Below are 114,345 nucleotides of genomic sequence, written 5' to 3'. Positions count from 1 at the left end.
TTTTATGAGTAAGGGAATACAAGAAAAACAGGTCCTAGGTCTTTGTCTTCCATTGTCAGTAGTAGTAAAAAGTATGTGACCAAAAAAAAAAGTAGTAAAAAGACAGTCTGCTCTGTCTTACGCTAGGGAAACCCGCTGACTTCAGTGAAGTTGTCTGTGGCAAACATAGAGGCAGCATTTTAACTCTTCTAACAGAATCTCCAAATGAAGATAAACAGAAAAGGAAACAGGACAAATTGTGGATTTTTTTTTAAATTAAGTGTATAGGGCTTGACTAAAAGCCTTTTGAAGTCAATGTGAATCTTTCCATGACTTCAGTGGATCAGGTTTATAATGCATATTGTTAATCACCCACTATCGACTTCTAATCTTTCTTGCTGCTGAGTTTTCAGCATGTTTGGATCGTACCTCATTTGCCATGTGACTGTGATACACACACACATACATCTATAGTTTCTCTTTCTGTACGAATGTCATAGTAATAAAATATGACTAGGTAGGATTCCTGTTAAGAATAAATGTATCTGGGCAGTTGTGCCAACAACACTGTAGTAATAATGCCCAAGTGTTTACTTGCACATGATTGTCAAATCCAGTCTTTGTAGGTGGGATATAACCAGGGTGGACTTCATTGTTCTTTTAAATAGTTAAGTGAGATTTAGTGGTTGTGATAAGAGCTCGGGAGAAGCTATTTGTCCACATATCCAGTATAAGCAATGGGAGTTTAAACGTCCTCCTGTTCTGCTAACATACTGTCAGTGTGCCCTAACCTTGACCTGGAGGGATCAAGTTGGGGCCCAGCTGCCATACCCACTCAGTCTTTGTTCTCTGCTAACACTGTCAGTAGTTCTAATTGGTGTCAGTTTATTGTTATTACTATTAGTTGTGTTGCACAGGAGCCCCACTCATGGACCAGGACCCCACTGTGCTAGGCACTGTACAAACCCAGAACAAAAAGTGAGCCCCTGCCCCAAAGAACTTACAATCTAAGTAAGAGTTTACAATCCAATTTTGCTGGTTTTGTCCACTAGGAAATGGACTGAAATCACTAACGAATTTTGCATACAGCAGGGAAAGGCCATCAGCTGTGGTCACTCACTTGGAAGTGACCTAGACGAACCAGTGCTAATGACTGCATGGATAACATTTTCAAAAGCACCTACGTCTGATTGGCTCCTAAACATGGGCTCCTAAGTCACTTAGGTGCTTTTGAAAATGTTACCCTACATTTAATATTTACTTGGGTAACAGTGTATCTTACCCAATATTTTGCAGAGCGAAAACCACTTTCAGACTGATTTATTGCTGCAAAATGACTTCTGTCGTGAAAACCAAAAGTATTAGTCACCATAAACAGAATAATTGAACCCCTGATACCAGCAGTCAGGTTCAAGTTACTTTTGATGCCACTGCAAGAATCATATTATTTAGTATGTTTGTAACACTTCACCAGTTATAAACATTCAGCTTTAAATTCAGGTATGTTTAGAAAGCATCTCTTTGTCTGATAGTGAATGTAAGTTTGGATGGGCCATGGATCAGAATTTAACGGACTCTGAGCTGTAGCTCACGAAAGCTTACGCTCAAATAAATTTGTTAGTCTCTAAGGTGCCACAAGTACTCCTTTTCTTTTTGCGAATACAGACTAACACGGCTGCTACTCTGGTACCCTTTGCTTATACATCTAAGGTAAAAGAAGGCTTGTTCTGTTGTAGAATTGATACAAGTGTCTCGGGTGAATATTTTGATTTGGGGATAAATCTTAATGAGCTCCATTGACTTCAGAAGAATTATTATGGATTTACATCAATGAAACTAAGATCAGAATCTGACCCTTGGTAGAAATTAATGTAATTTGTTTGATTTTTCAACAGCAGAATTATGTGGCTAAACTAGCTATTCCTTTGCCCCAGTCCCATCTTTCCCAGATTAATGTGTATGTGTGCTGGGAAAATTTGAACAGGCTGAATAATTTCAAAAATACGGATCTGAATGTTTCCCCTTGTAGTATTTTTGGATAGTCTTTGTTTTTAAAATCTTTAACCAGGATCTTTTCAGCAGATCAAATGTAATTTTTTTCAAAAGTGCCTCAGTGATTTAGCAGTAGAGCTGGTTGGCGAAACTTCAATAAAACCATATTCCATCAGAATATACAGTGCTGTCAAAATAAAAATGCTTTGCTAAATCAGGTCAATTTTCCTGGAATTTAATTGTGGAAGAAAACTGGAAAGAAGTTTTGATTTTTTTTGTTTTACTTTGAAACCACTCTTTGTTTTGAATTGTTTTTATTTTGTATTATAAAGTATTTTTTTAAAAAGTCAAAACTAAAACATTTTGACCCACCTGACATGGAAATTCTTCAGAATCTTCCTTTGCAGAGAATTTAAAAATATTTGGTTTGCATTCCAATTTGAAGTGAAGTCAAAATTTGAGATCTTGAAATCCTCTATGAAATGGAGCATCCATCCCTTTCATAGCTCTGCTTAATCTAAATCCCCAAAACAGACTTAAGAACCTAAGTCCCATTGAAAGTCAATGGGTCTCAGGCTCCTAAGTCTGTTTTAAAAATGAACCTTACGAGCTTTTGTAAATTTTACCCCAAAGCTTTTCAGAGAGCAGCATAGGATGAATACAGCTTAGGTGCATATACAGATAAGCAATGCAACACTTAAAACAAGAGAAAGAGATTTTACTACATTATGTTCCTAGACTATATATCATGTCTTTTTAAAACTGGAAAGATATTTCATCAAGTCAGATTTTCTTTTCCCATAAATGTTGCATGGCACTGCAATATACAGAAGACCAAAGAGCAATACAAGTTGCTAGTTTTCAAGATGTGTCTGCAAGGGTGGAAAATGTGTTTAGTTTATTGTAATAACACATTTATGAATAAATAATAGTATAATGTTCACCTCCAAGAGTAACTTTTTATCTGCTAGTTTCAACATTGTACCATTTATTAGTTCTATAGTGCCATCTAGTGTGTGATTATATCAATGCAAACAATAAAACGTTTCCCTTTTTTCTAACAACAGGCCCATTGGGCCTTATTCTGTTCTCATTCACATCAATTTTAAACAAGTATAACATGATGTATATTGACTTTAATGTAACATTTTGTGTCTTCGATGTGTGACTTCAGTGGAATTACTCTGAACGTGTATGAGAGTGAGAGACTGTCGCCATGGTCTGTGCTGCTCAGATGACAAATTTCAACCTTATCTGACTTAGCGATTCATAAATCTTTGTTCTTCCTATTTGGGCTGGACTTCCCAAGACAAAATTTTGTCACCAGAACCTGTTGTTTCTGATGGAGGTGGATGTAAAGTAGAAATAGTGGCCATATTGGCATTTTGCCACTTTGAGAACCATGATGTACAGAGGCCTAAGAAAATGAAAAACAAAGTTAGCCAAGCTTTCTCAAGCCTAGAGAGTTGCAGTTTGAATTTTTGGTGCAGGTTCCCAGGGGCAGGGCATGCATGGCTAGATTCTGGTCTAACTCCACTGAAAGTCACTGGAATTGCACTTGTGTAAAGTCAGTTATAGTGAGAGAAGAATCAGGACTAGGAGACTTATCCTGGAATTTGCCTGTATAAATGAGATCAGAATCTGGGACTCAATCTTGAAATCTTTCCATCAGGTGGGGTATGCAATAGGCTGCTTACTAACAATTTTGCCAAGCAAATAATCCCACCCCACGGAGTTTACCATTTTAGAGTCTGAACTGTTATGCCAAAGTGTTAATAAAATGCATGTAATGACTCAAATATATGTGTGACCCAAGCATGCCAACTGGCAGATGGCTTAGGGGTACATATGGGTACAGGGATCCCCTGGTCAAATAATGTCCATGTTGAAAGCCTGTGTCACACTGGTCCTCATAGTCATTATGAGATGTACGTATGGAAAATGTGTGAGGAGTTATGTGTATATGCTGAAAATTACGTTCTCTGGGCCTTGCAGTTAAAGGCAGGTCACATAAAGTTAGCATGCCTTGCAACAAACATCTCCAGACAGAAGGTGTGAGTTGGACCACTGTGAATCTCACAATATAAGTCTTTTAGCACACTGAGACAAATGCTAATGAAGAGCTTGTGGAAGCTTCAGAAGGAGATTAACAGGAAGAGGTGAACAACAGAGGGAGACTGGAACCCTATTTTCAGATGATCATCAAAGGTCTGATTTGGTCTATGTAGGTAAGATGAACCCTCAGGTATCCTTCCGTCTGTGAGGACAAGCTGCTAGTAGGCTTGATTTTATGAAAGGGGGATCCTAGCCAACTGGTCTGAAAATGCTGGGGAAAAGGACTTTTTAAGCTCTCTTGTATGAGACAGGGAACTATCTTATGCAGTGTAATTGTATCTGTGTTGGTCCCAGGATATTAGAGAGGACCTCCCGAGGTCCCTTCCAACCTGATATTCTATGATTCTATGAGGCAAGGTGTGTGAGTTAATATCTTTTATTGGACCAACTTCTGTTGGTGAGAGAGACAAGCTTGTTTGGTGATTTAAGTCTAGGCTCTAGAAAGTGTATTTTGATTTTGTTTGATATGTAACCATTTGTTTCCAATATTCTTACTTCCTATTATTTGAATCTCTGTCCTTTGATAATAAACTTTATTCTTGTTTTCACTATAAACATATCTGTGTGCTGCGTGTTATGTGGAGTGGTGATTCTGAGCTGAATCTTACAAGCGTTGGGAGCAGCACCTCAGCGAGTTCTGAGAGTGTTCAGTGGAACAGGGACTGGACACTCCAAAGGGACACTTGGAGGACTCGGGTTAGAGAGTCCCTATCACTAACCTGTATGGAGAGAGCAAGGTCTGCAGAGGCTTGGCACGTAGCGCTTGTGTCGTCAGAGGTTAAGGGCAAGGTGCCTTGCAACCTGGGGTAGGGAAGTGTCACAATAAGTATGCAATATGAAACACTTCATATGTAGAGGGCCTGGCCCCAGGGACACCATACTGTAACAGCATCCAGATGGTCGCTAAGGGATGTGGATTAAGCCTTCTCGTGCGGATGGGGTTAGTAGAGAAGCTGTCCCCACATAAATCTGTAGCGGTTCTTTTCTGTTGCAGAGCCGCTATGCTAAAGCAGGGTTAATGTCCAGACCCTCCAATATACCCCATACAGGCCACAGCTAGGATTTTCCAAGATAACAAATTCAGGGGCCCAGATAAGAAAAAGGAAGATAGGGCTTGTCTGGACAACAGTTTTAGCAATACACATTTTTATTCTAATCTAGACAAGCCCAGTGGGCTGAAGCAGTCAGTGACCAAGAGATCTAGGCCCTTATCTTGCCCTGTTGAAGTTAGTGGGAGTCTTTACATTGGGTACAGGATCAAGCCCTTAGAGAGCAACTTTTTAAATAGCTGGCCCTGGCTGATTAAAAATAGGGGGATGGCATGTTGAAACCCTACAGGAATTTGTATGATCCTGTACTTGCAGATTTAGTACAGACACTGCAACTTCCTCCAACTGTGAGGCCTTTTGGGAGCTAAACAGTAGCACAGGAAGTGTCATTTCTTGAGCAAACAGCAGTCAGTGTCTTTCGACAACAATGGAGCAAGAGCTGCAGATCGGGTGAGCTTAAGAAATAAGAATGTATTTTTGTGAAGGAGAGGCACAAACATTCTGCCGTTGGAATAATCATGGAATTGTACAGCCACTGCATGCGATTTTAATACAGTAATGCAGAGAGAGGGAGGCTGCAGATTAAGAGAGTTCCTATGAAACGGGGGTTTTTTTTTAATCCAAACAAAAGTAAAAATGTGGAGAGAATTTGTAGAAATGTCTCAGTTGGTTTTTAAATGTTAACTGTAATGTTTATAAAATGAAACAGTTTCCTTTCAGTTTATGCTGTTGCTAAATCAGAGGGAGTTTTTCATTCAACTCTGGAAAGTTCCAGTGAAATCCAGTTAGTATTCTCAGCGCTGCCTTTTTTATGTTGTGTAAAGATATCTTCATCCCATGATACGTATATGAGTCAGTTACAGTTTGTTTCCATCAAAAACTCCTACTTTTTGCTGCTCAGGATAAATAAAATCCTTCCTGAGTGAGGCACGATAGACACTTTCCCAAGACTAGGGGCAATACAGTATATTCAATCAAGGTGAATGGCCATATTTTCAGATGTGGTTGCAGTGGATATATCTTTAAAATCCCACATTTTATCGCTGTAGCAATCTGCCCTGGTTTGAAAATGTAGTCCTATATGACACTCACCAAAACAATGTAATTCACAGTTAAAGATTGCAGTACAGTTACACACCTAAAAACTGCATGTAACAATGTTGCTACTGTGTTTATAGTATTTATTATAGAATAACACAGTATTTTTCCTCCAGAAGGATGCTTAAGCATGATGTGAAGACTCAATTATTTTTTCAAAATGCAGCTTGGAATTAGACAATGTAGTACATTTTAACACTTCTTAAAGTAGGGCTATCCCTGTGCCCCTTCCATCTCTTGAACGATGCTGTGTTTGGGAGATTAACTTAGATGTGCAACTTCCATTACTAATAATATCAGGAGGCATACATTTATCCTTTGAAGCACAATGGGCCAGATCCTCACTTGGTGCAAATAAGTATCTCCACTGAAACCTATGCTGATTTACACCAGTTGATAATCTGGGCTAACTTGCAAGTGTTTCCCTTGACAATAATGTATGCTGGGAGGGGGGCGGAGATGTTGGTCTGTTTTCAGAACAGGTTAAATTGTCTCTCTGAGATCTCTTCCAGCTAACTGGAATAACATTTCAGTTAACTTATTTCCCCCCTTATTTTAAGCTCTGCACCCCTCTGTATTACATGCTTCTTCCTGGGATGTGATGAGAGGCTATTTTTGCAATGTTTCTAGTCCAGCTGGGAGCAGGAAGTACCAGAAATGCTAGGAAAATTCCTGCACGGCATTTTCAGAGATTCAGATAAACACATCATTTGTTTAACAACACACGATTGATTATCTCTAACTCTGTTGACTTCTGGGCAGTGACTCAGAGTTCACACGGGTGTAAATGAGATAAAAATTTGGCCTGCCAGGACTGTTAGTCATAGCAATGGTATTAGCCTTACAACCCATTTTGGACTCTTCCCCCTTTTATTTTTAACCTTATTTGGATTTCCTTTTTAGAATCAGACATCTGGCATGATTCTAAACAGGTACCAAGAGCAAATTATCCAATATCTATTAAAAACCTCAGACACATTGACCTTTTTCAAATCAGCAAATTATCCAATGTCTATAAAAAACCTCAGTCACAGGTTGACCTTTTTCATATCAGTAGTTTTTTAATGCTATTTTTATGGTATGTTATTTCCTTGGGAGTTCTTGTTGAGGTTTTTTATGGAGATTGTTAGAGAAATGCTTAAGAAATGAAATAAAGAAGAATTATCGAGCGTAAGCTACTTATGACAACATTATAGACTTTGGTTTACAAAGCGTCTGTAAGTTCTGCTTCAAGCATCTAGCAAAGTTTCTTTAAAATGTACAACACAGACTCAAGTATATGTTTAATACATCATATTATACCTGCATTGTTAAATACAAATAGTAAAGGGAAAATCTTAGGTGGCTGGTGATAAAGGTTTCTACACCATGGGAATCAAGATTAAAAAATATCAGTTCATCAGTGGTAGAGTGGTCTACAAAAGGAAAAAAGGGGCACCATGCATTAAAACAAAATGTCTAAACAGCTTAGAAGAAAAGGAGTACTTGTGGCATCTTAATACTCCTTTTCTTTTTTGCGAATACAGACTAACACGGCTGCTAAACAGCTTAGTGTATTGTAAAGGTTGCCTTAGTGTACCCTGCCCTTCTCTGTATATTGTGCCTTTTGAACTGTAGCTCAATACAGTTTGAAGGTTTTTGGCTGAAGTAGAGACAAACCAAAACTTTGGATAACTTAAATGCTGGGAAATTCATGATCCACCTCTGGACATTGTGTCTCAGCCACATTTGTAGTTCTTTCAAAAAGTTCCAGGCTGATGACACTAAAGTCATTTATTTATTTTCCGACCAGATACAATTTGATCACTGGCACTGCAAACATCCTCACTGTGCCCCTAAGCCCTGGCCTGGAGGGACCACCTCTAGGTGTATGAGAGTTGTTCATTTTTCATTGCCACTCAGTCCTTGTCTTCTCCGCACATTGATTGTGATGATTTTTTTATGTTATGTGGACACCTTACCTCTTGGAACTGAACCGAGACACCAAAATCATCTTTACCAATTACAGATCATCAGCAGTCAACTGATGTCTGTCACTTGTGGCCTAGACTGCATTTGAATTACTGGTGAAAGGCCCGAAATCTCATTAAAAACCACCTTTGCAATCCAGGTCCCCATCACTCATTTTTCATCCATCAAATGCTGTGAGTTTGTTTTAACGTGGCCTTCACATACAACACTCCTATCCCTCAGTCTCTGTTTTAGAAAACTTCCCCAATTAAACCATGCAAAGCAGACACTTAAATAGTTGCTTGCAGCTGCTATAAAATGATTCAGCCCAGATGAGAAGCAGGACACCAACCAAAATATCAGAGAGAAGCGTTTTAATTTAGGAAGCATATTCTCAGCCCACATAGACCTGCACAACTTCCAGCAAAGCATACAGGAGTGATGGGGTGTAAGGCCCACAAATAGGCTGGGAATCTCTCTCTTTGTATCTGGACAAAGCAGAACAATTATAAAGGGGATAAAAAACAGGTTAAAGACCTGCACAGGAGACCATCTGATTGACAATTGTATTTTTAATTCATACTAGGCTAGACCTTTGGCCACAATACAGTCTCTGTACCACTCTGCCAAGGCAAGGAGACTGTAAAACTGCTTTATCAGGCAACTGGTGATGACCCCGGAATGGGGGAATCTTTGGCTTGTGCGGTCGGTGTATAGACAGTTCTGTGCCATTCTATCCCATTGCCCCACAGCATTGGGGGCATGCCAGGGATAGGAGAAGACTAAGCTGGAGAGTGCTGTGTTCCATCCATCCACTCATTGTACAGTGTGTTGCGCAACCAGTTAAGTTAGTATGGAAAATCCATTTAAGGGCTTGAAAACAGAACTGGCTTCTGATGAATGATTAGTGACAGTTTTGTAGAGAGATTGCTAGCAGGAGAAAAAAAATTAAATATTATGCAAGCACTTGCAATGGTAATCAAAGTTAAGAAACATTTTAAGGAGGTGAAGCTGGTTTCTGTTTACTTTTACATTAAGAAAAAAACCCAGCTCTGTTTCCATGAACATTCCAGCCAACCACTAATCTAATTCACTAAGGTATTTGCAAAAGGGGTGCAAACACATTCACATTGGTTTAAAAATGCAATGGACTATTCACAGGGCTCTTTTTTTTTTTTTTGCCACATTCTCACAACTCAAAGTAATACACCCAACAAGCACAGCACAGCACAGGCAATGGCAGGATGAGTTTCTCCTAAATTCACTGCCAATGTGTCTCAACCTTCATCCTGCGGGGCCTCCTCTAGGGATGAGCGGATAATAAATACCACTAACCCTACATCATAATGATTCATGACCTTGCTGTGCATCCCCTTCTCCTAGCAAAGGGCTTGTTTCATTATATTCTTTGTTTGCATTCTTCCAAACAGAAATGAAAGCCATCTGAATTATGGAAGTGAATGTCTCCTTCCTCCCTCTGTTGCACAAGGTATGGACAATGGTATTTGTAAATTAGCAGCTATTTACCTGAGATAAGATCTAAACTACTGAGCAGGCTGTTTTCAAACAAGATTGGCCAGGAGCTAAACACCCACAATCCTTAGTTTTGTTTGTTGTCTTGTCTAAAAAATGAGGGAAACAAAAGAAAAGACCATTGTCCCACCTTGTTGACTTCAATACCAACAACACTGGGCTTCAAATAACTTACACAATAACTAACAATTAAAATAGACCATGTTTCGATTTTTGTGTGTATCTTTGGAAGTATTCTTAATGACATCATGCTGGTATGTCAGAAAAGAATAACCCAAGCGCATAACAGTTCATAGTATATGAAGATATTAATATATTGCAAATACTTAGGGCTTTGATTCTCCCCTGAATGATAAATGCTGTGTACCTGAAGGAAGGTTTGAGGCTCTCTTCTGAGAGATGCATAAAGTACATGACGGTCAGTGCTTTTCTTTTGCAGTCAGGCATGCTGATCATCACGATTGCAGCTCACATTGTGAAACGCCACATGATTATGCTTGTTCCCCTCGAAAAAGCCCCCTGTCCTTTACCATGCATGAGCTGCACTTTCAAAGAAGGTGGAGTCATATTCAAATATTTACCCATTCTTTGACGACGTGAAAATCAGTTTTACAACAGCAACAACAGATCCAGTTATACTAACAACAGAAACAACAGACCTCGTTATATTATCTAGCACGGTCGGCTTGACTCATTTGGAGTCACAATAGGCCAGGAGTCTTCACTGTACAGCAGAGGGTGCAGATGGAGACAGCTGTCACATATGCAGCACACTAGGTAAGTGAGAAAAGCAAAAATTCATGCGTTCCATTCTCTTATTTTAGTTACTTATTCTGGACCAAATTCTGCACTGAATTACACACTGCAGAACTCCATGGACATCAGGAAGGTTTCATGGGGCTATAATCAGTGCAAACAGGGCCCTTAGTTAACTTAAAGTGTGTGAGTAAATTTAATGCTTTTAGAAAAGGAGTACTTGTGGCACCTTAGAGACTAACAAATTTATTTGAGCATAAGCTTTCGTGAGCTTATGCGCAAATAAATTTGTTAGTCTCTAAGGTGCCACAAGTACTCCTTTTCTTTTTGCGAATACAGACTAACACGGCTGCTACTCTGAAATCTGTCTTTAATGCTTCTGAAAGTGAGTGACTAATAGCACCAGATGGAGGCAGGCCTGTTTTTTTTTGTTTTTTTGAATGAAACAGCAATGTTATTATACTTAAAAATGAAGAGTAAAAGACCCAGAACACTTTGGGCTGGTTTCTCACCCTACCAGTTGAATCTGTGTTTATTGTTATGCTCCATTAGAAAGCAGTTATTCAAGGGCTTAGTCAGAAAAGAATCAAAGTATTATTTGTATTAGGAGAGTGCCCAGGGCTCCTGGTCAGGGATATGCACCCTACTCATTGTACTAGGCACTATCTGCACTAGGGCAGCATGCACAGTGTTGAATCACAGAGGATTTGCATTAGTGTCAGTTCTTGCAGATGCTGCCAGATTGAAGTGGGGGCTGTGGGCTCCCAAAGCACCAACGGCAATTGCCTCAACAGGCAGTGCAGGCCAGCCCAAGATTACAGCTGTGATGCTATCACTTCTTGATGGTAGGCAAGCCAGAAGAGAGCAACAAGGTTTCCAAACAACACCTGAAACTGCATAAGGACGTAATTGACATTCATGAACTGGACTGGGGTCCACACTTTCCAGTTCATTTTGAGTGCTACCCACTAAACACTCTTTATCTTCTCAGCATGTTACAAGGCAGATGCTGTGGAACTTTCTCCCACACAGCTCTGCCAATGCACCTATGTCCTTAGCTTGCAGCATTCCTACTAGTCCAGTCCAGAAGCTATCTTGAGCAGAGGCTGTTAAACTGTGCTAAAATGGTGTGGTGATTTTGCGATGATCTTACACTAATGTGGATGAGGGCAGGTAAATACCATTCTGTCCATTTTTACAAATGAGGAGACTGAGGCACCGTGGAGTTAAGGGGTTTTCCCCAGGGCACATGGAAAAAAAACCTGTTGCAAAGAATAAAATCTGGATGTTCACAGTCATGTTCCTTAAAGACAAAATGGCCTTTCTTTCCCTAGCATTGTGGCTAGTAGTAACAATAAGTGCACATGAAGGAATATCTGAAGGTGGGTTAAAGCTGGCCAATAGTATAGTAAAGGGTAACAAAACCAATAATATGCCAGGCATGTGCTGCAGATACTGTACAAACTGAATGCTTCCTTTAAATGTATGAGTATTGAATATATAGCACACTGCCTGCATATTTATGAGAACAATATTGCCACGTTTCTGACCTGCAGTAACACAAAAGTTCCCATTAGAGGAGGAAGAGCCCTGTGGCATTCGGTGTTGCTCATTGCCACACCTTCCTGAGTCCGAAGACAAACTTGACATCTGCATCTTGTACTCAGAAACATGGCAGAGATGTTTCTGAAACAAATTAATGGTGATTGTTCTTTATTCTCTTTGACTTGCTCTTTGAGTCAATTTATTATGAATTCAGTGAGCAGGTTTGTTTGCTACTGAAATAGGTTAATTTAACTAATGACTTTATAAACTCTCTGGGTTGTTAAACACTTTTGGCTGGGCAGATCTGCCAGAGTGGATTCCTATGAAAAATTATTGCCTTCCTCCCTTGGCTGCTAGAGAGATAGATTAGTTAGATAAACAGCTCCAGCACTGCCTTTTGCCTCATTTTGCTTGATCCCATTCACTGCTTTCAGATTCCCACCCTCAAGTCTTTACCGCCAGAATGTACATTCTTACCTGTGGCCACCACCTAACACTTCATAGACTGACTAGAAGGGAATGCTTGAATAATATGTTTTTATATGGTCCAGAAAGGGGAGATCTTGTAATTCAATGACCAACCCTGTTATTTTTGCAATATGGCTGATCTCCATTAACTTAAAAGTCAGGAATTTTGAGACTGCCCCTTAACCCACTTTTTCTGCATCATCACAATACCATGGGCATCTACTTCTGTGGCATTTTTTAGGCAGTTCACATGGGTATCCCAGTTCATGGGATCTATGGTTAATGCACCAAAGGAGGACTAGTCAAGCCAAAGATTCAATTCTGGAGTGGTAACTAATTCAGATATGGACTAATCATTTTGCAGAAACACATGATTCTTGATGACCCACAAGTACCATAGTGGTAGGACAAACTGATTGGGTACATGCAGTATACTGATCTGCAAACATCACACTATTGTTGGGAAGACATCACTTCCTATCCAGATCTAATCAATAGAGCATATTTCTTGGAAGCTTCTGCTGAAGGTTTCCCATCATTATTTCAAACTGGCATTAATGACTTCATATGTTCTCTTCTCTTGATGTATTGTTAATGACTGTTTCCTTGCAAAGCACTTGCACTTGTATGTACTTTTAGATCCCTACCAGAATTCACTTCTCTTAAACTCATGTGTTGCAGATGCCCCTGCTCCTTATTCCTCGCCCCATGAAGGACCCTCTATGCCCTGCTTGGAGCTGATGGACACAGCCACTGAAGATGAAGATTCAGGAGACTGCGGTTGGTACAATCTTCCACATGTACATTAGGGTTGTTTGTCCAGGGCAATGTCTGTCGCTTTAAAATAACCATCTGTTGCAGATAGTGTTAAAGAAATCAAGGAACAGGTCTTTATTGTGCTAGGCCCTGAAGAGAGAGACAGTAAAAAGACAGCCAAAAATCTAGGTTATGATACAATATTACAGGTGAATGAGACTAATAAAAGACACAGGAGGATGAGGTAACAGTAAAGCCAGCAAGCTATATTATAAGAAGCAGAGTTCTGAACTCACCATCTGCATATTTCTAAACTAGTGGAAAACTGAACTGTGGCAACGCAAGTTACTAGATGCGAGCAACTCTTCTTGCTGTTATTTCACTGTAGGAAACAAAGTTTTACCTCCCCCAGCTGATCAGCTGCCTGAAGGAGAGCACAATGATTCCATTCCACTTCAGTCAGAGTGGAGGTAAGATGCTTTTTAGGTACTGTTTCCAGTGTGGGAGCGCAAACCCTTTTTGAACTCACATTTACATTATTGTCTATGGAAGATGGTGGAATCATATTGTAAAATTCATAGCCTGAATTTCCATGTTTTATTGATGTACTTACCTAGATAAGTTAATGCTGGATACTATCTATCATATTGCTTAGATGCTGATTGCTGTTATCTAAGTTTGGACCTGATTTTAATCCCACTGAAGTCTATGGGAGCTTAGCCCATTAAGTACCTTCAACTAGCAGCTAGTTTGCGGGTCTTTTCCTACAGCTCGTGCACATTGCTTTAAAACAGCAGCATTACGAAGAGAAACATCTTCTAAAACAGAACAATGCATTTTCAGCTTACTTTGGAAAAGAAAATTAGAACATAAGAACAGCCATACTGGGTCAGACCAAAGGTCCATCTAGTCCAGAGAAAGAGCATAGAGAAAAGAGGTGACACTGAACCAGAATCTTAGGTCCAAGCCTTGCATCAGAGTAACAGTTTGAATTAATCTCAATGCTCTGTTGAATTCAAACACTGATTCTGAACATTTGGGAATTTGGCTCTGAGTCTGATCTGAACTGAATTTTTTTACAGCCCCAATGTTCAGGAGTTTTTGGATTCAGGGATTTGATCTGGACCTTTCCTGACCTTTATTTGCCATCAGAAATGTCAACCTACTGTCAAATTAGTCCAGACTTTACAAACAACTGTAATCTAGGGTGATGGCCACAATTTTCATAAGTAACTTGTGAGTTAGAGCATCCCAAATTTTGGGTGCTCAACAAGATATTTTAAAGCAACTTGATTTTTCAGAGGGACTCAGCACCCTCAGAAATCAGACCCTTTTCAAATGTGTCTTTAGTAAGGCACCTAAAAGTGAAACATGCCATATTGCTAGCCACTTAAGAAAATGGTGCCTGATGGTTTTACATTTTTTCCTCACTGTATACCTCAGGAAGTAAAGTGGATTGTCCAGTTTTTACCAAAACATTTCTTTTTCTTTCCTTTTCCAGCATTCTCTCTATTTCTGAGCATGTAGCCAGAGAAGCCTTGATACAGTACACAGCCAATAAGTGCTGCTATCGGATTGCCCCTGCAAAACGTATGGTGGTCCAGAACCTGACTCCACTCAACACATTCAGAGTAAGTACATATAGTATTGAAAAGAGCTGACCAAATTTAGCATTGCATGGCAGGCTTAGTTGATAGGCTTATTCCTATACCAACTGCAATGATCTACGGTTTCAGACAGACACCCGTCACAGCTGTTACGGGAAGGTTGGCAAGATATTTACAATGGAATCTGAAATCTCAAAAATTCAGCTTTTGTCATGTTACCAGTTTGAAAGTGGTCCCATTTCATAATCCCCCCTCTCCACACACATACACACTAAAATTGCATTGGCCATTTTCAGCTAAGATAGGCACATTAAATTTTTCTTTGCTCCAAAACATGGTGCTTTCTAGGGAGACTATCTGTCTCTCTCTCTCTCTCTCTCTCTCTCTCTCTCTCTGTGTGTGTGTGAATCTAAAGTACATCTGGAAAAAAGAATTTTTCCCTAAATGTAAAACTGGTCAGAAAAGTTCTTGATCTCATAGATTTCTCCACTGAGGACTGGAAGACGTGAGTGTTCCCCTCAGTATTGTGGTTAGGCAGCAGCAAAGAAAACAAATACTGAAGTGATTTATGCTAGTGCAATGACCCTCCCAAGATGCGTCTTCACCAAATTTCACCAATGACTTTTAGCATTGTAGCACTGATCACTCCCACCTACCCTTATGCTAGCATGTCTCTGTGATATCAAGACTGCTTATGCCTCAGCCAGACACAGCATCCTCCAGGCTATTACCAGGATTGGCTCTAGGCACCAGCAAAGCAAGCACGTACTTGGGGCGGCACATTTCCAGGGGCGGCATTCCAGCCACCCTTTTTTTTTCAGGGCAGTTGCGCTCTCAGAGCTGCGCCACTTAGATGGGGCGAGGGCGCTGCGCCCCTGGCCGCAGCGGGAAGCAGAAGCCCAAGCCCCAGGATGCTGAGCTGCCAGGGCCCAGCTGCTACCTGGGGAGGAGAGGGCGAGTCCTGCCGGGGAGTGGGGGCTGCACCACTTTATCTGCGCACTGGCTGCTGCACTGCCTTGTGCCACCCCATATATTGGGGCTTCTCTGCGCGGCCGGGCAGGGGAGGGGGGAAAGCCCCTGCAGGCGCTGGGAGAAAGTGGCATCACTCCCTCCGCTTCCAGCGCCGCCTGCGAGCCCCAACCCCACCTGAGCTTGGGGCGGCAAATTTTTTGCTTGGGGAGGCAAAAAACCTAGAGCCGGCCCTGGCTATTTCTCCACAGTGCAATCATTTAGTAATTTAACTATTTTATTGCTCTGTCTGGCTCTTGCTCTTGAAATCAGAACAGCTCTTATTACCCCAACGCAGGAACCAATTCTACTCTCCTTGAAGTCAATAGAGGTTGTGCCATTGGTTTTAATGGGAGCAGGATTAAGCCCAGAATTGCTTCACCTCCTAGCAGAGAATAAGCAGCAGCTTTACATTAAAGTTGACTCTTGTTTGGTCTTACCAGTATCGTCTGCAAACCTTCACTGAAACCAGAGAAACATTCCCGGTCAGCGAGCCTTATAATGGTAAGCAAATCAGCGCTCTTACCTAGCAGAGTGAACAGTGTAGAATGCACTGTGGCAGGGAATGACTATCTCAGTGGACTTACAGACTTAACGAATGACCACATGCGCCTTAACTACAAAGACTAGCAGAATCATAAGGGGTGATATTTTCAGAAATGGCTACTGATTCTGAATGCCTCAATTTTGGAATCCAACATGAGGTCTCCTAGGGCCTGATTTCAGAGGCACGGAGAACCGGATTGAGTACTAAGCCTTTCACCTGTTTAGGTGGTGAGTTTAAAACCAGCCCAAATTGGTGGAGACCAAAAGGTTTAAAAATTATAATTTATTGTTCCAACTTTCTTTGCCAATCACCTTCTGTGACATTTGTTTTCTCTTTGGCTTTTGGACAGTGAAACAAGACGAATCTGCTTAGACTAATGCTCCTGCAGTAACTTAGTGATGATGTGTTTGGCATCCCATTCTGGCATTTTAGTCCAATTCCCACCTCCATCCTGTTCTCCCTGAATTAAAAACGATTGGAAAATATTTCTGTTCATGTAATGTTTTGTAACAGAGAGGGAGAAAGAAGCGAAGAGGTAGACGGTGGGGAAGGAAGATCAGATAAACGTGCCAGGTAAAGAGTGGGAAGAGAGGAAAGGAAAAGTACAGAGAGGAGAAAGAGGGAGAGGAAGTGGGGAAGAAACAGAGGCAGGAGAAGACAAGTGGGAAGACGAGAGTGGAAGAAGAGATGTTAGATGGGGTGGGATCTGAGTTACTACAGAAAATTCTTTCCTGGGTATCTGGCTGGTGAATCTTGCCCATATGCTCAGGGTTTAGCTGATCGCCATATTTGGGGTTGGGAAGGAATTTTCCTCCAGGGCAGATTGGAAGAGGCCTTGGAGGTTTTTCGCCTTCCTCTGTAGCATGGGGCACGGATCACTTGCTGGAGGATTCTCTGCTTCTTGAAGTCTTTAAACCATGATTTGAGGACTTCAATAGCTTAGACATAGGTGAGAGGTTTTTCGCAGGAGTGGGTGGGTGAGATTCTGTGGCCTGCATTGTGCAGGAGGTCGGACTAGATGATCATAATGGTTCCTTCTGACCTTAGTATCTATGAATCTATAAGAGAGATGGAGGAGAGTGGAAGGTGAAGAGGTGAGGAAAAAGTGAGGAACATTGGAAGTGGAAGGTGAATGTTATCATAGGGGCTAGCTAAGTCAAAGCTAATTTCCTGGCAGTCCATTACGTGGCCAGTAATATTTTTTGTTCTTCTAAGTTGGTTCGCTCTGGACCTGATCCAAAGCCCAGTAAATGAATGGGAGTATTTACATTGACTTCAGTGGGCTGTGAATCAGGCCCTGGGGTTATTCACACAAGTTAAATTTAAGCTGGGGTAATAGATTCGTTTAGAACCTTTCCCACCGTGTACTGTAATTGTCTTTTATAATTAAAAAAAAAAAGTCCAGCTCAGGAAACAGCATGTTCCTTTGCTTTAATTTCCACTGACACATGCAGGTTTGTTAACATAACAGAAGTTGCTCACTGGAGTCATAGTTCCTGATATACAATTAACTTCCCCATTAGCTCAAGCACAGTGAGGCCGGTTTACTTTGACCTCAGAGTAAAATGGATTGTAACATCTTCCTGCCTTTGGAGAAAAAAAGGGGGGAGGGGGAAAAGGACTGTCTAGAGACTAGGGGTATGGGTGCAGTGTACAAAGGGAAAGAGAAGAGAATTGAATACACTAAGGTTATACGACCGTATATGGTTACAGATATAAGCTTTCTTGGGGACATTTTCTCATCTAATTAAAACAGATTGGCCGCTGTAAAGGGCTGGCTCAGGAGGGAAAAGTCCAAGGAGCTTCCCTCCATCCCCCTGAGAAAGGGCAAGCGACAATTGCAGGAAAATGATTCCAAATGGGATGAAGCCAGGCACCGCTCCAGCCTTGGAGAACAAGTTACTGGAGGAGAAGGGAAGAGGTGGCAATGTGTTTAAAGAGGGCACAGCTTCCATGTTCCTTCTGAACACCAGAGATGCGAGGGAGGGTTTATACCTCCTAAAGCACAACTCCTCCTGTGGTTCCCTCTGGGGTGCAGTGACGCTGGTGTGTCTTGGACTTGAATGTAGCACAGATTAGCAGAGCCCTAATGTCCTTCCCAGCTGATGGATTCAGTAGTCTTTCTTGAATGAGTTAGTGAGTCTCAGCCCAGTAAACAGAGGCTGGCATCAGAGGAACCAGTCAGTATTAATTGGCACCTCTCACTCCTAGGAAGGATCCCTGTGGAAATGGGCTGGGGCTGTAATGGATAAGATCTGAACTGCCACTGTCTAAAATGTATTTGCTTGTGGATAAGCTGCTTCCATCAGTTTCCTCCACTGCCATCAACTTGTCACCTTCCACTAGTACTGAAATGCACATGTGAAAGGAGGTGCCTGGTGATGTTTTTGTCCATTCCATGCTAACCTCCGGTTCTTCCTAATGCACCACTGTCTTTTCTGACTGATCTTTAGTCCTTTGCTCCAGGTGGATTTGTGGACTCTTCTGATGTTGCACCAGCACCTGCCCCGTGGGAAATAGAAGTGGATGCACCTCCTCTGTTTACGGACTGTGAAATGCACATTCCAGTGCCGCACACATATTCAGTACAGGTAACCCCCCCAAACATTCCAGCTTTTAAAGGATCATTAATTGGGTGACAGAGTGCCCCATTTGAAATCAGGTCCCTATTGTGCTAGGTACTGTACGTACACATGTTAAGCGACTCTCCTGACAATCTAACTAGACAAGACAGACAAAAGGTGGGAGAAGGAAAATATTATTATCCCATTGTACAGAGGGGCAACCAAGGCACAAAAAGAGGTTAAGCAATTTGCCTATGATCCCACAGGAAGTCTGTGGCAGAGCCAGGACTGAGCCCAGGTTTTTTAAATCCCACTTCAGTGCCTTAGTATCTACCCTAATAGAAAATATTTCTAATCCTAAATCCGGCAGCATGTAACTCAAAGTCTGTTCTTCTTCAAGGGACTGATCCTACTCTCATTGAAATCAATGGCAAAACTCCCATTGGCTTCAATGGAGCAGGATCCTGGTCCCAAGGTGTCATGTTATCCCAAATTCAGAAGGCTTGATTACATCTTGATTTTAAAATCACTGTGCCGTCATATTTCAGTTCTATGGCTTTGGTTAAATATCTAGCACATATACCTATTTTGACACAATTATTTTTACTAATTGCAATAGCTCTTCTTGGGTATAATTATATTTTTTCTTCTTCCCCTCCTGATTTAGGATAAGAAAAGATAACTCAGGTTTCTGGCAGGTAGCATTGTTTTTGCTGCTTTAAATAATGAGATATTATTTGTATTAGCTTCAGATAAAGGATTGGCCGTTGTTTTAGGCAAGGAGTTGATTTTACTGCTCCAGATAGTCTGAAGTGTGCATTTCAAATGGGCAGGCTGCCATGAAAAAGGATTTGTATCCACCCAACAAAACAAAGCAAGACTATTTCTGGAGTAAAACAAACAAAACCAGACAGAAAAGCCAACCCAATTGGTTTTGTGTGTGAACTCAGTAACCTAGGTAAGAAAATATATATCCTGCTTCCTGATGTTTCCACTAGAAAGGGGACCGAAGACCTCTGAGCATATATTGCAATGTAGGGATGACAGTGAAACCAGTCTTTTATACTTTCTGCTCCCTGTGATATGATCATTTAATTTCACAATGGAATCCCTGTCTGCACTAGTAATTTTAGGTTTCTTTGTCCATGCACTTCAAGCAAGGCTCTCCTTACCTACAGATGTAAAGAGAGAGGATGAGGTTTAGGTGAGAATGATGGCTCCTTGGGGTTAAAAAGTAATTGCCCATGGGCTCTAATGCCAGAAGCCTCAAGCTGCTGTATTTCTCTTTCAACCCACCACGCTGTTACTTATACCTTATTTGCTTTGCTTTCAGGATTGTCGTAATTGCCAAGGACGTGGTAAGAATCAGTGCCACTCATGTAGTGGATCTGGAAAGGTATGTTATAATGCAACTATGGCAAATTCTCTTTCACGTGTCACCATTTCCTGTGCACTACAATTCTACAGGGAAGGAAGAAAACACTTAAATTTTCCTTCAAAAATACTTGGAAAATTATATAAAAACCACTTGGCCCAAACTTTTCTTTTTCTGAGCTCTTGACAAGCAAATTACATCAAGTCATCTGAGAACAATAGTCACTAGTAGGAACTGGTCCCACCTATGTGTCTGTTGGACATTCAATTCACATTCTTTCTTCCAAATAGATGGAAAAGATAAAGTTAGGTCTTTAATAAATACTGAGGGAACATATGTCTTCAGCTTTCAAAAAAGAGGCAGCTGTTCCCAGTCTTCAACAAATCTCTCAGAAATGACAAAGTGAGGAAGGAGATGTAAATGATTGTGTGACAGCTAAAGAATTGAAGGTTACGGGCCTGATCCAAAGATCATTGATGTCACTGGGAATCTTTCTATCAGTGGGAGTTGACCATGGCCCTTTGTTATTTGAGAAAAACTTGATTGCAATTTATATTGACAAACAAGTCTGACCTTTCTTTGAATCTAGGGCTTTGCATTAATAAAGGAGTGATTTATTCTAACCTGTTTTAAGTGAACACTGAAGGGAATGACAAAAATTGGGAGGTTTAACAGAAATGACATCCTAATCAAGTTGCAGCAGATTTGTACCCAGAACATTTGGGAAGGTTTCAAGACAGAAGATTAAGTGCTAAGAGTGGCTTCCTATACTAGTTTCACTGTGTATTGTCTGCCCAGATATAATGAAAGGGGGAAACAGAAATGCCAATATCATAGTTGGTGAGTGACTAGAGTAGAGAATAAGATGAGATTAGAAGGTGCCTTTATGCCTGTACAATACTATGATAGAATCATAGAATCATAGAAGATTAGGGTTGGAAGAGACCTCAGGAGATCATCTAGTCCAACCCCAACTAAATCATCCCAGCCAGGGCTTTGTCAAGCCAGGCCTTAAAAACTCTAAGGATGGAGATTCCACCATCTCTCCAGGCAACCCACTCCAGTGCTTCACCACCCTCCTGGTGAAATAGTTTTTCCTAATATCCAACCTAGACCGCCCCCACTGCAACTTGAGACCATTGCTCCTTGTTCTGTCACCTGCCACCACTGAGAACAGCCTAGGTCCATCTTCTTTGGAATCCTCCTTCAGGCTATCAAATTACCCCTCACTCTTCTTTTCTGCCGACTAAATAAGCCCTGTTCCCTTAGCCTCTCCTCATAAGTCATGTGCCCCAATCCTCTAATAATTTTTGTTGCCCTTCGCTGGACTCTCTCCAATTGGTCACATCCTTTCTTTAGCAGGGGGCCCCAAAACTGGATGCAATACTCCGGATGTGCCCTCAACAGTGCCAAATAAAGGGAAATAATCACTTCCCTCGATCTGCTGGCAATGAAACTATTAATATAGCCCAATATGCCGTTAGCCTTCTTGGCAACAAGGGCACACTGTTGACTCATATCCAGCGTCTCGTCCACTGTAATTCCCAGGTCCTTTTCTGCAGAACTGCTGCTAAGCCAGTTGGTCCCCAGCCTGTAGCGATGCATGGGATTCTTCCATCCTAAGTGCAGGATTCTGCACTTGTCCTTGTTGAACTTCATCATATTTCTTTTGGCTCAATCCTCCAATTTTTCTAGGTCACTCTGGACCCTATTTCTACCCTCCAGTGTATCTACCTTTCCCTGCAGCTTAGTGTCATCCACGGACTTGCTGAGGGTGCAATCCATCCCATCATCCAGATCATTAATGATGCTAAGATTTTGGTAGAAGTTAATAAAGAGCTCCTCAACTGAGGTGCTTCCTTTGTAAATATCATCTCAGTATCTAACCAAGCACAAAAAGAAGGGCTGCCCATCTGTAGCCACTACAGATGTCAATATTAATCCTTTAGCACAAGTCCCCTCAAAAGTTTTCCCAGGCTCTCCTGTACAAATTTAGGATGAGAAGTTGGTAAAAAAAAATTGAATAGAACTTCCGTTCTGTGGTATATAGCTGTCACAGCGGTTGCTGGCAGGGAATTGCCCTTCTCCAATAGCTAAACCATTGTCACTGTCAGAAGCATGCAGGGTTTTTATCGGAGGAACTGGTTGGATGACTCAGGGAACAAGTAATAGGATGCTGAGCTTTTCATCAGTTTGTTCTGGCCTGGTTCATTTGTAACCAGAATTCATTGTGATACAATAGCTGTTCACATCTGATCTAGCACCAGCTCTCATCCTGCCTGGCAGTTTGATCAAAGAGGCTAAAGGACTGCTTAAGAATGGTGACTCCGTAACTGCTCACTCTCATAGGTCAGTCAATGTGAGTAATATGGCAATGCTTCTGCACATGCAGTGCCTGTAGATAAAGGATGTGAATCTCCAGAGGACACAAATTATAGGAGAAAAACAGGTCCTGCAGGTAGTAAGGGCTACTTTTATGAGTATCCGCTAGACTAGATAACTGCATGAGCATGGACCTTTATCAATAACAAGGAAGGAAGAACAGGTATTGCTGGAATCTCTTGCCTTTAATTTGTAGTCCTAATTCTGGAATCTGCAGGTACTACTCAATCATGTTCAGATGAGCATTGCAAAATTTGAAACTGAACAGACTCTACTGCCACCTTCAGACACAGAAAACATGTTATGAAAAGTTTCTTGCTAAAATATCAGCTAGTACAGACTATAAAGTAGATCCAAGGATGTACCTACCTCATTTTAACAGTAATATTAATGGAATGATGTCACCTACATAAGCAGCAGTATTAAGTTGTCTGCAATTAAATACTCTGCTGGATATGGAATCCTTACTTGGAACACTCTGCATTAGGGGACAAATTCATCCCTGTATAGAAATCCAGCGTGAGGCCTATGCATTACTTTAATTCCATTTAAACTCTCAAACCTAGGATTTAAGTGGGACTAGCATGGTGCATGGACCTTGTGTGGGTTCTTCACACAGGGATGAATTTCATCATAGGTGCCTTTGCTGCATGATTTCTGCATTTCTAATGCACCCTTCTGGGCATGGGATGAAATAAGTTCACTTAGGTTACCCTATTCTAAACTCTAGATACTTGTGTGTACTTTGTTGTTGAGAATGTGGACCTGACAAAATGAAAAGTGAGAAGATCAAAATCTTGTCACAGAAAAAAAATATTCTTTTCTTTTCTTTTCTTTTCTTTTCTTTTCTTTTCTTTTCTTTTCTTTTCTTTTCACCTTTTTAAATGTAGAGAAGATGTACAGCTTGTAATGGGACTGGCTGGCAAGACACATCCAATCAGAGTTGTTTATTTTGCTCAGGTTCAGGAAAGAGACGGTAAGAAAAAGCTAAAATACGAGATGGCAATTTGTATTTCTTTCACAGTTTTTGTTTACCAGACATCACTTCCAATCCAGGTCTAATCAATACAGCACATCCCTCAGCTGCTTCCCACAGCCCCCATTGGCCTTGGGGGGCTGGTAAACAAACCGGCTCGGCCCACCAGGGGATTTATCCTGGCAGGCTGCGTGCCAAAGGTTGCCGATTCCTGCCTTACCATTTAAAAGTCAAATCATACAACTATTTTTCCCACTCCTTGGTGCCACATTAGAACACACCCATGCAGACTGGTGATGTCTGATTAATGAACCCATTGAAATCAGACAGCCGACTGAATCTATCCAATTTCTGGGTGAAAATGAAAGTGCTATAAAGGATGAGGAATCAGGACTTCGCTTCATGTAAAGCAGGCTTGTGTGTGTAAAGTGAGTGCATAAATGTTGTATTTCTTCCATAGTTGCTTAAACTGTCATGGAGGTGGTTGGCAGAAATGCATTCGTTGCTCTGGAAAAGGCCTCTTGCTATATCATTCTGAACTTACAATCACTTGGTAAGTTGAAATCAAATGAACACAGGGGTTTTTTGTTAGACAGGAGAGTATATACAGTTGTTGGCCATTCTCAAACATGCTGATGTTACTGAGACATAACACTCAGCCAGATCCTCAACTGGTGTAAATGAGGGTAGATCTGCTGAGGTCTTTCCTGTTAAATGCTGTGCCATGGTTAGGAGTACTGACTTCAATGGAATCATGCTGATTTACACCTGCCAGTTATGTGGCCCAACATTTTAAACATTCAAACATGAGATCAGTGCTCCTAGTGATAGTGATGTCATTTAACAGAAGTGTTAACGAAATCCTTAGAAATTGATATTTTCCATGTAGATTGGAAAGAAAGCGTGGCATTGAAATCCAGCTTTTACCTCTAGGAAGTATAATTTTGTAAATTTCAGAAATCACTCGATTATCTAATTTTAGTTAAGCAGTACGAGAAATGACATTATCACTGTCCGTGCTGAATGCATCTGGCACACAAATATTCAGAGACCTGGAGTGTTCAACTAGATTACTAGAACTTTTGGATCAAATAGAAAACCATGGTCCCGAGCATTAGTGCCCATTAAAACTCCCTTGTTTTAAGGCTAGAGCACCTTAGCTCAATGCCCAGACAGAATTCTGAGCAAACTACATTTCACCTCACTAACATTTTCTTGTAATGGGGCTGATTCTTATTTACACTATGATCCCTTTACCTTGCTCTAGCAGGATGAAAGGGCATTAAAAAGGCACTTGACACTGCCACTAAGGTGTAAAGGAACTTTTGTGTAAATGAGATTCAGACCCATTATCTTTCCTTTAAATTCTGATCTGTTTAACATTGCTGTGCCTTACTTGAAGGGTGCCTCTCATACTCCAAAAGTGGTTGAATTTCAGTCGTGGAAGAAGCCATCTCTATATATCTTAGGCCAAACGGAAGCCCTCATTGTTTGTAGCTTGCACAGTGGCACACATTAATCAATGCAAGGGCAGAATTAAGGTAGACCTGGGACTGGCTGTGGCTCTGGAAATCTCTTCTCACATAGTTTATTCAGGCCAAGGAAAGCAGTAACCTGCAGGGGACGGTAAGATCTGAGACATATGCACTAACACATGTGAACCACATAATCAAAGCCCAGCCCAGAAATCCTAGTTACAAAGGCTTGAACTTGACAGATTTGGGGGGAGATAAGAGCAGAGTACAAAAGTTACCCCAATGGTTCCCCTCCCAGTTTTGTCTTTTCTGCCATAATCCCGTGTGCTTCCCAAGGCGTGATTTTGTCCAGGGCTTGTAAAACATGTTGAACACTATGGGGTTTTGTTGTATAAAGCTAATCATAGCAATCCTAACTTTTAAGGAAGAGAAATAGAAATCAACATGCTCCCCCCATTTTCCCAACAGGAAGAACAGCGTTGCTGAATATGTTGTTGACAAGAATTTTGGGTTTCCTATTTATCACCTGCAGGAAGTCACTGGGAAGGAAATATTTAGTGATGAAAATCAAGTGGTAAATAATGATGCTATTGTGTTAAAATTCTTTTATCTGGAATCCACTGAAATGCAGAGCACACTGCCATGTTTATGAACAAACTCTCTAAGTACCAAGTAATTTTAAAGGGACAAAGAAGTAAAATTAATAGCCATACATTTTATGATAAATATATAATTTTTATAGGAGGGTTTGACTGCGTATTTGTAAAAAATGTGAGAGCAATTTTCCAATGACAGTACACACAGTGGCAGCCATTGCTATATCATCATGGGCAACATGTTACAGTCCACTGGATAGCTATCAATACTTGTGGATGAGCAATAAGAGAGACAGGCCTGAACCAAAACCCTGGATCTGAACTACTAGGAATTTGAGGAAAGTTTGTATCTCGGGCCCATTTTTTGTCACAGCACAAGACAGGGAAAGGAGTTCTCCAGAGTGGTTATTGGTGCTCCCACAGCTTCAGGGAGGTGTGCAGGAGCCAGTATGGTGGCTTTGTGCCATCCGAGAATCTCACTATCCTGCAATCAGCTTCCTGTGCTGATTTAGCCAGCTGCAGGTCTGCTTTGTGCTGGGGATGTGAGGTGCTGCAGGACAGTCCAGGATCTGTATTTAAAATTAAATTAAAACTGATTTATTCCTTGAAGCACTGACATTTTGCCAGCTGCCAGTCAAATTCATGCTTAAGAGGGTGTCGGCATTGTACATGCGGTCCGTGAAATGGGCTAAAATTAAAATTACCCAAGGGACTACAGTTCTTTAGTAATGATCCTTAACATGATAAAACTGCATTTTGGAGGATGTATAAATATGTCCTTCCTAACTCTGCCTTTATTTTCACAGGTGTATCCTCTAGTGAATTTCCCTGAGCCGACCATTGATAGGGGTTCAGAATCATGCATTGCGCAACACCAAATGCAGTTTGCCTCCAATAGTCGTATATTGAGACAGGTAGGTAAGATGCACCAGACAGATGTGAGCTCATTTCCCCAATAAATGGGAGCCAGCTAGGGGAGAATATTATCCTGCTAATCTCCAGCATGTGTAATGTCAATTGTAAACTGGTGAAACAACACAGCAAAATCACACAAGGTCAGCCAGTCAATTCCCTTTACTCAAGGAGAACTGTGCACTGCAATCACAGAAAACACCCCAAAAACATCAACATGCAAAATATTCCCCCAGTTTGAGGAATCTTAACTTAGATCTACAGCCCCACATTCAGAGACCAGTCTTCAGCCAGCCAGTCTTTCCCTTCTTGTTCCTGGAGGTACAGCAGCTGTTTTACCGCATCTCTCTGCAGCACCTATGTGAGCCCAAGTTGCTACTAATTTACCATCTGCCAGGGAGGTTGTATCTTGTCACATGTTTACCAGATCTCTGTTGCATGATTCTGATCTGACTTTCATTGGGAGTAAATTGATCAAAATCAATGAAGATCCATCATGTAAAATCAATGTAAATGATGGAGCAGTCCCCAAGATTTTTTTAAAAAAGGAGAATCAGACGGGGGGGACAGTAAGTTTGAACAGCTTGTTTCACAGCCACTTGGGGAGGGAATAATTTAAGTCATATAAACCTGTACAATGAAGTCCACTACCTTTAGATATCCTGGTGTTCAAGAAAGATGTAAAAATGTTGCCATCAAAGGACACTTGGGAAAGGAACTGAAACCATTCCAAGAATTCATCATCACCACAGGAATTCTGAGATGAGTGAAACAGTAGGCAAAGATAGGCTAGACCAGTGTTTCTCAACACTGGTCCTTGGACCAGCGCCGGTTCCTGAGATCTTCTGTGGGCTTTGGATCAGACTCCTTAAACCAAATAAAAGCCAGGTTGTGATCCACTTGCTCATGCTGAGTAGTATTTTACCTGGGAAGTGAAAGGGCTATTTGTGAGTAAGGTGCACCTCAACATAAGCCAGGGCAGCAGGATCTGACTCCCAAACTCTGCCCTTAGGATTATCATCAGATATAACCATATATTTCCTTTGTCTTTTCCAGAAACAAACCATTGAGCTGATTCCACTCACCAAGGTGGAATATGAATGGAGAGGAAAAGTCTATTCCTTCTATGTCTTTGGAAATGAGAATAAAGTGTATACAGAGGACTACCCAGCAAAGTGCTGCTGTTCAGTCATGTGATTCACAGATAGGTCCTAAGTTCTGCTAAGAAACACACCATTGGGCACCACAGAAGATCTGGAATTATTTATTCTCCTTAAAGTGAGCAACTCCTTCCTTTCCAACTTTCACTGGACAGCAGATCTAAACATCTTCATTCCCATCATTATCACAGAGGGTGGTGGGTGTCTCTTTATCAGTGCAGTAACGATTCATGCAGGTCATACAGTACTTAAATGAAACAACAGAACACCTCTCTAGTGCACCTCTACATTGCTAAATGTATCCTTTAAATTCCTATGTATGGAATGCATATTCTAAATGATGGAAATGTAAGCAGCTTCAGGTAGCTTTCTTACAGAGTTTGAAATGAAGGAATGTGATCTGTAATTTTCCAAATACACTATTACTCTGCAATAGCTATCAGGGTCAGGAGCAACAAGTGTGTATTCCATCCCCTGATAAGGATCTTCACAAGAAAGTGGGGGATGAGATTGTTCAGAGAGGGATAGGTAGTTATGTTAGCACAAGTCCATGTGTAACCTACACAAGGGGAATGATAGTCTTTGTCTCCCTCATCGTGACTGAGCCACACAACAGCCACGAGTCTGTTTTGAACTGCAGGAGTTACTCCTCTAGCTCAACTGATAGCATCTCATGCTTTCAGCTCCATAGGACTTGGGCTCAAACCACACTGTCAGCACAAGCAGGGTCAATTACAGAAGGATCTCAGAGGGCTCCTCACTAGGGTGGTCTGTTAAAAAATTAAGATTTAGGACAGACCTTTACACTGTGAGACCCAGAAGGTTTCTGTTGGCTATCTATTTACAGTGAGAGTTCCTCACAGCAGAGAACATGAACTCCTCCGTGTCTTGGACAGCACCAAGCATGCAACAGACACTTAATTAAGAAAATAAACACTGGAGTTGAGCTTTCTCACTTGAGGATGATGACTGCTCCTCTGCCCCGGGACTGTTCTAAGTGAATGATGGAATAGCAACACTCTCTTCAAGCACTTCACAGACTGGTTATAATCAGACCTTTCTCCCTTGCCTTCATATTTTATATTAGATGTTACTTCCAAGCAGTCAATGAGGTTGCTGGCTACCTCCTGCTGAGGTGCAAATCATATAGTTACTGTTGTCATTGCCTGCATTGTTTTCATTGACTGAGGTGTATAGCAAAAGTAACTCCAGTCCCTGGAATGATTGCACCTTTTGGTAAGTGACATCAGACTCAGGCCCTAAAGCAGCACAACAAGTGATTTGTCTTTGAAACCAACTCATCTGTGTAGTTAAACGCCATCCTTTTCAGACCCAAGATCTTTGTCATAGATTATGTCGGGGTAGACAGAGAAAGAGGGGCGGGGACTAGGAAACGTGTTGAGTGGATAAATGCCAACACTAAAGGCCACCAGATTAGTAACTATGATAGTACTCCAAAGCCATTGTAGTCTGTGTTGTTGTGTAACTGGGTACAGTTACTAGCGCAAGCTAACTGACACAAGCAATTATAATATGCAGTGTTGTTGTAGCTGTGTTGATCCCAAGATATTATAGGACAAGGTTGGTGAGGTCATATCTTTTTGTCCCAGATCTGAAGAAGAGCTCTGTGTAAGCTCGAAAGCTTGTCTCTCTCACCGACAGAAGCTGGGCCAATAAATTATATGACCTCACCACCTGGTCTTTACAAGGAATTATACCACTGTCAAAACAAGGGTCAAACATTTAGCCAAGTGATTATAGCCCTTGTAGCAGGAGAAGTATGGAAAGATGGAAAGGGGAGCTCATTGCAAGGTTCGGTTTGGACAAAAATTATTCTCTCTGTTTTGGGTATTGTTGCAAGGGATTCAGATTTATCCCAAATTGACACCAACTTGGCAAAAGGCTCAAGCTGCACATTTCTTCCATGCAGTAAACTCAAAACAAAACCGGAGAGTATAAATCATACAGCAGAGCTCCTTTCTCTGGTCAGCATAAGCCTCTCGTATCTCCCTCCACTGACAGTAGCACCCTTCTTTTAAGGTCTTGAGCCTAAACAGGCTCAGCAGTGTCTAAATTATTCCAGCTTATAGTACCTCTCTGAGCTACCCTTGAACATGGGCTGGAATTAAACTTCAACACCCCAGACTAGTCTGGTTTGGCAGGATCTTCTTCTAGTGACACCACTGTGGTGGGGTATGCCTTTGGACTCGGGGTCCCTTCAAGGGGGCAAAATGAAGATCTACATACCCCTCACAGTAAACTGGTCAATATTTTCCTATCAAACTGGTTTTTGACAGAAAATTGGGTTTTTGCAGAAAACTAATTTTTTTTGCAGAGAGTGTTTGTTTTCCATGGAAATTTTTGTTTTTCGCTAAAATATTTTGGTCAAAACCCAAAAGGTTTTGGCCAAAAATGGGAGCTATAGTATTTCGTAGCAAATGATAGTTTGCTTCTCATGGCCTCATTCTACATGCTAGCATTCCCACAGGACTACATCTTTCATAATACATCACAGTCTCCCCACCAATAAGGGAACACCTGTGTAACATGGAATCCCTGGAAATAGTGCACTGTGGGAGATGGTGTCCAGCTGCAGAACCTGGTACGCAGTGGGGAATGGGGACACAAAGAGCAAACTACAAATCCAACTCCCATTTTCAGCCAAAACTCAATAATTTCCATGGAAAATGTAGATGAAAATGGAGATTTTTTCATTTTCATCTAAAATTTCAGTGGGACAAAAATTTCAGACCACCTCTACCTCATTGCCGTAATGTAAGCAATGGCAAAATATTACTAATTATATGATTTGTTTAGCATTGGAAAGACTAGACACTATATTTTAAATGGCTGAACACCCAAACTCTGTAAGGAATAAAACACACGTGGGAAATATCTGGCAGAGGTTTTTTCCTTTCTGATGTGAAATATTTATCTAGCATTTGTGCCATATCCATCCTGCCAAACCCAAACATTCAAAATTCATGAGTCCCCCCCATAAAGAAATGTAAATAAATAAATAATGTTGAGCTTTTTTATTTGCCTTCAGGTTTTTTAACCTTTCCGGGGCATCTGGGTCATGTTTCCAAACTTTTCTCTGCAACCATCAGGGGCGGAAATTTTCATTAAAAAAAAATAAAATAAAGAAGAAGGCTGAGAATTGTACCTAAGTGCGTGTCTCCAGGAGCTGGGGCTTTATGTAAAACAAAATCTCCCCACTATATTTTCCACTGTATGCACCCCATGAAGTGAGCTGTAGCTCATGAAAGCTTATGCTTTAATAAATTTGTTATTCTCTAAGGTGCCACAAGTACTCCTTTTCTTTTTATGGATACAGACTAACCTGGCTGCTACTCTGAAACCTGTCAAATATGACAAGACTCAAAATAAAATCCAAGTATTGGCAACCCTGCCATAGTATCTGAGTGTCTCATTCAGTCATTCCTGTACCATACTTGCATTTATGAAACTCTTTAAACAGCAGCTTTATGACACTGAGATTTCCCTCAGTTGCTCCATGGCAGCTGGAAAGATGGATTGCTCGCAGTTTAGAACTGTCTAAGTTAAAATAGACCTATTTAACTAGAAAAATAGATGACTCATAGCATCAAAGATAAATGTATTTCTTCCTGACTGAAGTTTGTATGTTCAATCTTCTTTAATCATAGTGTAGCAGGCATCCAAAACCAGTCACACTTATCTTCTGAGCGCAGTACAGAATGCTATAGTTCCCCTGGGAGTGACATAGAACTCTGCCACCATCAGTGTGCCTAGTCAAACTTTCCACAGGCCAAGCAAACATGTATGTCTTTTTATAAAGAAAATTCCAAAGAGTTGTTAACAATTGAGGGTAGCTTTTCAAAACACTACACAGAGGTTTTACTGTTATGTTTCCCATTGATTTTACTGACTTAAATCCTGCACGAAACCTCTAAAATAGGACGGAGTGTGTCCATGGGGTAGAGCATAGGACTTAAAGCCAGGACTCTTGGTTTCCTAGCTTTGCCACTGATTTGCTGCATGAACTTGAACAAGTCATTTTATCTTTCTGTACCTTAATTTACCCTTCTGTACTTGGGGTATTGGACTATGAGATCCCCACATGAAGTATTTATTTAAAAGTATTATTTAAATATACATCCAGGAAGATCTTTTCCACTCCAAAAGTTCTGGGAGAGACATCAACTTGTTCCAATCAGAGATGATGCAAGCACATTTCATAAGGTATTGTATATAATACTTCCCAGAATCATTGCTATTTCACAGATGGTTTTTTATTCACACCAGATTATCCTACTGAATGGAATCTAAAGCTTTCCCTTGCTAATATTTACACTATAATTTGTTGTTCTTGGGGAGAGTTGATAAGTCAATAACAATGTTATCACAATTTAACAGGCAGTTTTGTTTTATTTACATCATACAATTCACATGCAATGAAGGATGTGAGCATTTCTCAGTAGTCAGGTTTTGGATGGGCCGTGAAACTATGAGCGCTAATTCTACAACTGACAACTGACAAAACTCATAAGGCCCAAACCAGAGTTTAATCAGAAATGTCTTAATATAAAAAGGGCAGTTATAAAAGTGCATTCATTCCCACCCACAAATCCAACACCAGAAAACCTATAATGCCTCTAAAAATGTGAATAGCTAACAGAAAATAAGATCAGCTATACAGCTGGAAATAGCCAATGCCATGCAGCAACTATAGCTATAAAGGTGTCTCTTTTACATGTATTCCTGACAAAGAGAAATAACATGCTAGTTCCAGAGTTCCTCGATTGGGAGGGAAGACCCAGTACAATATATATTCACATAGGTATAGACAATAATTTTACTGATACCATTAATACATATAATTGTAAAATAAGCATCTTAAGAGTAAGGGAAAGGTCTGTTCACATATGTCCTGTTAGCCTGAACTGAGACTATGTGACCAGCTCACTTGCTCTCTCTACCAAGGCTGGTCAAAAAATGTGGGGGGAAATCCAACAATTTAAAAAATGTTGTGACTTTCTTTTTAAGTCTTGACATTTAAAAATGGGGAACATTCTGACCCCTCTTTACAGTTGGCCCAGAAAAAAATGCTATAAAAAGGTTAATCCATTTTTTATTTTAATTTTATTTTATTTTATTTTATTTTTATTTTGCTTTTTTAAAATTCCAATTGCAAAATTTGAAACCCTTGGCCAGGTCTACTCACTGGTAAAGGGAAGTGAGAGCTGTAATGAGAGTGAATTTAGCAAAATAGCACAAACTCAATGAGTGCCTCCAGTTCATTCATTCCGGTTTCTCTTCACTTGGTCTTGCTATCTTTTCCACCAGATCTTAGGTATTCTAGTCTCCTCAGGGTTTGGGAACAAATGCATTGTAATGGGATTCTACTCAAGTCCCACCCAAAACTTAATTTCTGCCAACAATCCCAGAGTTTTTGAAAGTTTCTACTAAAGTGACCAGCAGTAAAATAATTAACAGGGACATTTAAACTCTGTTTTTAGGATTCAGCACCAATATACTATTGAGTTGCATGGAATTTTTCTCTCTCTCTCTCTTTGGTCCCATTTACGCTACAAAATAACAGTGCCAGAGGATCCAGTTACACACTGGTGATCCCGACTGTTAAACAACACAGTTTGGTTTGCAGTATAGATGGGGCCTATCTGTATTAACCATATATCCAAACCATACTACCAGCCTCCTCCATCCGAAGCAGCAATATGAGGAGAAGGGTTGCACAATATATAATCATTACTATAAAAACCTCCACTTTCAAGGGTAGTAAATGCAGTCACAAATTATAATAACACTTAGGAGGACTCAGTGCTTCCGTGCCTTGTCCCGCTTATATCAAACTGTTTCATAGTTTCAAAAGATGAACTTCACCAAAGAAGTTCTCAGACCCTCTGGCTTTCAGTTGGATGATGAAATGCAGCAAAGCACTGTAATCTAGTCATGCCTCAATGTGGTATAGCACAGACACAGTGGTGGAAAAGATCAGAGACCCCAGAAAAGATGTGACCGTCAAGTTCTATTAAGTTTTATTAGGACAATTAGACTTTTATTAAGACAGGTCTGACTTAGATGGAAAGAGAACAGTTATGGTCAACACATCAGGACAGCTTCCAGGCCTTTTCACATAAAATGGAAGGGACAGACGGAGGAAAGAAAAAAACCAGGTTTTTAAGCAGCATATTTAGGGCCCGATCATGCAAATTGCCCTACCCAGGCAGACCCAGGAGCCCAGGTAATTTCAGTGGGGGTTCACCCATGCAGCTCTCATTGCAAGATTAGGGCCTTAGAGTCTGTTTAGGATGCTTGAAGCTTTTAGTTAAAGAGTAAAAATTAACAGCAACATGAAGTCTAGCTTGATCATTAAGAGCCATTTATTTTAATCTTGAAGGTATTTAATGAATCACAGTCTAAGGTGCCACAAGTACTCCTTTTCTTTTTGCGAATACAGACTAACACGGCTGCTACTCTGAAGCTTCTCAAGTTGAAATTCTAGTGTAATAACAACTTCACCTAGCACATTGACAGCACTTAATGACCACCACCAACTGTCACTGGCAGTAATAATGCTTGGCACTGGGACTAGTGGATCTATTCATTGCTATTAATACATGCTATTAATTTATCCCTCTCAGAGGTGTGGCTCTATGCCACAATTTATCTCAGTGTTTATCAGCACTGTCCCATGGTGGTTGGTATTTTTAGATTTTTTAAAAAAAATCTGATTTAAATAATAGCCAAAAAGATTCCTAACCAAGGCTGTAAGTGCTCTAAAAACTCCATTAACAACACAATTACATTTCAGACACATTAAATGATCAATTCAGACAAGAACTCAGCCACCCAGACACTTACAGAGCCTCCTTCCCACCCTCAGTCATTGAGGGATCCATACTCTCAGCCCCCTCCAAAAGCCCTATCAAAGGGTATGTCTACACTATGAAATTAGGTCAAATTTATAGAAGTCGGTTTTGTAGAAAGTGTTTTTATACAGTCGAGTGTGTGTGTCCCCACACAAATGCTCTAAGTGCATGTAGTCGGCAGACTGTGTTCACAGTACCGAGGCAACAGTTGACTTCTGGAGCTTTGCACTGTGGGTAGCTATCCCACAGTTCCCGCAGTCTCCACCGCCCATTTGAATTCTGGGTAGAAATCCCAGTGCCTGATGGGGCTAAAACATTGTCGCGGGTGGTTCTGGGTACATATCGTCAGGCCCCCATTCCCTCCCTCCCTCCGTAAAAGCAAGGGCAGACAATTGTTTTGCACCTTTTTTCTTGAGTTACCTATGCAGACGCCATACCACGGCAAGCATGGAGCCCGCTCAGCTAACCATCACCGTATGTCTCCTGGGTGCTGGCGGACATGGTACTGCATTGCTACACAGCAGCAGTTTATTGCCCTTTGGCAGCAGACAGTGCAGTATGACTGGTAGCTGTCATCGACGTAGTCCTGAATGCTCTTTTAACTGGGTGCCTGGGCAAACATGGGAATGACTCAGCCAGGTCATTTCCCTTGTTTCGTCTCATGGCGATTGAGTCCTACCGGCAGTGCACTGTCTTTTAATTTGCAGCCAGCAGAAGACGATGGCCAGTAGTCATACTGCACCGTCTTCTGCCGAGCACCCAGGAGCTGACGATGCCTAGCGGTCGTACCGCACAGTCTGCAGCCAGCATGATGTATAAAGATAGATGAAGTGGCTCAAAACAAGAAATAGACCAGATTTGCTTTGTATTCATTTTCTCCTCCCTCCCTCTGTGAAATCGACAGCCTGCTAAACCCAGTTTTGAGTTCTATTCTTGAGGTTTTGAGTTCTATCTTTGAGGCGGCCATTCAGTTTCTCGCAAAGCCACCCCCTTTGTTGATTTTAATTCCCTGTAAGCCAACCCTGCAAGCCATGTCGTCAGTCACCCCTCCCTCCGTCAGGGCAACAACAGACAATCGTTCCGCACCTTTTTTCTGTGCAGACGCCATACCACGGCAAGCATGGAGCCCGCTCAGATCACTTTGGTAATTAAGAACACATTAAACACCACATGCATTATCCAGCAGTATATGCAGCACCAGAACCTGGCAAAGCGAAACCGGGCAAGTAGGTGGCATCAGCGCGGTGATGAGAGTGATGAGTACATGGACACAGACTTCTCTCAAAGCATGGGTCCTGCCAATGTGGGCATCATGGTGCTAATGGGGCAGGTTCATGTGGTGGAATGCCGATTCTGGGCTCGGGAAACAAGCACAGACTGGTGGGACTGCATAGTGTTGAACGTCTGGGACGATTCCCAGGCTGTGAAAGTGGCTGCGAAACTTTTGCATGCATAAGGGCATTTTCATGGAACTTTGCGACTTGCTTTCCCCTGCCCTGAGGCGCAAGAATACCAAGATGAGAGCAGCCGTCACAGTTGAGAAGCGAGTGGCAAAGCCCTGTGGAAGCTTGCAACGCCAGACAGCTACCGGTCAGTCAGGAATCAATTTGGAGTGGGCAAATCTACTGTGGGGGCTGCTGTGATGCAAGTAGCCAATGCAATCAAAGATCTGCTTATATCAAGGGTATGACCCTGGGAAATGTGCAGGTCATAGTAGATGGCTTTGCAGCAATGGGATCCCCTAACTGTGGTGGGGCTATAGACGGAACCCATATCCCTATCTTGACACCGGAGCACCAAGCTAGTGAGTACATAAACCGCAAGGGGTACTTTTCAATAGTGCTGCAAACACTGGTGGATCACAAGGGACGTTTCATCAACATCAACATGGGATGGCCGGGAAAGGTACATGACACTCGCATCTTCAGGAACTCTGGTATGTTTCAAAAGCTGCAGGAAGGGACTTTCTTCCCAGACCAGAAAATAACTGTTAGGGATGTTGAAATGCCTATAGTTATCCTTGGGGACCCAGCCTACCCCTTAATGCCATGGCTCATGAAGCCATACATAGGCAGCCTGGAGAGTAGTCAGGAGCTGTTCAACTACAGGCTGAGCAAGTGCAGAATGGTGGTAGAATGTGCATTTGGACCTTTAAAAGTGCGCTGGCATAGTTTACTGACTCGGTTAGACCTCAGCGAAACCAATATTCCCGCTGTTATTACTGCTTGCTGTGCGCTCCACAATATCTATGAGAGTAAGGGGGAGATGTTTATGGCGGGGTGGGAGGTTGAGGCAAATCGCCTGGCTGCTGGTTACGCACAGCCAGACACCAGGGTGGTTAGAAGAGTACAGGAGGGTGCGGTGCGCATCAGAGAAGCTTTGAAAACCAGTTTCATGACTGGCCAGGCTACAGTGTGAAAGTTCTGTTTCTTTCTCCTTGATGAAATCCCCACCCGTTGATTCACTCTACTTCCCTGTAAGCTAACCACCCTCCCCACCTCCCTTCAATCACCGCTTGCGGAGGCAATAAAGTCGTTGTTGCTTTACATTCATGCATTCTTTATTAATTCATCATACAAATAGGGGGATAATTACCAAGGTAGCCCAGGAGGGGTGGTGGAGGAGAGAAGGACAAGGCCACACAGCACTTTAAAAGTTTAAAACTTATTAAATGCCAGCCTTCTGTTACTTGGGCAATCCTCGGGGGTGGAGTGGCTGGATCTGTGTTCTTGGGCGTCTGGGTGAGGAGGCTATGGAACTTGGGGAGGAGGGCGGTTGGTTACACAGGGTCTGTAGCGGCGGTCTGTGCTCCTGCTGCCTTTCCTGCAGCTCAACCATACGCTGGAGCATATTAGTTTGATCCTCCAGTAGCCTCAGCATTGAATCCTGCCTCCTGTCATCACGCTGCCACCACCTTTCAGCTTCAGCCCTCTCTTCAGCCCGCCACTTACTCTCTTCAGCCCCCCACCTCTCCTCCTGGTCATTTTGTGCTTTCCTGCACTCTGACATTGTCTGCCTCCATGCATTCGTCTGTGCTCTGTCAGTGTGGGAGGACAGCATGAGCTCAGAGAACATTTCATCGCTAGTGCGTTTTTTTCGCCTTCTAATCTTTGCTAGCCTCTGGGAAGGAGAAAATCCTGTGATCCTTGAAACACATGCAGCTGGTGGAGAAAAAAAAAGGGGACAGTGGTATTTGAAAAGACACATTTTATAGAACAATGGGTACACTCTTTCATGGTAAACCTTGCTGTTAACATTACATACATAGCACATGTGCTTTCGTTACAAGGTCGCATTTTGCCTCCCCACCCCCACCCCCCCTCGTGGCTAACAGTGGGGAACATTTCTGTTCAGCCATAGGCAAACAGCCCAGCAGGAACGGGCACCTCTGAATGTCCCCTTAAGAAAAGCACCCTATTTCAACCAAGTGACCATGAATGACATCACTCTCCTGAGGATAACACAGAGAGATAAAGAACGGATGTTGTTTGAACACCAGCAAACATACACTGCAATGCTTTGTTCTACAATGATTCCGAGTACGTGCTATTGGTCTGGAGTGGTAAAGTGTCCTACCATGGTGGATGGAATAAGGCTGCCCTCCCCAGAAACCTTTTGCAAAGGCTTTGGGAGTATATATCCAGGAGAGCCACGAATGCCAGGGCAAATTAATCATTAAACGTGCTGGCTTTTAAACCTTTTATAGTATATTAAAAGGTATACTCACCAGAGGTCCATTCTCCACTTGGTGGGTCCGGGAGGCATCCTTGGGTGGGTTCGGGGGGTAGTGGCTCCAGGTCCAGTGTGAGAAACAGTTCCTGGCTGTCGGGAAAACCGGTTTCTCTGCTTGTTTGCTGTGAGCTATCTACAGCCTCCTTATCATCATCTTCCTCATCCCCAAAACCTGCTTCCGTGTTGCCTCCATCTCCATTGAAGGAGTCAAACAACATGGCTGGGGCAGTGGTGGCTGAACGCCCTAAAATGGCATGCAGCTCATCATAGAAGCGGCATGTTTGGGGCTCTGACCCAGAGCGGCCGTTTGCCTCTCTGGTTTTCTGGTAGGCTTGCCTCAGCTCCTTAAGTTTCACGCGGCACTGCTTCGGGTCCCTGTTATGGTCTCTGTCCTTCATGCCCTGGGAGATTTTCACAAATGTTTTGGCATTTCGAAAACTGGAACCTAGTTCTGATAGCACAGATTCCTCTCCTCATACAGCGATCAGATCCCATACCTCCCTTTCGGTCCATGCTGGAGCTCTTTTGCGATTCTGGGACTCCATCATTGTCACCTCTGCTGATGAGCTCTGCATGGTCACCTGCAGCTTGCCACACTGGCCAAAGAGGAAATTGAAATTCAAAAGTTCGCGGGCCTTTTCCTGTCTACCTGGTCAGTGCATCTGAGTTGAGAGTGCTGTCCAGAGTGGTCACAATGGAGCACTCTCGGATAGCTCCCGGAGGCCAATATTATCTAATTGCGTCCACAGTACCCCAAATTCGACCCAGCAAAACCGATTTCAGCGCTAATCCCCTTGTCGGGGGGTGGAGTAAGGAAATCGATTTTAAGAGCCCTTTAAGTCGAAAAAAAGGGCTTCGTCATGTGGACGGGTGCAGGGTTACATCGATTTAACGCTGCTAAATTCGACCTGAACGCCTAGTGTAGACCAGGGCAAAGAGATGTCACTAGTTACCAAATTCACATTATTTTGGACTAAGAAGGGGAGCAAGTTCCAGAATCCTGGTGCCCTCACTCAGAACGCTCTGTTAGCTACCCCCTCTCTGTTGGAAAGAGAGGGAGATTCAGCTCACGTGCTCCTGCTGACTGCAGCTAGCATTAGAATGTAAACTCTCTTCCTTGATGACCTGTAAGCAAAGTGAGTATGGACTAAAATGTATAAAGGTTTTGGAGCTATAATAGGGACTCATTCTGAATTACATTAAGGTTAGTTTATACAACTCTGACAGTGTAAACAGGCCTTAAAGTATGTGTAGGTGGCTCTCCCAAATATCTCTTATGTAGGAAGCCTTCCTGGCTGGTGAAGTACTGGAGTAAAAATTATACACCAGCTGTGCACCCAGTCCTGATATAAGGCATGGATCAGGGCATGCCAGTGGTGTGGCCAGGGAACACTACACTACAGATATTCTCCACTTCTCACAGTTTATAAGGTCCTTACTGATTCCCAGTTGTTGTTGATGAGGATTATGATGTATTTGTTTTGCAGCAGCACCTAGGAGCCACAATCATGAACCAGGACCGCATTGTTCTGGGCACTGTACAAACACAAAAGAAAAAGACAGTGCCTGCCCCAGAGAACACCCAATCTAAGTATAAGCATCATGCCTGCAATTTTGCTTGTTCGTTATGCAGTCCATGCAAAAGGATATTTTCATGAAAAATTCATGTCTTTCTTTTTTCTGTCAAAATTTTTCAGTGAAATGTTGCCATTTGGAAAATTTTGACCAGGTTTATAGCAGTTGAAAAAAGGGATGGAAGGAACTTTTTGCCCAAAGATTTTTTTTTGGTCAACATTTGACATTGTGATGGATTAAAGTGAAAACAAAAATCCAAAATTTGACCAGCTCTGGAGAAAGGCTCCAACAGCCTCTCTCTCTCACACATGCTTCATACCTACATAAGGAGGACACAGAATCAGGCTCCTAATGAATCAAATATTTGAATATCATTGGATATTAACCTTTTGGCGACATGAACTAATAAGTAAGGCACTGAAAAATTGGCTAGTAACAACATATCCTCCATTCAATTCTTTTTTTAAAAAACTTCATATTTTTTCTTTTTCTATAAAATATAAACAATAGTGAAACAAAACATATATAAATACACGTGCAAGATGGAAATAGCATATAAATACAAAATTCAAGAACAGGTTTGTTTCTTAATTTATGATAATCATCAGCTACCTGGCCAAAGTCTCTTGTTAATTGTTTTCCCAGACAGACAATGGCTTATTATCTTTAACCATATCAATCTGTTCCTAATATTTCAGCTCATAGAAATGATGGGTAACATTAGAGAGCACACATATTACCAAAGGAATGCTGTCTGCATATAGTATAGTACACTTAGCTTTTTTGGATGACGGTTGAAGTTCAAAAAGGAATTATGTTTGTGGAATCAGAGAACAAAAAGAAAGGGATGTAAGGTACACAAGAGGGAGTTGAGAAAGCTTAGCATAGCTTGGCACAGAATATTTATTAGCTCATTTGGTATAGCTACAGTATTCACTAGGGGCCTATATCTATATTTTGGGTGGTGAGCAAAAGGAATAAAGCCCATATCACATTAAACCCATAATGAAAGAACTACCTTTCTCATGTTACTGGATGGAGAGGAGAGACAGATGGGAATATGATGTGTAGGGGGACTTAACACCTACTCTACAGCCCCCTTATGTCAGGCTTGCAGGCCTGAAGGGCCCCTTGAGTAATCTGACCCTGTGTGTTAGTCTTTCTAAACATTTTATCCCCTCTTACAGGTTTTGCTCTGGGAGGGGAATGTGACACTCATGAATTTGTTTGGCTTTTATTTTCATCACTCACTTTTGCGTCAGCTTTCACTTTAATTCTGACCTTTGAATTGTTTGTGAGGTGGGAGTGGCTGGAGGGGATGGGCTTTAGCTACTATGAACACAGAATGCTCAGAAAACAATGCATTCCATGGTGGAAATTGGGATTAGAAAATCCTCTTTGCCTCCTGACCCTTGAAAATGGATCATGAACAGAATGAAGATGACAGTAAGTAAAACTAAAGGAAATATAGCTCATGCTCTGCAGAGCGTATTAGTATTCTCTAATACTTTGTTTTCCTATTTCGTTATAATGAATGCTTAAAAATAGTTATAGGCTTTTCTTTCAGGCCACCCACTGAACAACAGTATGTTTCCAGCACTGAAAAGGCCTACAGTAAATACATGCATGCTTCCTCCCATTGTCTGTGAAAATGTGGCCGCTGTCAATGCATTCCTTAAATACACCTCTCTGGACAGCTGAAGGTGTTCAGTGCAAATTTAGGGTCTGATCCAAAGTCCACTGAAATCAGTGGAAAACTCCAATTGCATTCAATGGATCAGGCCCTTAAAATCATCTTTCTATAACTAGAATTCCATAGTAGTTTTGCATCACAGTTTTGTTTTTAATAAACAGAGGGCTTTTGAATTCTACTACAAAGCTGCATGGCAAGAATTGAACAGGGACATTTATATCTTCTAATAAAATGCGGTGTAATTAAGACATCTATGATAAAGGATCTTTGATCTTAAACCTTTGTCTGCACCTTTTAAAAGAGATTATAATACAGTCTAAGAAGAGACACCCGTTTCAAGGGGCCCCAATGATACACTGCTGTCACTAATACTGCTGAAATGTCATTGAGTTCTGATGTTTAATTAATTAATGATGAAAGAGTCTTGATTATTGTAGGGAGAAATAATGATGCTACATGAAGTATTGTTAAATCAAGAGAAAAATGAGATATTAATCTCTATCTAAAGCACTCAACTCCAGGTCTGACTAACTGCTAAAGAGTTCAGAAATAGGTGAAATGATACAGAATGAACTGGGTTTAAATGATGCTTTCCCCAGGTGTTGTGAGAAATAATTATGTTTGCATGCTATATTTTTCTAATGAGTGAGATTGGCTAGATGTTGTTTGGAAAGGGTTGATCCAAAGTCGTTGAAAACAACGGGAGTTTTTCCATTGACTTCAAAGGGCTTTAGATCAGACCCTGCAATAACATATATTATTACAAGTATCTGTTAAAACAATTTCACATCAAGAATATGGACATCATTATAAGCAGATTACAATTTAAAAAAGAAAATGATCATCCCAATATATTATGAGTGTCATATAAATGCATTGACACCATTTACTTCTAGCTTTAAACCTTCTCTTTCTCATCAAAAGGAAAAAAATAATTCCTCAATATGTAATTCCTGCTAATTATGGATAAACTTTCCCACAAATATTCCTTTATATGTAGGGAAAGGATGACAGATTTAAACCGGCTGTAATACCAGAATTCTTCCAAACCATTTTTAAGTTTTGTCCAAACATCACTTTCTCTGTTTCCAGTAAAAATATATAAATTCTTTTTGTGTGCTAAATGGCACAAAAGAAAAGTGAGAAAATAAGAGATGACAAAGTTCTGTGTATTTTATGATAGGGGAAAAATGTATTTGGTCATTTATTTTATATGTGCCCATCACTCATCCACTCATTGTAGATTCTTAACCAGGCAGTCCCAACCACTCTGCACTTCCATATTGCTCTATGGAAGGGATGGGGCATTGGTTTTGCGGTCTTGTTACAGACCCCCAAAGTCTGAAAAACAAATGACCGAGATATCACAGAACGTGTAAGAATGCAACAGTATAGGATAGGGCATACAATAGTTTCGCTTAGTCAGAAACTCAAACCCAATGGACCTGCCCTGTTGGAGTTTGCTGGAAAAAAAAAATCACACTCCTGTAACCTTAGTTTCATCATAAAATTATGGTGTTTCCATTGAGAAATTATTCTATTTGATGACAGCTCAAACAAACCTGCTTTTGAATTTGGGGTGGCCACACTGGAAAGCATCTACCCGAAGATGAGCTCTGCATTCTGGAAGTCCATCCATACACACATATGGTCTGTGGATGGAATTCTGGGGCATGGGCACTTCCAAATTGGTGTCACTATGTACTTCCATGCATTGCTGAAGTCAATGGGAATTTTGCCACTGACTTCAATGGGTGCAGGATTAGATCTCTAACGTACAATACAAGAACATGCTGCAAACTGAAATACCTAAGGCACAACTGATGAGTAACAACCTACACTCTCAATTTCCTGACTTTGGTCAAAGTGCTTCTCAGTCTCATTGTTATTCTAAAGTACAGCAATACATGTGTTTATATATTATTGTGATATCCAGCAACAGGAAAAGGTCTGTTGGTGATTTATATGCTCCAAATTCAGGATATTTATAACTCAGCCATTAAAAACATTGGCCTGGGTCTGGAATTTGGAACACATATTCTCAGCTCAATTTCTGTTGTAAATAAGTTACTTAAAATTGCTGGGCTATTTTTAACTTTAGCCCATTAAAAATAAATATTTGGGTACTCTTGGGAACATGCAGAGCTAGATTTTTTATAAGTACAATGTGATTTAAAAATCAAAAATATTGGCAGAGATTGTGGTGTAATGGTTAACAGGGTTCTAGGAGTAAGGACACTTAGGTTCTTGTGTCTGCACTGACAGTGCCAATGGGTAAACCACTGAACCTCAGTTTATGTCTCTATAAAATGTACATAATGCACACCTACCACACAAGGGTGATGTCAGTCTTAATGAATGTTTATAAAGGATTTTTAGTTCTCCGAATGGGACAAATTTATAAAATTGACTGATTTCTTGTGGGCATTATGACCTAAGTGAGTTCCATTGGTACGTCATATGAGTTGGTGAATTGGGTTGGTTCTCACAGTCTAATCCAGGGGTGGCCAACCTGAGCCTGAAAAGGAGCCAGAATTTACCAATGTACATTGCCAGAGAGCCACAGTAATAGGTCAGCAGCTCCCCATCAGCTTCCTCCTCCCCCCGGCTCCCAACGCCTCCTGCCCACTGGCAGCCCAGCCAATCAGCGCCTCCCACTCCCACCCCATACCTTCTGATCACCTTTTCTATAGCGTGCAGGAGGTTCTGGGGGCGAGGGGGAGCAGTGAGGGCATGGTAGGATCAGGGGAGGGGGAAAAAAGGGGTGGAGTGGACGCAGGGCCCTTGGCAGAGCCAGGGGTTGAGCAGTGAGCACCCCCCAGTACATTGGAAAGTTGGCACCTGTAGCTCCAGCCCCGGAGTCGATGCCTGTACAAGGAGCCGCATATTAGCTTCTGAAGAGCCACATGTGGCTCCAGAGCCACAGGTTGGCCACCCCTGGTCTAGCTCATAGTGGACAGCTGTTCAAATCATTAGTGGGAATATCAGCAGAAATATTGTGGAAACTGAACTTGTAGAGAGGCTGTGAGTGAGTAGGCATCAACTAATATGGGTCCTAATTCCTGGGTCTGTCACTGACCTACTGTGTGGCCTCTGGCAAGTCATTTCAGCCTCTCGGAGCCTCTGTTTCCATGCTCATCCTTTGTCTGTCTTGTAGCTGGAAAGCTCTTTGGGGCAAGTATTGTCGGTAAGTATCTATTTGTATGGGATCTAGCACAATGAGCCTTCAAAGTGCATTGGGTCTCTAGTCACTACTGTAACATTAATAATTCTCATATTATCCAGAAGTGAACCCTCCAGGTCGTGAGTCATAGATAGGTGTAGGTTCTCCAAATCTCTTTTTTCAGCAGATAATTTCTTTTGAACACAGAGATGGGGCAAAACTGGAAGTATTTATCCAACACCTTTCCCGATCCCTGGATATTGGAAGTGCAGATAAAATGGGACCTAGGTCAGAACTCTCGAACTATCCCTTGATTTTAAATTTTCAAACCCAAACTCTGACTCAAGGGACTTTAGAAATGCATAATAGACTAATATAATCTGTGATCTAATCTACTACTCTAGAGATGCTTTGCTCATTGCCTTAAATAAAAACACTTTGAATTTGCTCTGGACATGACCAAAATAATTATACTGAAAGCAACATTGGATTTTTTTTAAAAAGAAAGTGTCCTGTAGTGTTTATCACTCAACATTAGGTTGACAGCTTCATTCCTTCAGTACAAAGACAACCTTGTCTTCTCCTGCACAGGAAAGGTGACATTTTTACTGAAGCATATAGTTTCTTATTTTCATAGGTAAAATAATGAAGAGGTTAATTTAGGCTCTCTGAAGAATTGAGAATGGTCTCAGAAGAAAAGTCAAGTAAATCAAATTGATGGATGATTGCACTGAGCATTCTTTATGTCGATTGAATTGTACATTGTTAGCAGATGACATTTCCTGGCTCTTCCACGTGTTTCTTTGTTTTCTTTTATTAACTGAATTTTCTTCATGGTGCAAACCACTCTAATATGATGGGAAAGGTCACTGGATGGAAGGCTAGTTAATAAGAGAGATTGTTTCTGGATGAAGAATCGGAGTACCAATTGTTACAGCTCAGTAAGGGGAGTATTTTTAGAGCAGCACATAAAGAAACAAATATCTGGTGTCCCAAGATTAGGATTAAAATAGTTTAAAGTGTGGCAAAATTTTATAGAAGCAACCGCTAGTTACCAGCGTTACTATTACAAAAAAACAAAGGGTGAGATTTCTAAGATAACTAGGGGGGTTGGACACTCAGCTTTCATTATCTTTAATGGGCCTAAATCCCTTGGGCAATTTGAAATTCTCATTCATATTTTCTTATCCAATTACTAAATAGAGAAGTCCAACCTCTGGAAAACTGGTATTTACAGGAATACTTCTGTAAACCCCTAATTCTGCATGCTCATGTTTGACATTACAAGTATGAATAGTCCCATTAAAGTGATGTGTGCATAAAGCAAAGAATGTGCATAAGTATCTGCAGAATCAGGACCTAAATTCTAATATCTGATATCAGTTACAAGTTTGTTTGGTTTTTTGCTTAAAAAGTTAAGTCAGCAGCCATTTCCCTAAAGAAGTACTGCTGAAAATTAATATGATCCTTTAGTTTGTGGAATGTTTTAATTATGTCAAATATTATTATTAAATCACATTGATAGTATATTCATCTTTTTCATTATAGCCAACAGGACAAATACTTTATGAGTAGAAATAATTTTGTTTGTATTCAATAACTTTCATCTGAGGATCTGAAAGCATTTACATTAATGACAGTTTTCAGAGTAACAGCCGTGTTAGTCTGTGTCTGCAAAAAGAACAGGAGTACTTGTGGCATTAACTTGGGTTTGTATAGAGACTGGGAGTGGCTGGGCCATTACACATATTGAATCTATTTCCCTATGTTAAGTATCCTCACACCTTCTTGTCAACTGTCTAAATGGGCCATCTTAATTATCACTACAAAAGGTTTTTTCTCCTGCTGATAATAGCTTATCTTAACTAATTAGCCTCTCACAGTTTGTATGGTAACTTCCAACTTATCTGTATGTATATATATATGTTACTATATGTTCCATTCTATGAGTCCGATGAAGAGAGCTGTAGCTCACAAAAGCTTATGCTCAAATAAATTTGTTAGTCTCTAAGGTGCCACAAGTACTCCTGTGCCATTTACATTAAGATATCAATGCTGAAAAGGCAAGCATTATTGTACCCCATTTACAGGTGGGGGAATTAAGGCAAAGTTAAACAACTTGCCCAAGGTCAACGATTCATTAGAACAGATAGGAACAGAACTCAGGAATCCAACCCCAGCTCTAAAAATTAGGCAGCATCAGTTACATTTCTGCAAATGTGTAATTTGGGAGAGTTGCTCCATCCCCAGCCTGAAGACTGAGCTCCCTGGAGGCAGGGCAAAGGGAGATGACAAAGGTAAAAATGGAGAGATCACAGCAAACCCTATCACCCTCTCCCAAATATAATGCCAATTGTTGCTGTTGCTGAACAGACACCAGTAAAACTGTAGCACAGTAAGTGATTATTCCATTTAATTTATCACTCAGTGTTCCTTATTTCTACACTAGCTTTCCTGGATCTGGAATCGGAGCCTGAAAGTCCACTGGCACCCCCTGCAGATCTTCTGGAACAACTGGACGGATATGAATGGACTCTCCGAGATGGGGGTATATGGGCAGCATTGACAGTTTCTTTTTAATTACAATCTGTATGTGAATGGGGTTCTGTGAAAGGGAGGGATTAATTGCCCCGGCTTTATCCAAGCAAGAGCCATGCAAGCTCCCTCATGACTCTTTCCTAAAAGTTTCTGTTCTGGTGTGAAAACTTTTGCTACTGTGGTCCCAGGCCACTCTTGAGCAGAGGCAGCTGTTCATGCCAACATGTGTGGCAGCTTTGGCAAGTATGTGAGTGAGGCTTGGATGAGATCAGTACACTAATGTTCACTTAGGACCTACTCAGGATTGGGTTGGAAATCCCCAGAGAAAGGAGCATGAACACACTCTGCTACCTATCTATGCCACAGTGTTAAATATTTCTGGATTGTGGTTAAATTCTGTAACCTGGTCCCACTGCAAGATGTTGCTGCGAGTGCTGCAGTGCACCAGTCCCATAGACACTTGGTAGCATGCTGGGTGTCTCCAAGGCTTCAAGGCTTAGGTTCTTTAGGCTCAGTGGGTTCCTCAAAACATTTGCATGCTTTGAGCCACAGAAGATTTCTTTACTAGGCCTGTCAGCAGAAAGACGTACAAACACCCTAGCCACAACATCTTTCAGTATTACAGCAAAAAAAGATAAACCCAGCATAGGTGAATAAAAGGTTATAAGGACCCCATGAAAACCCTGCATTCTGTCTTCCCTGCAAGCGACTGCCCTGTATCCTCCTGCTGGTCCTCTGCCAGCAAGAGGGTGCATCTCTGTCCAGCTCTCAGGCCTTCTAGTTCCACCTCCCAGGCTACCTCCATCCACTGCCAGCTCCCAGGTTACTGTGTTTGGTTTGCTGCTGCTCCTACTGACAACAGCCTCCATCTCCCTCCTGAGCCTAGCCCATTTCACCTCTGCTTGCACTTCTCTTTCCCAGGCTTGGGAGGTTATGGAGCCGTCTGCTGGATGTTGAGCTGGGGGTTAACAGTGCCTAGTAATTGTAAGTCTTTTACAATGTATCTAAAATTTCTGCATTATTAGGCTACTGGAACTCTACTGGAATGAATGGAATTTGCTGGCTTGGATAAAGTTCAATCGCTACATAAACTCTCAAAAACCACAGAGAAAAAGCCTTTGACAAAACTCAAACTGAGACTTTTTTTTTAAAGTAATCAACATTCACCATTCTCCTCAATTATTTTCATTTTTGATTCCTCTGTCCTGCTGGGTTTTGGCCAGATCCAAAACTAGAATTGTTGAAGCTCTGAAAGAAAATGCCAAACTCTGGCCTGCTGGAAAATAGAAAGGATTAGAAACCTCATGAGAAAGTCTATTCACGAGATTCTGGGCCAGATCCTCAGCTGGCGTAAGTCAGTATAGTTCCACAGAAATCACTGGAGATTTGATGATTGACACCATCTGAGGATATAGTCCATCAACCCTACTTTGCAGACTTTGGATAAGCCTCTAGACTCCAGAGACCTTATCTAAATTCCTCTCTTTTTGGAGGTTCCACCATTACTAATTCATAGCAATGTCCAACCTCTGTAAAGTAGAAGATTTTACTGTCAAATTTGAGACTAATTCTATTTTTTGATTGTTTCCTTTAGGAGGAAAAAACCTACCACCACCTGCAGACTTACAGAGAAAGCTCAGTGAACAGAGAAACAGGCCCATATTTCTAGAACACAGGTGAGATCCTTGCCTTTCCTGCTGTATTTGCTTAATGTGACCTAGGGCCCTAGCCTGTTGCCCCAGGAGTAGTATTTTGATGATTATTAATATTACAATGGCATCTAGGGGGGCATTTGGGGGGAGGGATAGCTCAGTGGTTTGAGCATTGGCCTGCTAAACCCAGGGTTGTGAGTTCAATCCTTGAAGGGGCCATTTAGGGATCTGGGGCAAAAATTGGGGATTGGTCCTGCTTTGAGCAGGGGGTTGGACTAGATGACCTCTTGAGGTCCCTTCCAACCCTGATATTCTATGATTCTATGACATAATGAGAGAGAGTTCCTGCCCTTATAGACAAGTCAGACAAAGGGTGGGAGAAAGAACAAAGAATTCTTCTCCCCATTTGACAGAAAAATTAGATGATTTGCCCAAGGCCAGACAGGAAGTCTGTAGCGGAGCCAGGCACTGACCTGAGTCCCCACCAATGCCTTAGTCACAAGGCCATCCTTCCTCTCTCGTCTCATTGGGACTACTCATGAATGAATGGACCCACTCATGTGAGTGAGGGATGTACTACATTAAGTGGCACTTTGGGCTAGCCCTCTGCTCTGGGGGGAATTTCACCTTAAACGTGCAGCCCCAGGTGTTGAACTTAGCGCCTTCCATCTTTGCCTCTTCCTTCACCCTTTTAAAACAACCTGCCATTTGCCAGTAAAGTAGAAAAGCAAAGCACAAACGATAAAGCGGCATTTTAATGAATTGTAGTATAGTGTAATGATTGGAGGGAGCCTCCAAAAAGATTTAGTCTAGGTGTACAGTGGGATTAAGTTTCTCAGTCTTTATGAGAGAGCAGGGCATTAGGACCTGCCTGAATGTCTTTTTAACACAACCTGGAAATGACAGAAAAGGTAATAAAGAAACAGGAGTTGTGAGTTGATAGTTATCTGCTAAACACTCATTAAATTAAACATCTGAGCCAAACAAAATGGGATCTAGAGGCTCAGGAATATTTGCTAAGAGCAGATGTGTTTTAAATTTCCTTTGGATAGCGTGAACACAAGGATATTTTATTAGCCCCCAGTCTCTAATCAGAGTCTCATGGATGTTTCAGACATCCATGTTACTGATCAGAAGGCCTGCAGGGTTGATTTATCCAGTCAAGAATTACCTGGCTAATAGCCTATAAAATGGTCATTTGTGCTCTCTGATAACTGCCTGGAGCATCATATTATTTTAGGATTTGTGATATTAGCTCTTCCTTTTTATTGAAAAGGGGCTTCTTAATATAAGTTGTCACAATCCTGACAGCAAAGATTCTTAAAGGATATTGTCTCGGGTCACAACAAATCCTTAGCAAAACTTACTTTATCTGGGAAGATTCAGTCATCATTGCCTCCTAAGAAAAGAATTGCTTACTTAAGCATTCCCCAAATAACAAACACTGAGATGATCTCCTCTATTAGCATTCACTCTATAGTATTTCAATACATCTTTGCAAGAGCATTTTTACATTAGAGAAATGTACTGACTATATAAAAGGAGAACGTTCAGTATTACAATAGGGGCATGTAGGTGCCAGTCTTGCACCTTTGCAGTCAATGTATTACCATTGACTACCGAAGGCAGGAGGAGCAGGGCTTTAAGAATCAGTTATTATCGTTGCGACTGCTAACATGTCATTCATATTCTATTTCAGCTGTATATGTAGGTATGCTAGTTACATTGTGTACTGCATCCTTACATTTCTAGGAGGCTGCTGTCTGCAGAGGCAGTTGCCACACAGAGCAGAGCTATTGCAACATGTTACAGAGGACACATATAATGATGTCTTCGTGTGCACATTAGTCTTTTTGTTGTTGCCATTTCTATTAGCCTGAAATAAAAATAATCCACCCTCAACATATGGCTGCTCTTCATGTGTAAAATTATCTATAGTGTGTATAGAGATTGGACAAGAAAGAGGCTTGCATTTTGGTTTGGATCTGGCAAAATCACAGGATAGGTTTTGATTTTGCAAAAGCCACCAGTGGTGTTTTAGATCTGGCATTTTTCTTATCCCGACCAGCAAACTTTAAGGTGGGGGTTCAAACTTTTGCATTAGACCCATTTGCCAATAATGAGCAAACTGAGATCTTTTTAGTTTTGCAGGTAATTTAAAAATAGATTTGTCTTTTACTTGTTTGTAATTAAAAAGATGCTGAGGCCAGCAGTGATTAGTGTCAAAGACTGGGCTTCTCTCAAATGGGCTTCTCTCTCCTGCCATGCGTTAAACATGCTAAATAGATATGGTTGTTTCTTTAAAAGGTTAAAAATTGAGAGTTTATCATCTTAATGTTAATCCTTAGGATTCCCACAATGACAGAAGACATGGCCAGAAATGCCTTCCTCAGCTTTGTCAATTCCAAATGCTGCTATGGCAATAAAGCTGCTGGAGAATTGGTCATTCAGGATTTGAAACAGCTGACTGTATACAGAGTGAGTATATTCAGATCTGAAACTGAAAAAACAGTGGTTGGGCCACGTTTGGCCAAGTTGCTTGGATAATTTTCCAGCTGTCAAGTGATACTGGCCCATGAAGAATCATCTGTTAATTAAATAAAATGTTTTTAATTCATTGTCTTGAAACGGAATGCTATTGTTCAAATAAATATTTTCCACGGAAAACCCACATTACTATTATTTTCAACCTTCTATGAGTGAAAAAGTCCATCTTTCTCTATAGTACGAGCATCTGCAATACCTATACGCTACAAGATTTCTGAAAATTTTCTCCTCCCTTCTGACCTATGGAATTTGTCTGTGGCATAATACCCCTAAAATTGCTGCCTTTCCCCAGGCAAAACTGGAGCTATATGCTAATCTGTACTTAGTTTACTCACACAAACACAGGGAACAAATTGTAATCCTAAGTGTACTCTCCCAGAGTTATTCACTATAATGTATAATTCAACTGAAAACTGACTGATCTAGGTTCTTTATGTCACCCCCATCACAAATTTATTAAAGTGAGTTCAAGAGGAGCTCTCCATCTCTTTCTCTCCTTCCTCCATTCTGTAGCAAAGTTCTTTTGTGTATGTTCTTTTATGTTTTTAAAAAATATTTTGTGCTGCTCCAAAAATGCCAGTTTGCCATTGAATTTAGCATTAATGCATTTCAGAATACAGACCCACCTGTTATTATACACACTGGATCACACAACTTTCTAATACAGATACAATGGGATGAGCCTACCTGTTAAATAGAACCAAAATGTTACGCTGTAGCAAGTTCTAATATATAATTGAGCACTTCTCTCTTCAAAGCTTTTAAAAACAGAAATAGAAGACACCAAATATCACAATAGACAAAACTCTTTGAGTTCTCAATGGAGTTCATTGAGTAACTCACTAAAATAATATTTATTGCCAATCTAGCCCTTTTTTCTGTTCACACAAGACTTATGAGGTGCGAGGTCATTAGTAATTTGGAAGTATTCACTAAATATTCAAAATCAAGCCTATGGACTGTTAGTTCATCATCATTTGTGTTGAGTGATGGTTCATCCAAGTCACAAGGCATTGTTTCTGCTCCCCAGCGGATTTTCTGAAGCCTTTCAGATTAGACAATAAATGACGATGGATGAACAGGAAATCATAAATACTGCACCTTTTGTAGGAAATTTCAGACAAATAACCATTTATACTAGGTTGTTCAACTTTTGGGATTCACAAACATTTTAGATGTTATCTTAACATTCCCGAGAAAACAAGCAACAGAATCCCACGAATAAAAGACTTTCCGTTTGTATTTGCCAGTCTGATTCTTTAAATAAATAAAAAAATAAATAAGTTGATGGAGCTCTATCTTTGAGTCAAATGATTCAGTGAACGTCCTTGCCTACTTTTTCCAGCAACTTATTGTGAAAACTTGAAATGGAAAAGTTCTCCAGTCTGATTTAGTTGGTGTTGGCCTTGCTTTGAGCAAGGGATTGGACTAAATGAACTCCTGAGGTCTTTTCCAGCCCTAATATTCTATGATTCTATGGTGGCTTAATACAATTTCTTTTAACAGTAATTGATTGCATGTTTATTTCTCTTTTCTAGTATCGACTGGAGACCTTTCATGAATCAAGGCTAAGTGAATGGACTTTTCAACCTTTTACTAGTGAGTAATTGCCACCTGACCAATTTTAAATGACACAAACAGGAAATGCTTGAATAACTGAGGCTGTGCGTATACTTGGAACTATGGGTGTGATTCCCAGCTCATAGTCATGCCAGCTCTCATTGAACTAATTCAGTGTTTCCCAAACTTGGGACGCCCCTTGTTCAGGGAAAGCCCCTAGAGGGCCAGGCCAGTTTGTTTACCTGCTGCGTCCGCAGGTTTGGCCGATCATGGCTCCCGCTGGCAGTTTGTAGCTCCAGGTCAATGCGGGCTGCGGGAAGTGGCGGCCAGTACGTCCTTCAGCCCTCACTGCTTCCCACAGCCCCCATTGGCCTGCAGCGGTGAACCATGGCCAATGGGAGCCGTGATCGGCTGAACCTGCGGATGCAGCAGGTAAACAAACCGGCCCGCCTGCCAGGGGCTTTCCCTGAACAAGCAGCGTCCCAAGTTTGGGAAACACTGAACTAGTGAATTGAAAGTAATAGTATTGCCAAGGTGGCATGGGCAGCAGTGAGAGCTGACATGTGCTAGCCACCCCCGAATAAGTATCCATGTAGTCTAAGAGAGAATATGTGATTAATTCAAGGTCACAGATGAAGTCTATGGTGTCCACACGACTGGAACATTCTTTCTCTTACACTAGACCATCTCACACAGGACAATCCTCTACTAGTACCTATAAGATATGGACCTAAGATGAAAAGTTTGGATGAGGAAATGGATCAGATCTCTCTCCAAGCTCAGGAGAAGGATAGTCAGACCTGGGATTTTGTTTTGAACCCATCTATAATAGGGTACATATTGTACACTGTGAAAATCACAATCTGTTCAGAGACCCCATGCAATGCCTGAATTGGAGGATAAGGAGGATAAGTAGGAGGATAAGAAGCTGTGTCAGCTCTGCTATTCACTGCTTAGATCATTAACTTAATTTTAACATTTAAAACTATTTCATTTCAATTTAAAGTCAGATTTAATTCATTTTTTTTGCATGGGTTCTCTTGATCAACTGTTTACAATATTTTAAGACTTGGGACTTTAAACCAAGAAAGTAAGCTTCACCTGACTAGTTTAAAGAGGTTTTCGTCAGATTATGGTATGTGTGATAAAAAGAATAAATGAAAAAAAATTAATGAGTAAAAAGAGAGCCGCTTGTGAGAAGTCAAGGACACAATGAGGTCTGTCTTGCAAAGGTGAGGTGTGTTGGGTTTCTAAGAGAAGTAATACACTCTGGCTGAAGTGATTGGCATGACCTATTATATGAAGCAGCTGAGGGACTTTAAAGAGTATATTGTGGATGGAAGACTTTCCTTTACAGATCTAGGTTCATTTTATTCCCATTTTGTGAGGTTTTTGTGAAGGGTCTTGGAAGCCAATGACATTATTTCCATTAGAAAAAGCAGATTGCCTCTATAGTAATAACTTCCTGCAAAGTGTGATATACAGTGGTGCTTGTGAAAGATTTCAGATTGACAGTCCTAGAGAGTCTTTTATTTATCCAGAAGAAAGATACAGCTTGAGGAACAGCAGAGATAACAGTCCCTTACACTCCTTGGACAATGTGCCTGAACCCTGACTAGGATGGGCCTTCGGGATCTGTGAGAGGCAGTTGAAGGAGTCAGTAAGAAAGTACACCAGAGAAAGAATAGGCAGTTCAGCCTTCATCCTTTGCTGAGAATACCAACAAGAGCACCCTGTAGTGCAATGCCATTTGGGGGCTTGTTGGTGTTCCATTGGGAAGTGGCTGGAGGATAGCAGACTCATTTCCAATCACATATACAGCAGGACAAAGTGCAATCAAGGTTTATACAAGGTTTTCTTCCTGTTGCAGATAATTTGGTAGATGGACCACAAAATGGCGCTTCTCCTCGGCCATGGGATATTAAGGTCCAGGCTCCGCCAATGTTTCAGGATGATACAAAGAAGTTCCGAGTACCTCACTCTTCATTAGTCAAGGTAGTTCAGTCTATGGATTGGTTAAAATCAAGGGCAAAGCATGTTAGTAATTAGGACACATTCGTTTAGATGAGCCTTCCAAAGATCTAATGAATTATTTATGGTTGTGGAGGGCAGAGTTCAATACATTTTAGTGTTAGTTTTGTAATTTTATCTTATGGATCTTCATACGAAGATAATGTCTGTATATGTGCACACACACACACACACACACACACAAAATCTCTATACATATGTGGGCAAATAGGTATAATTTATTTTTTACTCCTCTTTTTCATTTAGCAGAAATTTTGCTCTAAGCTTTATAAGCAGTGGTGCAGGGTGATTTCCCCCCCCCCTCTTTTTTTTAATAGTGACAAAAATTGGCAGAAACATTTCCAATATTTTTTCATTACATCTCCCTCCTCTTTTGACTACCTCCATGGGTAGTTTAATATTTTTTAACTAAACTTCTGATTTAAAAAAAAAAGAGTATGCATAGAAAATATTTTCCATTTTTCTGGTAGGTCTAGTTAGAAATTCTCCTCTGTTAAATAATATACTATTGATGGTTCCTTTAGTAGTCTTTTAAGACAGGTTTTACTCTATTTGATGCTGTCCGATTGGGAGTAAAATACCATCACTAAAGTATTTTTGATGTAAAATGATTGCATAATGCTATGTTAGTGTTTTTGAAATATCTTGGTAGCTTTATACATGAGCAACATTTTGATTTCAGGCATGCCACAAATGCCAGGGTCATGGCCGACACAAATGCAGTGCTTGCCATGGTGCAGGCAGGGTAAGTAGCAATTCTGGCTTCTTCAAGACAGGCCCCAATTCCCTACATTTCATTTGGGTGCTTCATTCACAGATGTCTTATCTAGTAATGCAGTGCTACTGTACTTATAAAAGAGGAGGATTCAGAATGAGTGTAGGGGTGGTAAATCAGCAGGATAGTGTTGTTTACTTCTAAACTTTGCACAATAAAAGCCTGATCCTTCTTTGTACACCCAACTTCCTATTGACATCAAGAGATCCACATATACAGAATCTGGATTTATGAATGAAAATAATCTTATTTGGAAATCCACTCAAGTAGATAGGCAACCTCAGGAGTTGTAATACCTTCCTCCTCTCTAGCCTATGGATTACATTGCGTTTGTCTGAGAGTAGATTTGACTTTGCATAAAATCAAATGAGTGTGAATCCTAAACATTCATACAGTAAATCCATCAACACATTTGCTCAGATCATAGCTTTGAAATTTCTCAGTGGAAATGTGTCCCCAGTCCAGCAAGCCATATGCCTAACTTTAAGTGCAAGAGTAATTTCACTGATTTGTTCCCAGCTGTGCATTTGGCCTCCTCTTTTTGATCTGCTCATCCTTCCTAAAGGTTCCCAGCAACAAAAAACGTATTGTTCTTCAGAGCACTAAGAGCATACTATTTAGCTAAATCTAGTCCGATTTTTAAAAAATGTGTCTGCAAAGCAGCTTGCTAGTCATTACAATCACAAATATAGGTGCAAAAATGTGTAAATAATATAAAATACATTTAATCTCACTGCAGTTGTGCCCATTTATACCAGTGGTAAATCTGACCAACAGACACCTATTTAGCTCACTTTCATAGGCACTGAGATTTAATCAACCTTCAATTTTCCACATTATTGTTGTCAAGGCTGACTCCCCGCTCTGGCACTTTGAGTGCAGAAGGTGGGGCCTACAAGGATTTTAAAAATGAATACTGGCCACTCCAGGCTGGTATTAAACTCCCAAGGTCACAGCTTCTCTCTGACCTTGGATGGGTAGATGCTGCCACCACTCAAGTGCAAAAAAAACCACAATCCCTTGAAAATCCAGAAAGGAACACTTGGGAATTCCTTCCTGTGAGATACCCTCAAGCCCTTTCACCCCCCTTCCAAGGAAGAGCTGAGAAAAAAACAAAGAAAATCAGAGGTTGCCACCAGCTAATTAAACAACATATGCACAAACCTCTTAGGGACACAAAAATCCAATCCTGTTTTTAAAAAAGGTAAATTTTATTAAACCCCGAAAGAAAGGAAATACATTTGGAATTTAGGTTTTTGGCTAGATCTTAAAAGAAACAATTACAAAAATTAAGCATCAAGATCGCTTTCTTGAGGTTCAGCTTAAAGGTTACAAGCAAAACAAAAGCATCTGGGGTTAGCACAGAGGAGTCCACAAGCCAATAAAAAAATAAAAGAAATAACCCTAATTGCGTCTTCCTAGATATTTCCTAATTTGCTTACATTTCTGGGGTTTCAGATAAGCCATCTTTTGGTATGATCTGATGGCTTTTCATATATGGCTTGAAGCTTCTCACAGGATAACTGCTCTCTGTTCCCCTCTTTCCCAGAGAACAACAACACACAGACAAAGGGAAGTTTTGTCCCAATTTTAAAAAGTTCTAGCCCTCCCATTGGCACTTTGGTCAGGTGTCCACTCCTTTCCTTTTACCTGTGAGCTTGTTAATCCTTTTCAGGTAAAGCAAGTAGAGAACCACCACCAAGAGGGATTCCATAGCCAACTGGCTGGCTGGGTGTCCACAAAAAGGAGCTATCTCCCATCTCATTTATCACAATTGTGCAAAGCACATACCTAACATAACTTCTCTTTTGCTGAAACCTGACTGAGCAGGGTTGTGGTTAGAAAGCATAATGATAGTGTGCAAGACAAATCTGGCTTTTACGAATCTGAAACATGGTTGTTTCTAGTATCAGGGAGGGAATATTTTATTTCTCTGGTTCATTTTCAGATGAGATGTGTTACGGGCAGTGGGGCCAGACACAGGGCAAAGCAGCAAAAGCGGTGCCAGATGCGTTCAGGTACTGGACGTAAAAGGTAAGGTGGGCTCATTGGCATTTTGCCACCATGGCTCCATTTGGATTATTTTCTTGAATAATTTGATTTATTAAGAAAAAAAAATCTGTTCCTCATTTGTGCACAGAGAAACAGATCTTCTATGTGGAAGTTGCACTGTATGTAAGAGACCAGTGTGATTGCTCAGAGCTCCAGTTTTGAAACAGAAGAAAAGCCTGATGAGAGTCTTTGGGTTAAATTTAGACGTGGGGAGCAACAAGGGTGATGTCGTGGTGGGTGTCTGCTATAGACCACCAGACCAGGAGGATGAGGTAAACAAGGCTTTCTTCGGACAACTAACAGAAATTTCCAGATCACAGGCCCTGATTCTCAAGGGGGATTTCAATCACCCTGATATCTGCTGGGAGAGCAATACAGCAGTGCACAGACAATCCAGGACGTTTTTAGAGAGTGTTGGGGACAACATCCTGGTGCAAGTGTTGGAAGAACCAACTAGGGGCCATGCTCCTCTTGACCTGCTGCTCACAAACAGGGAAGAATTGGTAGGGGAAGTAGAAGTTGGTGGTAACCTGGGCAGCAGTGACCATGAGATGGTCAAGTTCAGGATCCTGACATGAGGATGAAAGGAGAGCAGCAGAATACAGACCCTGAACTTCAGAAAAGCTGACTTTGACTCCCACAGGGAACTGATGGGCAGGATCCCCTGGGAGGCTAATATGAGGGGGAAAGGAATCCAGAAGAGTTGGCTGTATTTTAAAGAAGCCTTATTGAGGGTGCTGGAACAAACCATCCCGATGTGCAGAAAGAATAGTAAATATGACAGGTGACCAGCTTAGCTTAACACAGAAATCTTCAGTGATCTTAAACACAAGGAAGGAAGCTTACAGGAAGTGGAAACTTGGACAGATGACTAGGGAGGAATATAAAAATATTGCTCGAGCATGCCAAAGCAAAATTGGAGTTGTAGCTAGCCAGGGATGTGAAGGGTAACATGAAGGGTTTATATAGGTATGTTAGCAACAAGAAGGAGGTCAGGAAAAGTGTGGGACCCTTACTGAATGGGGGAGGCAACCTAGTGACAGATGATGTAGAAAAAGCTGAAGTGCTCAATTTTTTTTTTCAAAAACAGACTCCAAGGAGAGACTGCTTAATTGGAATTAATTTGCAAACTGGATACAATTAACTTAGGCTTGAATAGAGACTGGGAGTGGATGAGTCATTACATAAAGTAAAACTATTTCCCCATGTTATTTCTCCCCCCACCCCATCCCCCATTGTTCCTCAGACGTTCTTGTTAACTGCTGGAAATGGCCCACCTTGATTATCACCACAAAAGGTTTTCCTCCTTCCCCCGCTCCTTCCTGCTGGTAATAGTTCATCTTAAGTGATCACTCTCCTTACAGTGTGTATGATAAAACCCATTGTTTCATGTTCTCTGTGTGTGTATATAAATCTCCCCACTGTATTTTCCACCGAATGCATCCGATGAAGTGAGCTATAGCTCACGAAAGCTTATGCTCAAATAAATTTGCTAGTCTCTAAGGTGCCACAAGTACTTCTTTTCTGTTTGGGTTTAAGAGTGTTTAGAGCTAATGCAGCTTGGAGAATTATTGCTCTATTGCCTTTCTAAATACCAAACTTAACACATTTAAAAATGATCTTTAAGTGACATACCAAAAAAGCCCCTGTGCTAAACTGTTTTGCTTATTTGGCTCCATTAGGTTTAAAGAAAAGGAGTACTTGTGGCACCTTAGAGACTAACAAATTTATTAGAGCATAAGCTTTCGTGAGCTACAGCTCACTTCATCGGATGCATTTAGTGGAAAAAACAGAGGAGAGATTTATATACACACACACAGAGAACATGAAACAATGGGTTTATCATACACACTGTAAGGAGAGTGATCACTTAAGATAAGCCATCACCAGCAGCGGGGGGGGAAAGGAGGAAAACCTTTCATGGTGACAAGCAAGGTAGGCTAATTCTAGCAGTTAACAAGAATATCAGAGGAACAGTGGGGGGTGGGGTGGGAGGGAGAAATACCATGGGGAAATAGTTTTACTTTGTGTAAGGACTCATCCATTCCTAGTCTCTATTCAAGCCTAAGTTAATTGTATCCAGTTTGCAAATTAATTCCAATTCAGCAGTCTCTCGTTGGAGTCTGTTTTTGAAGCTTTTTTGTTGAAGTATAGCCACTCTTAGGTCTGTGATTGAGTGACCAGAGAGATTGAAGTGTTCTCCAACTGGTTTTTGAATGTTATAATTCTTGACGTCTGATTTGTGTCCATTCATTCTTTTACGTAGAGACTGTCCAGTTTGGCCAATGTACATGGCACAGGGGCATTGCTGGCACATGATGGCATATATCACATTGGTAGATGCGCAGGTGAACGAGCCTCTGATAGTGTGGCTGATGTGATTAGGCCCTATGATGGTATCCCCTGAATAGATATGTGGACAGAGTTGGCAACGGGCTTTGTTGCAAGGATAGGTTCCTGGGTTAGTGGTTCTGTTGTGTGGTGTGTGGTTGCTGGTGAGTATTTGCTTCAGATTGGGGGGCTGTCTGTAAGCAAGGACTGGTCTGTCTCCCAAGATCTGTGAGAGTGATGGGGCGAAAGAACAGATATGTTATTATGGCATCTTAGAGACTAACAAATTTATTTGAGCATAAGCTTTCGTGAGCTACAGCTCACTTCAGCTGTGGCTCACAAAGGTATGCTCAAATAAATTTGTTAGTCTCTAAGGTGCACAAGTCCTCCTTTTCTTTTTGTGGATACAGACTAATACAGCTGCTACTCTGAGAAATAGTATTGTGGATAATCATTGCAATAATTATAAAGCATGAATCCACTGAGGCTAACGAAGGCTTGAGGAGCTTCAATGAATCAGTTATTAACTGCTGCTAATCTGAGTTGTGTTGAGGCAATCAAAATGTACCATGCATAAGCATATGCCTCCTGCATCTGTTAGAGGCAGAGATATCAGTGTCTGGAAAGGGACACTCAGCCTTCTACAATTGTGTAGGGAAACTGTTATTATCCTTAATTAGATGCACAAATAATTTCTTTGACTAATTCCACATTTACAAACAAAGTCTTTGTGGTGGTATTAGTTATTCGGTTTATACAATAAATACAAATCCCTTGCGTCACAGAGAAATGAAAGAAGTACACCCACTGCATATAATTTTGTTAACCTCTTTACTGCCTTACAGAGATGGGCTCAAAAAAGAAACAAACCTGTCATAAATATAAAGGGAAGGGTAAACACCTTTAAATCCCTCCTGGCCAGAGGAAAAACCCTTTCACCTGTAAAGGGTTAAGAATCTAAGGGTATGCCTACACTACGAAATTAGGTCAAATTTATAGAAGTCGGCTTTGTAGAAAGCGTTTTTATACAGTCGAGTGTGTGTGTCCCCACACAAATGCTCTAAGTGCATGTAGTTGGCGGACTGTGTCCACAATACTGAGGCAACAGTCGACTTCCGGAGCATTGCACTGTGGGTAGCTATCCCACAGTTCCCGCAGTCTCCACCGCCCATTTGAATTCTGGGTAGAAATCCCAGTGCCTGATGGGGCTAAAACATTGTCACGGGTGGTTCTGGGTACATATCGTCAGGCCCGCATTCCCTCCCTCCTTCCATAAAAGCAAGGGCAGACAATTGTTTTGCACCTTTTTTCTTGAGTTACCTAGGCAGACGCCATACCACGGCAAGCATGGAGCCCGCTCAGCTAACCGTCACGGTATGTCTCCTGGGTGCTGGCGGACATGGTACTGCATTGCTACACAGCAGCAGTTTATTGCCTTTTGGCAGCAGACAGTGCAGTATGACTGGTAGCCATCGTCGATGTAGTCCTGGATGCTCTTTTAACTGGGTGCCTGGGCAAACATGGGAGTGACTCAGCCAGGTCATTTCCCTTGTTTCGTCTCATGGCGATTGAGTCCTACCGGCAGTGCACTGTCTTTTAATTTGCAGCCAGCAGAAGACGATGGCCAGTAGTCATACTGCACTGTCTTCTGCCGAGCACCCAGGAGCTGATGATGGCTAGCGGTCGTACTGCACAGTCTGCTGCCAGCATGATGTATAAAGATAGATGAAGTGGCTCAAAAAAAAGAAATAGACCAGATTTGTTTTGTATTCATTTTCTCCTCCCTCCCTCTGTGAAATCGACAGCCTGCTAAACCCAGTTTTGAGTTCTATCCTTGAAGCGGCCATTCAGTTTCTCGCAAAGCCACCCCCTTTGTTGATTTTAATTCCCTGTAAGCCAACCCTGTAAGCCATGTCGTCAGTCGCCCCTCCCTCCATCAGAGCAACAGCAGACAATCGTTCCGCGCCTTTTTTCTGTGCAGACGCCATACCACGGCAAGCATGGAGCCCGCTCAGACCACTTTGGCAATTAGGAGCACATTAAACACCACACGCATTATCCAGCAGTATATGCAGTACCAAAACCTGGCAAAGGGAAACCGGGCGAGTAGGTGACATCAGCATGGTGACGAGAGTGATGAGGACATGGACACAGACTTCTCTCAAAGCATGGGTCCTGCCAATGTGGGCATCATGGTGCTAATGGGGCAGGTTCATGCGGTGGAATGCCGATTCTGGGCTCAGGAAACAAGCACAGACTGGTGGGACCGCATTGTGTTGCATGTCTGGGACAATTCCCAGTGGCTGAAAAACTTTCGCATGTGTAAGGACACTTTCATGGAACTTTGTGACTCTCTTTCCCCTGCCCTGAGGCACAAGAATACCAAGATGAAAGCAGACCTCACAGTTGAGAAGCGAGTGGCAATAGCCCTGTGGAAGCTTGCAACACCAGACAGCTACGGGTCAGTCGGAAGTCAATTTGGAGTGGGCAAATCTACTGTGGGGGCTGCTGTGATGCAAGTAGCCAATGCAATCAAAGATCTGCTGATATCAAGGGTAGCGACCCTGGGAAATATGCAGGTCATAGTAGATGGCTTTGCTGCAATGGTATTCCCTAACTGTGGTGGGGCCATAGACGGAACCCATATCCCTACCTTGACACCAGAGCACCAAGCCAGCGAGTACATAAACCACAAGGGGTACTTTTCAATAGCGCTGCAAGCACTGGTGGATCACAAGGGACGTTTCACCAACATCAACGTGGGATAGCCGGGAAAGGTACATGATGCTCGCATCTTCAGGAACTCTGGTCTGTTTCAAAAGCTGCAGGAAGGGACTTTCTTCCCAGACCAGAAAATAACCGTTGTGGATGTTGAAATGCCTATAGTTATCCTGGGGACCCAGCCTACCCTTTAATGCCATGGCTCATGAAGCCATACATAGGCAGCCTGGAGAGTAGTCAGGAGCTGTTCAATGACAGGCTGAGCAAGAGCAGAATGGTGGTAGAATGTGCATTCGGACCTTTAAAAGTGCGCTGGCGCAGTTTACTGACTCGGTTAGACCTCAGCGAAACCAATATTCCCACTGTTATTACTGCTTGTTGTGCGCTCCACAATATCTGTGAGAGTAAGGGGGAGATGTTTATGGCAGGGTGGGAGGTTGAGGCAAATCGCCTGGCTGCTGGTTACGCACAGCCAGACACCAGGGTGCTTAGAAGAGCACAGGAGGGTGCGGTGCGCATCAGAGAAGCTTTGAAAACCAGTTTCATGACTGGCCAGGCTACAGTGTGAAAGTTCTGTTTCTTTCTCCTTGATGAAATCCCCACCCGTTGATTCACTCTACTTCCCTGTAAGCTAACCACCCTCCCCACCTCCCTTCAATCACCGCTTGCAGAGGCAATAAAGTCATTGTTGCTTCACATTCATGCATTCTTTATTAATTCATCACACAAATAGGGAGATAATTACCAAGGTAGCCCAGGAGGGGTGGTGGAGGAGGGAAGGACAAGGCCACACAGCACTTTAAAAGTTTAAAACTTATTGAATGCCAGCCTTCTGTTACTTGGGCAATCCTCGGGGGTGGAGTGGCTGGATGGCCAGAGGCCCTCCCACTGCGTTCTTGGGTGTCTGGGTGAGGAGGCTATGGAACTTGGGGAGGAGGGCGGTTGGTTACAAAGGGGCTGTAGCGGCGGTCTGTGCTCCTGCTGCCTTTCCTGCAGCTCAACCATACGCTGGAGCATATTAGTTTGATCCTCCAGCAGCCTCAGCATTGAATCCTGCCTCCTGTCATCACGCTGCCACCACCTTTCAGCTTCAGCCCTCTCTTCAGCCCTCCACTTACTCTCTTCAGCCCCCCACCTCTCCTCCTGGTCATTTTGTGCTTTCCTGAACTCTGACATTGTCTGCCTCCATGCATTCGTCTGTGCTCTGTCAGTGTGGGAGGACAGCATGAGCTCAGAGAACATTTCATCACTAGTGCGTTTTTTTCGCCTTCTAATCTTTGCTAGCCTCTGGGAAAGAGAAAATCCTGTGATCTTTGAAACACATGCAGCTGTTGGAGAAAAAAAAAGGGGACAGTGGTATTTGAAAAGACACATTTTATAGAACAATGGGTACACTCTTTCACGGTAAACCTTGCTGTTAACATTACATACATAGCACATGTGCTTTCGTTACAAGGTCGCATTTTGCCTCCCCCCCACCCCACGTGGCTAACAGTGGGGAACATTTCTGTTCAGCCCAGCAGGAACGGGCACCTCTGAATGTCCCCTTAAGAAAAGCATCCTATTTCAACCAGGTGACCATGAATGATATCACTCTCCTGAGGATAACACAGAGAGATAAAGAACGGATGTTGTTTGAACACCAGCAAACATACACTGCAATGCTTTGTTCTACAATGATTCCCGAGTACGTGCTACTGGCCTAGAGTGGTAAAGTGTCCTACCATGGTGGATGGAATAAGGCTGCCCTCCCCAGAAACCTTTTGCAAAGGCTTTGGGAGTATATCCAGGAGAGCCACGAATGCCAGGGCAAATTAATCATTAAACATGCTGGCTTTTAAACCTTTTATAGTATATTAAAAAGGTACACTCACCAGAGGTCCATTCTCCGCCTGGTGGGTCCGGGAGGCAGCCTTGGTTGGGTTCAGGGGGTACTGGCTCCAGGTCCAGGGTGAGAAACAGTTCCTGGCTGTCGGGAAAACTGGTTTCTCTGCTTGTTTGCTGTGAGCTATCTACAGCCTCCTCATCATCGTCTTCTTCGTAGCCAAAAACTGCTTCCGTGTTGCCTCCATCTCCGTTGAAGGAGTCAAACAAAACAGCTGGGGTAGTGGTAGCTGAACCCCCTAAAATGTCATGCAGCTCATCATAGAAGCAGCATGTTTGGGGCTCTGACACAGTGCCTGTTCACCTCTCTGGTTTTCTGGTAGGCTTGCCTCAGCTCCTTAAGTTTCACGTGGCACTGCTTCGGGTCCCTGTTATTGCCTCTGTCCTTCATGCCCAGGGAGATTTTCACAAATGTTTTGGCATTTCGAAAACTGGAACCTAGTTCTGATAGCACGGATTCCTCTCCCCATACAGTGATCAGATCCCATACCTCCTATTCGGTCCATGCTGGAGCTCTTTTGCGATTCTGGGACTCCATCATTGTCACCTCTGCTGATGAGCTCTGCATGGTCACCTGCAGCTTGCCACACTGGCCAAAGAGGAAATTGAAATTCAAAAGTTCGCAGGCCTTTTCCTGTCTACCTGGTCAGTGCATCTGAGTTGAGAGTGCTGTCCAGAGCGGTTGCAATGGAGCACTCTGGGATAGCTCCCGGAGGCCTATACCATCTAATTGCATCCACAGTACCCCATATTCAACCCAGCAAAACCGATTTCAGCGCTAATCCCCTTGTCGGGGGTGGAGTAAGGAAATCGATTTTAAGAGCCCTTTAAGTCAAAAAAAAGGGCTTTGTCATGTGGACGGGTGCAGGGTTACATCGATTTAATGCTGCTAAGTTCGACCTGAACGCCTAGTGTAGACCAGGGCTAAGATAACCTTGCTGGCATCTGACCAAAATGACCAATGATGAGACAAGATACTTTCAAAGCTGGAGGTGGGGGAAAACAAAGGGTACTCTCTGTCTGTGGGATGTTTTTGCAGGGACCAGAGCAGGAATCCAGGTCAGACCTCCTGTAAAGAGTTAGTAAGCAATCTAGTTAGATATGAGTTAGATTCTGCTTTCTTTAAATGGCTGATAAAATAAGCTGTGCTGAATGGAATGTAGATTCCTGTTTTTGTGTCTTTTTGTAACTTAAGGTTTTGCCTAAAGAGATTCTCTATGTTTTTAATCTGATTACCCTGTAAGGTATTTACCATCCTGATTTTACAGAGGTGATTCTTTTTCTTTAATTAAAATTATCTTTTAAGAATCTGATTGTTTGTTTGTTTTTTCATTGTTCTTAAGATCCAAGGGTCTGTGTTCACCTATGCAAATTGGTGTGGATTTTTATGAAGTCTTCCCCAGGAAAGGGGGTGTAGTGCTTTGGGGGAGGGGGATATTTTGGGGGGGAGATGTTTCCAAGTGGGCACTTCCCCTGTTCTTTGTGTAACACTTTAGTGGTGGCAGCTTTTAACCTAAGCTGGTAAGAATAAGCTTAAGGGGGTTTTCTTGCAGGTCCCCTCATCTGTACCCTAGAGTTCAGAGTGGGGAAGGAACCTTGACAAAACCAAACAACACTGAAAACATTGTAGGGGCTGAGTCTCAAGATCTCTCAAATGTTTAACTTGAATCATTTAACTGCTATCGAAACAAACCTTTATTTTTGCCTCTAAAAGGTGCAGCACCTGTTCTGGGCGGGGAAACAAAACCTGTATGACATGCCAGGGAGAGAAAAAGCTCTTACATTTCATACAGCTGAAAATAACCTGGTAAGTAGGGTGGGTAGAATGTTGTAGTTATTATATGTAGTACAGCAACACTTTGAGGTTCCAGCCAAGATGGGGCCCCATTATGCAAGATAGGTAATAAGAGCTAGATGCAGATAAAAAGACTTATTTATTACCATTCTATAGATAGGGAACTGAGGTGCACAGGCCCAACTCCAACTCTCATTGAAGTCAGTGGGAGTCTTTCCATTGATTTTTGTGGGAGATGGATTGGGTCTAGAGAGATAAGTGACTTACCCAAGGTCAGAAAGGAAGTCTGTGGCAGAGTAAGAAATGGAACACAGGAACTCTGGAGTTGAACCAAAAGACCAGCTTTCTTGCCTGTAATCAGATGCATCTCACAATTGGAAGCATCTCTTTTGTGCAGAGAGTGAAATGAATGATCAAGTCCGAGTTAATGGTAGGTTGGCAGCCAGAGCAGAATGGATGATGTTAGCACTCTGCTATTAATGCTTGCTTGAGTGGTTCAGTGCCCATTGTGACATCTGAGTCTAGCAGCTGAACCCCAGTTACCAGGGTTTATGCTACAGAAAAAGGCTGGTTCCCTCTGTTGTGGCTCCAGCATTAACACTTTTAATTTGGTAGCTTTGGAGTAAGAGGTAACAGAAGGGTCTAACAGAATCTCAGGTTGTAAGCTTTTGTTCCACTTTAAAAGTCACACATTGCCTGCTGACCCACATCCCAAAATACTTTCTAGTGGATGCCCAAGCTCCACCGTTTTAAGATCTTTGCTTCTCAAAAATTCATGTCAGTTCATCCTTTAAATCAGGAATTGCCACCAAGTGGTGCCAATAGTTTTTATGAAATGCACACCAGACTGCTGAAGAAAAGGACTGAGACCCTGAGCTGGGAAGCTCTATTTTCTAATCACTAAATCCTCAACACATGCATTCCTTCAGGCAATGGAATGACATAGTAAGGCATATTATAATATTGTATACACATGAGATATAGGTATGTCTACTCTTGGAGCTGGGGATATGATTCCCTGCTCACGCAGACGTACTTGTGCTAGCTCTTGCTGACTAGTGACCTAAAAATAATAGTGTAGCCTGGGGTCTCATGGGCAACAGCGAGTGGCAGCTTGGGCTAGCTGTGCCCATGTATGTACCTGTGGGGTTCAGACGGGTTTGTACTTGGCACGGCTAGCCTGCTGCTCGCTGTTGCCTTTGATACCCAGCCACACTACTATTCTTAATGTGCTAGTTTGATGAGAGCTAGCAAAAGTATGTCTCCCCACTACCTCCACGTGTAGAGAGATCCAGATACAACAGTGATGGGAAACCTGTGGCCTACAGGCCACACATGGCCCGTCGGGGTAATCCGCTGGTGGGCCGCAAGACAGTTTGTTTACATTGACCATCTGCAGGCATGGCTGCCCGCAGGTTGCCCACCACTGATATATCCAATAGAATTGTGTAACTTCTTTTGAAGTCTTCCTTATTTAGTAACCAAGCCTTTATCTTGTAAGCCATAGCGCAAAATAATTAATTATAATAGAAACATGGCTTCTGATGGAGGATATACAGCTGAACCTGCAATAGTAAAATAATAGGTTTATAAGTCATCTTGAAAACTGTAAGGTAGCCTGTTAACCATGAAGTCCTAGTTTCAGGATCTTTTAATGCAAGAGTCATCCATGGCATAAAAGCATTTGAGATTGTTAAGAAAAGAGGTTGTTGCAGAAGAGTACAAAAGTTGCAAAGAGGGAATATTGTCCTCAAATCAGGAAGCATTAGAGCCTTACTCAAGCGTTTTGAAACAGTTTAGTGTATGACGCTTTTTCTCTCCCAGGAAGAACAAAGTGTTTGAATTTGTTTCTGAGCACCAGCTGAACTTTCCAGGAGAGCTGCTCAGTAAAGTCAATGGAGAGAATGTATTTAAAGATGAAAATATTCTGGTGAGTAAAACTTAGGACTGGAGGAAATTAGTGATTGTTCCTACCTAACACCCATTTCTGAACTTTCTTCCACTTTACCACAAGTCAGCTTTAGTGCAGAGTGGACTTGAGTTAAAATAACTACGAGCTCCGCAAACCACTAACCAACTGTAAATTAGCTGAATTCTTTATATTATTTATTTGTATTGTTAGCCATGGCCCAGGGCTCCATTGTGCTAGGCACAGTTCAAACACGTAACTGAGCAGAGTCCCTGCCCCAAAATGCTTACAGTTTAACTAAGCCTGTCATGTCAGTAGTAAAGATCCTGCAATCAGAATTTAGTTCAGGGATGTGTGAGGCAGAATAGAACCCAGTTCACTATCCCAGAGCTGTATTGCCTCTGAAGTCCTAAGCGTACATCACTCACAGGTGTCTAGGAAACAGTTATGTTCATGACATAGCTAGATTTTTTTTTAAATGTCTATCCAAAGGTCAAGGGACATGAACAAATCATTCTGAAAAAAAATCCATTCAGATTTTCATTTGGCTGATTGACCAGATCAGTGATCCTTCCCAATGCACAGAACCAGTACTTCTTCCATAAATCATCAACACACTGAGACAAAGCCATGGTGAGAGAATGAGGCTTTGCAACAAGCCTTCAAAATCCAGAAGACTAGTGGGATTCTGTTGGAACAAGAAGGGGGTGAATTCCATAACGGAAATCCTTTCTATGGAATTACCACCTTGGCACTGGAATCTGGGGCTTCTCAATTAAAGAACATCAGCTGATCTCAGCTGCTGTGGTACTGCATGAGAAGAGTGTTAGCCTTTAAGTCAGAAGATGCCATCTTTACACTGTCACTTTTCCAGCCACCATTACATTTTGAGGTCTGTAATGTTATGGTAAAATGGATATAAATCCGTATCCACGATTTCACTATTTAAGGACATTCAATAGGTTTTCATTGTGCTGTAGCTGGCTTCTTGCATGTGTTCACAGGATGGCAAACCAGATAGTTTGTGCCATGCAGGTTGGGTTTTTATTCCTTTTTTTTTTTTTAAATTTCAGGTGTATCCCATCATTGACTTCCCTATACCACAGATCTCCCTAGCCTCACAGAGAGCCATCATGGAGCATAATGCAGCATTCGCCACATCATCACGCATTCTACAGCAGGTAAGCAGGGAAGCCAGATAGTAGGACCAAGGGTAGAAGGTGTGGAGATCTGATTCTTACTCATGCAAAAAGAAAAGGAGTACTTGTGGCACCTTAGAGACTAACAAATTTATTAGAGCATAAGCTTTCGTGAGCTACAGCTCACTTCATCGGATGCATTTCTCACGAAAGCTTATGCTCTAATAAATTTGTTTGTCTCTAAGGTGCCACAAGTACTCCTTTTCTTTTTGCAAATACAGACTAACACGGCTGCTACTCTGAAACCTTACTCATGCAAGGCAAGGCTGTGGAATTTAGAGCCTGATCCAACCATGCCCTGACAGCAATGGGAGTCAAAGGATCAGGTTCTTAGCCAGTAGCCCATATTGTAGGTTACACTTACAAGATTGGAGTCTGTATCCTGAAATGCAGAGACCGAAAAGGACTTAGGGTAATGGTACATAACCAGCTGAATATAAGCTCCCAGTGTAATGCTGTAACTAAGAGGGAAAATGTGATCCTTGGAGTACAAGCTGGGGACAATCAAGTAGGTATGTGGTATTACCTCTTTACTTGGCATTAGCCAGCCCATTACCGGAATATACTGTCAAATTCTGGTGTCACACTTCAAAAAGGCAGCTAAAAATTGAAAAGGGTTCAGAAGAGTGCTACAAAAATGATTTGAGATCTGGAAAACATGCCTTACAGTGAGGGACTTAAGAAGCTCAATCTATTTAGTTTCTCCAAGACAAGATTAAGAGGTGACTTGAGCATGGTCTACAAGTATCCACCTGGCGAAGAGATTTCTGACAGTAGATGGCTCTTTAATCCAGTAGAAAAAGGCACAATGAGATCCAGTGGCTGGAAGAGAAGCTGGATAAATTTAGACAAGAAATAAGTACGCATCTTTAATAACTAGAAAAATTAACCACTGGAACAATTTACCTAGGGATGAATTCTCCAACACTCCAAGTCTTTAAATCAAGACTGGATCTCTTTCTAAAAGATATGCTACAGCCAAACAAGTTATGGGTTAGATGCAGGAATTGCTGGGTGGGGTTTATCACCTGTTCTGCAGAAAGTCAGATTAGATGATCATAATGGTCCTTGCTAGCCTTAAAATACATTAATTTATTGTCAAGTGGCAAGAAGCTAGGCTACTCCAAGGGGGTCCTGAGATATTATCCCTCTCCAGGACCTAGGGAAAGGGACACACTGCACTATCTCATTGCTTCACTCTTCATGGCCAGCTAGCTCTGCAGGCCAGTGTCCCCATATAGGGATGGGAAGGTGGGGAGAGAGGAAAGAGAGCAGGTGGTGCCAAGACTCTGCCCTCTTTGGAGCAATTTAAATCCCTGGGACTATGCATGGGGAGATAGCCCTGTACTTCCCTGAGAGCAGGGGCTGCACAATTGCCCTTGGCCTCTGAGTGGATGATGAGGGAAGGCTCTTTGTGCCCCTCCCCAACTTGGAGTCAGAAACAGGAGCAATCTAGTCCTAAGGCATCAAAAGTTGGGCAGCCAAAACCACTGGTCACTCCTGATAATTTTGGATTGTGTTTATTTCATTAGATGTATTCATGGAATTGATTAAAACCAGTGATGTTGGGGGAGGATGTTAGATTTTAATTACTAGGTTAGTAATTTAAGAGCAATATTTTTGAGCAGATTTATAGCCTGATATCTTTAAAAATCAGAATTAAATCCTAGGGGAAATAATGGCTCTTGGTTCTAAAGACAAGAGAAACTTCTTTCCCCTTTTCCAAACAAAGTCACTGCCAATAAATTCTTTATTCTCCCAGGTTAATATCCTAGCAGTTAATTTTGCATAACCATTATGTTCCATCGAGTCACATCTATTGCCTTCATTAGGTTGCAAATGCTAAATTATAGCTGGTACATACTGCCTTTTCCCTCGGGAAAGAGAAAAATGCCACCTTAAAAAAGAAAAGTAAATTAAGAGACCAAAATAAGCTAACGGGGCAATGGTTTGATTTTCCATATGGTCTGTCAATCTAAAATCACCTCTTTGGCAAGCTCATGCTTTCCAAATTAATTCCAGGTGATAATTCTCACTATCAAAAGCAGTTTGTTCACTAGATTGGCACACACCATCCAAAAGCCTCCTCTAGCTGCCTGGGAAAGCAGGTGTCGAGAAGCTCTTCCAGTGCCAAATCTCCCAGACCATGTGTTGTTTACTTAGGTCTGAGCTGCGTCCTGCCAGCTCATTCCTCACTACTTAATTCTTTGCACCCTCCACTTGCTCTTGGCTAAAGTTCTACCACTTAATAATAAGCATCTTTTGGAAGAAAAGAGGAGAAACACCTCTTACTGCATATTTGCTTGGCTGCTGGCATTCCAGCTTTTTATGAAGTTGGCCATATGATGGAGGTAAATATTGTGCCCATAAATTTTCTGTAGGCTCAGCGTGACTACAGTCTGGCGGCTTTCACTTGCTTCATTTAGTTGTGTTTAGAACACTGACCTTCTGTGTAATTGTAACACGTCAGGGTGGGCAACTGAGGATCATTACATAATGAGAGCAGGAGATTATTACTTAATCTACCACAGCTATTGCATTTCTCCTCTGCCTTTTTAGTTTATACTAAACTAGATCCCAGTTGCATTAGCTTTGCTTCAGCACTGGATGGCAGTGTCTTTTCATAATAAATGCTACCAGTGGAGCTGTACACCTTTGCAAGTCTTAATGGAACTAAAGAAAGAGAATTATGTATTCAAATGGTTTGATTGAATGCGTGCTTTCAAAACACTACAGAACAGCGAACAGGCATTTAACCTGAGGTGTTAGCTTCCTGTGCAGACCTTTTTCTGGCATGGTCCCTCATTGAAATATTTGCACTTGATTAGTTATTTCTAGCTGTTGAAACACATTTGTCCCCCAAACAGGATTTTGTTCCAGGTAATTCTCTAATTGGCATGTGATTTATCTGCAGCTTTCTGCACAGAGACTCAAAATGTTTTACATGGTGTGAGTGGGTTGGGATTACTATACCCACTTCACAGATGTGCAAACTGATGTACAGAATTGTTAAGTGAACTGTCCAAGGCCATGCAGCTAGTTGGGATGAGTCAGCAGGGGCTAGCATGGCAAATCTGCTGATGATGAATCTGTGTCTGCTCTTTCACTCCTACTGGAGTATGAGGGAGTGATAGGGCGACCAGAAGATGCAATTGGGCAGAGTGTGGGACAGAGTCAGGGTGTCTCTGGCCCTGGAAAGAGTGTGGCGTTGAAGGCATTTGGGTGCAACAAGGAACCCATTAGTGACAGAGTCTTAGCAGCTGAAGTACGTACAGTGCTTATCTCAGTTGCGGTACAACTGGTGTCCTACCAGGGACTACGTCGGATGAGGTTGGTACCATGTCGCCCCAGAGACTCTCCAAAAGACAGACAGTCACACAGTTACTGACTGAGCTGTGAATAGAATCCAGGAGCCCAGCTCCCTGTTCTAGCCACTGGACCACACTGTCTCCTAAACCTCTTCCTCTCTGCGACAACTCATCCTTAGACCCATATTTCTATATGCTCCAAAAACAACTGATGGGCTCGTCTTTGCCTTTCTTAATGCTGCTTCTTCACTGACATGCTACCTTCCCAGGAAGATGCTGATCCTTGAAGAGGAACACCAAACATTTGCTGTCATTGTCTTTGAACTACTGTGGAAATGTTTTGTGAGGCCAGCATTTGAAGGGGACACAATAAATCTGCATTGGTGACACTTTCTGCCATAGAAGGCACCAAACTCCTAGAGGATGGTTTGTTTGTGATTCACAATCTTCTTGAGTTCCAGCAGAAGTGAAATGTACCCAAACATATTCTTGAGGCCCTTGTACGGGGTACAAGAATTTTGCAAGTTTCCTAAGAATTCTTCCATTAGGGGAACAGAGTGGCATGGAATTTATGGCAGTTCTGCGTTTCTGCCCCCAGTCCCTGTGTGCTTCTTCATGCTACAAGGGGCTATCCACAGGCCAGTACATCAAGAATCCACCCTCCAAAAAAAAAAAAGCAGGTTGCAAAGAGGGAAAGGTGGGTGGATTAATGCTAACAAGGTCAGCATTAAACTACACAAGAACTCTGCTGGGTTGCACAGTGGTAAGTATGATGCTGGGTTATAGGTAGGGTTGGGAAATAGGATACCATGTATGCAGCATGTCCGTTGTTTGCATCCTCCCCATCCACATATCTGGAAGCCCAGAGAGCCCTTGTGTCTTTTGGGTAAGAGAAAAAGAGAACAGTGCTACTGAGATATGCTTTCTTCTTCTAAACCAGGAGGGTAGGGATCCTGTAAACATCTCCCACTTATAGTCTATATAGCCCAGACAAGAGAGAGGAAGTATTATCTCCATGTCAAGGAACTGAGGCACAGATTGCGTGACTTGCTAAGGTCACATAGGAAGGCTGTGGCAGAGCCAGGATGTGAAGCCAAATCCCCTGAGTCCCTTAGCCCAGCACCTTAACTCAGAAGGATGATGTTGTGGCTATCTTGGGTACTTATATAGGCCCCATCTCCATAGTGTCTGAGCACCTCACAATCTTTAATGGGTTTATCCTTACAACATCCCTGTAAGGCAGTGCTATTATCCCCATTGTACAGATGGGGAAACTGAGGCACAGGGAGACTCTGTGACTTGCCCAAGGTCATACAGGAAGTCTGTAGCAGAGCACAGAATTTAACCCAGGTCTCCTGAGTTCCAGGCTAATGCACTAGCCATTGGCCCATCCTGCTTCTTTCTTTTATAAAAGATATGAGAAAAGAAAATCTGTCCCTAAGGGCAGGATGGTGAGATAAATATTGTATAATAGGTAGAAGGATGCCCTTCCCTGAATATAAAGGGGTCACTGTGAGCTTCCCATATAAAAAGACATCTAATGATTTAGTTTTATTAATAAACGGTAAATCACTACAGAAAAAGATTACCAAAGAAGTGTGTGTTCATACGCCACTCAGGTATCATACACTATATACAGTTAAAGTTTATGCCTAAATTCACTCTAGTAAAACTGAATCTGCATAATGGAGGATGAGCAATAAAACAAGGAAGAAACAAGTCTAAAAGCTCCATTAAATGTTGGGTCAGAAGAATAACAGGAATAATCCTTATTCCCTTTGCAAAAATATCTCTATGAAGTTTTGCAGATGCCCAGGGAGCTATAGTACTGGTATTTGGATGAGAAAAGAAACAGATGAAATAGGAACCAGTTGGAAATGGATTACAGACAAACTAAATCAAATGGAGAACTATAACCAGATATTGTAAACTGTATAAAGAAAAGGAGTACTTGTGGCACCTTAGAGACTAACAAATTTATTAGAGCATAAGCTTTCGTGAGCTACAGCTCACTTCATCGGATGCTAAATTTGTTAGTCTCTAAGGTGCCAGAAGTACTCCTTTTCTTTTTGTGAATACAGACTAACACGGCTGCTACTCTGAAACCTGTAAACTGTATATAAGTGAAAAGCAGGTAGATTATAATATGGTCTCTTTTTACACAAAATTTACTGTGCATTTTGAAACCACCCATCTAATTTTCTTTATGCTGTAGGAGCACTGTAAGTTAAAAAGAGCCTGAGCAACATTTTTTGGCTCTAAATCTGAACCTCCCCAACATTCAGGTGATCCTGGATTGGCGATCTTGATTTGGCACATTATTGAAAGACCCATGGATCCAAACTTTTTCAGAGTTTGGTTCTCATTAGAAAGGACCAAGACCTATTGAACCCTAAAACCTCTCCTCCCTGCAAAGGGAAAACATATTCCAATAAGAGACATGCCACATAGTAAAACATTTCAGTTTATTTTAGCCAAAAGGCTGATCCTGTAGTACAATGTTCCCCTCCCCCATTCAGAATAGGCGCTATCTAGGACAACTGTGTAGTAGTGGCTGATTCTTTAGTGTCTTCCATTGTAGAATATTTTATAGAAAGAAAATGGGTAGGTAGACTAGAAGTGAAGGTTTAAAAAGTTTAGCTGCTTTCTTCACATTGCCAAGGTAGAAATGTTCCTAACAATCTTTATTTGGGAGCAGGGGGACAGGGCTACATGGAATGGGGGCTGAAAAGAATCTGCAACTGTAATTTAATGGACCAAATTATGACTTTAAGGATGGCCTTCTCTAGGCAATCTCATTGTCTAAAAGCTTGTAATCTGTGGCTTTTACCATGCTGCTGCTGCTTATTGTCTATATGCGTCACTTTAAAAAAAGTCTTAGTACTCTTCCCATATGGAAAGTTCCGCAGACATTTTTCTGTGAGACCTGAGTAGAGACTGTCTCAGGATATTCACACTGTGGGCTGGAGATTAGACTTCTGTACTCTTTTACCCTAATCTTCCCCTCCCCACAAAAGCCAACCACTATCAACAACCCCCCACTCTCCTGAAACCAGGAAATGACTCTCAGTAATTGTTTGTGCATCCCGCATGTTAAAACATACTAGCCCCAACTCCTAGATAACCAAAAGAACCCATCAAAGGTTTTATATAGATAAACCCTTCACAGAAATCCAAACAGAGAGCCCTGCTCACCCAAAACTAAACTAACTCTACTTTTTTAGACTATAGGACTTGCTGCTACCCTCCCACTCAGCCTTCCTGATTATTGACCCGAGGGATCTCTTTTATAAATGAAGGTGAATAAGGAACTCACACCTGGGCCCTGGTTGACCAATGAAGAGCTCTAATTAGAGCTCTGTCAGTATCCTTTAGGGCATGGGACCCAGTTTAGACATTAACTCCCTGATTGCTGGCTTAGATGCAGACCTAGTTTCTGAAGCCATAAACATGTCTTTAATTTCCTTTAAACTGAAACTTTCCTGGAAGCTAAGGATTTATCTATCTACAAGTACTTAAATAGTTTTGTAACAAGGTTATGATTGACACGCTTATCTGCCCTGGTTACAGCAAGCACAGATGACTTGTACCCTCATGGCTTTTAACCAGAAAACCGTATGTCCACTGTTTACACATCTACTCAGACAAAGCTGCTGTACCATGTAGCTGTCCCATAGTGCCTTGCAGGGACAGAGAGGGAAAATTGCATCGACAGGAGATGTACCAGCAATATATGAATGTTTTCTGGGGTGTGTTACCACACACAGAGCTGTGACAATACAGGACTGGCTAACCTGTTTACACAGTGAAAGGATCACATTTACACAGCAAAATAACACTGTCATGACACGGTTACAGGAAGACAACTACATGCTGGCCTGGCCTAGGCACACAGTTAGCTCCCAGGATTACTGAGTATTAACCATGTCTTGTTTGTGAACAAGTCGAGCATGTCACAAAGTGGTTATAAACTCCCTGCCAATGTTCTAGTGTGCACAAGGCCGAAAGCTCCAAACACACAGGATAGTTTGTTGAAGAAGGGGGAAGAGCATTTGACAACTGATGTGGTGGCTGAAGGCATCTCTCTCTATCAGATGTCAGGCGTTTCTTTCTTCCTCTCAAGATGTGGCAAAAGGTGAGGCATCAGCCTTCCTTAATTAAGGCTTTTCATTTGCTTTTTTTTCTTTTCTCAGCGCCAGACTATTGAACTGATCCCCGTCACAGAAGTTCATTATCTGTACGCAGGGAAGACGTACCTATACTATGTTTATGGACTAGAAAACAAGGTGTATGCACTGGACTACCCAGAGAGGTACTGCTGTGGCTGCACCATCATATGATGGCAGTGGAATGCTTCTAGAGTTCTTCAGTTTGAAACAAACAATGGCTGCACTTACAATGGCAATATTAAGATCTGTAACTTCCTGTGGATGCACTGCCAGTGGGGTCAGCATCAGAGGAAGAAATAGCATAGCAGGACCTGGGTATTTTCATCACCGTGTCCGGCTCACAGTAGAGTTGGAAGACAGGATGGTAATAACTCCTGAGTCCTGTTTACTCTGCAGCTTTATCTAGTGCTACCACGGAACTGCATGGACCTAAAATTTCCAGTGTAGATGAAGTAAATGAAAAAAGAAAACAAACCCCACCAGGAGAGAGAGAATAAGGAACACAGCTCACATACACATCAATGCTATTCGCAGCTCAGAGCCTGATTCAGCCTCATTAGAGCCAATGGAAAGATCAGGCCTTCAGAAAAGTATTTCCACCTGAGGATGTTTTGGATTTTTTGTTTATTGCTGTAATGATTCACCGTTACAATGTTACATATTTTTAAGCCTTTTTTTACATTCAATGTTATGCTACTTATGATTGATGCATTCTCGCCTCTATTCTTTTATTTTCTTTGTTAGGATTTCCCTGAGCTACTACATATAACCCATAGTAACAGATAACATATTTCTATATATATATTAAATTATTAAATTTATTTTATTTTAAAATACCAACTAGAGTTTGCCTGACATGATAATACTTGTATAGAAGGTATCAGATAAGAATAAATAGCATTTTCAGGCACCCTGTACGTTGTGTGTGATGTTCTTGGCAGTCAGAGAGGAGGTGAAGAACATCGGGCCTATGGGCACGTCTAAGTGGAATTGTTTATTTAATTGTATGTATTTGTAGGGTGGAATTTTTAACTCTGTTCTCACTTAAGTCAATGCTGAAACTCTCAGCCATTAAAGATTATTGCTCTTCCTGAGAAACCAGCACATGCTCCCATGAGTAGCAGAAAAACCATGTTACTCAAATCCTGATGCGATTCCTATAATCTTGTGAGGGGTCAATTTCACCACCTGTTTGTTCCAATGTTTAATTCCTCTTCCCATCCCTCATGCCAGACCTTAGGGTTCAGGTTTTTTAGACTAAGGGGTGGGTGGGTGGCCAATGCAGCTATGTGTCTATGGGAAGTCAAAAGTCCACTCGGAGCTGAGACACAAAGATAAAGGAGTCCATCAAGCTGGGCTGGTGATGATCATGCTGAGGAAGATCATGGAGTCCTGGAAAAGCATGGAAGACTGTTCAGGACTGTCAGCATTTTTTGAAAAGGATTCTGACAGCTTTGTGTATCCTGAATTTTCCAGCCTGGATTGGGATGAAGGTGGAATATTCCTCAGGCAAACTAGCCATGTGAAAATGTTGCTATAGCACTAGAAGTGAAGACTTGTAATTTACTGTTCCCATCACCTGGTTCCAGACAGTGCTTGCTGCCCTCTGGCTGGCAATACTTCAGTTAGTGGGAATCTTTCCACTAACCTCAGTGCGTGCTGGATCATGCCTAGAGTATGTATTGTTGCCTGCTCTTGTAGTTTAACCACTAATCTTGCAATATTTGGTGTTTATTCTTAAAGTCCCAGCTAGAGTGATCACACAACAAATGTGAAAAATTGGGACAGGGGATGGGGGGTAATAGGATCCTATATAAGAAAAAGACCCAAAAATTGGAACTGTCCCTATCTGGTTACCCTAGTCCCAGCTATTGCCAGAGCCCCCCTGAGAATCCTAGCTTTCATTTTAAAAAAAAAATATGTCTAGCCCTAATTGTGGAAGAGAAAAGCTTGAATGGGTGAAGTGAGCACCCTCTAAAGGCTCAGAAACCAGAAAGCCAATAAAAAAAGCCAGCGTTTTTATTTAAAAAACTCTCATGTAGGTGAAACCAACAATCACTATGCTCACGAATGAACTCGCATAGAAACATGACAAAAACAAAAACTCCCATGGTCCAACACTTTTTACAAAACAATCATTCCATATGTGACCTCTCAGTCCTTGTCCTCAAAGGACACCTGCACAACACCTTCAAAAAATGAGCCTAATTCATAACTTAATTCAGCTTAATTCATAACTTTGCTAGACACTAAAAATCATGGTCTTAATAAGACACTGGATTTATGGCTTATTACAACAATCAGTAATCCACTCTTTTTGTCCTATGACTGCAGAGTAATTAACAGGCCACTTCACCTTGAATGATCCCTTAAAATATATGTTAACTAATTATGCTAAACAGTTTATTCCACCTTGTATTTAGCTGTGACACTCTCAGTACCTTCCTCGGACTGGGAGAAGAGCTCTGTGTAGCTCAAAAGCTTCTCTCTCTCTCACCAACAGAAGCTGGTCCAGTAAAAGATACTACCTCACCCACCTTGTCTCTTATGAGTTTTAAGGCAATTTCATAATTTTGGAGCCTGACTCCTGGTTTTCAAATTGTTGGGGTTGGCAATAGTGAGTACATTTCTGGGTGGCAATAACAGACACAAGTATCAAACAATACAGTTTGTGCCTCTGATTATTCTTAAATACTCCTTTTGTCTCTGGTGTAGACAGGTAATTCAGCCAGGGCAGCATAGAAATGTTTATGGTTTTAGCAAGTTAAGATCCATAAACTGGGTCTGATTCTCCCCTGCCTTGTACCTTGAGTGCTCATTTACAGTCCTGCAAAGTGGATGTGAATACTTATCCAATCAGAATAGTAGCTTTTTATACTGTGTAAGTGTAAGTGACCATACAAGGATAAAGGCAGGAGAGAATCAGTACCTTCAGACACATAACACTCCTATCGACATCACAAGGTCATGTGGGAGCAGAATAGGAATGGTGCATAGCTTGAATTTTGTTAGATTAAAAAATAAAAAACTGATGAATATTTGGGTTGATGGACCATTTTTCAGAATTCTTTTCACTGCCCTAAATTTAGCAGACTCCACTGCCTTTGAAAGTAATGTTACAGCAGAAGAATTAGTTTCTAGAGGAGGTCTGTCTAACATTATTTCTAGAAGAGCAAGAAGCATCCCATTGGTAATCTACTGTAACACATGGAGGGTGAGAGCCAGGAGAGGTACATGCCCTTATAGTTTTGCCCATCAGAGGGAGGCAAATGCAAAGAGAAACGTAGTTTTGCCTGGCATTCCATTTTTCATCAACTTTGTTTGCACAGATTCAAGACTGTATGGTTTTTGGGTCTTCTACTAACAATTGTACACAGTAGCCCTGGCATTTGTTCTTAAGATAATTAGGCTCACAGACTGAGTCAGCTGCCGTTAGTCCATAGATTGCTGCATTATGGCTTAAACCCATATTGCTTTGGGTGGTCTTTTATATTGGTCTGAGCTACAGCATTTGGAATTAGATTTTGAAGCCCTCACATATGTGGCAAGATGTGATCTAGGGCTTTGATTCACGTGCATTTCTAAAATCACTGAAAAACTGCTAAGAAGAATGCACTTTAAAATAATATTTGACTTTTCTTTTGCCTCACCGCAGTCTCTCTCCCCACTTCTCTGGTGTCACATATGATAATATAAAACAAATCAAACTGCATTTCCAAGGAAAGAAGAGCATTTCAAAGGGATGTTTCTGAAGCTTCCTCTAGCCTTCTTTCCCCACTTCACAGATGCCTTTAAAAAGCACAGTTTGAAGCAACTTATTCTCCTCCTTACCCATGTCTTTCTCACTCAGTAGCTCTGATACACACTTTATCCCAGTGGTAGGTCTTGCCTGAAATACATCAAGCAAACTCATGTGTGCATTTACTATGTACAAAGTGCTATAGCAGTGCCAGAGCTATCAATTCCTTTAATTTCTTTTTTTAATACACAAAAAGTGAGTTCATTCCTCCAAGATGAGAAACTACTAATACTTACAAACCAGGAAAGAACTCCTCATCTCAGGCAAGTGCTTAAGGGCATCTGTGCCCTTGTAGTCAGCCTGCAGACAGCTACTGCAGCATAGGAGAAAGAGTCCTGGGCTCCATTTTCTGTTCTGTCCCACTGCATAGAATTTGTTGGGTGTTAACCCACTGACCATGCCCCTTAACAGGAGCAAACATTTGTACTCCACTGGGTTCTGTGGCCAGACTACATCTCCCATAATGCATCCAGAATCACATGACTCCCCTGCACCACACAGGTTGGTGAGTGGGGAATTTGAATTGCATTATGGGACACCTAGTCTATCAGAGACCCTGACCCCTAGGAGAGAATGTGGGCTCAAACTACAAGGTCCATGAGGCAATGTACTGATAGGGAAATCCAGTTTAAAGTTTTGTTGGAATGATTGGAAAGGAATCATTTCAGGTCAGTTCAACAAAATGAAATATTCTGAACTGAATTTATCCAAATGAAATGTTTCATTTAGATTTTTCCCATCAGGAAATAAAAACATTTTGGAAAAATTGAAATTTTCCTATGGAAAATGTCAGTTTTGCGGAGACCACATTTTCCATTGGAAAATCATTCCAATAGAAAATTCTCAACCAATTCTCTATATGAAACCTGATCATTATCCAAAACTTTCAGCTGAGGCCTCCTCATAGTCAATGTTCCCATGTTCTATCTTCTTTCTTCTACAGCTCAAGCATTTTTCTTCCCATCTTTGGCCAAAACTGAATGCAACCTAGGTTTCTGTTTGGCTGTTATCACATAAAGTATTGACATAATTCATCTTTCCTTCATCACTGAGAGACCCTAGAAGGTTGTGTTTGACTCATCTATCATATATAGAAAATCTAATAGAAAGACTTTACAAGCTAGAACTAATGCCAATTCCATATTCAAAATTGCTTAGCCTTGACCTCCAGGTGGATATCTAAGCCATTTTAAAACACAGCCATGGTCTTATTAAAGTTTTTGATGTTAAACAACATGAAAAAGGTTTAGTGCTATTCAGAAGTCATTTGTTCTTTGAGAAATGTTTTGGCATGTTGCCAGAGTCAGTATGAGTGTCCGAAGGAAGCAAAATAAGTTAGTTCATATTTTCCCTCCCTAGAATCTTTGCATGGCATTTTGGCTGCACAAAATGTACCTGCATAGAAACCAAAGATCCAAGCGTTTTTCCTAGCATCATGTAGGCTACATTTGGAGGAAAGTCACAAAAATGAAAAGAAAACTAACCAGGTCAAGGGCAAACACATTTTTGCTCATAAACGGAATCATCAATGGTCATGTGCTCCCAGCTGGAATACAGCTCAATATCTTTTTTTTTATAAAACCAGACTCATAGAAATAGAAGATGAGAAAGATCCACTAGGTCACCTAGTGAAGCTCCCAGCCAGCATAGGATAACTCATCAAAGTGCAATAAAACTCATGTTTGCTATTTTGCTCCTAATCTTCAGTGAGTTATGCACCCTAGCAGTTATATTAAACACACTTCTGTTATCTCTAGCACATATTGCATCCTGCCCCACTCCCTGTGTAATTTTCCAAACCATCTTTTTTTAAAAAAAATGCTCCTTGCAGGCAGGACCCATGTCACTATGACTTCTCCAGTCCAAGAGACCCTACATATCTACCTCCACAACCCCTATACAAGTTGCTCCTTCATTTATAGCCAACTTTACACTTCTGGTAGGGTCCAGTCATAGCCTCTGCCCCCCAGTATGCAGGGGATTAAGAGTTCAAGAATACAATTTAATTGATCCAAGGTATCCCTACACAGCCATGATCGGTGCTTCAGCAAAGCCCTTCTCCTTCTCTTTGCCACCATTTTTAACAGGGCACACAAAGAACAGACAACTTTTGCACATGAACCAAGTGAACCAATTTTGCACCAGTTAGCCATATAAATGGCATCATTTACGTCACTCTCTGATTGCAGGCAAAAAGTTATGGGTGAAAAATTGTGCACACAAAATATGGGACAGGGTTGGAATCCCTTATAAAACAGACCCGATTAACACATTACCATGTATAGAAGGCCTCATTTTGGTTACGGTGTTTCTTACAAAGGGACAACAATATGTTTCCTATTTGCCTTGTACACAGTCTCTGAGGTATATTAGAGACCCAGCTATTTTGAAAGGGTTAAAAAAAGAAGAGAAACACACTGTAAACTCGGTTTCAGAGTAGCAGCCGTGTTAGTCTGTATTCGCAAAAAGAAAAGGAGTACTTGTGGCACCTTAGAGACTAACAAATTCTCTCGATGCACCATCTCCTACCATTAATTATTCTTTGCACCTTTATGAATTTCATTGAGTTTGCAGCTGGGCAACAAAACCCATCAACAGACCTTAAACTTAAACTATAAACATCAACATATAAAAGGATATTACTTGGTGCACATACTGAAGATAAATTGTAAAAAGAAAAGAAAAGAAAAGAAAAGAAAAGAAAAGAAAAGAAAAGAAAAGAAAGAAGATCCCAGATGTTACACAATTACAGCTCTCTGAGCTGGAAAGGGTAAGTCTAAGACAACAATTGGTACAGAAGTTATGCCATCACGTTCAGCCATTTCAATAAAGCATTGACACATGCTGATTTAGATAGCAAGGCTTATATACAATTGTTGGAGTTTAATGTGATGTCAGCACTGCTGGAGACTTACAGCAGCATACACGTTTAACTCGTTAACAGGAATTGTGTTAATAATCTGACTTGACTGTTTAGGAAAGTGCAAAATACATCCAACTTGAAAGGCAACGTGTTTCCTTTCTCTCAAGAGGAAATGAAGCAGATGAGCCATAATATACACAGCGGCTGCTGATGTTCCGCCTGCAGCTTGAAGGGAGTAGAATATAACACTATAATATAAGCTGATTTTCAGGGGCAGGATTGAATGTTTGGTTTTTACTTTGAAACTTGTTGTTCATTTTAGGTTGCTTTCACAACCACTTGGAAAAGCTCATTGATGGTCATTGTACCAATGTTCCAAAAGGCTGAGTGCACCTACCCCCAGGACCACACTGCCCCTCATATCTTAGAATATAAGGTTAGCATTTAGAAACCCTGGAAGATCAGAAGGTTCTATTTTGGATGAGAAGGGGCAACAAAGTATTTACTGAAAGGGGATGGCAAATGGATATTCACGGCTGCCCATGGTTATAGAGGGCTCTCTACAAACTCTGAGGGAAACCCTTGTACCCATCATCATCACGGTGTCATGTAAATGATATCCTCTTTTGACCTGCTGCCACTGAGGAACCCCTGGGAATTGGGATTGCTTCACACTGCAGTGCCTGTGTGGCCTCATCCCTATTTCATGTTAAATCAGAAGGGTTCATTGTAGACTGAGCCATTACCGGTTGATTTGTGGGACTGCACGGCCTTCTGCATTATGGGAGACAGGTTTTTATTTTTGATTGGGTTTTGGTAAAACACATTTCTCCTAAAATTGGCCCACACACCTGCTACATTTGAGTGTAAATTAATTGTATTAACAGCTCTTTTTCTGCACCATTTCATTCAGCAAAGCCATGACAGCCTGGTTCCTCAACAACCAGAGCTTCAGAATGTCATTGTGCTGAAATCCAATAGCTACATAGGGCCTAACTTTCCTCTCAGTTGCACTGGTGCAGGAAGAGCAAGATAACAGTCTACAAGCAAGAGCTAATGTAGCAGGGAACAGGCTAGACCACAGCTCCCCCTTCTCTCCTAAAAGCAGAGAGAACCCCCCAGGTCTCCTGCCAGAGTTGTTTGGGCTATTGGTGCTCCCTGATAGCTCCTTTCCTGTTTGGCTGGTGAGAACTCTCCCTCCTATTTCAATCTCTGTTAACAAATTTATTAGTCTCTAAGGCGCCACAAGTACTCCTGTTCTTTTCACTGGTTACTAGTATTCAAAGGGTCCAACTAAAAAGGACGGAGAGGTTGTGTTAGTCACCCGTAGAATTAAGAGGAGGAAAGTGTAGGCAAAAGCCCAGGGAAATGTTGTGGCAATGAGAGCTATTAGATAGTGGATTCTAAGGGAAGTGGCAAAAGCGCCACTACTTGTGCTATTTAAAACATGACTGGGCAAAGCATTAGAAAATGTGCTTTCGGGAATGGTGAGGGGAGATGGATGAAATGTTCAAGTCTTTTTTCCTGTATCTATAATGTCTATAATTCCAGGAAATCTACTGCACAAAACTTCATCTGATTTGAGCTTATAGCAGCTACCCCTTTACTACAAATAACGTGTGTCCTTCTAAATAGTTCAGGGATCGGCAACCTTTGGCACGCAGCTCATGAGGGAAAGCCACTGGTGGGCTGGGACAGTTTGTTTACCTGCAGCGTCCACAGGTTTGGCCAATTACAGCTCCCACTGGCCATGGTTCGCTGTTCTAGGCCAATGCGGGCTGCGGGAAGAGGCACAGGCCTAGGGATGTGCTGGCTGCTGCTTCCTGCAGCCCCCTTTGGCCTGGAATGGTGAACCATGGCCAGTGGGAGCTGCGACCGACCGAACCTGCGGACGCTGCAGATAAACAAACCGTCCCAGCCCACCAGCAGCTTTCCCTGACAGGCCGCATGCCAAAGGTTGCCGATCCCTGAACTAGTTCTTTGTTCTTGATTTTGCTTCACAGATTTTATAATCTGACAGTTTGTAGCCAATAACCCCAACTGAAAAAAGTAATGTATCTATCTATCCAAGTCAGTGAGTGAGAACTAGCTTGCATCTGGTATGCACATTTCTCCATGAATCATTATTAGACCCAAACGCATCCAGTGTGGTACTCATGGTGCCTTTAGAATATAAACTCCTTAGGACAAGGACCTTTTGCTTATCTGTACCTTCCCTTTGTTGTACAGTGCTGTGCACATAGATGGCATCAGATCAATATATATTAATAATGCACTCATAACATATTGCCTTGCTCTGCTGGTGCAAAGTAGCCTGTAAGTCAGGTGAGCTGGTTATAGAAAGAGTCTCCCTAAAATTTGACAGGTTTCAGAGTAGCTGCCGAAAAGGAGTACTTGTGGCACTTTAGAGACTAACAAATTTATTTGAGCATAAGCTTTCGTGAGCTACAGCTCACTTCATCAGATCCGTACTCCTTTTCTTTTTCCCTAAAATTTGTTGCACTAACTTGGATATAAAATAGCCCTCTTCCCCTAGATGGGCATTTTTTAATTTTCTTCTTCTGTCCAGTGTATCCAAAGTGGGAGGATCTGTTTGCATTACATTTTGCCAGTTTTCTTACCACTTCTCGGGGATAAAATAATAAGAATTGAAATATTTTTAAGACACTGATGTAATAGGGACCACTCATTCATTGTAATAGGGACCACTCATTCATTGACCCTGACCCTTGTGTAATATTCCCGGTCAATTCCCCTGGGATAGTAAAACACGGTATATAGTAGCAGGAGTTGAGTGACGATCAAAAATCATAAAGCAATTATATTAGGCCACAAAAGGCTTTATTTTTTCTGCATAATGATAGAGCTGAAAGCTTTTCAAGTTTTAAAAAACCCTCTATTTAAAAAATAATTTAAAATTTCGATTGTATCTTTGCCTGAATTCTAAAGTTTCATTAAATGTTAATAAAACCTTATGTCTCAGTCACTGCAGCATGTAATTTAATGGTTATTCTGCTTTTATGCTGTTTATGATGAAAGAAGCAAACTCTGCCCTGCAAGTCCATTAATAACACTTTTAATTTTGAAAGAACTGAAATACACATATTTCGTAGACCATTGATTTCCCCCCGAGTCTTCTCAGCTTTATACAAAAAAGTTAAATATTTTAATAAAACACCTCCTAACTATGATTTCATCTAGTAAATATGATAAATTAGTTGCTGTGACTGCTCTTTCAATGCATATCCTTCTGGTCTTGGTGACAGAAAAGTGCAAAACTGTAAAAGAAAGGAAGACTATAAATTCTCTCAAGTTGTTTTGCTTGGATTTCTATTGTCGGCTTTCCCTCTTATGTCTCTTAGGTCTTGCAGCAAAATACTGTTGAAAGACTGAGGAAATACTTCTTAGAGTCTGAGGTTTTCAGAGAGGGGAGATACATTTCATTTTTGTCACATAACTGACTATAATTGCAGGTAATTTTTCTTCCAGACTGTAATCACCTTATTGGTGTCTTAAACTGTTTCACAGTGCATACTGTGTGGGCCTCTGTCTGTCAGCATTGTACCTTATTAAAAATAATACACACACACACTTTTCTGCAAAGCTGTATCATAGAGTTAACGTTAATATTTAGCCAAACCCCAGGCAGGTGGTAGCAAAGCCTTAAGGAGAAATTGGAGATGATCTGTGAATCAGGGATGGCTACTACTTTTGGGGTGCCGTAACTTCCATTAGGACTGGTGTGGGGTGATACTGCCCCCCTGATCCTGTTTTTTTTCCCCTCTTCCAAGATGAACATCATAGGGATAAGCTAGTTTAGCTTCTGGAAAGAAAAACTGAACCTAGTCTATACTTCAACAGTATTAACAATATAGTTGAAAAAGCAGAATAAGTCACATATATTTGGACTTTCAAAAAGCCTCTGACAAAGCCCCTTACAGAATACTTTTAAGGAAACTGAGCAGTCCTGGAGTGAGAGACGAAGATCTATTCTGGGTTAGAAACTGTCCCAGAGACAGCAAGCAGAGTAGGACAAACTGGTTGATCTTCAACATCAGCAAGGGTTAACAAATCAGAAGTACTAGCGTTCATACTAGGACTGTTTGACATCTTTATTACCTGGCCTGGAAAAGAGTGTGACTAGTGAGGTAGCAGGCTGTTTGAAACAGAGACCCATTAATGGAAGTATACAACTTATTTTATATATTCCAATATTTGCATCACATCCAATGCTCTGGGCACACTTCACTTGGCTTTAGTTTAAAAGCAGTAACATTTCCCTAGCACAGGAAAAACAACCATCACCATCACCATGGATGCATGCACAGCCTCCAATACTCCAACTATGCAGGTCCGAGACAGGGAAATCTCAAGAGAGGTACCAGAGCCTGCAGTGGGTGAATAGTCTGAAAAAAAGAGGGGAATCGTTCCTGAGCGTGGCAGGGATTGCACACACGCTATGAATGTGTAAAGGGAATTCCAGAAACAAGGATGTGATACTGGAATGCTCTCCCCTTTACTCCCTACTTTTACGTGTTTGAATGAAGGGCGGTGGTGGTGGTGGTGGTGGTGGGGGAGCTAGATGGAGTCTCTGAAGTAGCTGGGAAGATAGGCCACTGTAAAAGTAAAACAGTATTTTGAATTTCCCATGTAGATGACTGGCAGCCAACGCATAGAATGGGTTCAAACTACTCTTGCTATATACACCTTCTAAGCAGGGAAAAGCCACACATTCAGCACAAGCTGGAGAGCCTGCATGGCTCCCACATTGCAGTCAGAGAGTGGGAGAGGTAATGAAAGCATGGTCAGCTATGGCAAGGTTTCATTTGAGATGAAAGGACATAATTGGCAGTCTACCAGTAGTTGAAAAGTGTGTGGTTTTGGCAACTGTAGCAATCTGTGAACCTATGACTGGGGATGAGTGTAGTAAAGTATGGAGATTACGACTCCCTTTGATGAGAGATAGACAGATGCATTCAATTGAGGATATGGCCAGTTCTTGCACCAATCAGTATCATCACCATCTAATCTAGACTCATCTTAAATCTTGCTGGCTTTTATCCATGTCCCTATCTCTGGCAGACATTGGGTGAGCAAGGAAATGGCTCCGTCTGGGTCTGATGAAAAAGAGTTTCATGTTTCCTTCCCATCCTTAAAGATGACTAAGATTCCGCCACATGTTTCTACTGCTTTTTTTTTCTTTTAAATCATTTTCCTTCTAGGTGCTGGAGCAAGTTCATTACTGCAAGCAGCAAAGCTAAAAATATATCAAAGAGCCTCTGTGGAAAACAACATCTTCACAGAAGAAACTCTCAAGTGCATTGATCTATCCATCTATCTAGCCCTGAAATTCTTCACATACTGACCTCCTGACACAGCTCATTTTTGTGGAGAAAACTTCCCTGAATAAGGCTATTTTTTTCTTTCCAAATTCTAATTTGGTTTTGTTAGCAATCTAACAGTTAATAAAGGTTTTTGAAGTCTCATCATTGTCATATCCATTTGTGCTTTAATCACAATTCAAAAACCCATTTTAGGATATATTTTCACTACAATGTTGCCATATTTGGCTTTTTCCTTACTGAGATTCCAGTTACATCATTCACAAAGCAGCTGATTCAAATAAATATTGTACTAGATAATTGCTAGTATTTTTCTACAGAAAAAAAGTCAAAATTGAAGAGTTCTCATCAGATTAGAATTTATCCCCAAATCTGGAGAGCATGAGGATGCGTGCACAGTTTCTTTAACTTTCTTGCAGAAACCCAGGAAGGAAGGAGGGAGGCAGAAGTTCTTCAATGGAGCAGAGAGAGACATTCAGAGCTGCTTTAGGGATACAACTGTGTTGTGATAAAGTTCTTGGGTTAGTGTTGGAAGAAAGTGATTCTTTCTGCGATTCTTTCCTATTATCACATGATAGGAGTGCTTGAATCCAGGGATTTGTTTTTTTATCTCTGATTTAAGTACATGAATTAGAAGTTAGAGTTAGAAATTAGAAGTTAGTTTTAATCTATTTCTGTGAAGTCCATCATAGATGTTTTTAAGGGCCCATTTCTAAGTACATGTTGAGACATTTGTGAATGTGTGTGTGTGTGTCTTATTTGCATTAGAGCCCATGGTCATTTACTGATATACACCAGTGGAACTAACTCCACTGATATCAATGGGCCCTACTACTTTACACTAGGAACTCCTGACTATTAAAGTCCTGTTCAATAGGATGGATGGTTAGTGCTCCAAATGCAAATGCTGGAGTTGCAACCCACTTTTCTCATCCACTAGCTTTTCTCTGTTTTGTCTGCATGCCCTGAAGGTTCTCAGAAGATCAAGCAATAATATTTACTGTTGACCAGGTGAAAAAATAGTTGGCAGGTCTGAGGTAAATCACACGTGCTGCTTACCACTGTCCACACACAAAGTATCTTTGCGTCTGGAATAATAATAGGCCAATTTCACTGTTTATATAAGGACGCATGTTTTGAAAGAAAAAAAAATCTCAAAATGCCAGCCTACAGAATTTTACTAATAAAATTTTAAATGATTTATTTTTTACATAATTCCCATAAATGTTTTCAGGTGACAGAATTAACATAAAAAGAAAAGGAGTACTTGTGGCACCTTAGAGACTAACAAATTTATTAGAGCATAAGCTTTCGTGAGCTACAGCTCAGAAGTGAGCTGTAGCTCACGAAAGCTTATGCTCTAATAAATTTGTTAGTCTCTAAGGTGCCACAAGTACTCCTTTTCTTTTTGCGAATACAGACTAACACGGCTGCTACTCTGAAACCTAGAATTAACATAGCTATTTTCTACCTTTGTCGTGAAATGATGTAGTATAGCTTTCCACTTTCTTCTCATACTCTCAAACTATCCATAATTGTAACATATTCCCTTAGTTTGTTTTTCTTTCCTGCCATCAACAGCTGGATGATGGAAGACTGCCAGGCCTGACAACTGTACAACACCTAGACCAGCCTGCTAATAGTCAATTATTCGCCACTGCGATAAGACTTTCTCCAGTTCTGGCATATGCGGTCTTTGTTCAGATGATCCATAATTCCATTAGTTACAGATATCCTACTGAATGCAAGTAGTGTCAGTGACAGATATAGTAATTTTCTGCAATATGCTTGGGAGACCTTTGTGAATTAAGTTTAAGTATGTTTGGGGTCCACTGCATTAAATTAACGGCTTATGTATTATTGTGGGCTGGGATTGTATGTAATCTCTTGCTACAGAGGGGATGGAATGTGAACCCTGGGAAGTGTTATGAACAATGTAAAGAGGTTTGTCTGGGAATCTCTAAGGGGAGGTGAATACCAATTCCCCGCCTCTGGTTATGCAAAAACCCAGCCTTTTGAAGCTACGCCCTGAGGAGGGGACCATGATCTACTGATTATCTGTTCCTGGTGTCTCAAGATCAAAGGCCCATACTGTATAAAGGAAAGACCAACCTACTCATGTGTGGGCTAGTTCTGAGCTAAGGCTGTTATGAACTTGAAGAAGCCCTTGGTGGGGCTTAAAGGACTGACTCATACCAGAGCCCTTGTTGGAGTTAGTAAGCCTCTTAGCATGCATGTATGTTTTTATTGTTTTTAGTACATTTTTTCTGTAATGCTTTCACCTTAGAATAAATGTGCTTGCTTAGAAAGAACTGTGCGGTAACTTTTGACTGCTGGCAATTACAGCAGTTTATAGCCTTCCAAGAGAAAGCAAAGTGCAGACCCTGATTTATTTAGGCAGTCTGGCTTGCTGGGGCTATCACAGTGTAGGCAGGGAACTGAGGAACTTAGAAAAAACCCAGTTAGGAGGGAGCAAGACCTGGGTCTCTACCTAAGAGAGATGATGTCTGAGGAGCCTGGAGCCTAGAGTGAGTGCCTTTGGTAGATCATGCTGCAGTGGCTTTGGTAGACCATGGTAGACCAGGTGCAGTCACCAGAATCTGAACAAACTGCAGATGAAGACGCCACTTCAGCAAAATCTTTAAGTATGGCCTGAACTTTAACTATATATTTATATACTTTTCTGAAATGGGGGCTAAATTTTGCATAGCAACCCCTAGACAGCCAAATGGATTTGTTTTGTTTTGGCCCCTTCACAGATAAATTATGCTATAAATATGTAAGCACCCAAAATGGACAGCTAAAAACATGTAAATTCAAATTTATGCCTGAAAGTTTAAAATTGCCATGTCAGAGGTTCACCACTCAACTCTGTAAAAATCTCCGCTTACCTGAACCCCACTATAGAAGATCCCATTCCATGATCCAATTTTAAAAGTAAGAATTGAGCAAAATCAAGTTGGACATTTTTGAGTTACCAGAGAAAAGGCCCAATCGTATAGCTCCAAAATAGTTCATATGTTGTTTTTTTAAAAGAGAGAACTTGACCATTAATGACACCTCAATACAAACTCATTTCTTTTGCTATACTTACAAATGTAAATTAATAATTTTGCTTAAAATAGAAACCCTCGATTTTATACAAGAAAACTAATGAGTGTTTAGTATGAGGTCTTAGTGGCCAATGGATAGTAAGTAAATAGACTCTACCCAGTCAAGTCTTACACTATGTCAAGATATGCAATATCTAGGTGTAACTGGACCCTGTATACATTCATCAATTCTTTTTTTTCAGTTGCTGTTATTTTGTGAGTTGCCGATTGTGCTACTGGACTTCATGTGGGTGAGCCAGAGTGGAGCCAAGTCAATTAATCTCAGCAGGAGTACAAGAGTCTGAATGTGAGGATCCAATTGCAGGATGGGGGCCACAGTCTGTGTCTTTGTACACACACATGGAGACTGTCAGATGTCAGATGAAAGGTAATAACATTTAGCCATATATATTTCAACAAATAATACATCATTGATGATATAAATCTTAATAAATACATTTGAACCAAACTTATTTAAACTTATTTAAAATCAAATGCATCACAGGACACTCACAACAATGTTCATCTTTACAATAAATTGACTTTCCCAAAATGGTCCTGATCCAAGGTCCATTGGAAGGGACTCCCAATGGGAGTCTTTCCACACACTTTAATGGGCTTTATATTAGGCCCTATATTAATTCTTTGCAAGTAATTATTTTCACATTTCCAAATGAGTTGCAAGGACCACTGAAGATAGTATTTTCTCCCTAGTCATTCCCCCTATGACCTCTGCAGTCCGATGAAGTGAGCTGTAGCTCATGAAAGCTTATGCTCAAATAAATTTGTTAGTCTCTAAGGTGCCACAAGTACTCCTTTTCTTTTTGCGAATACAGACTAACACGGCTGCTACTCTGAAACCTGTCAGTATAACAATGTCCTTTTTATACAGGGGTGGAGCTGGTTTTATCCAGCCAAGAAAAATAACCAAAGAAAGATAAAACCCATTTTTCCAAGGTTACCAATTGAGAGTCCTCCCGTCCCCCCGAGAGTTATGTGAGTGGAAAGCACATAAAACAGCCATATTCTAGGCAATATTTATGAATTAATTCCTGGTGAATCTCCATTGACTTCAGGCGAATTACACCATGGTGAAATTTGACCCATTGCATTTATTTTTAACAGATTCAGAAAGCTAATATTCATCCCATCCCTTCTCACGAAAACAACTCACAAAAAGGAAAAAAACCACCCACACCTTTGTAAAATTGTGTCACTTTCAACAGGTGGAAATCTTGATGCTTTATCCCCTCTGACAAAGCATATTTCTTTGGGCTTGTCTACTCTTGAAACACTTGAGCAGCAATGCTGTGCCATTGTAGTGCTTCACTGTAGACACTACCTATGCCAACGGGAGGGGTTCCCCCACCCTCGGTCAACGGAATGATCTGTGTGGATGTAGTTAAGCAGCCCATGAGTGATGTCGTTAGGCAGACGTAATTTTCTAGTCTAGCCCAGGCCTACACCAAGATTTCTCATAGCTCATAAGAAGAGAGGCAGCAATAGATAGCACAGTGGTTCTGCTGGCAATTATGCCTAACCCACAGTGTTTAGAATTAATGCTGGCTACATTCGCACCCTGTATATACCACAGGTAAGTTAGGTTTCCTCCACATCACTTGGCAGGACCATGTCAGTAGAAGCCGTTTTTAAAAACAAAATAAAACTGTGTTTAATAAATGATTTCCTAATGCAGGGAGCAAACTGTAGAGTTGACTGGGGCCAGATATTTGTTGGGGACACTTGGGCTATCCAAAGCCTTTTTGAAAAAGTGAAGATAAAACTGCAAGCATCTACTCGTACAGTCAATGAACACAGGCAGAAAGCAGCTGGCATCAACATCCCATCCACTGTAGTAGAAACATACTTATGCAGCATTTTCTCAGTCAGGGATTGAAACAAGATGCTTAATACAGTTCTGTATTTATGATACAAGTATTTAGAGCCCTTTGGCTTTGAGTTCAAGCCCTGTTAGCAAAATATTAGTCTTAAGCTTGTAGTGTGTGTAGAGTTCTAGATATTTGAAATTGGCTTATCTGAAGGTTTCGGTTTCTGTGGAAAGAAAGAGATAGGATCAAGCACTCAGTGGTAAAATCAATAAGTGTTTTCTCTCACAACTGCTAAGCAAAAAAGAAACAATACAACTGAGTATTAAATATTCTCCTAAGAAAGCACAATTTTGAGATTTTCTGTAGCTGAAATGAAACCATGTATTATCAGGCTTAATTTTTTTCCAGTCATCTTCTTTAGTTTCCCAGGACAGATGACATTTTTAGTTGCAAAAGCTAAGCCTGGAAGCTTGTATTATTATCAGCGTCAAAAGCATACAACAGCAGATAAGTGATTTTATCGTTTGCTCTGTGGTTTTTGCTAGGGTGTTGCCCTTTCACTAGAAAAAGCGATTAGTACAGGGCAACATCCAGAGGGAGATTTTGTGGTTATCTGCATAGCTTCTTGTTTCAGTAGGCAGGCAAATGTTTTTTGGTCTTTATTTCATTTCCTTTTGCATCTGTAATGATTATGAATTGGTTATCGTAACTCCTATCCCTGCTTTGTACATTTTTAAGAATTTAAAAAGATATTCATCAATTCAGACACAGAGAACATTTGAAAGAAATTGAATTTCACCTCGCTTATATTCTTATGTTCTACCTCACTTAGGATTAGAGAGGTAACAAACTTGGTGAGATGCTCAAACAAAATAAAATTGGGAAACACGATAAGTAGAAGTTGTTGAAATATGTCAACCCAAAGACTTTCCCACTGGAAAATATGATTTTATTGGAATAAACATTTTCTCATGGGAAAATGGTGACACTGGCAAAAAAAAGTTCAATTTTCCAGTGTGAAAATTCTGAATGAAAAGTTGAATTTCCAATGGACATTTGGAAACTAAATTACAATTTCAACTACATGTAACTTAAAATATTTTGTTTTGGTACTTGAATACCAAAGAATTTTATTTTTTTGCATTTTGGTTTTTAGATTTTCAGGAGTTTTTTCCTCTCCTTTCGTGCTCCTCTCATTTCTCCCCCTCGCCCCAACAGTATAAAGTTGGAAAACAATACGTAAGTGTGAAAAAGTGAGGCAAACCCATATCTGATCTGCTCCAATAATAACCCAGTTGAACAGGATTGTCACTTCTAGAGGCTGTTTACATTAAAAAAACCAGTCTATTATGGGAATAGCAAAGGCAGCCCAATAGTTAAAAGGTGCTAGGAAAAGCCCAGGCTCATATTCCCAAATGTGTGAATACACAAGTTACTTGCATGCCAAGTCCAGTATATGGTGAAAATTAAGTTGGCATGTGCAAATACTCAATTTTCATGTATCCACCAGGCATTTCATTGGATTCACACACATTTCTGGAACATTTGGACCTCCAAATCTTTGATTCAAAAACACATATCCAGTTTCTTTCCACTTGTTTTTAATTCTCAAAACAATAATAGCATCCAGATGTTCTGACAAAGGCCAGTGGTCCATGTCATTCACACACTCCACCCTGTGCTCGAATGAATTAAATGAAAGATCCCTTTGGGAGTGGACAAAAGTTATCAGAATCCTTACACTGTGTCATCCAGCCACCCTGGAGCTGTAAGAGGTTAGAGCATGATGAGGTTTACATGCTAATCCCATGACATGGGACTGCTAGACACAAATGGCAACCACAAAATTGGAATCCATTTAAAAATATCAGGACATCTGTATAATAAGTGGTAGTGGCAATTATTTTACTAGGCACCCTTGGTAGTTTCACATTTTCTTTGATCTCAGTCCATCTCATTTCGAGTTCTATCAAAGAGCAGTACAAAATTGGTGATGAATTGCCACTGAAATGAGATGTGGCTTGTACACTTGCTGACAATAGCAAGGAAAGATCTATTTGGAGTATGAAATAAAAATGAGAAATCCTATTTTACTATAATTCACTTGATGGAAAAATATTCTTGGGGTTAAAACAAACAGCACATAAAAGACATCAGGATTGTTTTCTTCCTCAGAGAGACATGCTTTAAAAAATAAAACTAATATAAACGGAGGGAGCCACCCTCCAGATGAGTAAGACTTGGCAGGTTGAAAATTCTGATTTATGCCATAGATCATAGGGAAAAAGCTCTATCATTATTAGTACTGATTTATTAGGAGACATTGAATGTAAAAGTAAAAAAAAAAATCAAGTCATAAAGTTAGTAGGTTTATCCTGCACTTTGATATCCTTACTAATAGTGATGAGGTCCAGCATTGTTTCTTGTGCATTCCACACACAAAAATTTTTTTAATAGGAACTACACCCACTTATGCCTGGGCTGAATTTGGCTCATAAATTATGTAAAATAATAGGACAAAATGAAATTCACTGTAGGCTGCAAACTGCAGGCAGTATTCATAAACACTCATTAGAATTCCTAATAGCTATTCAGTTCAGCCAAGATATGACTTGATTAGATATATAAGTATCTTCACAGGGAGAAAATACCAAGTAGCAAAGGGCTCTTTAACTTAAATGGAGTAAAGCATAACAAGACCCAGTGGCTGTACGCTGAAGCCAGACACATTCCAATTAGAAATAAGACACACATTTCCAGCAGTGATGGTGAATAACTATTGGGACAAACTAGCAATGGAAGTGGTGGATTCTCCATTTCCTGAGATCTTCCAATCAAGACTGGGAGAGGCCTGAGTGGGCATAAAATGTATATCCATGGATGCGGATATCCATGGATATAAAGTAGATATCTGTGGATCTGCAGGGCTGTTTTCACACTGTGAAAGCAGGAGCATGCCAGGCCACCACGTGCAGGAGCCAGTGCCCAGCCCAGGCAGCTCTTCTGGCATGGCTGTAATGCCCTCAGCCCTGCCCCCTGGGGTGGGAACTAGGCTCACCAGCAGCTGTCTCTGGCCACATTAGTGTATGCAAGCGGCTCACATGCTCCCAGGCAGGAGTCCCTTCCCTGCAGTGGTGTGCCTGAGCCCTCTAAATAGTGCCTGTTGTTAAGAACTCCAAGAGGACATTCTGACAGCTGGGGACTTTAAAAGGGGTCAGGAAAAGCTACAATCATTCCCTCTACGTTCGGCGCAATGTGAGTTTCTTGTAGACAAATGATGTCAGCTAGAACTTCCTTTGCCATAACACCAGTAACTTACTGTTTGGTGGCAGACAACCCTTCAACATTCAGCTGGAGGACCTTACGTACCAGACGTATGATTAGAAAATCATCATCTGGAACCTGTTTGACCAGTTGAACGAGATTTGTGGTAATCCTCAAATTCAATCTGCTAATTGGATTGTCCATTTCTCCAGACTGCAAACAAGCTGCAGCTGGGTACTTACAGGGGAAGCATCAGGAATGCTGATCCCTTGAACCCCACGCAGGAAAGGATGTGCCACAGGAATGGACAGACTAACTCTACATCATGAAAAGAAAAGGAGTACTTGTGGCACCTTAGAGACTAACAAATTTATTAGAGCATAAGCTTTCGTGAGCTACAGCTCACTTCATCGGATGCATGTAGCTGTAGCTCACGAAAGCTTATGCTCTAATAAATTTGTTAGTCTCTAAGGTGCCACAAGTACTCCTTTTCTTTTTGCGAATACAGACTAACACGGCTGCTACTCTGAAATCTACATCATGAAGAATCTCCTTCCACAGGGCTGAGTCTTCTGTGGCTGGGCATCCCAGCTTCAGGGTCATTTTACACCAGCAGTGCAGTGGAAAACACCCTAAACACTGGGAGAGAATATGGGCCATTGGGTTTCTACAGCAATTACAATATGTGTATCAATTTGTAAAACCCGAAGCCTTCTTTGGAGATAATTCATTAACAAAAAGGGGCTATATTTGTCAGAAACATTGTTCATTACAAATAATTAATGCAACAGTAAGAATAGAAAGAAGACTCTACAAAAATGTGACTATTAGAACTGATTGGTAATCTCCTGTCAAAATGTTTTGGACAGAAAATGCATCTTCCACAATAGCAAAATGTTCTACAGGAAAATTGAAACAATTTTTTGATGCAGGTTGGGTCATATCAACTCGAGTCAAAATATTTTGGTTTGTTAAACCCAATCAAAATGCTTAATTTTGGGTCAGTTCAATATTAATGCATGTTCACATGAGCCCATTTTCTCTCCTGGGACTTGTAGTTTGCATGTTTCACATCCCCATTCCCTTCTATGGGTCAGCTATGCTCCCTGGCTAGATTACGCTTCCATCATGCACCACTGTCACCCTCTGATTGAGGCACCATGGTACATTGTGAAGATGTAGTGTGGCTGAGGAGCCCACAGAGAATGGGGTCATGAGGCACAAACTACAACTCCCATGAGGCACTGTTGCAGCAGAGGTATACACAGATTAATGTTTAACCAAGTTGAAATGGAGAACTTTAATTCAGAAGCGGTGGTAAAATGAAATGTTCAATATTTCCAAATAGAATTTTTTCTAAATGTTCTATTACATGAAAAGTAATAAAGATATTTTAGAGTTTTGTCTTGATTTGGAATTAACATAAATTTAGAAATAGTGGAACTTCCCACTGGATAGAAATTCCAATTTCCTACCAGGTCTAACGACAAAGTAATATGCTGAACTGTAAGTCAAATTTGCACCCTTTTTTCTTGTTCAGTAAAGAGAATACTCTGCAAGAGAGAGCATTACATCTGTGATTGTACATCATTTTCAGGTCACAATCATGTTTAGAGGAAGATTGCTTTTGCCATTGAAATTACTGCTGGTTGGATACCACGAGAAAAGAGTCTCTGAAAGAAGAAGAGGGACAAGCCTCTAGGGATAGTTATTAACCCCTACATCACATCTTTTTTATATTCCTTGTTTGGTGTGGACTGAGGATCTGATACAAAGACTTTCTACTAACTTCAGTGGGTTTTGGATCAGGCTGTGAATGCTCAAGAAAGGGGTTGGCTGGCAGCCCTGAAGACTATAATGCCCTTTTATCCAAAGAACAAATCCAGTGCAGGCAGCAATATTGCAATATTTCTCATATTGCACAATGCTCTCTCCTTTCCACTCCATAAGTCTCAATCCTGAGCTGGAGAAGTCATCTTTAGAATCATAGAATATCAGGGTTAGAAGGGACCTCAGGAGATCATCTAGTCCAACCCCCTGCTCAAAGCAGGACCAATCCCCAACAAAATCATCCCAGCCAGGGCTTTGTCAAGCCTAACCTTAAAAACCTATAAGGAAGAAGATTCCACCACCTCCCTAGGTAACCCATTCCAGTGCTTCACCACCCTCCTAGTGAAAAAGTTTTTCCTAATATCCAAGAAGTCAGAGGATTCGGTCCTCATGGTCCATTCAATCCTTAGTGGTGGTGGTTTCTATGATGTGGACAGAACTCTGTTGATGGAATTAAGGTGGATTTATGTCTATCAATTATCTGTGTTTTCTAAAGGGGCCAAGCCAGCAGAAAACTAACAAACTCCTTCACTAGAACATTGGGATAGAGTACTAGAAAATATGACACAAGGACAATCTTCTGATGATCTGGAATGGACTCAATGTCTTAGTTATTTTTCCTCTATGACTCCTATGATTATGATTTAGCAGCATGAGTCTTGTTCAGCTCTTTGGAAATGTCTGGATGCTCACCTTATCATAGGCCCAACTGGTGGGCAATTGTTTCCTGTTACAACAAAATGCATCTATTTAAGGGATTCTGATTTATCTACTTGATCTCTACCATAATGGGCTGACATTTTGCCAACCCATTGTCCTGCACTTTGAAACAGATGGTGTAGGCCCAAGAAAATGATCACATTCATATAACAACCCTATTTGTTAATGTCAACCTTCCTATTATAGATGCATTTTTCAGGTCTCCAACTCAGCTAGTTCACTGTCCTTTCTACACTGCAGTTTAGTCATAGATAAAGAACTCTTCCCTCAGAGCTGGGCATAGAAGTGACCTCTTGAGGAGTCCATGACTGGATAGAAGTCAGTGTTTGGTACTGCAGGCACAGCATGCTGAAGAATCAGAGAGACCAGTACAGAACAGGGAAGAAAATTGGCAGCATGTGACCTCTAGAAGAAGAAAGAGGAGAACCCATGTACCTCCAATGCAGATAGAGGTAAGAAACCATTTTCAGGCTCTCTGTACAGGTATTACAGTGGAGAATATTTGGAAGAGTCATCTGAGGAAAGGGATCAGGAGACCCATCAACCAGAAGGCATGGGATGCATTGTCCTAGGGATGGAGGTTCCGTGACCACCACTCCCAAGAGGAGGAGATGGGTGGTGGTGGTGGTGGTCGTGGACTCTCTCCTAAGGGGGATGGAGTCATCCATCTGCTGTCCAGACCAGGAGACTCAAGAAATGTGGAGCTACAATTCAGGATGTGATGGAGTCTCTGCTGAGACTGATCAAGCTTCGGACCTCTACCCCTTCCTACTTCTCCAAGTGGACACCAATGATACTGCCAAGAATGACCTTGAGCAGGTCACTGCGGACTACGTGGCTCTGAGAAGAAGGATAAAGGAATCTGACAGGTTTCAAAGTAGCAGCCATGTTAGTCTGTATTCGCAAAAAGAAAAGGAGTACTTGTGGCACCTTAGAGACTAACAAATTTATTTGAGCATAAGCTTTCATGAGCTAAGTGAGCTGTAGCTCACGAAAGCTTATGCTCAAATAAATTTGTTAGTCTCTAAGGTGCCACAAGTACTCCTTTTCTTAAAGGAATCTGAGACACAAGTCATGTTCTCGTCCATCCTCCCTGTTGAAGGAAAAGGCTCAGGTAGGGACCATTGAATTGTGGAAGTAAATGTGTGGTTATGCATTTGGTGTCAGAGAGAGGGGTTTGGATTCTTTGACCATGGGATGTTGTTCCAGGAAGAAGGATTTCTAGGAAGAGATGGGATTCACCTAACTAAGAGAGGGAAGAGTATCTTTGAAGGCCAGTTAGCTAACTTAGTGAGGATGGCTTTAAACTAGGTTTGCCAGGGATGGTGACCTAAGCCCAGAGGTGGGATACCAGGAGGAAACACAAGGAGGAGGGTGCAACAGGGGAGGCCTCCTGATTCATACTGAGAAAGTAGGGTAATCGGCTAGTTATTTTAGGTGCCTGTACAGGAATGCAAGATGCCTGGGAAGCACGAAGAATTGGAATTCCTGGCACAGTCAAGGAACTATGATGTGATTGGAATAACAGAGATTTGGTGGGGTAACTCACTTGACTGGAGCACTGTCATGGATCGGTATAAACTGTTCAGGAAGGACAGGCAAGGGAGAAAAGATGGAGGAGTTGTACTGTATGTAAGAGACCAGTATGATTGCTCAGAGCTCAAATATGAAAATGGAGAAAAGCCTGTTGAGAGTCTTTGGATTAAGTTTAGAAGCGAGAGCAACCTGGGTGATGTCGTGGTGGGCGTCTGCTATAGACCACCAAACTAGGAGGATGAGGTAGATGAGGCTTTCTTCGGACAAGTAACAGAAGTTTACAGATCACAGGCCCTGATTCTCATGAAGGACTTCAATCACCCTGATATTTGCTGGGAGTGCTATACAGTAGTGCACAGACAATCCAGAAAGTTTTCTGAGAGTGTTGGGGACAACTTCCTGGTGCAAATGTTGAAGGAACCAACTAGGGGACATGCTCTTCTTGATCTGCTGCTCACAAACAGGGAAGAATTGGTAGGGGTAGTAGAAGTGGGTAGGAACCTGGGCAGCAGTGACCATGAAATGGTCGAGTTCAGGATTCTGACAAAAGGAAGAAAGGAGAGCAACTGAATACAGACCCTAGACTTCAGAAAAGCAGACTTTGAGGGGGAAAGGAATCCAGAAGAGCTGGCTGTATTTTAAAGAAGCCTTATTGAGGGCATAGGAACAAACCACCCCAATGTGCAGAAAGAATAGTTAATATGGCAGGTGTCCAGCTTGGCTTAACAGTGAAATCTTCGGTGAGTTTAAACACAAAAAGGAAGCTTACACGAAGTGGAAACTTGGACAGATGACTAGGGAGGAGTATAAAAATTTGCTTGAGCATGCAGGGGTGTAATCAGGAAGGCCAAAGCACAATTGGAGTTGCAGCTAGCAAGGGATGTGAAGGGTAACAAGAAGGGCTTCTACAGGTATGTTAGTAACAAGAAGGTCAGGGAAAGTGTGGGACCATTACTGAATGTGGGAGGCAACCTAGTGACACATGATGTGGAAAAAGCTGAAGTACTCAATGCTTTTTTTGCCTTGGCCTTCACAGACCAGGTCAGCTCCCAGATTGCTCCCAGATTCCTTTCTGTTGCGTTGCTCCTCTTACCTTCATACAGCTTCTATAGTAAGCTAGCTAGGTTTCCATCTAGATTTTTAGAAGGATACTTCTCACAGTGGTATCTGAACTAGACTGTTGGGATAAGACTCTGCTAACACAATGAAGACAAAGTTCTGTATCTTTCCTTTTCAAATTCATAAAATAATCCTGGTAATGAAGTTACACTCTCAAGAACTCATATTTTAGCTTTGTAGCTATTCCTGCCTAAACTAAGTTAAATTAAAGGTCAAAAGTGCTGCTAAGAATTATGATCTCAAAGAAAATTGTTACTCTTTCTGGGAGAGCTAGTGAATGGGATAATATATCCTCTTAAGTCACATTTTTGTTGTATAAGAAGCAATGAAAGACAGCTAGCTTAATTGTTAAAGTACATGTCTTCTAAAATGATATACAGTATTCATTAGAACAGGTTGAAACGCTAAATTGCCATTCCATGAGAAACTCTGATGTTTCAAAACACCTTTGGGTTCTGAATTGGAATGAACAGAAAACATTTTTTGAAATATTCAACACAACAAATGTAAAAAAAAATATTTGCTCCAATCAAAATACATTGTTTAGATAAAATCATAGAATCATAGAATATCAAGGTTGGAAGGGACCTCAGGAGGTCATCTAGTCCAACCCCCTGCTCAAAGCAGGACCAATCAAAATATTTCATTCTGCTTTCAACTTTTTATGTGATAGATTATAAAATTTTAAATGTATAAACACAAAGTTGTCTTGAAATGAAAAATTGGAACATTATGTTCCCATATGGCCAGAAATGGAACATTTCAACTTTATCAAAATGTTTTCAATTTTTTTCCTAAATGAAAATGGACACATTTCTGCAGAACATTTCTATTTTGACATAATATTTTCTGACATAAAAATGTCCCATCAGAAAATTTTTGATCAGCTGTAGTATTTATTGAATGAAAGATTCTAGAGAAAATTCTCTGCTGCTATAAATGGGTGAAACTCCATTGATTTTGATGAAGTTTAATTCATTGATACCAGCAAAGAATTTTCCTCTTAACTACTATCTGTCCTGAAAATTCTTGATGCTAACCTCTGTTACACCAAGATATTTACTCTGCAACAGGTCTAATTCTTTTTCAAATAGTTGTTCAGTCTCCTACAACTGAGGATAGCTCTTTTTAAGTCTAGACAGAATGGGCCAAATTTGTTTCTGCTGCCACTCCATTGAGTTCAACAAATGTACACCTGGGATGAATTTCACCCAGTGATTTTAACCAAAGAATCAAAAAATTTCAAAGCTTAGATGTGAGCAGGACAGACGGCTGACCAAGACAAGACCAGGAATCAATTGCACTATCTAAATGTCATGCCTTGCTGAAATGTATAAAGACAGGCAAAAACTAATAATAATATACAATGAAATAAAAATTTGCCCTTGAAGATTTAAGAATATGCTGCTCCCATGGAGCATATTAAGCTTTGCATATAAACCAGTTATATTCAAACTACTCATGGAGTATCAAGGGCAAAAGGATGCTGTATGTGAAACAGATAACAAAATGGACCATCTTTGTCATTTAAAGCAAAATATTTAAACTGAAGTCTAATATACCTGATGATCATAAAGTTTCTGGTTTGATTTCAGTATGTACAAACAAGGTGGAAAGCAAAATGTTTGCCATATATTTTGTTCAGAACAACCTTACTTGTTACCTTAAACAATTACCTTAAAAAAACAAAAACAACCTTTCCCCTTCTCTCCCCCAAAAAGAGTAAAATTGATTTGAAAGTATTTAAATAAAAAAACTCACAAACACAAACAAAAACACCCTGAAAAATTAGATTAAAAAGGCATAATCTTTTCCTGAGCCCTTTGTTTGATGCTAGGCATTCTACAGGGAAGGTGGAAAACATGCAACGTATGTTTAGCTTTTAAGATTTAAATGTTGAGCCCTACATTCAAGGGAAAGCCAGTGCATTCCAAACAAATCAGAGTATGTTGTTTTCTTGCTGGTTATTTTCAAGGGTAAACATTAGGATATGACTTGTGTAAACATTTTGTCCTGAAAAAGGTTTGAAAGAATTAGAAATATCTTTTTGTGTTATTTTATTTCATTTAAGAACAAGAAACTTTTTCTCTGACTACAATGGCAGTTTCCCATGGCAAATAGATTTTGGACACACACACTCACCCACCATGAATACAGAACATGAATGTGAAAAGAAATGGTCACTGAGGATGAAGAAGATTAACTCTTTTAAGCACGTAAGTAACTTCAAACTTGCAAGAAACTCTCTACCAAGGGTGGGTCTGGCTCTAGGGTTTTTTGAGTTGCAGCTTTAATTAAATTAGATTTAATTTAATAAGTTAAAATTTGCTTCCTTGGGCTAGCCTCATGATTCATGCACATCTTGTTTTTGGCACAGGCCCACAAAGCATACAAATTTCAGAGTAGCAGCCGTGTTAGTCTGTATTCGCAAAAAGAAAAGGAGTACTTGTGGCACCTTAGAGACTAACAAATTTATTAGAGCATAAGCTTTTGTGAGCTACAGCTCACTTCATCGGATGCATTGGATGCATCGGGAAGTGGCATGGGCTGAGGGATGTGCCTGCGCCACTTCCTGCAGCCCCCATTGGCCTGGAATGGCGAACTGCGGCCAGTGGGAGCCGCGATCGGCCGAATCTGTGGATGCTGCAGGTAAACAAACTGGCCCGGCCAGCCAGCGAATTTCCCTGATGGACCATGTGCCAAAGGTTGCCGATCCCTGATCTAAAATATCAGGCAACAAGCAGCCTCAGCCCTGGTCTGCATTACAAACTTAAGTTAGTATAACTATGTGGACTTTCCACACGCCTGAGAGACATAATTATACCGACAGAACTCCCCATGTAGACAGCGCTATGTCAAAGGGAGGGCTTCTCCCATTGACATGGCTACCGCCTCTCGCAGAGAGGGATTAACTACATTGACGGGAGAAGGTCTCTCGTCAGCGTAGATCGTGTCTTCACTAAGAGCCACAGCGGTGCAGCTGTGCTGCTGCAGTGCTGTAAGTGTAGACAAGGCCTCACTTCAGTTTACTGAACAAAGACAAAACGTATTAAAGCAAGGGATTGAAAGTAACTAAAAACTAAGACCCAATCCTGCTTAACTGCACATAGGGGAATAATCCCACTGAGTTCCACTGCAGCAGTATGGTACAGGGAGGTAGGTGGGCTCTCTGGTAACCAGGTTTGAGCCATTTAGAGATGTAAAGGTTAACTGCAAAACCTTCCAGCACAGATACAAGGGCACTGGTGTAATATAGTCTCAGTGTGAGACTCCATTTCACTCACAGCTCTCTTGCTGTCTTGCGGTGCAGCCACGTAGAGAGCACATTTGCCTTCACGTAGTGCTCTAGGGCCCCATATTCATGATAACGAACACCTCCTGTGAAGTGATGAGTGCCTCCTCAACCCTCTGAACTCTCAGTGCTTTACAGGAGGTGCCTGGCACCTTGTAGGATCAGGCTTATAACGGGGGCTAAATTGTAGAAGCTGGACACAGCTCTACAGTGGGGTGTCCCACAACTGTTGGGGAATATACATCCTCCAGCATATGTAAAGATGGCACCTCACATTCATGATTCTGTGGCTAGCCAGTTCTATCTCTGCACTGGCACAAGAACGGGTTTTGCCTCCCCTAGTCAGAGGATGCCAGGGGCCACTGACACAAGCTTGGTTAGCACTGACAACTCCTCAAATTTGTGTCCCTGTTGCAATAACCCCATGGGCCACTATGGAGGAACAGAAGAATTGGTGTGAAGTTCCATCCTAACCATGCCTCCTCTTACTCCATCTGCTTTGACCCAGTCTGCCTCCAGCCTGTGGTATTGGGGGGGTCTGTGCCTTTAAGGGCTGAGCTTCCCAGACCAAGAGTCTGTGAAGCTCTTGTTGTTATGCATGCCCAGTTGGGATCAGACATAGAATAAAACAGAACTCTTGTAAGCGCCTTAGCATTTAGTGCCACCGAACACTGCACACCCTGCTCCTTCCTTTGCACACTTGAGGCAGGCATAATCTGGCCCTTTTGGAGATTCAGCACGTAAGAAAGGAAGAAATTTTACTTGCTTGGAAGGAGTTCTCACAGAAAACCAGGACATAAACAAGCTGCCCATTCAGATATCAAGGAAAACCTTGCAGACCCTTGCTGGACTAATGAATTGCCTCCCATATTCTGCACCAGCATCCTTCATATGTTGGTGCAAGCAGCATGTTAACATGAACTAGCACAAGGTACTGTAATGAGAGAACATTGGAGACTGACTAATAAGTTCTGTACTTACTATTCAACAGAAACAACAGCCAGCTGGTCCAATCTGAAATTCTCCCTCAGAAAAACCCCCCCATGAAAATGCATGGGACACATTCCATCCTGGATTACACCTTATTGACATCAGTAGTATTGCAGAGGGACGGAAGAACTGGAGTAAAGATGTAGGGATTGGGTTCCAGTGTCCGATATCTAGCAAAACTGGAATAAGGTAGATTTGTCCCAGCCTTGCTATCAATTATTGTACACATTTCTTGTGGCTGGAAGACTATTATGTAACCTACGTGGTTTTGAAGGACTTTAACAACAGAGCTGATCGGAAAATGTTGAAGACAATGAAACTGATAGAAAAAGAGAAACAAAATTTGTGCATTTTTTTCCTTCTGTTTTCTCCCTAGCTGTGTTTCCTAAGGAAGGTTTGTGTCAAAGTGAATGGTCTGAACTGTCTGCAATTCAGTCTCATCTGTGGTGAGTTTGCTTCACATATACTACGATTGGCACCAGACTAAGAACAGTAAGGAAATGCGGTAGCTCTTCAGGTTGTTTCCTCCTGGGGTCACTGCTATTAATTGGACAGACAAGTGTGTGTACTGATGTTGGCCTTGGTGGAGTAATAAGCAAGCAGCACATGGGGAGAAGCCAACATATTATGCAGCTCATTCTTGAAAGTACACTGAACTCTTGTTTTGCTGGTACGCAGTATTAATATTGCTCTTATTCTTTAAAATCCATTGAGATTCATATAATAAGATGGGTTGGCACTGTTGTAGCCGTGTCAGTCCTAGGGTATGAGAGAGAGAAGGTGGATGAGGTGATATCTTTTTTTCACCCACCTTGTCTCTCTCATATCCCGGGACCAACACAACTACAACAACACTGCAAACAACAAGGTGAGATATTGAATTTTGCCATCTGAAATGGAAACTCCACAATATGAAGGTGAAGGAAGCCCAAAGTAACAGCGACATCTACTTTCTGAGCAAATGCAAGAAACGATTAGAAGATGGCCCAATATAAGATATTACTTCACCTACCTTGTCTCTCTCTCCTGTCACAAGACAGTCATACATTGAAGGCATAATATGCCCCGTTAGTATATATAGTGGTGGATTAGCCACTGGGTCTAAGGGGCCCCAGAGCCCTGCTCAGGTAATGAAAGCCCCCATGCCGCGACCCCGCGCCCAGGCAGCATCACCCAGCCCCCCATCCCAGAGGCGGCGTGGGAAGCCCCAGCATTAGGACCCCCACTGTGGTCCTGGGACTGGAGGAGCTCTCGCTACCTCCTATGGCCTCAGGGTTGGGGGAGCTCTTTCTCCCCGCTGCGGCCTGGGGCTGCGGTGGTGGGACAAAGCTTCTCTGGTCTTGGGCTGCAGTAGGGAGACAGAAAGTGCGGGACTCTAGGTAGAACGGGGCAGGGCCCCAGGGAAGGGGACAAAGGGGTTGGGCTGTGGGCGGGATCACATGGGGAGGGGGCGTAATAGGGGCAGGACCACAGGTGGAAGGGGTGAGAAGGGGCCCCTCACTTGCTCTGACCCAGGGCCCCAGGACACCTTAATCTACCTCGGAGTATATGTTATTTGGTCTCAATGGAAAAGGGGTTAGAAAGTCAAAAGTGGGTCACTTTAATTGTCATAATTAGTATTTTTGTTTTTATTAAGGTATTTGGAGGCATTTGACTTCAGGCACCCAAATAATAAATAATGATGATAGAAAATATAAATAAGTAATTCCATAGAATTCACACATCTTCTGCTGGTGTAAATTAGTACAGACCCATTGACTTCAGTGGAGCTGCACCAATTTACACTAGCAGATACTATGGCCTATTGACTTTAAAAAGTCTCATGGACTTTGTCTCTTTCTACTACCCTGTCCAGCGTCTGCTGCTCTAGCACTGGCTTTCTCTCTCTTTCTCCCCCAATATCACCATTGGAGATAATCCCTGATTGTTCTAAAGTATGAAGGGACCATCAGAAAATTGTTTCTGAATGTATGTGTGGGATGGTGGATGGGACAGGAAAAATGATCCCATAATTGGAAGCTGCAGTTGTGTTATGCGCCTCAGTACCACAAGGCTGAAGCAAGGATCTGCAGGAATGGAGAAGAATTTAGTTTTCACCCAGAGTTTAAAACCCCACAGGTCTGAAGTGTGAAGCTTCCCTTCTCTTAAGAACTGTACAGGAGGTGAGTGCAGCACTAAGGAATTTAACCAACTTTCTGTTAACCTGGAATTTCAGTTCTGCAGCTTGGAAAATCATGGGTTAACTGCATTTATTTCATCTGGAACAGCTCTCTCAAATCCTCCTGCCTCATCAGCTCTCCATCTTTTCCAAACCTTCCTTGCCCCACCTCTTATTTTTTCTCTCACTGATCTAAAAGACACAACATGACTTCTATTTAAGCCTATTCGTCTGAATGCATCCAATGAAGTGAGCTGTAGCTCACCAAAGCTTATACTCAAAAAATTTGTTAGTCTCTAAGGTGCCACAAGTACTCCTTTTCTTTTTGCAAATACAGACTAACACAGCTACTACTCTGAAACCTCTGTTATATAAGAGGCCTCACTATTTGCTCAAAATCTTCTCCCATTACTATGCTATTACTAGACATATTTTGCTTTTCCAGGGGACAGCTCTATATAACATCCAGATACAGAAGGTGGCATTCTGTATGACAGGGGTAGGAAACCTATGGCACATGTGCCAAAGGTGGCATCCGAGCTGATTTTCAGTGGCACTCATGCTGCCCGGGTCCTGGCCACCGGTCTAGGAGGCTCTGCATTTTAATTTAATTTTAAATGAAACTTCTTAACATTTTAAAAACCTTATTTACTTTACATACAATAATAGTTTAGTTATATATTATAGATTTATAGAAAGAGACCTTCTAAAAACATTAAAATGTATTACTGGCATGCAAAACCTTAAATTACAGTGAATAAATGAAGACTTGGCACACCACTTCCGAAAGGTTGCCGACCCCTGATGTATGATAACATGTCATGGAATCACCTGAGCACCATTTAGAATATTTAGACTTCATTTATATATGATCAGTAATTTGCAGTTTAAATAAACATCACGGTAGTTCACCGATACTTGTAAAACCACAAGGTACTGTTTAGATTTCATCAGGCTCTTTGTTAAGCAATGCAGCTGTGCATAAGCTTAGGACCTAACACTGGCACTCTTTATGTAGGCAAAATACCCATTAAAGTCAATGAAAGTTTTGTCTGATTGCCTGCAGAAGGACTGTAGAGCTGAGTCCTTGATTATGAACTGTGGGGAAAAAAATCAATAATACAACTGACCAGCCAAGATATTTACACAAGCAATATTGTAACTCTTTTTCCTCTAAAAGGTAAAGAATGATTTTGCAGTTCAGGAGAGAGAGATTGTGGCACATTCATGAGGATATTATTGGTCCTGAGACACTGTTAACATTCATTAAGAAGAAATATGAGGCCACCAACTGTTGATCTTTGCAATTTAGTGCCTTTTCCCTTGTATCTTGGGGACAAAAACTAACTAAGACACAGGTCTATTTGTCACACTTACTGCTACATGAAATCAAGATTAACTCATATTTTTGTTTGCCCTGAGGTCAGAAGTCTGGATTTAAGCTAGTAAAAAGGCAGTTTTCCTCAGTATATTAGAGCTGCCGTGGAGTGGAGTTAAGATAGAGTGAAGAAGTTTGGATTCAGATCCAAGTGAAGACATTTCCAGAGTTCAGGAATTTTCAGATTCAGGGTCCTGGTTTGGGTATGGAGAGATGGGCATGAGCCAGGATCTGGATTCAAATCAGACCCGGTAGAGTTAAAGCAACTAAAGATTTTTTCCAATAACTACAGGCCAAACCCCAATACCCTTACTCCATAAGAAGTCCTGTTGACTTCAGTAGGACCACTTGGGAGTAAGTTGCTAGTCAACATGACTAATAATAACACAATCTGTCGCTCAGTAAAATAATTTACTTTCAGTAGTACTGATTCCAGTTTTCATTGAATTTTTCTGCACAGTCACAATTAAATTACCCTATGTTTAAACTAAATCTAAAACCTACTTTTTTGGCTGAATGTTCAAACATGCACACTTTTATACATGCACGTGCTTGTCTTCTGCCATCACTTTAATCCTGTGGCAGAAGAAATATTATAAACAAACAAAATGTTAGCATAGATTTTGCAGCCATTTTGGTTTGACGGATCTATTTTATTTGGTTTTGTCCCTCCTTCACTTCCAAAAACCAGCTTGTCTCTGATATCTACATATCATTTGACTGTTCTCTTTATTTATGTCTCCTTTACTATCTGTTGTAGATTCTTTCTTGTGACTAATGATAGGTCTAATCCCCAAAACTCAGATCTGCGTCTAGATTTTGGATGCCCAAGCATTCAATAGATTTCAGAGCTGGAGGGTTGATTGGGCTCATTTTAAGAAGAGGTTCTATTTCCATTTGTTTATAAAGCAATATCTCTAACCTAAACCTAGGCACAGGGTAGCACTATAAGGTGACAGAAGACCATACTTTTAGAAAGAAAAAGAATATTTTAAAAATACTAAAGTTAAGTTCTTGTAAAGCTTATTTTCAAAGTGGTATTGTTATTCATTAAACCAGGATGAAGACAGCAGTTGAATGGGTGGTATTCATAGTTCTCAAATTATCTATGGTACATCAGCAAGATATACAAACTATATAGCTGATATGCCAAAAAAAGAAGACTTCTAATAATAATTTTTGGTGTAAATGAAAAAAAATGCACAACTTTGCAAGCAGGCATACTTAAATTAAAATCAAAAGGCTAGCATTTATGTTAGTCAAGCTAATCCACCCTAGTTTGGACACTTAAACTCTATCGTTTCTTGCTGTTGGTGCCCACTCAAGAGATGTGGTTTTGAGTTGCAGGGTGTGGAAGTAACCATGGAAAAAGCATTTCTGTGGAACAGTGCTGCTTTATGTCCTATGTGGACCAACTTGTATAGCAGCCATCTGTCTTCTGGTTTCTGTGTTTGGAGGAAACATTGGTAAATAAAACAGCTAAGGAGCAAAAAGTTTAATTTTGATTTGTGTGCATATTTTAGGGCAGCAGGAAATTTATTTTAGAGTACCTCTACACTACTCACCGCCCTGCCCGCCCTGTGCCAGCAAGTCTCAGAGCCCAGGTCAACTGATTCGGACTTGCACTACAGGGTAAAATTAGCAGCGTAGACAAACCCACTGGGGCTGGAGCCTGGTTTCTGAGTCCCTCCCTCATTGCTGGGTTTCAGAGCCCGGGTTTTAGCCAAAGTAGGAATGTCTACAGTGCTTTAGCCTTGTAGTGCTAGCCCTGCAAGCCCAAGACAGTTGACTCAGGCTCTGAGACTTGGTGCTGTGGTTGTTTTTTTTGTTTTATTTTTTTGCAGTGTAGATGTACCCTTAGTTATTTTAATGGAAGATACAATTCCAGCATCATTTCAGACACATTAAGTGATCCATGAGGTGTATCAAGTTCTTGAACTTTATCTAGTTTAACTGAAATAAATCACTAACCACTGTATGGTAGTCTAATTGTTTTACCTGTAGTACTAGGCTAGAAAAAGTAGCATGGAACTACTCCTCCAGTTTATAAAATAGAAGACACAAGGTTTCCTTTACTTATCCACCAAAGTCATTGATTGCACTGCCAATTAGCACTAAAGCTAGATTACCAGCTGCACAAATCTATCCAAAAATGACCAGCTACGATTTGGGAACCTAACACTCAATCCACAAGTTTTTGCAGTACGTCAGAAAAGTAACACGTTGGGCACACGGCCATGGTAGGATACATTTTCAAAAGGATGTTCCTGAACTCAGCTGTTTTCTGGGATGTGGCCACACCCGAAGTGCATATATACTTCAGTGCTTGGTGCAGTGGGTCTGAGTGACTTCAGCAGGAATTGGATCAGGGACTAAATAATGAAACAATTAGTTTAGGCCTATATCTTATGGAGTATCCCATTCAGCCTCCAACACGCCATGTACCGAGATATGCAGGATAGAAGGCCTGTGTGTGTTTAGGGGCATAGCTATTTCCTCAGTGGGTGTTTGCTCAGTGGTAGGGCATATGCCCTGTTCCAGGGGAAAATACAAGCTGTATTTTGTGCATTACATATAGTCATTGACTGTCCTGTTCTGCAGACTTTACCCATTCAAGACTCCTATCAATGTCAATGGATGCATCTTGTGCCAAAGGAATGCAGCATCAGAATCTTGCTGAAAACACGGGATTCGGTCCTTTACTGGGATACATAGGGTTGCGCATTATATATTCCCGGAATAGTCTCTCATTTGAAAAACAGTACTTCATTCCAATGCAGCTCAGGTCCTCATCTCAATGTATATTCCCCACAAGAAAGGCATGAAGTTCCCAGGATTTCCATATTTCAAACCGTTGGCCATGATCCCACTTTATAGCTCAACATTTAGAGAGAACTCCTTGTTTTCTGTGGATGGATAGATCTCTTGATATGCACCCTAAGATGGCATTTCTTTCTTTACAAAATATTGTTGTATTATGAGCTCATATCTAATTTATCATAAACTCTAATCCATCCATGTTGGTCTTTTCCTGCATCAGTGAATAAAAAGAGCTATAAATAAATTGCTGCTTTTCAAACTATACTTTCCCATTTTATATCTTTTCTTCCTTGTTTCATCTTTCTAGCATTCCTCCCATTTATGGTCCAGGCTGACAAGTTAAGAAGTTGGGTTACATTGTTCAGATTTCACACAACAAATATACTTATAGGGTTTTTGTGTTACTGAAATTATGTGAAGTATCCTTTCTATACATCAGGTCTCTGAGGTACGTCATTAATCAAAGTTCAATGTAATAAATCACTCCTTGTAAAACCATCTGTAAAAATCTTTCCCACTATGCTGCTGCTGATTAAAAAAAATAAATAAACACAGTTTGTCTCTTTAACTCCCCTTCTGTTTTAATTGCCAAACCTGTATGTCTGACTGAGATCCAATTTTCTAAAACAGTTGATTCTTCTCCCTGTGCAATGAATTTCTCCCTTTCAGATAAAGTTTCAGCATAAAGAATTGATTGTCATTCTGGTCCAAAATGGCAATAGAAAAGGGCTTTCCATTTCCTCCCTTGATTACTGCAGTTTTTCAAGTTCTTTAATTTTTTTACCTCAGAGCTGATTTTTCAAACCTGGAGGCCACCACATTGCTGAAAAAATCCTTTGGAAGAAGCATTTATTCAGTGCTTTCCTTTGAAAGAAGTTACACAGAACTTATCTGTGCCCTGAGTTTAACAAAAAGACTAAAAAGGCAATAAAATATAACTACAAACAAAGTAGTTATTTAT

At 41.3% G+C, this 114,345-nt stretch overlaps 2 protein-coding genes across 10 annotated transcripts; both read left to right on the top strand.

The window, feature by feature from the left end:
- The first annotated feature begins 1,660 nt into the window (after positions 1-1,660).
- Positions 1,661-30,859, top strand: LOC119859571 (protein SSUH2 homolog). 5 transcript variants are annotated; one of them, XM_043518246.1, is made up of 14 exons: positions 1,661-5,585; positions 5,845-5,919; positions 9,614-9,672; positions 13,167-13,265; positions 13,630-13,711; positions 14,743-14,872; positions 16,300-16,360; positions 18,870-18,994; positions 20,301-20,363; positions 23,615-23,700; positions 24,161-24,253; positions 25,644-25,749; positions 26,578-26,685; positions 27,740-30,859. In XM_043518246.1, the coding sequence occupies exons 1-14, from the start codon at positions 5,563-5,565 to the stop codon at positions 27,878-27,880; spliced, it is 1,251 nt and encodes a 416-aa protein (XP_043374181.1). In that variant the 5' UTR covers positions 1,661-5,562; the 3' UTR covers positions 27,881-30,859. The 5 variants fall into 5 exon arrangements, with proteins under 5 accessions (XP_043374181.1, XP_038267792.1, XP_043374182.1 ...); XM_038411864.2 differs by lacking the exon at positions 5,845-5,919; XM_043518247.1 differs by lacking the exons at positions 5,845-5,919; positions 9,614-9,672.
- On the top strand, positions 30,824-78,262 carry SSUH2 (ssu-2 homolog). Of its 5 annotated transcripts, none has more exons than XM_043518262.1 (12): positions 30,824-32,067; positions 47,310-47,429; positions 49,014-49,095; positions 51,420-51,549; positions 53,157-53,217; positions 55,049-55,173; positions 55,892-55,954; positions 57,933-58,018; positions 66,684-66,779; positions 68,592-68,697; positions 69,750-69,857; positions 77,377-78,262. In XM_043518262.1, the coding sequence occupies exons 4-12, from the start codon at positions 51,430-51,432 to the stop codon at positions 77,521-77,523; spliced, it is 912 nt and encodes a 303-aa protein (XP_043374197.1). In that variant the 5' UTR covers positions 30,824-32,067; positions 47,310-47,429; positions 49,014-49,095; positions 51,420-51,429; the 3' UTR covers positions 77,524-78,262. The 5 variants fall into 5 exon arrangements, with proteins under 5 accessions (XP_043374197.1, XP_038266635.1, XP_043374195.1 ...); XM_038410707.2 differs by lacking the exon at positions 30,824-32,067 and adding an exon at positions 41,342-41,471 and having other exon boundaries at positions 47,331-47,429; positions 66,687-66,779; XM_043518260.1 differs by lacking the exon at positions 30,824-32,067 and adding an exon at positions 41,342-41,471 and having other exon boundaries at positions 47,331-47,429.
- Positions 78,263-114,345: the final 36,083 nt, after the last annotated feature.

The sequence above is a fragment of the Dermochelys coriacea genome, chromosome 7, assembly GCF_009764565.3.
Source record: "Dermochelys coriacea isolate rDerCor1 chromosome 7, rDerCor1.pri.v4, whole genome shotgun sequence".
Taxonomy (NCBI): Eukaryota; Metazoa; Chordata; order Testudines; family Dermochelyidae; genus Dermochelys; species Dermochelys coriacea.
Note: the sequence above shows the minus strand (reverse complement) of the source record. Positions and strands in the feature narration are given on the sequence as shown.

Excerpts from the sequence above, each read along its gene's own strand:
- LOC119859571 (XM_043518245.1), top strand. The coding sequence starts at position 10,066 with ATGATAAATGCTGTGTACCTGAAGGAAGGTTTGAGGCTCTCTTCTGAG. Across the intron at positions 20,364-23,614 it reads CATGTAGTGGATCTGGAAAG|AGAAGATGTACAGCTTGTAA; the intron begins GTATGTTATAAT and ends TTTTAAATGTAG. Across the intron at positions 23,701-24,160 it reads TCAGGTTCAGGAAAGAGACG|TTGCTTAAACTGTCATGGAG; the intron begins GTAAGAAAAAGC and ends TTTCTTCCATAG.
- SSUH2 (XM_043518259.1), top strand. The coding sequence starts at position 41,444 with ATGGATCATGAACAGAATGAAGATGACA. Across the intron at positions 41,472-47,309 it reads TGAACAGAATGAAGATGACA|TGTTCCTTATTTCTACACTA; the intron begins GTAAGTAAAACT and ends TTTATCACTCAG. Across the intron at positions 47,430-49,013 it reads ATGGACTCTCCGAGATGGGG|GAGGAAAAAACCTACCACCA; the intron begins GTATATGGGCAG and ends TGTTTCCTTTAG.